The following is a 121,715-nucleotide window of genomic DNA, read 5'->3' as shown; positions in this document are numbered from 1 at the left end:
TATGATCCAGGAGATTGTGTTTTGATTCTGGGTCAGGCCACATGCGCAGTTGCGGGCTCCACCTGCAGTCGGGGGACGCAGGAGGCAGCCGATCAATGCCTCTCTCTCATCACTGATGTTCTCTCTCTCTCCCTCTCCCTTCGTCTCTCAGAAATCAATAAAAACATATAAAATAGGACTGAAAAACAGTTTTCAATCTTGTTCCCACTGCCAGATACGGGACAAATGTCATTCACACCCCCTGTAATATTCCTGGTAGGGTTGCTTTTCACCATCCCTTTCTTTTCCATTCCAGAGAGCACACTGGAAGGCAAGTAAATGGTGCTACTTTAAGAATAACTTTGAATCCTAACAGTCTATTAGTTATACAACTTGATACTCTATATTATTCTCATGATACCTCACACCTGATCACAACACATCTTTGTGTCAGCACCACTTCTGAGGATCCTTCATTAGTTCCTTGTCTTCAGTCAGGACCAAGAATCTCATTTGCACTCAGTTTTAGATATTTATTTGGTTTATTAATATAATCACCAGAAAGGAATTTTAAAAAATATTTATTATACTTGGTTCTAGAAATGATAGAAAATAAAAACTCGTACAATTATGTCACAGACCCTTGGAAAGCATATTTATCTTTTCACACCAGAGAAGAGTTTTATGCAATGCCAGAAATGGAAATACCTAGGCAGTTGGTGACAAAGGTTAATGCTGCTAAGAGGAGCCCTTGTAAATTTTTAAAGTTTTCTTCTCTGCTATCATTTATTTTGGGGAAAATACCGGTTCAGTGGAAAGAGTTCTGAACATAAAAGGCACCTAGAGTAAAAATTAGACCTTAACAAATAAAAATAGGTGCACATGTTTACATCAAGAAAAAAGGCCTTATGAATGCAACTCTCCTGCAAGACAATGACAATATAAACGCAAAAGCCATTGCAACTAAAAAAACTCTATAAACAATTACCAGAACTTGATACAAAAGCTAGATAATGGCAATCATTTTTGTGTTCATAAATCCACAGATGTTTTATCATCATTTAAATAAGCATGAGTCCTATGTTTATATTCATAAGTCAGGGGTGCTCCAATTATTTATCCATCAAAATTTGTTTTGTTACATTTTCTCTTAAAACGCATTATTATATACTCCTTTCATGGATATTAAAAATTCCTATTGTCCTTCCAAAATATAGCAAAACCTGCCCTAGCTGGTTTTGCTCACTGGTTAGAGCACTGACCTGAGGACTGAAGGGTCTTGGGTTTGATTCCAGCCAAGGGCACGTACCTCGGTTGCAGGCTTGATCTCTGGCCCTGGTTAGGGCAGGTGTGGGAGGCAACCAATTGATGTGTCTCTCTCACATCGATGTTTCTCTCTCCCCCCCTCCCCACTCTCTCTGAAAAGCAACAGAAAAAATATTCTCAGGTGAGGATTCAAAAAAAAAAAAGAGAATGTAGCAAAACTTAAAACTGCTATTTAAACTAAAGTCCTTTTTAATTATTATAAAGCCAGTAAAGCTAACATTTTACTATGATTTAAGCACCTGAAATATATTGTGACCAATTCATATTCTCTGAGCTAGAATTAGGATCCTCAGGATTTATATATATGTATAAATATTGCAAATTAAGCTAATAAAAACTTGAAAAAATACAAATAATCTTTTAGTACAAAGATCCAAAATCCACTCTGGGTCTGTACTAAGAGAAAGATGAACAGGAGACCAGCAAACACTTGTCTGCATTTTCCAATCTGGGGACAAAGGATTCATCGGAGCCAGGTGGTATTTAGCTGGGTCTGGTTCTTGATGCTGGTATCCATTTTTAGCACTTCACGAATAGCCATGGTAGCGTAGGTGGAAGGAGGAAGAGAAAAATCCATCTTCAGAGCTCTGTATCTGCCTTCTGCCAGGCAAGAAGAGAACAGTCAGAAAAGTAAGGCAGCTGCAGACTGACTGGGGAAAGTCATGTAATCTCCATACAAATGAAAGAATTGTGCTCTTTTCCCCAGGCTGCTTCTTCCCAGGGGGCCTCAGAGAATGAGCTGGGGAAGTAAGAGATCTGTAAGTGTCCGACCCAGTTGACTCTCTCTGTTAATTCTACTTGAAACTGTCACAAAAAGGGCAGACCAGAAAATAGCACAGGAGAGAAATACATATAAAGTTTTTTAAAAATGAGAGCACACGGTAAAGACAAAGGAATGGCAACAAGAATTTGACACGACAATGTAAATTTAATGTTTCAGACTCTCTTCCTGGATTTTCGCTCATCTTTGCTAACTCTCAATGGAAGTGGAAAGTGAATACTCAATCGCCTAAAATAAAAACCTTCTATAACTGTCATTCATTTTCAGTGGGATTTACTGTTTTAATCATTGACCTCCAGCTATAATCATGAAACTGAGATGACAAAACATAACAGAAATTACAGAGTGGGTGAGAAGTAGTGTTTGTTTTTTTTTAATGTTTTTGTATGAGAAATATTTCAAAATTGATACAGACCTGATGGCTGAGTAAACCTACCAGAAGCGAAAACTGGTGGTGGTTTCCCTTCTAGGTTATCCACATCTGTGTTGAAGAGTGGAATTTTAGGATCATCATATGCAACAACTTCCCTTAAAAACATATAAATAAATGTAAAAAGTAAAAATGTGAACTTCCATAAAAGGTACCAAGTTGCTCATCACCATTTGTTTAGCAAGGAAAACACATAGGTCTATTGTAGACAATAGTGGAACTATTTAATAACAGAACAGAGCCGGAATTTATACAGAAATATTGTCTTTATATTATTATATATCAAGATGACAGGTAATGCCAGCCTATGTAAAAGATAAAAAGTTTCCCCAGGATGAAAATTCTTTTATAGGGAAAAATTTCATTCTCTGCACATATGTTCAATAATTTATTGTCAATAAAATATAAACTAAGCCACTTTAACTATATGTTTACTTTCATTTATTTCTTGATGATTTGAAAAATACCAAAAGTAGCAGTAATAATATTAGTAATGACAACAACTAAAATTTATATGCCAGGTTGTAAGCACTGAACAATATATATACGTGGTACTAAAGCTTCCAAGCTCACATAGTAATTCAGTTCTATTTCACTCTGGACTATTACTTACCAGCTGACATTCTGAGGACGAATAATGATCTTTCGGTATGCCCCTGATAAGGAATAATCTCGAATTTTGTGTCTCATGTTGTCGATATCAAGATTGTCTGCTGTGAGCATTTCCCTGTAGGCGTCACTAACTAATATAAAATACAAAAAGTTAGCTGGAATGTACCATGTCAGCAAGCTACGCTGAACCGGACTACATATAGATTAATATGTAAATTCAGTTGCATTGCCCTAACACAATTAGTCATGTTGATTTACAATCCAGCCTATTCTTGGAATCAAAACTTAGTGATTTACTAACTAGGACCAGGTGTCTCTAGCTTAGGCCAACTTGTAAGTTACCTTTGCAACCAGCCACAGTATCTGAGGTGTAAGGTTCCCAAGCTAGTTACAAAAGGCCATTTCATCAGAAGTTACTAAACTACAATTTATACATCCTCAGAGATGAAAGAGACCATATACAGAAGCTTCAAACTGTTCTGGCAGAAAGTAGTTATAAATAAATGTATAAAAATAAGACCTGGGAAAACCATCCGGCTCACCCAGGCACCTGATGTAGAGTCTTTCTCCCTCCTAATACCTGAGAGAGAGACAGCAGTCCTCCAGCCTGCACTTGCAGATTGCCATTTAGAGGGAACTATATCTTCGTGAGGCATGCAATTATTAGAAAGTCTTCCTGTTGCAAGCTAAAATCTGTCTTCTTGTAACTTCTGTTGACTGTTTTAAAACAAACAAATTAACTGCCCACTTCTACATGTATTCATGAGTACTGGACCTTTAAGCTGTATCTTCTCTAGGCCAAACATTGGGTTCCCTCAATTGTCCCTCCTTTGACATTTCTGCGTTCCTCACCAAATCCCCTTATCTGCTTCAGGGTAACAGGCTTAAGTTCAACAGTTAACTCCAGATACTTTTTTTTTTAAATTGAATTTATTGGGGTGACATTAGTTCACAAAACCATATAGGTTTCAAGTGTATAACTCAATGCAGTATGAATCCATCCCCCCAAGCAAAGTCTCTTTCCATTTCCATTTTCCCCTCCTTTGCCCACCTCTACACGGCCCTTCAGCCTTTTTCTCTCTGGCTATCACCACACTGTTGTCTGTGTCTATGTGTTATATATATAAATATATGGGGTTATTTTTGCTTAATCCCTTCACCTTCTCTCATCCAATTCCCCAACTCCAGGTACTTTTAAAAAATAAATATATTCTTATTGATTTCAAAGAGAAGAAAAGAGAGGGAGAGAAAGAAACATCAATTATAAGAGAGTCATTGATTGGCTGCCTCCTGCACGGCACCTGCTGTGGATCAAGCCTGCAACCCAGGTATGTGCCCTGACCAGGAATCCAACCGTGATCTCCTGGATCCTAGGTCAATGCTCAACCGCTGAGCCACGTCAGCCGGGCCAGATACTTTTTATATAGACTACTACCAAACTGAATCTGTTCAATCTATACATTTGATCTTTGAGCATAAATGTGAGAATTTACATTTAACCTTATTAAATGACCTCTGCTGTTCTTTTTAAATGCTTATTTTTTGTATAATTAATATTAACCTGTTTAGGTTACACTATATGCAAATATGATAAGCAGGTTTTCTTATTCAAGTTATTCATAAAAAATGTTAGGATCAAGGAAAGACTCCCTCAGGAACAAGTGTTGCTGGGCACCAAGTGTAGTAGGCAGTTAGGCAGGAGCAGAGAAAGGACAGTGGGCCAGGTATGGAAGGTCACCAGGGTGGAAAGCCCTGGGTGCCTAGCAATGGACAATTGTAGGGTGGGGCCTTGCTCCCAGGGTGACCTTTCCTTCCCTACCATGTCACTAGTCATACGATAGACCCCCTTGGAGGAGGAACAAGGGGGCTGGAGAAGAACCTTATATGACTCCTATACAAGCCCTTGCATGACCTCTCCCTTAAGCATTAAGTCCTCAGGACAATGAGGTTCTGGCCAGCATCAAATAATCTTAGGAACAAAGCTTCAGGTATGTTGACAACAGAGACAGAGTTTTGATCCTATTAGAGATAACATCTAGGCCTCAGTTGTGTTCCAGCTCCAGGTCCAGAAAAGCTGCAAGGCCAGGTGGGCTGATGCCATGGCTGACATCAGACCAGCTGTGATGACTAATGACCCCCTGCCCTGGTGCCAACCAATCTGTAGAGACTGAGACTCTGAAAGTATACACCTGGAAAGCTGATGAATATTCTAGGGGACCTCCCCTAAAATCCCTGTCTTTAAAGGGGAGGCTTAAAACCCTCAAGATATAGGATAGGACCCAGCCTGAGCCTTTCCCTACCCCTTTTTTCCCCCAGAGCCACTTCCTTTCTCTGGAGCTCTCACAAGCCTCCCTCCCCCACCCCATGCGTTTTCTCTGCTTTTCTTTTTCCTAAGCTCCAAGGGCCCTCTTTTGCCTCTGTAACTTGTTTCCTAAGCCCATACAGTCCAGCTGGCTCACTTGTTCCACAGCTCACTTCTACTTCTGTGACTGTCTAAATAAAGTTTTGCTTGTATTTGAGTCTTGGCTCTGAATTCTTTCTTAGCCAGAACTCAAGTACTGATGTTGCTGAACCGAGGTCCAATTGCCAGTAACACTCTGGTGCTGTTTTGCTGCTAACATAAATGTGTATGCTATGAATTCATAGGCCTGGGCTACAACCCATCCAGTCTGTGAGCCCAAGTCTTGGCCACAAGGTTTTTACGAATGGCTCTGTTAGAGGCTGTGCTGAATTTATGTTTTAATTGGTAATAGTACAAGTTTCTGATCCTGAGAGGTACAAGAGAAAAGAAAAGCATGTTTTCTTTTTCTTTCTTGGAAAGAGGTCAAGTGTGGCTCTCAGCATCTTACTGCCTTCTTTTGTGCTAGTTCCTGGTACTGGTCTCCTCAGTTCTTCACTGTGCCACCAACCCTGGACAGGCAGATCACACTCCTCTCATCTACCTCTCATGCATTCTCCCCTCTTCCCTCCTCCTTTTCCCTCAGTGGATCAATCTCACATAAGTATTAGGAGCTCAGCAACTAGATTAAGTTAATCAACATGTAAGTGGCAGATTACCATTTAACTGTTTTACAAGTATTTGCGTTATCAAAGAAAGGTGTTAATCATAATCATTTCATCATTAGGAAAATTTCAAGGAATATAACATTGATAAGGAAAAAATTCTGGCCTCTTGAGAGATGTCTTAATAGGAAAACACCTGCCACAGCTCAGGTTTGGCTAGGAGTAAACTTCCACGGTCAGTTCCACCAAGTTGGTCGCACACTCAGAGCTGCTTTCTTTTTTTAAATTTTTGAATCCTTGAACAATATAAGTTCCAATCTCCCCCTATTCTACCGCCAACCAATGGCATCCATGAGGGTAACAAAAGTAATTCTTAACAGGCTCTGGGGAATGGGAGTAATTCTAACTTTTTACTTTATAAACTTCCGTGCTTGTTGACTTTTTAAAGCACAATGAGCAGATAGTAGTTAGATGGTGAAAAAAAAAAAAAAAAGGTTTAGAAAAAGTAACGTTAAAGTAGAATTATCCATTCACTTCCTCAAGGACTCTTTCCAAACCCTTTCTATCCTTAGTGAGAACTAGAGAATTTCAGAAATTTAAATAATAATGCCAATAACAACAATACTAATAACACCAATACCAATACCACCACACCCACAACCTTGTATCTTAATTTAAATCATCCATCTGAACGCATCCCTTTCTGGGACACTTCTACAAGTAAACACAGTTTATATATGTTTAAAATCTAAACATTTTTCAAATCTGATGGATAACAAAGTTCTAAAATTATATTTATAATAGATTTTTTTTCTCTTTCTCTAGTCTTGGCTACCAGTGGCTTAATTATGTTAGACCTTGTTTGAACTATTTCCTCATACTGGGCACTTACTTTTATGCTTTGGGTAGATAACATCAAAACCAGGCAACGGCATTACCACATCATGGATGGAGTAATTATTAACATCTTCTTCCTCAATGTAGATGGCTGAGGCTACAAATTAACAAGTGAATAAGTTAAGAAAATAGGCAATATTTCATGAGCTCAATCTTCTAAAGTTATACACATCTAAGCAGTTAGAAGTCAAGGTGATACAGTTCTGTGGCCTACAAAGCTTGAAGAAATTAAGTTGGAATATATACCTTTCTCTTTTTCTACTCTAGCCAAAAAATAAAAATCATAGACTTAGAAAAAGTACAAAGTTAAAACTTTTATTTCTCAGTTGCCCTTTCATTTTTTGGGAATGCTTGCTTTTAACAATCAGCTCCTTTTCCTTATTAAACAACACTACAAAATACCATTTGGAAAGCTATCACAAATTAATGCATTTTGCTAAAAGAATGAACAATTAAAAAAACCAGTTTGTTGTTAGAGGATAAAATACAGTGGCTCACAGGATATTAAAACACACTGATATAGCCCCTGGCCAGTGTGGCTCAGTTGGTTTGGCATCATCCCTTGCACCAAAAGGTAACTGGTTCGATTCCTGGTCATGGCATATGCCCAGGTTGTGGGCTCGATCCCCAGTAGGGGGCATGCAGGAGGCAGCCAACTGATGTTTCTCTTTCACATCGATGTTTCCTCTTTCTCCCTTCCTCTCTAAAATCAATGAAACATATTTTTAAAAAAGTTTAAAAAAATACACTAATATGATCAATATTAGGGAGGAAAAAATTAAAAAATTTTAAACAAAATTCACTTTTTTTTACATTGAAATAAACTATACAAAATTGACTTTCTTCACCAAAAATAACAGCAATGTTTTCTATATTATTCCTAGATAACCACAAAGCACCTTTCTGTAGGTTTCCAGGTTTCACAAATCAAGATGATGCAGTACATATAGTCATGGAAAAAGACAGAATAAAGCAGCCAAGTCAATTGTCAGTATCCATGGCCTCTGATCCTGCCTTGACCACGAAAGAGAAGTGTTCAACATATACCAGCTAGAAACCTTATAAAGATACAGGCTCAATAAAGGAATGTAAACAGCAATAACGAGATGTAAAACAATGATAGGTTCTTCCATTCAATCTTTAACTGTAACTAGTTCCTTTAAGATCATCGAATAAAGACGAAATCTATACTGGAATCCTTGTTTGGCAAGCTCAGATGTTTCACTGTCTGGTAATTCCCTTAACTTTCCATTATAGATTTTTAGTAGCATATTTAAAACTCCTGCTATTCAAATGTTAGTTGTGAGCTTCATTTTATGACTTTTTTTTTTAATCCTCACCCGAGGATATTTTTTCCATTGCTTTTCAGAGGGAGAGAGAGAGAGAGAAACATCGATGTGAGAGAGACATATAGATTGGTTGCCTCTTGTACCTGCCCTGACCAGGGCCAGGGCTTGAGCCTGCAACTGAGGTACATGCCCTTGACCAGAACCGAACCCAAGACCCTTTAGTCCACAGGGTGATACTCTAGCCACTGAGCAAAAATCAGCCAGGGCTATAGTAAGATTTTATAAAATGTATTCCTTTCTGTCACACCTCCTGAAAATTTATTTCTTCAAAGTACTGATAACTCAACACCTGACAACTGGATCCACAGTAATAATAAATATTATTATTACTTAAATAATAACTAATTACTTAAATAATAATTACTTAATAATTATTATTAGTTAAAATTACTTAACTAGCTCTGGTTGGGTGACTCAGTTGGTTGGACCATTGTCATGTATACTGGAAGGTTGCCAGTCAATTTTGGGTCAGGGCACATACCTACGTTGCAGGCTTGATCCCCAGTTGGGGTGAGTGCGGGAGGCAACCAATCGATGTTTCCCTCTCAAATCAATAAAAACATACTCTCAGGTGAGGATTAAAAAAATAAAATGACAACTAAAACAATTCCAAAGTGCCACTAGCAGAGATCATGCAGAAGGGTAACAGGGCACTTTCAATGCTACCTTCTGGAGGAACAGTGTTCCAAAGCATAAGAGGTCAAACAGGGGCCATTTAAACAGGCAGATTATCAATGGCTAATGTACTCAAGATATTCAGTGATTAACTGGCCTACATATACCTTATAGCTTTTCTGTGAGATGTTTTCAAATTTCTCACAAATTTTTAAAAATATCAAATATAAGAGAAAGCTTATTTTAAAAGTCTTTCAGGTATTTTTGATGGTTTCTGAATTATCTGTAGGAAGCTCTGACTTAGCTGTATAGAGGTGGACATTTGTGTCCACCATTAAATCCAAATCCTGTTTTATATCAAAATTTATGTTCAGCAAAGCTAGGTTACTTGACACTTGTTACTTGGTCTGTCAAAGTGTTTTTCAGGTATGCTTTGAGAAACTTTTGCCCATTTCCATAGCATTCATTCTCAAACTTCATCACAGGAAGAATACATAGGATCTTCAGCAGTGCATAAACATTAGGAAAAACTTGATGTGCGACAGGTGGAGGTCTTAATAAATGGTGGATGGAAGCTCTGTATCTTTCCCTCTGTGTTTCCACTTGATTCTCCAACAATGCAACTCAGCTGAGAGTGTATCAGGACTGGGTAAGTTGCTTCTGTACATGTCAGCATGGTGCTCCTCCAATGTATTGAATTTGAGCTGTGCCATGACAGAGGATACCAGAGATCAGCCTTGAAGAGCTCTGAAGTGCTGTTCTGAGAATATATCTTTCAGTTCCTGAATAATGTATTCCATTGTTGGAACACTTAGGGGTTCTTTATAGTAACTCTCAGAGGTCAGCTGAGATTCCGGGTTCCCTTGCTGAGCTCTGCGGAATTTCCCAGGGAGTTTCACCTGAATATCAAGTTTGGTTGTCAAACTGGTGGCTTCCTCAAACCAAAATTCATGATAAACTTCAATATTTTCCATCATTTCATTTAGTGAATTCAGCACTGCAGTCAAGCTACTGGCTGCAAAGAAGACACCAGAAGTTTAGACCCTAGAGATTTTCCCCAAAGGCTCTTGTAAAAGGTAGAACATTTTAAAGAATTACAATGGTAACAATGAAATCAAAATCTGTTTCTGCACTGCAGAGTACAAATGCTTGGCTGGCTATACAATCATTCTCTCATTTGTGTCACTATCTATACCATCTAAACATAAAGTAGGAGGTCCACTAAAATTTCACAAGTATCATGCCTGCCTGTCCACTGAGAATGGCAAATTTCCTTCAGTTCTTTACCCTCCTTGTCAGTGCTCTGAAAGAGGACAGAGATTACACTGTCAAGCCAAGCTCTAAAAGCAGTTGTGGTGATCGATGGAAAAATGAACAAACTTCCTCAGTTGTTCCTAATGCAACAGACACTCCCATAACAGGCACTGATTTTGCCAACCACATGTTGAAGGCACAGGAAGAGCACAATGTGTAAACAGCTTAGGGATATTTCTCTAAAGGTCAAGAAGCAACAACTTTCATTTTGGAAGAAAACCCATTGAACACAATGTAAGCCTGGCCAGGACAATACTCTATGTTTAATCCCACTTCTCAGTTATCATAGAGTGAAATTTCATTGCAAAAATTTCGGCACTAGCTTTGTAAGGCAGGAAGCCCACAAATTCCTCTCAGGTTATGAGATTCGTCAACAAACTTCACCAACACGGACAGGTGATCTTCCCCTGCTATGTCCACTACGTCATCAGTGATAACAGAAAAGATGTGTCTCATTTCCCTGAGGGTTTCTTCCCGAATGGAGCTCTCACAGATCTCTAGCACCAGTTTCTTCTGTGTTTTTGAACAGAACAATATGTTGACTGCTGTCGTCTCAAAGCGCTTTCTCAGAACCCGTTCACCAGACTATGGCACTCCAGCAGTGCTTGTAAGTTATCAGGAGTAGAGAGACCTGGGATTTCATCAGCTTCATGTCCATCCAGAGGTCTGTTTTGTTTTCCCATAAGAATCAAAATTTCAACTAAACATTTTAAGTGTTCTGTGTTTTCCTTGTCTTTAAGCATTAAAGAGAAAATGTCTTCTTCCTGTTCACCCGCTTCTTCCGCACTGGGATTCTGAGCATTGCTGTTATTTCTTTATGCTTTTGTTCCTGTTCAGAAGTTTTGTTGACAATTCTCTTATTCATTTTCTGTGTCTACTATGTGGATTGTTCAAATGACTGATAAGATCAAATATTGTTGGTATTGCATTATCTAGAAGAACTGTCGTATAAGGACTAGTTCTACAGATCATAGAGGTGTCAAAGTGTTTGGTACATAATTGGTAAAGTTTACTTAATTGAGCAGATGCTTTATATTCTAAGTGTGCTCTCCTACAATTTTCTACCCACTTCTGGCATCCGGCTGGATCCCTTGGGAAACTGAAGAAGGCCAGGTCTGACTACAGAAGTTTGGCATTGTCGTCTGCTCTCGGGCAAGCCCAGAGCTCCCTTCCCCACTTCCTCAGGACAGCCCACCCGCCCTATCGAGGCTAGCTAAGCAGGGCTAGTGCACTGGGGGTTAAAAATACTAAATCAGGAAAAAATAACTCAGTGGATTCATCAGGCACATCTTCAGATGAGCAGGTGTCTTCAGATAATAGAGGGCAGCCGGGTATGTCAGAAGAACATGGACTTTAGAAACAGACAGACTTGTGCTGAATCCTAGCCTTTTCTTTTTTTAACCACCTGTGGAATCTTGGGCAAGTGACTGAACCTCATCTGAAGAAGAGAGACTACTTGGCGGTAATACTGTGAGCTTTAAACTAGAAGACACAGGTGAAGGGTTTAGCAAAAGGACTGTACACAGTAATGGCTCAACAGTAGATGGGATTGTCTGGGTGTCTGAGGAACATATCGGGCACAGAGTGTGCACAAAATGTCCATTAGATCATGGCCCTTATGTAAAATGAGCTCCAGTCTGGAGTTAAGAAACTCCTTAAAACTGGCTGACAAGCAGCCCTGGCTGGGTGGTTCAGTTGGTTGGAGCCTCATCCTGTGCACCGAAGGGTAGAGGGTTCGATTCCCAGTGCACATACCCAGGTTGCGGGTTTGATCCTGGTCAGAGTATGTATGAAGCAACCGATCAATATTTCTCTCACACACTGACAATTTTCTCTCTACCTCCCTTCTTCTCTCTCTAAAATCAATTTAAAAAACCAAAAAATCTGGCCGATAACAGCTCAGAGGCTGAAGTCCATCCAAAAATGCAGAGAAGTATTTGTTAGACTCCAATTAAAGCTTGCAATTAAACCTTGGAGAGCCATTTTACGTAACATTTTATCCAAATCTTATTCCAGCCAAGAAAATGGAGTCAGGTACTTACTCCAGTCAGAGGTACATTTTTCATTAAAGATACACATCCAGACTAACTAGTCAGTCTGAGCTTACAATGTCCTTCCATTTCAAACTTACTAGACATTTCTCTCTCTTAACTAGTAGTCAGGTTGAATTTTAAGCATGGGTATCACATAACTGGACCCTAGTTTAATTGAATAATGACAGTTATCTGCCTTTTTACCTCCTTTGAGAACTAGGTCCCCTGGAACAGGTTTCAATCCATACTCTTCTATCCTCTTGCTCACCATGTTGTTCCACACATAGCTTTGATAGCTATGAATATACATTAAGCGATTATTTCTAGGAATCTGAAGGGGAAAAAAACAGGCAAGAAAAGTAATATAAATTAAAAGTACAGTACTCTCCAAGACATTTCACTTTAGTGGTGACCCTAGTATAAGAAACTCATACCTTAAACTTCCAATAGCAACCAGTGTTAGAGACAGAACCCCTCACACTCCAGGGCATTCACAATCGGCTGCAGCTGCAACAGTGCCTGTGTGTATCCACAGTGCAAACATTCATACAGATAAAGCAAATGCTACAGAATTTATGCCCTCTGTCAATGACACAGATTTCAAATCCAAGGAATTTATATGTCAGTTATAGAGCTAACAGTGCTTTCTCTCCCATAATTTTATGTAGGGAGAAAACCTAAATGATTGAATTAACAACTACTTTCATGAAGAATCCCGCTTTTCTGGGTACATTCTGGGAAAGAGTAAATAAGACTCAGGTTTAAGAGTTAAACTTTAGTCTGTTCTGGATTACAGATATACAAATACTAGTATAGGCTACATAAGAGTGGGTACCAATTGTACCACCATGAAGAAACTAAACCGAAATGTAATTACTTAAACCGCTACTGTGCAACCCTCTTAACTGATGCTGGAGAATGGCCAAGAAATGAACTCAATGATAAATTCTGAGTTTCTCAAACAGCAAGACAGTTAATTTAAATTAAATTTCCCCCTAGATAATATTTTCCACATTACTGCTTTTCTCATGCCCTCAATGTTAATTATTATGCTGACACTGCTGGCATCCACTACCCGCCCCATGACCATTTAGGGTCTGAATAAAAACCACTCAGGTAATACACCCCTCAGAGATCACCAAAGGATCCTCGTTTACCTTTGTTCTTTCCGAATTTAGTAAAATGTTTAAAAATAAAATTTAAAAAGCATTAAACCACCTTGAGTCATTTGCCTGACTTTACAAATCGCACTCACTATGCCAAATGCAGAGACTATATTCTTCATTCCATATTTTGAAAGTCCTCGAAGCAGCTGCCCTTCCACACACCTTTTGACAGGTAGTTTTCTGAGGGCAGCGGCTGGGTCTTTGGTCTTCGCCCATTCTTCTCTGCATTTAACCAAGTACCCCTTTTCAGCTAGAAGAGGGAAAAAAGCTATGATTAAACAATTTATCCCATAAAAAGATTTGCATAACTTAAAATGCTTCATAAAGAACACAAATTAGAAAATGCGATTTGTAAAACCTTCTGCTAACCTGAGAATAACCATCAGAAAGTAAAAGGATGGGAAATGGAGAAAGTTTACAGAACTAGACGGCTTTTGATCACCTCAGTATGTAAAGCCAGTTACTATTCATGATCACAGCTGATTCGACATCCCACGAAACCTTGGAGTTCCTTTCTTCCTTCTCCTTTAATACATTACTGTCAGATTTAATGCATTAAAGTATTCCCTTAAAATTAGATAATTTTATTGCTTTTTAATTTGTCAATGAATGATTACCCAAAGTGGGCATAATCATTTTGATTATTTGTAAAATCATACAGAATGATTTTAGAAACATTTCTGGAGAGTTTTAGTGAACTTTTCAAACTAAAGATCTCCAATGTGTTTTTGCCATATTTTTACATTCTATTACACTATGTTTTTAAAAATTAACCATAAGTGAAATGTGTGGGTTCCTATGTGTTCAGAGATTCAGTAGTGCATGGAGAAAAGGAAATGAATGTATTCATTTATGAATTAATAAATTAGATGAGCTGAATAAAGAGCTAAAAACAGCATATAAATGATCAATCTCAAATGTATACAGAAACCTTATAAAAAAAAAGATAAACTATATACTTTTTATTTTACTGAAAAAACCCACAATTTTTTAAATTCTGAAATAACTACTCTAATTTTTATACATACTTTTATTCATAGCAATTTCATGAATATCTAGCCATATATCCAATTTTTTTCATACCAGGAATTTTATTCTCACCTCCAGAACGGGGTTTCAATATTAAATCCATGACTTCAGCCCAGGAATTTTGTAGTATAGCTCTAAAATTAAACAACATTTAATTTAGTTAATTTCACATTAAGATGAATTTGATGTGTTCAAATCTGTGGAGTGAACAAATAATATTAACTTTATATATTTTACTAAGCTTAAAAGTAAACTGAAAAACTAATATGATACAGATTTCAAATGTAAATGCCAAAATAACTTAAAAACCAGAGAGAATGCCCAGCTGGCATGGCTCAGTGGTTGAGCATCGACCTAGGATCCAGTAAACTGAGGTTCGATTCCTGGTCAGGACACATGCCTGGGTTTCAGGCTTGATCCCCAGTGGGGAGCATGCAGAAGGCAGTTGATCAATGACTCTGTCATCATTGATGTTTCTCTCTCTCTCTCTCTCTCCCCCTTCTTCTCTCTGAAATCAATAAAAATATATTTTTTTAAAAACCCAGAGAGAAGATCTTGTTCTACCCAGATCGAGCACCACCCTTTATAGTGAAGTCAAACTCCTCAAGCCAAGTAGCTGAAGCTGTTTTATCACAACAAAGGTCCAGTTTGCTCCATGAGTATGTATCTTGTTTCTTCAGTTAAAGCCTTCAGGGCACATAATAAATTTGGACCAGGGGATTTTTGTTATTAAAACAAAAACAACAACAACAAAAAAACACGAGAAAGGAAAAAACAATGTTTACTCATAACATTTAATATCATCTCAGTTTTAAAATTCTACTAATTTTATTAAAAGCTATAAATACTAGTCATGCTTTAAGTTGCCATACATAGTGTTACCTGTATAAATAAGTCTTTAGGTACCAACACTTATTTGAAGCTTCTCAAAAAAATCTCTCCCCATGTTTTTAAAAACCTTCTTGCCTAGTTAAACAGATAGAATACAGTTTATCCTTCATTATTCTTGCCAAAACGGAAAAAAATCTTTATTTTTGCTGATTGTAAGTTATACATGCTTCTTATAAATTAAATAGTAGGTAGGAAGGTAACTGTTATCTAACCTCTAAGAAATTAAACAGTTAACACTTTAGAGTGTATTTTTCAAAACTTTTTTAATGCACCTATAAGTGTATGCAATTTTCCTTTAACCTCTATTATACTATCTTTTGCCATACACACATTACATTTGGTGTATTATGCCTGAAAATTTTTTTCAGGAAACATTTCTAGTTTTGGAGTCATCCTTAGTAAGGCCTTCACTAACAAAAGAATACAGAATCCCTATTAATTTTTGTTTTTTCCATTTAATTAGGATTTTTATTTTTCACACTTAAGTTCATCTATATGGGATACTTTGTATATTAAATTGTATGACATCCTGTTTAGTATCTATGATGAGATCATATGGATTTTAAATCTACTAATACAACAACAAATTCCATTAATAGATTTCCTATTGATGGCTATCCTTGAAGTCCTGAAACAAGCCATGGTAGATCCATCTTTAAATGCACTCCTCGGTGACACATTATTTAGCTGGCTAGGTCTTTAGCAACACTTCCAAAAAGAGTACAGTATGAACTCAGGACTAGCCACTGGTCTGCCAGATATCATGGAAAAAGACTTCTATGTTCAAAAAGCTTTGTTATCTAGCTAGCCACTTCATTTTGTAAATAGTTTATTGGAAAACAGCTGTGTTCATATATTTACATAATGTGTATGGATGCTTTTGCACTGCAACAGCAGAGCTGAGTATAGCAGGTCTCCAAACAACATCATTTCATTTCACTGTCTGTGTGGAGTTGGCATGTCCTGCTCCATGTCTACATGGGTTTTCTCTTGGTCTTCCAGTTTCCTCCCACATCCCAAGGTGTGCACATTGGATTACTTGGCATTTCTACATTGTCCAGGGTGAGTGTGGGTGTGGCTGTACCCAGTGATGAAAGGGTATCCTATCCACAGTGGGTGCCCGCTTGGTGCCTGAGCTGCTGTGAGATACTCCAGCCACCCTGGACCCTAAACTGAAATAAGCAGACTGGAAAATCATTATCTGATTTGCTTTCATTTTTCTTAAATGTATATATAGCTCACATTGATTTCAATGTTTCATATTACAATTGTTTTGGGTCTTTATTTAGAATTTTGGTGTTTTTGTGACTAGAAATATGCTGTAGGAACATTTTATACCAATTAGCCTTTGGTCAAATTAGTTTCATTAGACATCATTTCATTTAAGACACAAACCAGAGAAACAAGAGGTGGCGCAGGTGCAGCTGCACCCGCCGCCTCCCGCAACCACATCAAAACTACAACTAAAATACAGAGCCACCATCACTCAGAGCCTCCTGAAATCTGGATGAACAGAAGCCCTACAACCAGGGAACTGAAGGAGCACCGAGACCGGTAGGAGGGGCGGAGACGCGGGCGGATCGGGGCTGAATCTCAGAGACCCGGCCGCGGGCCCACACCCAGTGCCGTGGTTTAAACCCAGGAGGGATTCTCGGCGGTGGGGGTTTCCTGGAGGAGTTAGGGGTCCCAGCCCCACATCGGGCCCCCAGCCCAGGGCTCCAGGGCCAGGAAGAGACGTCCCCACAACTTCGCGCTGTGAAACCAGCGGGGACTGTCGCTCAGGGTCTCCGAGGGTGCGGGAGTCCCAGCAGCTCCTCTTCAAGAGCCCGGGCATGGACTCACTCAGACGGGCTCCCTCTGATCCCCAGCACCCGGCAGCAGCTTGAAAGGACCTGGAACACTTGGAGAGGAACTAACCTGCCTGAAATCAGGGCAAGAGGTGGAGGGGCAGCTTCCTCCCAGGCAGAAGAGCTGACAAAGGCCACTGCTCCTTTGGCGAGTCCTCCCCACACAGCCAGCAGGCAGGCACCATATTTGAACCACCAGCACCTGACTCACACCTTTGGCTCCACCCCATGATTCCCAGAGGCCCTGCCCCTTCCTACCTGCAGGCTCATCCAAGCCATTTCTAGTAGCTTTTCTGTACAAGTGGCCTCTCGAGCCTCATGCTTAGGACTTTCCTAAAATCTCTCAAACAAGCAGCAGCATGCCCCATACAGCTTGATAAGTGGCACCAGGCCTGGCACTAGTGGCAGCCTGCATTGGTTCATAGCTTGGCCTCTCCTGGACACCTCCAAGCCCAGCACAAGTACCAGCCAACTATGGTTTGCTGTGTAGCTCATGTTGGGTGGCCCTGGGCAAGGCACTGGCAGAGGCTGACTTTGCACCTCCCAGGAGGCCCCAGAGACAGTGACCTGTTGGTCAGACTTGACCACTCTGGATTACAACCCTACCACATCCACGAGTGACACAATCAAGGGGTACACTTGGTGAGCACCAAAGCTCCACTGAAGTAATTCCTGCTCCATAAGAGTGTCTCCAGCACAGCAGCTCTTTGGCTGTAGTTGCAGCAGGTCCTCACAGCTGATTGGTCTGGGGGTCAGTTCCTCCCAGTGACGCCAACAGCAACCAAGGCTCAACTACAACAGGACAGTGAACACAGCTAACACAGGGGAGCTCCTAGAAGGCCCAGCTCACATGACTGGGGAGGCTGAGCCACGGGACCCTACAGGACACCTACTACACAAAGCCACTCTACAAATTCCAGGAGACATAGCAGCTCTACCTAATACAGAGAAACAAATACCTGGAAGCAGCCAAAATGTGGAGGCAAAGAAACATGTCACAAAGGAAAGAACAGAAGAAATCTCTAGAAAAGGAACTAAATAGATCCAAGCAAGCTAACAGATATAGAGTTCAGAATAATAAGAGTATAACAAAAATAATTGAGAAAATCGACATAATAAAGGACCAATTTGAAATGAAGGCTACAGGAATTGAAATGAAGAATAATTTAAGAAGAAGCTAATGAACAAAAGAATCTAAGGAACTAAACAGATCCAGAGACATTGACGCATGCAACAGACGATCATAGTTCAGAGGAAAGAGGGAAGGGGGGTAGAGGGTGGGAAGAGATTAACCAAAGAAGTTATATGCATATATGAATAACCCATGGACACAATCAATAATGGGGTGAAGGCCTGGGGAGGGGGTGGGAATGAGGTGGAGGGGGTTAATTGGGGGGGAAAAATGGGACACCTGTAATACTTTCAACAATAAAGATTAAAAAAATAAAAAATAAAATCACAGTTTCCAAGAAACTACTGATATTACATGAGAACTTACTGTAGCTGCTACAAATACTCTATGGGCCACAAAGCTTAACATATTTACTATCTAGTCCTTTAAAGAAAAAGTTTTCCAAGACCTTGTATAATATACTAAAAAGTTTACCTACAGGACTCTCAACATCTTTAAGATGCTACCATTCATGTTAAGGTTTAGTTTACATTGCCTTATTAGGTATGTATATGTTTGGTTTACAATAGGCCATCCTATCTGGCTCATTATACATAAAGATGTTTTTTTCCTTCTATGTTATTGTTCCTTCTTTCACCTTTTTTTTTTTTAATTGTGTAAAATACACATAATTGTATCATTTTAGCCAATTTTAAATGTATTGTTCTGTGGCATTAAGTACACTCCACTGGGGTGTAACCATTAGGACCATCTGCCTCTAGAACTTTTTAATTATCTGAAACTGAAACTCCATACACATTAAACAAAAACTCACCATTTCCCCCTACTCCAGCACATGGAAGGCACCATGCTACTTTGTCTATGAATTTGACTACACTAGGAACTTCATAAAAGAGGAATTATACTTGTTCTTTTTGACTGGCTTATTTCACTTAGCATAAAAGTCTTCAAGGTTTATTCATGTGTCAAAATTTTCTTCCTTTTTAAGGCTGAATGATATTCCATTGTTTATCCATTCATCTGTTAATGGAAACTTGGTTACTTCCACCTTCTGGCTATTGTGAATAATGCTCTTATAAACATGGGTGTATAAACATCTGCTGAGTTTTTGCTTTTACTGCTTTGGGGCATTTACCCAGAAATGGAATTGCTGAAATGGTAATTCTATGTTTAATTTTTGAGGAATGCCCATATCATTTATCACAGTGGCTGTATCATTTATTTCCACCAGCAAGGCACAAGGGTTCCAATTTCTCCACATCTTCACCAACACTTGTTATTTTGTTTTGTTTTTTGATAACAGTCATCCTAATGGGCATAAAGTAGTATCTCACTGTGATTTTAATTTGCATTTCTCTAATAATTAGTGATGCAGAGCATCTTCCCATGTGCTTATTAGTCATTTTTATATCTTCTTTGGAAGAAGTTCTATTCAAGTTCTTTGGCCTTTTTTTTAATCTTTATTGTTGAAAATATTACAGATGTCCCCTTTTTACCCCCCATTGATCCCCTCTACCCCATATCCACCCCACCCCCAGGCCTTCCCCAGACCAATGACCAATGTCTGTGTCCATGGGTTATGCTTATATAAGTTCTTTGATTAATCTCTCCCCAACCATTCCCTCATCCCCACCTTCCCTCTGAGATCCCTCAGTCTGTTCCACGCTTCTAGGTCTCTGGATACATTTTGTTCATCAGTTTATTTTGTTTATTATATTCCACATATGAGTGACATCATGTGGTACTTGTCTTTCTCTGACTGGCTTATTTCACTTAGCATAATACTTTCCAGTTCCCTCCATGCTGTCCCAAATGATAAAAGACCCTTCTCTTTTAAGCTACATAGTATTCCATGGTGTAAATGTGCCACAGCTTTTTCATCCACTCATCTACTAATGGGCACTTGGGCTGTTTCCAGATCTTAGCTATTGTAAATTGTACTGCTATGAACATAGGGGTGCATAAGTTCTTTGTGATTGGTTTTTTAACCAGGTTGTTTGTGTTTCATTTTTAGTTGAGATGTAGAAATTCTTTTTATATATTGGATATTAATCCCTAATCAGATATGATATGTGCAATATTTTCTCCTATAATGTGGGATGCTTTTTCATTGTGTTGACAGTATCCTTTGTGCGCAAATGTTATTATTTTATTAATTTATTTTCCTTACAATAGTGATTTTATTAAATTACTTCCTTTATAAAACATTGCAGATATGATAATTGTTAACACAACAATTTACCAAACTGTAGTTAACTGGTGCGGCTTGCTAAACATGTTTTATAAAGGAAGAAAATGCCAAAACCCTGTTTAAAGTTGTTCCATTGCAGCCTAGGAGAACAAAGGAGACTTGTTTCTCAGGCACTTAAGTCAGGCAAATAAAACAGGTAGAGTTCCCTCCCCCATCCGAAGCACGCCATGTGTAGAATAATCTGATAAACTAGACAGTCTGCATTCAAGAGATTCCACAACTTATAATGTAGTAATGGAGAGGTTTACCTTCTTCAGTTTCAAAGTTGGAGGGTTTTGGTCATTTAAATTTGGGGGGGCCGTCTTTTTTTATATTTAAAGCAGTCCTTATTTTTATTTTATTTTTAAAACATTTTTAAAAAATTGATTTTAGAGAGAGAGGGAGAGAGAAACATCAATGCAAGAGTGCAACATTGATTGGCTGCCTCTTGCATGACCCCAACTGGGAATCGAGCCCGAAACCCAGGCACATGCCCTGACTGGAAATCAAACTAGCAATCCCTTGGACACAGTGCACAGGGATGATGCCCAACAGAGCCACACAGGCCAGGACTATTTAATTTTTAAGTTTCAAACTAGTGCTTTATAGCTGCTGTATCTTCACTGAGATAAGCAATCTTCTTCACAATGCATTTTTAATATCCTAATGCTCAATTTTAAGACAAAGCAATTTTAATACTAGGTGCACACCACTTGACCTTGCTGCAAACTGCTTTCCTTGATAAGTTATGAAGTAGTTCGTGAAGGTATGGGTTAAGGCTACATTACTGGTGCTGGTAAATACTACAAAATTTGTCATGTTGCAACCTGTTTCCAATTTAGTGACTATTGCTATAGAATCAGAGAGCAACAATGACAACACTAGGTTTGCTTTTTTAAAACTATGATTTAGTAGCAACTGAAGCTCCCTATTTTAACCCTTTGGCAGCAAGATCCAAGTTCCTTCATTTGCACATTAGCACCTAAGTGTCAAGGAGTTAAATAAGCAGCACACAAGATACTACACTCCTGACTGTAGCATTTGGCAGAACTGAAAGGAAAGGAAGTTGTGCTATGTATTGAAGGGATTGTGGGCAACAGAAAGAAGACACTGGGAGAAGAGAAAATGTCACATGTAATCTTCAGTCTTGTACATATCCTTCATCTAAACCACCAAAATCTGCCAGATAATCTTTCATTGTAGCCTTTAATCCCCCTCCAGGAACTACACCTTTCTTCTTTCCTCAATGTCCAATGAAATACACAAATCTTGAAGGCTTCCAAAAGAACTGGCATAATATAGTGACTTTTCATATTGTGTCATTTTATCTGTTAGTAACTTTCCAAACTCTGAAGTCATCTCTTGAAGACAGGTTCATATTTATTCCATAAACTGTATTAGTAACATCAAAAGTTTCTTTTGCCAATTCAATGTCCCATTCTTCCTGTAATTTCTTTAGTGGCAGTTCATCTGCTAATTTTCTTTTTGTGTTAGGTTAGCACTTTAGGTTCTTCTAACCTCTTTTTCTTTCCTGAAATTTTTACTTCTGCTTTCCTCTTTTTTCATCATCATCGTCATCCCAGTTATCCTGGACATCCTTGTCCTAGCCTTCCCAGCAGTTCCCACTGGGTCTTACACAGAGGTGTCTGCATCTGAGTTCCCCACTGCTGCTGCTGTCATCACCACCTCGAGCTGGGTGTGAGCATTTGTCTATGCACAAATATTTTTAATTTTGATGAAGTCCAATTTCTGTTTTTTTTCTTTTGATGGCTGTGCTTTTGGTGCTATATCATTGGCAAATCAAATGTTATGAAGTTTTCCCCTTAAATTTTTTTCTAATTTTGTATTTGTAGCTCTTAAATTTAGGTCTTGGATCCATTTTGAATTAATTTTTGTATATGGTGAAAGGCATGGGTCCACCTTCATTTTTTTAAAAAAATGTGCATATTCAGTTTCCCCAAAATTATTTATTGAAAAGACTGACCTTTCCCCACTGAATGGTCTTGTCATCCTTGTTGAAAATCATTGACCATATATATGCAAGAGTTAATCCCATTTCCTTTTAAACATCTTCATTGAGGTATAATTCATATACCATGTAATTCACCCATTTAAGTGTATAATTCAATGGCTTTAGTAGACTCAGAATTGTGCAACATCACAATTCAATGTTAGAACATTTTTATCATCCCCAAAAGAAACCTTATGCCCATCAGCAGTCCCCTCTACATTACCTCTGGCTCCCTTATGCATTTGCCTATTCTGGATGTTTCATATAAATGAATCATCCAATATGTTGCCTTTTGTGACTGACTGCTGCCACTTAGCATGATGTTTTCAAGGTTCATCCATACTGTAGCATGTACTAGTACTTCATTTTCTTTTATTGTTGAATGATATTCCATTGTATGGAAAAAAACTTTATCATTTTATGAACAATCTGGATTGTTCCAACTTTTTTGGCTGCTATGAACATTAGTGTAAATTTCTGTGTGGACATATTTTCAATATTCTTGAGTATATATCTAGGAATGCAATAGGTGGGTCATATGCTAACTCTACATTTAACCTTTTGGAGAACACCCAGACTGTTTCCCAAAATGGCTGTACCAACGTACATTTCCACCAGCAGTGCATGAGGGTTCCAATTTCCCCACATCCTCGCCAACACTTGTTATTATCTGTCTTTTTTATTATAGCCATTATAATGTATATATGGTGTGCTCTCATTGTGGTTTTGAATTGCTTTTCCCTAATGATTAGTGATTTCCTAATTAGGTAGAGCATTTTTTGTGTGCTTATTGGCTATTAGTCTACGTCCTTCGGAGAAATGTCTATTCAGATCCTTTGCCTGTTTTTAGACTGGGTTATTTGTCTTTTTTGTTTTTTGAGTTGTAAGAGTTCTTTAAGTATTTTGGATACAAGTCATTCTGTCACCATTAAACTATAAACTGAAGGCTTGTTTTTTCCTTAGGAGGTCTTATGGTGGTAACAGTGGACTGCTCTGAAACTAGAAAATATTCTTAGGTTGTGGAAATTGTTGGTTTGGTATTCTGAACGGACCGTATGCTTTGGGCATGCTATGCAATTTTTGTTCCTGGATAAATCTGATCTCACTTTCATTAACTATGTTACATTATCTTTGGAGTGCAAATTTACAGGGTACCATGCTGTTCTGCCAAATGAGTGCCAAGTCGGAAGTTAACGTAGCCTCCCTTTAGATATTCTGTGCCATAACACAATTAGCATTTTCACTATCTTCATCAACACCCTCTGACCATTAGCAAGATTGAAAACATTATCTAATTATTTGATTATTAGTTACTATAAGCTTTCTTCTTGACAATTTTTTCTCTCATTAGTATGCTTTAATTTTAAAATATTACTTTCCACTTACTGAGCACTTACTATATTCAAGCATAGAAACAGTTGCTGCATAGACAGCATCTTACTTCATTCTAACCGGCTGTGAGGTAAAAATCTCCATTTACAGATGAGCAATCTGAGGCTCAGAACTGAAGTCTGACTTTACTGCCTGGGCTTTAACCTTCACAACACTGCCTCAAAGACCCAGAAGAAATACTACATGATAGATTTTTACCATTTTGTGCTTTTAAACATAAAAAATGCAACTTCATGTAGTCAGCTGGTGGAAGTCAAGAAAAATCCTTCATTCCCAAGACTACAGCGGGCCAACTAGTGAGCTCTGCAGATCTCCCTAAGCCTAAATTTCATCTTCACTAAAATGAAGGGTTTGAAACACAAGGAAGAGCATAATCTAAATAACCTCTCATGTCACTTCCAATTCATAACTTCCACAATTCTAACTCCCATGTGAATAATTACTTTATGTAACTTATTCTCTGCTGGACAGCAGTACAGCGTAAGTAGGTTTATGAACCCAAGTATTTATTGATGGGATTCCCACCCTAGCTTACCCTAGAGGGATTTCCTATTAACTACAAGTGAGTCAGAGTTCTTAAACTTTACTTCACTAATTACAGCCAACAGCACTTTTCTAAAGGGTGGGGGAAAGGCAGATACCCGTTTAATAAACTAGGAAGCACTTATTAACAGAGGTCAGAAACTGTGTCATCTCTGTCAGGCTCCTCAGGTCTGAGTTACCCACATGCTTACTGTTAGGTCACTTACTGAGTCAAGATTTACCTGTGAAAATAAAATAAAAACAGAATCCCTAGATGGGCACTCAGGGGTGGGAGAAAAACTTACCTTACTTCAGGTTATATCCTTTTAAACTCTGATTTATCATTTTACCTTGTGCATGTATCATTTCAAAACAGAATACAAATTAGGAGGAGGCTGTGGATCAGTTGGTTATCCCAAAAGATAACACACTGGCTAATATGGCCCAGACATGAGGAGATCTTTTTTGTGACTCTTTTAGAAAAGAGTTAAGAAATTAAATACAAACCTTCCAACTTGATATGTGGGGACAGCTGTAGTTCCAAATCTTTGCATTCCGTAGTAGTTAATAAAGCCAATCTCCTTGAGAGAATTCATGGCTTGTTGTACTTGGTCATCAGTTCCTGTTATATTTCTACAGAGGTGCAAATTATTCAGAGAAAAAAATTTACAGTCAAACACAGTCAGGGATGCACATCATAAAATATGTGGATTGGTTTCCATGCCTTCCTCTTGTTCTCTGAAGCTTTCTCCTTCCTGAGGATTTAGATATTTCTTTTTTGAAATTGTGGTAAAATATACATAACATTAAGCTGACCATTCTAGCCATTTTAAAGCATGCAATATAGTGGTATTAAGTACATTCATAATCTTGTGCAACCTTCAACACTATCCAGAACTTTTTCATCTTCCCAAACTGAAACTCCACACCCATAAAACACTAATTCCCCATCTTCCCCTGTACCCCTGTCCCAGCTTACATCTCTTCTACTTTCTGGGTCTATGATTTGCCTATTCTAGGTATTGCACTTGAGTGGAACAATGCGCTTTTAACACAGTACTTAAGAAGATGGTGTCTTCCCAAAGGTGGTGCTGAGTTTTTAGAGGGGCAGGGGTGTCAGTACAAATACTCCAGTAGTATCTGCTCTCCCAGTCCTATGAAGCCCCACTCTGTCTTCCCTTGCTGCCATCCCTGCTAGTACCAGCTCACCTGGATTAATAACTGTTCTGTACAGACTTGAGGTCACCTGGCAAGACCCTCTCTGGTCTGCACCCAACCCAGAGTTCTTTACCTGAGAACAACAGTGAAGTGATTTCCTTGTAGCTCTCCCAATTTCAGAGGGTTTTTCTGATAGCTGAAATTCCCTAGCTTAAAATTCATCAAGCACTTGTTCAAGTGGGCAAGTCTTTGTGCAGTTATTCTAAAAAAAAGAGCAGAGAGAGGATCGTTCAATATCGCCCGGCTGAAACGAGGCTATACCAAGCTATGAGTGCAGGGAACAAAGGCACCACAGCTGGCACGGTGGACAAACTTTTCATTTCCCTCTGGATTGTGCCTTCAACATAATGATACCTGGTGCTACTGGAATCATGTAGTTCGGGCTATGTTTATATTCTTAAAGATGCATGTTATTCATATACTAATGAGCAATGGGACAATATCTATGAAATTTTCTACTTTTTGTGAAGGGGGTGTGATGAGAAAGGGGACAACAGCAAAGAGTAATCCCATAGAACTATCAGGACTATTAATAAGCACTTAAAAAAGAGCTATAGCCCGGCCAGGCATGGCTCAGTGGTTGAGCATCTACCCAGGATCTAGGAGATCGAGGTTCAATTCCTAGTCAGGGCACATGCGCGGGTTGTGGGCTCTATCCCCAGTTGGGAGTGTGCAGGAGGCAGCTGATTAATGACGACTCTCTCATTATTGATGTTTCAATTCTCTCTCTCTCTCCCTCCCTCTCTCTGAAATCAATAAAGATATATTTAAAATAAATAAATAAAATAAAAAAGAGCTATATATTTTCATGTATCAGAAAAATATTACAGTTTCATCACCTGAAAAAATCTAACATCTAACTCTGAATTTCCTCCCACTCTTTTTTCTTAAACACAAAACATCATTTAAATGGAATTAAAGACTTCTGGTCAAGGTAGTGGCAAAGGTAAACATGGTCCTTGCCTCCTCCCACAATGACATCAAAATTACAACTAAACTACAGAGCCACCATCATTCAGAACCTCCTGAAATCTCGTTGAATGGAAACTCTACAACTAGAGAATTAAAGAAGCTACATCAAGACTGGCTCAGCTGGTTGAGTGTTGTCTCATGTATCAAATGGTTGCCAGTTCAATTCCTGGTCAGAGCACATGCCTGAGTTGCATGCAGGAGGCAGCCAATCATTCTTTCTCTCTCTCTCTCTCTCTCTCTCTCTCTCTCTCTCTCTCTCTTCCTCTTTCTCTCTCTGTCCCCTTCTCCCTTCCTCTTTCTAAAAATCAGTTTAAAAAAAAAACTGGTGAGATGAAAATGGGCAGATAAAAATCAGGAGGGATATCTCAGCTTTGAGGTACCCCCTGAGGAGGAGGGGTCTCAGTGCTGGGAAGAAAAGCCCTCATAACTTATGGCTGTAAAAACCAGCAGAGTGAGACTGAGGAAGACAGAGGGCTGCTAGAGTCCCAGGCAGTTCCTCTTAAAGGGCTCTTGCGTGGACATCCTTGGACTCACTCCCTCTGAGCTCTAGCACTGGGGTAGAAGCATGAAAGACACCAGAGACACACAGGGAGGAACTGAATTACCTGGGATCAGGGTAAGAGCTAGAGAGGCAGCTTCCTCCCAAACAGAAGTGCTGGCAGACGCCATTGTTCCTTTGATGAACCCTCCGCCCACAGAGCCCATCAACCTGGTTCACACTGTTTGCCCCGCCCTGGTGATTTCCTGACACCCCATTCCACTCAACTTTTAGGTCCACCCGAGCTGTTTCCAGTGGCTTGTCTTAGAAATGGTATGTCTTGGCTCATGCTTCAGATTTTCCTAAAATATCTCAAGCAAGCTGCATCTGGCCTCAGCATGCCCTGTGCCTTCTCACAAAGTGGCCCCAGGCCTGGCACTAGCAACAGCTGGCCTTGGTTCACAGCTTGGCTTCTCCTGGACACCTCCAAGTCCAGCACAAGTATAAGCCATTCACAGATTGCTTTGTAGCTTATGCTGGGTGGCCCCAGGCAGGGCACATTCAGTGGATGACCTTCGCCTGGACCTCCCAGGAGGCCCTAGAGGCAGCACATCCAGTGGACAGCTTCAGACCACATAGAAGCATCACCACCAAGCCACTTCCACAAGTGACACGCTCAAGGGGTAGACTCAGTGGGACACGAGAGACCTGCTGAAGTAAGTCCTCCTCTGAGGGGTGGGCCCCTGCACAGCTGATCCTCCATGGTGGCTGGAGGCTAGTGGTTGCAGCCAGTGTTTGCAGCTGATTAGTCTGGGGATAAATCCCTCTCACTGAGGTGCCAACAGTAATCAAGGCTCAACCACAAAAGCAGGGTGTACGCTGCTCACACAGGGGTGGGGGGGCATCTCAAGTACCTGGGGTGGGGTGTTGGGAAGGCTGTGCCACTGGACCCTACAGAACACCTACTACACAAGGCCACTTTACCAAGCCTGGGAGACAGAGCAGCTCTACCTAATACACAGAAACAAACACAAGGAAGCTGCCGAAATTAGGAAACAAAGAAACATGGCCTAAATGAAAGAAAAGAACAAAATTCCAGAGAAAGAACTAAGCAAAATGGAGACAAGCAATCGACTGGATGCAGAGTTCAAAACACTGGTTATAAGGATGTTTGTTCAATGAACTTAGTGAAAACTTCAGCATAAAAAAAGACCAGTCAGAAATGAAGGATATACTAACTGAAATGAATATTAATTTACAGGGAAATCAAGAGTAGATGAAGCCAAGAATCAAATCAGTGATCTGGAATAAAAGGAAGCAAAAAACACCCAATCAGAACAGGAAGGAAAAAAAAAGAATCCAAAAAAAGAAAATGAGGAAAGTAAGAAGCCTCTGGGACAACTTCAAGCATGCAAATATTTGCATCATGGGGATGCCTGAAGGAGAAGAAAGAGAGCAGGAAATTGAAAACCTATTTGAAAAAAATAATTACAGAAAACTTCCCTAACTTGGTGAAGGAAATAGACTTAGAAGTCCAGGAAGCACAGAGTCTGAAAACAAGATGAAACCAAAGAGGCCCACACCAGGAAACATCATAATTAACCTTTATCGGACGAAAGGGAACTTTAGTTCCCGGCAAGGAGTGGGTCCTGCTGGCCGAATAAAAAATAACTTTAATAATAAACAATACATTTTCTTTATAAATGTTTTTACTTTTCATAACTAACTCAAAAAATAGATAAGATAGAGGCAAAAAAGTAAATGCCTGCAGAGCTGAATTTAAATGCCCAAAAAAGCTCCGGCCGGGAGACCCCACTACAGGAATTTAAACGCCATCTTTCAAAGGTTAAAATGCCAAGGATTAAAGACAAAGAAAAAATCTTAAAAGCAGCAAGAGAAAACCAGTTAGTCACATACAAGGGTGCTCCCATGACTGTCTGCTGATTTCTCAACAGAAACTTTGCAGGCCAGAAGGTAGTGGCAAGAAATACTCAAAGTGATTCAAGCACCTACAATCAAGATTACACTACCCTGTAAAGCTATCATGTAGAACTGAAGGACAGAAAAAGTGCTTCCCAGACAAGAAAAAGCTAAAGGAGTTCATCACCACTAAATCAGTACTACATGAAATGTTGATGGGTCTTTAAGAAGAAAAAAAGAGATGCAAAATATGAACAATAAAATGGCAATAAATACATATCTATCAACAACTGAATCTAAAAAACACAAAAAAAACCCCACAAGCAGAACAGAAACAGACTTGCAGATACAGAGAACATTTTAATGGTTGCCAGTTGGGAGGGGGTTGGGGGATGAGTAAAAAAGGTAAAGGGATTAAGAAGTACAAATTGGTTACAGAACAGTTATGGGTATGAAAAGTAGAGCACAGGGAATATAGTCAATAATACTGTAATAAATATGTATGGTCTCAGATGGATGTGAGATTTATTGGGATAATCACTTAGTAAGTTATATAATGACTAATCACTGGGGTGAACATCTGAAACTAATATAAGAATAATGTATGTCAACTGTAATTGAAAAATTAAAAAATGATTTAAAAATAAATAATAAGCTGATTAAGAAAAAAAACAAACAACACTGCAAAATTTATTTTTCTGGGGCATTTGAGATATTGCTCCCTGGCATATGTCCTCAGTTTGGCTCAAATAAGCTCTTACAAAAATTCTCAAAACTAAAAAAGTACATGGTATTATAAAATTTTCATGAAAAATAACTTCTCTTGTAGTAATATACGTAGAAAATGATTCCAGTACTGAAAAGCCTTTGTCTTATCTCGATCCCCCAAGACCTCTCCCCACTAGCAGCCAATGTTAACAGTTTTTATACATCCTTCCAGATATAAATAAGCATGTGTACCAACTGTATCTACCCTTTTGGGGAGTTTCTGGTAAGCTTTTAACATATATGATACACATACAGAAAAGTATACAAACCGTAAGTGTTCTGCTGGATGGATTTTCACAAAATGAACACAACCATGTACTTAGCACACAGATCCTCCATTTTAAAAAATAAATTTTGTTACATTATAAAGTGTTTAGCATCTAGCTTTTTTCACTTAAAAATGGGTATTTGAGATTTGCCTTGTCCATACAGTACTTCTGAAGCTGACTCACTCTTTGCACAGTTGCACAGGATGAATATCTGACCCATCCCCTTTGGTGGACATTTAAATTGCTACCAACATTTTATTTACCTTGGCCAGGTGGCTCAGTTGGTTGGAGCATTGTCCCGTACACCAAAAGGTTGTGAGTTTGATCCCTGATCATGGTGTGTATGAGAGGCAACCAATCAATGTTTCTTTCTTACACAGATGTTTCTCCACCCACCCCCCCGCCACTTCCTCTCTCAAAAAAAAAAAATTCACTAAACATCCTCGGGTGAGGATAAAAATAGTTTATTTTACAAACAATCCTATAGCATATATCTTTATATATACTTTATGCAACTATATAGGTATATATTTGGGTAAATCCCTAGAAGCAGAAAACCTGGATTTCAAATTTTAACCCTTATTGTCTTCCAAAAAGGTTATAGCAATTTACACTCACACCATTAATATATATGTGCCTACTGCCTCATCCCTGTATCTCCTAACAGAAAGTACAGCCAAACCTTGCTTCTTGACCGGCCCCCATCTCGAACAATTCAGTTCTCAACCAAGTTGTTCATGGAAAAAATGTCTGGGTTGTGGAACAAAACTTCAGTTCTTGACTTGACAATCCCTTTCAGCATGACAAAAAGTATCTCAGGCCACAAAACAGAGAATGAGCCAGTATGAGTCAGTTTACAACTAAACTTCCCCTTGTTAACATTTCAGGCAATTGTGCTGTGGATATTTTTGAGTTCTTCTTTTGTTGCTGGAGTGCTGGATGATTAGCACAATTTTAAAACATAAAGAGGCCATCAGGAGTGCTAATGTTGCTAAGGGTGTGAAAGAAACAACGATTACAGGCAGCTGAAGAGGTAGAAAAACTGTTGTTGATTTGGACAAATAAAAAGCAGTTAGCCAGTGACAGCATTTCAGAGGCAATGCTGCGAAAAAGCGAAGATGCTGCATGCTAACTTCCTAAAACACACCCCTGGAACAAGTGCTGAAGATGATTTGTTTAATGCTATTCGGTGGTGGTTCAATAAATTTCAGAAAGTTGTTTGTTTACAGATTAAACAGTACATTAGACATGTAAAGAATATAAGAAAAATTAAAACAGAAAATCATTTGGGGGCCTAGAACAGATTAATTCAATTTACATTATTTCTAATGGGGGAAAAAATGATTTGGTTTTTGAACAAATTGCTTCTCGAATAGCCTTCTGGAACGAATTAAGTTTGAGAATTGAGGTTCCACTGTATAGCAAATGTTTTTGAGCTCTGCCAGTCTGGTAAGTTAAAAATAATATTTTACTTGCTTTTATTTGCATGCTCCTTATTGTGAGTAAGGTTAAATATTTCTTCATATGTTGACTGCACTGCCCGTTCATCCTGTTACCCATTTTTCTATTAGATTGTTAATATTTTTCTCACTATTGTCATATATTAAGGAAACATACCCTTTACCACCTAGTTGTAAATATTATCTCCCCCATTTTATGAAGTTACTCTATATTTTACACTTTAGAAAATTTCCCCCAACTTTGTTTAAAAAACCCTCAAAACTGAAGTAAACTGGCAACACTTTAATGAACCTTATACCTTTCACCCAGATTAACCAATTGTTAACATTTCCCCAGATTTACTTTAACCCTCCCATGAACAACCACACATTACACACACATACACACACACACATACATACACACACAAATGTAAAATTAGCCCCAAGTGGCTCCAGTGTGTGTCTCCTCAGAGCAAGCAGAGCCCCCTGCTGAACCACAGTGGTGGCACTCAGAAAGCCAAAGATGAACCAACACTACTAATATGCAGCTCATACCAAATTCATCCAATTTCCCCAATACCACCATTTACATTTTTTAAAGCTTCTTAAACTCAGGATCTAATCAAGAGCCACATATCACAGCTGTAGTATCTATTTAGTCTTCATTAAGCTAATACCTGGATCTGTGTAGCCTTTGTTTTTATGTTGATATCTAACTTGTGGAATTCAGGCCAGCTGTTTTACACAATGGCTTTCCCTTTGGATTTGTCTGGCTGTTTCCTCATAATGGATTCAAGTAAACATTTTGGTAGGAATATTAGTTAGGTGAAACTGTGGCCTTTTCAGTGTACCACAGCTAAAGGCAACAATTCAGTCTGTCCATCAGTGGTGGTAATAAATCATTGGGTTAGGATGGTATTTGCTAGGTTATTCCACTATAAGAGTACCTTTTCCTTCTTTCCCTTTGTCTTTAATTAGTAATCTGTGGGGTGATATTTTCAAAATGTGTGACTATTCTGTTCCCCCTATCTGTCTTTCATCCAGCTGTTCTGCTACCCCAGGATAAATGCTGCCTGTGTGTAAAGGAGTGTTTTTCTGGATCTACCATTCCTTAGTTGGCCTTCTTCTGTAAATAAGGACTATACAGTAAAATTTCAGTTAAATTCAGGAATCTTTTAAAAATAGCCCTGGGATTTAAAGTACATGTAGAAAGGGTATCCTAAATCCTAATCCCTAGTCAGAGATTACTTTTTTAATCATTATCCCAAGAATATGTAGAATACTTTTACAGATGTTGTTTATAGTAAAAAGGGTACTTTTATTTTTGTTTCCTTTTGGCTTAGAGTACTGACGCACTTTTTATCAGGCCTCACTTAGAGCAGTGATGACCTCCAAGCATTCACTAAGACACTAATTTTCACTACTGCTCTTTCACTAATTTATATTGGTTGCAGCAACAAATAAAAGAACTCTGAGCACTGTTGTTCCAGGGGCTTTAACTGGGACCTTCTGTTTCATTCTCCCCAGTCAACTTCTGATGCCAAAAGTGGCTCATTTAGAAAGGAGTGGGAGTGGGAGTGGGTCATGTTGACTCAGGAAGATTTCCTACTCTTGCCCTGTTTTAAATGGAGTTTCCTCATTCTAAGCAACCAAGAGGCTTAAGAAGAGGGAAAGTGTTTTCCACAAATCAGCAACTGTGTCAATTGCTCTTAGTAGCTTTGGCTGTGCATTAAAAAAAATTTTTTTTTAATTTTTTTGTTAATCCTCACCCAAGGTTATTTTTTTCCATTGATTTTTTAAAAATTGATTTGAGAGAGAGAGGAAGGGAGAGGGAGAGATAGAAACATCAATGAGAGAGAAACATCAAGATCAACTAGCTGCCTCCTGCACATGCCCTGCCGGGGACCAAACCTGCAAACTGGGCATGTGCCCTGACCAGAAATCAAACCCATGACCTCTTGGTGCATGGGTCAACACTTGACCACTGAGCAACACTAGCCAGGTTCCACTGATTTTTTTAAAATGTTTTTAAAATTTATCTTTATTTTTGAAAGTATTACAGGTGTCCCATTTCCCCCCCCCCCATTAACCCCCTCCCCCTCGCTCCCACCCCCTCCCCATGCCTTCACCTTGTTATTGTCTGTGTCCATGGGTTATGCATATATGCCTATAACTTCTTTGGTTAATCTCTTCCCACCCTCTACCCCTCTTCCCTCTTTCCTCTGAAATATGATCGTCAGCTGCATGCATCAATGTCTCTGGGTCTATTTAGTTCCTCAGATTCTTTTGTTCATTAGCTTCTTCTTAAAGAAGACCCTTCAACATTTCATGTAGTACTGGTCTGGTGGTGATAAACTCCTTTAGCTTTTCCTTGTCTGAGAAGCTCTTTATCTGACCTTCAATTCTAAATGATAGCTTTGCTGGGTAGAGTAATCTTGGTTGTAGGTCCTTGTTTTTCATCACTTTGAATATTTCTTGCCACTACCTTCTGGCCTGCAAGGTTTCTGTTGAGAAATCAGCTGACAGTCATATGAGTGCTCCCTTGTAGGTAACTAATTGCTTTTCTCTTGCTCCTTTTAAGATTCTCTCTGTCTTTAACCTTTGGCATTTTAATTATGATGTGCCTTGCTGTGAGCCTCTTTGGGTTCCTCTTGTTTGGGACCCTCTGTGCTTCCTGGACTTGTAAGTCTATTTCTTTCACCAGGCAGGGGAAGTTTTCTGCAATTATTTTTTCAAGTAGGTTTTCGATTTATTGCTCTCTTTCTACTCCTTCTGGCATCCCAGTACGCATGTTGGGCCACTTGAAGTTCTCCCAGAGACTCCTTATACTATCTTCATATTTCTGGATTCTTTTTTCTTTTTGCTCTTCTGGCTGGGTGTTTTTTGCTTCATGTTCCAAATTGCTGATTTGATTCTCACAGTCCTCTATTCTACTGCTGATTCCCCATAAATTATTCTGCCTTTCAGTTCGTGTAGCCTTCATTTCTGGCTGGTACTTTATTAAGTCATCAATGGTCTCACTTGTTTTCTTAATAGTCTTACTAATATCCTTGAGCATCCTTATAACAGTAATTCTGAACTCTGTATCTAGTAGCTTGCTTGGTTCTATTTCATTTAGTTCCTCTTCTAGAGATTTCTTCTGTTCTTTCCTTTGTGACATGTTTCTTTGCTTCCACATTTTGGCTGCTTCCAGGTGTTTGTTTCTCTGTATTAGGTAGAGCTGCTATGTCTCCTGGAATTGGTAGAGTGGCTTTGTGTAATAGGTGTCCTGTAGGGCCCAGTGGCTCATCCACCCCAGTCACCTGAGCTGGGCCTTCTAGGTGCTGCCCTGTGTGTGCTGTGTGCACTGTCCTATTGTAGTTGAGCCTTGATTGCTGTTGGCGTCACTGGGAGGAACTGACCCCCAGGCCAATCAGCTGTGAGGACCAGCTGCAACTACAGCCAAAGAGCTGCTTTGCTGGAGACACTCCTATGGAGCAGGAATTACTTCAGTGGAGCCTTGGTGTTCACCAAGTGTGCCCTGTGAGTGTGTCACTCGTGGATGTGGTAGGGTTGTAATCCAGAGTGGTCAAGTTTGACCACTAGGTGCACTGTCTCTGGGGCCTCCTGGGAAGTGCAAAGTCAGCCTCTGCCAGTGCCTTGCCCAGGGCCACCCAACATGAGCTACACAGCAAATCATAGTTGGCTGGTACTTGTGCTGGGCTTGGAGGTGTCCAGGAGAGGCCAAGCTATGAACCAATGCAGGCTGCCACTAGTGCCAGGCCTGGTGCCACTTATCAAGCCGTATGGGGCATGCTGCTGCTTGTTTGAGAGATTTTAGAAAAGTCCTAAGCATGAGGCTCGAGAGGCCACTTGCATAGAAAAGCCACTGGAAATGGCTTGGATGAGCTTGCAAGTAGGGAGGGGTGGGGCCTCCGGGAATCACGGGGTGGAGCCAAAGGTGTGAGTCAGGTGCTGGAGATTCAAATATGGCACCTGCCTGCTGGCTCTGTGTAGGGAGCACTCACCAAAGGAGCAATGGCCTCTGCCAGCTCTTCTGCCTGGGAGAAAGCTGCCCCTCCACCTCTCGCCGCAATTTCAGGCAAGTTAGTTCCTCCCCAAATGTCCCAGGTTAGGTTCCTTTCAAGTTGCTGCCCAGTGCTGGAGCTCACAGGGAGCGCGTCTGAGTCCGCGTGCAGGCCCTTTAAGAAGAGCTGCTTGGGACTCCTACAGCAACAGTCCCCCCTGGTTTTCACAGCCCCAGGTTGTGAGGATTTCTCTTCCCGGTACTGGAGCCCTGGGCTGGGAGCCTGATGTGGAGCTGGGACCCCTCACTCGTCTGGGAAACTCCACCATGGAGATGTCCCTCCCGGGTTTAAACTGGGGCAACGGGTGTGGGCCCGCGGCAGCGTCTCCCGGATTCAGCCCCGATCCGCCCGTGTCTCCGCCCCTCCTACTGGTCTCGTTGCTTCTTCAGTTCCCTGGTTGTAGGGCTTCTGTTCAGCTAGATTTCAGGAGGTTCTAAGTGATGGTTGTTCTGTATTTTAGTTGTAATTTTGATGTGGTTGTGGGAGGCGGAGGGTACAGTTTTAATCTATGCTGCCATCTTGTTTCTCCCTTCAAGAATGCTTTCCTAATATGTTTTTATTGACTTCAGAGAGAGGAAGGGAGAAAAACATCAATGATGAGAGAGAATCATCAACTGGCTACCTCTTGCACGACCCCTAATGGGGATTGAGCCTAAAACCTGGGCATGTGCCCTCACTGGGAATCTAACTGTGACTTCCAGGTTCACGGGTCAACAGTCCACCACTGAACCACACTGGTCGGGCATCCATTGATTTTTTAGAGAAAGTGGAAGGGGTCGAGGGAGGCAGAGAGAGAGAGGAGAGAGAAACAGGGATGTGAGAAAGACACATCGATTGGTTGCCTCCGCATGTGCCCCAGACTGGGGCAGGGGATCAAACCTGCAACCGAAGTACGTGCCCTTGACTGAGAATCAAACCCACAACCTTTTGGTGCGTGGGCTGACACTCTAACAACTGAGCTGTGCTGGCCCAGCTGGATCTGCATTCTAAATTAACAGCATCATATATATCTTTTTGCCTTTTGTTCTTTTTTAAAGGTATGTTGTGAAGTATAAATACTGCCCCCAGGACCTAGCTACAAAAAATACATATCTACATTATATTTATAGATCTACATATATATGTGTGTGTAACAATACTGTGCTTGCTGCTGCTTTTTAACAGGTTTTGTCATTATCTGACAAAGTGTTGCCACTTTTCCACTCAGCAGAGATGTATAAAATGTTACATTGATTTGTTCATTTAGTTGTATTTTAAGAATTGTTTTAGCAAAACACCTTCCTTTTATTTCTCCCCTTTTATATAACATTTAAGATGGGTTTAGGTAGCTTACATGATCTATGAACTTCATTTCAGGTTATTAAAGGGGGGAGTTCTAGAATTTGCCTTAGAAAAGGAGAGTGTTGGATCTGATAGGGTTGAGAACCATCTGTTCAGGGGTCCAGAGATCGTGTGAAAGAACTTGGAAAGAAGCCTGAACATTTTTGTCAACTCCAAACCAGGCCCACTGGACACATACCTCCTCTACCATCCCCATAAGACTTCTGTGCCTTGCCCACAATAGGCCTTTGCAGCCCATTCTAAGCCAACATGTGGCAGTATGGGTTTTCTGAATTGGGATGGGAGCTGTGGCCACAGTATGAGAAAGAAATCCCTAGGGTTAATCTCAGGTATCAAGATTTTAAAGATACATGGAAAGTTTTAAATATTTAAAAAAAAAAATTATCCCTATATATTTTGTGATCTGTTCACGTCTTTTTGCTATTGTTCATGCCTTTGAAGCCACATTTAAAAGAATAGAAACTACATCATTATTTTAGAAACTACATTATTATTACTGTATTGTTAAGGAATCCACACCTATGACTGTCATGAATCCAAGGTGGGGTTAACAGTGACCCATTCTGAAGATAACTATACCCTACTCTGGACTTTCTGATTATAACCACTGTCTCCTCTCTCTACCTCAACTGAAAACCCAGACTCATGAGGCCTCAGTCTCTGCCCTCCCAATCCTGGAAGATGCCAAAACCAACTATGTAGAAGGTTTTATCAGTGGAAAAGACAACTTTGTCTTCCCAGATGACAAACACTCTACTTTGCTTTATGAGGCAGATAGCAACCCCAAACCACGGATAGGTTAGGACCTGCGCAGGCCTCAATACAGCTGTGTTTTTATGTTTAAATTTTTGATCTACCTAGAATTTATTTAGAATGGTAAACTGAGGTAAAGAGCCAATTTAATTATTTTCTTTTCAGATGGCTACTCAGTTATCTCAACCCCATTCACTAAACTCAACAAATCAAACCTGCTGATTTTAAATGCTACTTTGAATACATACTAAATCTGTGGATGTATCTGGGTCTAATTATTCTACCTATTTCTGTGCCAGTATCAAATTGCTTTAACTGCTAAAGCATATATTTCAGTAATGTGCTTTAATACATACTGAAGCTAATCCTCCTAATTAGTCACTTTTTCCAAAATTTTTATGGCTGGTTTCACACCTTAACTTTCCCACATTAACTTTATGATCAGTTTGATTAGATAAAAACAAAACAAAACAAAACAAAACATTCTACTGGTATTTTTATTAGTATCAACATAAATTTACACATTTATTCAATAAGAAAAGACATATGGCCCTGGCCAGTGTGGTTTAGTTGATTGGGCGTGGTCCCATGCACCAAAAGGTTCAGTTTGATTCCCTGTCAGGGCACATGCCTGGGCTATGGTTCAATCCCCAGTAAGGGGCGTGCAGGAGGTAGCTGATAGATGGTTCTCTCTCCCTCTCCTTTCCTCTCTTTCAAATTCAATAGAAAAAAAATCTTTAAAAAAAAAAAAAGACATGTATCCGAGAACAAGTTATATCATTCATTTATTCAAGTCTTACGTTTCTCAATAGTATTTTAAACTTTTCATAGAGACAGTAGACTTTTAAAAATGTTTGTTTCTAGGTATTTTTTTTTTTACCCTTTTCTGTGTAATAGATTTCTTTTTTCCATGATAATTCCTAACTGTCTATTGTCTGCATATTGATTTTTGTACATTAATCTTTCTTATCTTGTATACTTCTTAATCATCAATCCCTTGAGTAGAAATGATCACGTCACTGACAAAACCACAATATGGCCACATCCCTTTCAATTTTTACACCACTTATTTCTCAATTTTGTTTGCATTATAGTATGTCTAGAAAAAGAATAAATAGTGATAATAAGTTTGGTCATCTTCATTAATTTCGTTCCTGGCTCTAAACAAAATGCTTCTAGTATTTCACCATTAAATAAGACATTAGCTTTTCAATTGAGATTTTTGTATTTTGTCATGTTAAAAAATTTTTGTTTTATTTTTTTAAATTCTCACTTGAGGACATGCTTAGAGAGAGGAAGGAAGAGAGAGGAAAGGAGAGACAGACAGACAGACATCGATGTGAGAGAAAAACATTGATTGGTTGCCTTCCACACATGCCCCAACCAGAAACTGAACTGGCAACCTTTCCATGCATAGGATGACGCTCAACCAACTGAGCCACTCCAGCCAGGCAAAATATTTTTATATTTTGTTATGCCAGTATTCATCTTAACTCTACCTTAGTAAAGAGGTTTGTGTGTTTTTTAATTAGAAATAATCTAATATAGTAAAAAATAATTCCTCAACTGGAATTTACTTACAGTAAAACCTCCATATAATGGACTAATTTCGGCAAGGGGGTGTCTGTTAAAAGTGAAAGTCCATTATATAATAAAGTAAGTTTTCTGAATGCGTATGTTAAAAAATTAACAAATAAGTTAACCTGTTTTTACTTATGTAGACTTGTTTGTGTAATTAAAATTAAGTATGTCTGAAAAGTTTAATTTCACAGAAAAGTTTTCTATATTATGTATTAGTACAGTTATGTATTACTGTAATTTTAAATTTATACTGAATAGGTCTAATAAATGCGTGCATTCACCAGTCACCAGGAGTAAACAAATGCACATGGCTGGGGTGTGGCTTGAGGCACACTGAAACATCAGTCGGCAGTGTTAAAACTGCTGCAGAAAGTCATGCCACTCAAGAACTGAAACCAGTTACTGCACACAAAAGTGGTGTGGTCATGTGCTAATCATTTACGAATAATGTTTACGAGTGGTGACTCTTGGGTTTAAATATGTAGACTATAGCTGTAGATATATGTTGGTGAAATTACTACAGCATTTTTTCCAACATATGGCCTATTCACTAAAATTTCTTAAAAATAACAAAAAATAAACTTAATTTAACTGTAAGCAAATCTTGGTTAAAAGAATTTAAAAATTAATAGGGTGTTAATTTTCACATATGACATACAGACCCAAAATTTTTTCCATTGAATCTGAAATTTATTAAATTGAGGGTTTACTGTATTTATTTGACCATTCATTTTATTTAAGATTCTCCAATTTGGGTCATTTAAAAAAATTTTTCATTACAAATCATGTTGCATAGCACATCACTGTGTATAAGAAAGTGCTTTTTAACTTTTTCTAAATTCACATTTCCTCTAAAAAGACATCTACTCTGAGAACTGCTAGACAAATGGGTATTTGTGCTTCACTCTGTTGAAGAATACACTTCTCTCTTCACTACTCTAAACTCTGTCAGTGCTTCTCAGCGTTGGTCCTTGAGCTCATTCCTGCTGGCTCAGGCTACGAGGAGCCATGGTCCAGCTTTGCCTGGAAATACAAGAGTGGGGAGGGTTGGGCTGTGGATCCTGGGCACTGGACCTCCGTGAAAGGCTGAGTTCTGCCCTAGAGTGCTTGGTCTAAAGAACCAAGTGGCTAGTCATAGAAACAGCCCCTGAGGTGTAAGACTCTGAAGTCCCAAAATTACAGGAAAGATTAATGGGGGAAAATTTTATCTTACTCCCTAGTTAAAAATATGCTGTTACTGAGTTAAATGTATTGTTTTTTAAATATATATTTTTATTGATATTTAGAGAGAGGAGAAGGGAGAGGGAAAGAGAGAGAAACATCGATGTGAGAGCAAAACACTGACTGGCTACCTCCTGCAAGCCCCCTACCGGGGATCGAGCCCACAGCCTGGGCGTGTGCCCTGACTGGGAATCCAACCAGCAAACCTTTCTGGCAACATTTCAGTACACAGGATGACACCCAACTAACTGAACCACACTGGCCAGGGCAAACAAATTGTTTAAAATTTACCTATATAAATCCAGCTTGCGATTTTCTCTCTCAGAATTCTTGTTTCTTTGCTGAAAATTTCCCCATACTTCCTAAGATACTCAATTCCTTAATGCATTACCTACTGGCCTATTTATTTCCTGGTTCAACATGTGCAGAAGCAGCCTGACCAAATTTCTTGAGGAAAAAAATCTGTCACTGCCTCATTAATACGGGGTGTCTCCCCCAAATGTATACACACTTTGAATGATTATAAAATCAGTGTTTACTAACATAGAGTTTATTTTCAAAATTTAAAAGAATCTACAGAAATGAATAATTTTTTTTTGTTAATGTCTGTTTTCTAACTGATGACCATTCTGGTCCAGGCACTGCTGATAATGGGAAGCAATGGAATCACAAACATCAAGAATCATTTTGTTCAAAAATAGATCCAGAGACATAGAAGCATGGAACAGACTGACGAATCTCAGAGGGAAGGCAGGGTGGGTGGGTGGGGAGACATGAACCTAAAAACTTATATGCACGTATGCATAACCCATGGACACAGACAATAGTGTGGTGAAGGCCTGGGGGGAGGGGTGCATGGTGAGGGGATCAATGGGGGGAAAAGGGAGACATTTGTAATACTTTCAACAATGAAGAAATTTTAAAAAAAATCATTTTGTTCAGTATTTGTGTACCCTCAATTTGTCAACTGTTGCCAGTTCTGTACTGTAAACTTTATCTTTTATGTATCCCCATAAAAAAAAAATCTAGTGGCACTGTAGGATAAATTTTCTTTGTTCAAAACTTAGTCTGGCTTCATGCACTATTTCAAATCAGTTAAACCTGAAAAGGAGTGAAAATCAGGTGAGTTATCAGCTGTTAAAGTGTGTATGCATTTTTTGGGACACCCTACATAAAATGAAAAAAGCTAGCCAGGGAAGTTAGGAAATGGATGAAACTCATACTTTATTACCCTCCCTCTCTGCCCTCAATTCTGTCCAATCTGAGGCACCAGGTCCTCGACTTCAGAACAACGGTAGAACCACAGGGCATAAATTAATCCAGGAACTATATCCCAAAGAAACCAGAAAGTAGAGGATCAGGATGAAGAGAGTGAGGCACACCTAGGAGGACATAACCCTCTCTGGTGAATAACTACTTCTATAGAAACAAACAGAATATATAAGAGTCAGGAGGCAAAAAGGAATCACACAGGCAGCAACTTGGCAGCTCTGGAGACATTCTGGAGACTGCTCCCTAATAGCCATGGACGTGCCGGACAATGCTGTTCTTTTTTTAAAAGTTGAGACAAAATTAACATAAAAATTTTCATTTTAACTATTATAAAGTGCACAATTCAGTGGTTTCTAGCATATTCACACGGCTGTGCAACTGTCACCACTATCTAATTCTAGCATATTTCCATCACCCCCAAAAGAAACCCTGTAGTTATTAATCCCATTCCCTCTCCCACAGCCCCTGGCAACCGCTAATCTACTTTCTGTCTCTATAGATTTCTCTATTTTGGACATTTCATAAGAATATAATCATATAACAGGTGTCCTTTTGTGTCTGACTTCTTTTACTTGACATAATGTTCTTAAGATTCATCCATGTTGGAGTATGTATCAGTACTTCATTTCTTTTTTTGAATGAATCGTATTCTATTGTCTGTTCTTGAATATACAACAGACGTGTTTCTGAATCCCACTGGCATAGCAGAAAGCAAGAGGTACACTCAGTTCTTGCTGGTGTGGCTGTTCCCGGAGAACAGATGAAATGGAGTTGACAGTATCTTCACAAAACTATTCAGTTTTAATTTTGATGACCCTGAATCAAACTTTTTGGTTGTAAATTCATAGCAGATTCTGTGAATAATTTGGGAATAACAATCTCACTTTTAAACACCAACTTAAGCAGCATGTTGCACAAAAAGCCTTTATTAACAAAGCCAGGGAAATACTGGCTCAGGCTCAGAAAGGAGACTGGCAGGGAGAGGCAGGAAAACAAACAAGTCATTCTGAATGAGGGGGTTCCTGCTTGAGATCCTGTTAAAATTACTAGGTGACTTTGGAGAGTTTCATGAATCTGAAAAGAAATGCAGCTTATCCTCAGGATTGACCGATTCAGCAATAATGAAAATCCTTGCATGGTAGAGTGGGTTTATCCTGTTCAACAGTTCTCACGGGAAAGGCCAATCTGCCCAGCCCCACATATTCATTAAGCAAACTAAGGGTGTAGCCTGCATCCGTGAGATAAGTGCTATGTGCTTTCCAAAGGCCAACATTTAGGTCTAATGCAGTTTCTTACTAAGTCAACAGGAGATGATAAAGGCAGCAAAGGTCTGAAGACAGATTAGCATTGTGATAAAGTGTGACACCTGGTGGCTGACCAAGAAGAGAATAAATACCTTCACTCCAAATATTCAAAAATTTCACATCATATAATGCAATAGAAATGAATGATGTGCCTTTTTCTTTGACCTTCAAATTAGCAAATTATTTTTTAAAAAGTTATAACACATACTTGGGAGAATTCTGGGGAAGCAGAATAAAGATGATAGGTACCACCTTTCTCTGGGGCAATTAGGCTTTGCTATCAAAAACATAAAATCTAGAATATCACACTCCCTTTAAATCAGTAATTCCACTGCTCTGGCCAGTGTGGCTCAGTTGGTAGAGCATCATCCCATGCACCAAGAGGTCACTGGTTTGATTCCTAGTTAAGGCACATTCCCGGGTTGTAGGCTCAATCCCCAGTAGGGGGAATGCAGGAGGCAGCCGATTGATGTTTTTCTCATCGATGTTTCTCCCTCCCTCTTCCTCTCCCTCTCTCTAAAAAACAAACATTAACCAGCCAGTGTGGCTTGGCAGTTGAGTGTCGACCTATATGATCCAGGAAATTGAGGTTCGATTCCTGGTCAGGGCACATGCCCGGGTTGCGGGCTCGATCCCCAGTAGGGGGCATGCAGGAGGCAGCCAATCAATGACTCTCATCATTGATGTTTCTATCTCTGAAATCAATAAAGACATTAAAAAAAATTTTTTTAAATCAGTAATCCCACTACTAAAATTATCTTAATGAAGTTAATCATAGATGTGTGCCAATATTCAGTCAACAATATGTCTGTCCTGTAATTGCTTATAATAGGAAGAAATGGGAAACAATGTAAACATTCAAAAATAGAGTAATAGTTGATAAATTAGGATATATCCATATATTTAAATATCTTTTGCTATGTATTATAATATTTTTATTAACAGGGAAAGAAATGCATAATTTACTGCTCACAAGAGAGGAACTTTATATAAATATTTTGGTTTATGAGGGGAAAAAAGAGTCCTCACAAAAAATATAATAAGCTATGAACAAGGCAATCTCTGAGGGAGTACAATTATGGCAGAACTTTCATTTTCTACCTGGTTTCTTCTGTGTTAAAAACAAAACTAACCAACTTACGTTTTAATTTAGGTGAAAAGTTCACAGAGACATCCAGAAAGAACAGGAGTTGACTATAGTAATATTTTAGATATCAAAGAGAAGGCAACAACCTTCCATGTCCCACATCCACAGAGTACGGGAAGCCTAAGCCCTCAAGCCCGTCGCTCTCCCATTCTTCAGTTTCTGGTCAGCCCTGGCCCATTTCCCACAGAGGCTGTTTCTAATCTTCATACTGTTTTCAAGTTCCCTTCTCCACTCCTGCCCACTTCACTCTCAACAGATGACCACATTCCATGCGTCACAGAAGGAAAAAGAGATAAGGCAGGAAGGTAGGCGCACCATCATCTTCAGGTGTGTCCTCCTGCTCTCTTTCACACATCCACATTTGCACACTGCTAGCAAAGTCATGGAGAGAACACGTTCTCACTCTGCTTTACTACTACAGCACACCACCATCTCAGGTCAGGCGAGAAAAGGACTGGAAAATCCATTGTGATGAAACCCGGAGCTCAATCTCGACATTATTTCAATGAATTAGAAAACTAATGGGAGAGAAGCCAGATTGTGTGGTAAAGAGGAGATGCCACCTCAGATTCATTATGAAAAGATAGGGGAATTACAAGTAAATATATGTATTTATTTTAAGTGGGGATAGTAAGCACCAATGACTTTATTTTTAATTATAATTAACACAAGGTAAAGTGTACATATGAAAAATGTACAAGTTTTAATATGTGAATAAGCCCATGAAACCATCACCACATTCAAGATAATGAACATATCCATCATCCCCAAGTTTCCTCCTGCCCCTTTATTTCTTCCTCCCAGCATTCCTACCTCAGGGGTACACTAAGATGAAAGCCTGAGTTTGTCTGACCCCACAGAGCTGAATGCATCCTTTCCCTTTTACCTTCACTGAACCAACTGGGTTCAGACTCCTGTTCCTCCTCAGAACGTGGTAATATCCCCACAACCCATAATCCTGCCTCTAAACACAACTTCCCCTGTGTAGATCAAGGTCAAGTCCAACATCCTGAACACGGCTTGTAGGGCTCTCCAGAAGCTGGATTCTGCCTACCCCTCAAGCCTTATTTCTTGCTGTGCTCCCACACAACTAAAGTACTTGCCAGGCACCAAATGTGCTGTTACCTGTTCCTTTTCAGTGTCTTTTCACAAGCTGTTTTCTCAGTTTTGAACAAATAACCCTAGACCCGCCCCCGTCCCAGGGAATTCCTACTCATCCTTCTAGGCTGGTGGTCCTCAACCAGGGGAAATTTTGCTCTTCAAGGGAAAATGGCAATGTCTGGAGACATTTTTGGTTGTCACAAGTAAGAGGCACGGGGAAATGCTACCGACATGTAGGGGACAGACAGCAGCCAGGGCTGCTGCTAAATGTCCTACAATGCACAGGATGACCCCCACAACAGAATTATCTGGCCTATATGTCAACAGTAAAGAGACTAAGAAGCCCTGATCTAGATTAAAACTCTAGCATCCCATTTTCTAAGAAAGCTTTCCCTGGCTGCCCCCCAAGGACAAGTCTCATGTTTTGTTGTCAGATCTACCCTAATACCACCAACATACCTCTATTTTAGCATTAATCTCACTGTGTGACAAGTTCTGATTTACTTGTCTGCTCTATTAAATAACTGCTTCAGAATCAGAGACCATCTTTTTCATGTCTATCTGCAGTGTGTAATAAGAGCTCACTCCCTGTTTTGTAATTGAATTTTAAATAACTTATATTTAATAATGAACGAACAAAAGAGAGAGAAATAGGTACTATTCTCTTGGCTCTACCACAGAAACCCCTTAAAAATTACACAAAAAATACCTGTTTTCTGTAAAAGCATTAGAAAATACAAATAAGAAAGAAAAAACCAGAAAAATAATTTTTGAATAGGCAGAGACACCATCTAAAGACTGAAGACGTACACTCCACAAAGCAAATTTGAGAACTCTGAAAGGTGGTGCTGGGATTTTTGCAATATGAACCCCAATATGTACTTTCTACTTACTTGAGAACAGCAATCTCTTGAACAGTAATGGCCCTTTTATCTTTTGTTCCCATGTAGGAGAATATGTTTGGCTTGACTCTGGAAAGACAAAAACAAAACCACCTGAATTTGCATACCAGTAGGAAATCATATTTTTTATAATTTAAGATTCAAAATATACTTAAAATCATTAACATATTAAGAGAATAAGGAGAAACAATTAAAAAATGTACCCAGGAAAACATAATATGCAACATAAGAAAGTAAATGATGCCTGAACAACTCCCTTCCTAGCAGTGCTTGACTTAGAACGTTTGTGACTATAAATCAATAACATGCTGTTCAAAGACTTGGCTAAACAGTAATAAAAAGGAAATAATGTACTCCCTATTGATCATAGGCAATGCATTACATTACATAGCTGTGAAGGCAAAGAAAAACTCATTCTAGATATATATATGATGTGCCACTTTGAAAATCTTCTATCTTCAATTTTTAAAAAGTTGATAATGATGTGAACTTTATGTATATACATGCTATTTCTTTGTATAAAAAAGCCAAATGCTGAAACAGGGATCTGAATAGTTTTACTATGAAGATATAAGTAAGCTAGTTTCCTAAGACGTATTTTATAAAAACTGCTCCACACTAACCAGAGGAAAAACAGAAAGAATTTCTTGAACTCTGAACAATTCTCAAGCCAGATCTCAGAGCAACTCCCTCCCTGACTGTCTACCCTCCCATCAGGAATTGTCTATCCTCCCAGGCTCAGGTATAGACAAGGCATCACCAACTCTCTTCTAGAGATCTAGCAACCAGAGGGAAAGAAAATGTTACCTGATTGGGTACAGTGTTCTATGGGCTGAACTGTGTTGCCCCCCAAATTCATATGGTGAAGCCCTGCCTCCCAGTACTTCTAAATACGACTGCATTTGAAGACAAAACCCTTAAAGAGGTGATTAAGTTAAAATGAGGCCATAGGGTGAGCCCTCATCCAATCTGACTGGTATCCTAGTAAGAGGAGAAAATTTGGACACATACAGAGACTCTAGGGACACAACAATAGAGGAAAGGCCATGTGAGGACATGGAAAGGTGGCATTCTGCTAAGGAGAAAAAACCCAAACCTATACCACCTTGATCCTGAAACTTCTAGTCTCCAGAATGGTGAGAAAATTAGTCTGTTAAATCTGTGGTATTTTGTAATGGAAGCCACAACAAATTAACACACTGTGCACCATGTTTACACTCGGTTAAATATATATTAGAAAGCAAATTTGTATTGCACAAGATTTGCTGTGGTGCCTGTACCCATTTCTTAAAAAAAAAAAAAAAAGTTCTTCAGCACCTGGCCCATCCTCAGAGACCTAATCTCTGCTTTATCTGCATTCCTCTGAGGAAATCCAACTGGTCTCAGGTTTTCGATCTAGTCTATCTCCTTAAAGTTTAGTAAAGTAAACCTCTGCAACCACATCAAAATGTAAGCTTCAGGGAAAAAAGTCAACTTTTATGTTCAGCTGAGCAGACTGGTTGCTCTCTACTATGTGTGAACTATTTACTTACAGAATTTTCACCTTGAATCACTGGCAATACGCAAGGAGGTTAAAAATAATTAACTCACCTACTATCTAAGAAAACTATAACTGGGAGGCATATTTGCTATTTGTTTGCCTATTTTCCCGCTCCTTTTTCATTAACATGGAAAGAGGAAAATAAATTTCCGTGTTTTGATTTTGTATAGGCACAAGAACAAGATACTAACCTTAAATATTTGGACAATACATTAATAGCATCCATGGTGTCTTTGTTTTCCTTGTACAGTACAAAGTGGCAGTAACTTCCCCTAGATTTTGGCCAAGAATGTTTTCTTGGATCTTAAAAACAAAAAAATTAAATGTTATATACACTGCAGTGAAAGTTACCTGAGTTTTTTCTTATGAAACCCTACAAGCTCATTTTTTGCTAGAAAACCTTTGAGTAAGAAATCAGATCTGATATGACAAGAAATACAGGTTAACTGGTTACGGCTGTGTGCACTACAGGTATTAAACTTTTTGTGACTGGATACTTAACAGTATCTGTCCATATTTAAAATCAAAAGCTGAATGCAGGTGGTGTGACAAATGACTAAGACTAACCAACAATCTTCACACAGCAACGTTACTTTAAAGCACATGTATGACAGGTGGGCCGATGGGCTCTCTAGGATGCGTGCAGTCCAGAGGGAAACAGCAGTCATGTTGGATTCTACAGTCTTGCTTCGTATCCCCAGGTATTCACACATGCAGGATGGATGCCTTAGACGGGATGGGGATACAAGTTATAAGGAGTTGCCTCAGTGACACGTTTAGATTTTCCAAAGGCCACTTCCATCACAAAATAGCTAAAACTAGATGGTTTAGAGAGAGCAGGTGGCATTCAAAACCTAATTGTCATTCTTGGGGAAAAGGAAATGTTAAAAATTAAACCAGGTTAAATGTTAACTTTTGAGCTACTGTTACTTCGCTTGTTCAAATTTTTGAAAACAAACATTTCAACACTTTGGAGAACCTGATTTTTAAAACTTCTTTTAAATAAATATTTTATTCATCCTATAATATAGAAACATATTTAAACAATATTAAGATTTAGACTTAAGCTGCCCAAAGGGTATTTAGAAAAATCGACACTTTGGGAAAAATATGTAAGTTACAACTGCACTTCCCAGACGTCGTACAATAATATCTGTGAGTCTTGGGCGACACACAGCTGCAGTTGTTCTTTGAACACATCTAATTTACCTGATTTCTGTCACTCCATGAAAGAAAAACTGAAAAAATAATTCACACAATCCCCAGAAGAGTCTGCTTTTAAAAATGTTCCTTTGTCTTTGTCCCTAAAATAGTCCTTTAGCATGAATTCACGCATCCATCTTCTGAAACATAAGAAACTTCTAGTACTGAAGCTAAAATGTAAAGAATGAATCAATAAACCATCTGGGAAAACTGCCAGAGCACGAGTGCTTAGTGAACTGCTTTTTCTTTTTGATAAATATGAATGTGAGTCACTCCTGCCTTGGACAGAAAAGTACTACAAATATTTCTTTGGCTCTTGGTGTGAATTCCTCACAATTCATCCTCAGAAAATTGTGAATAGGAATATTATTTTTGGTTTTCCTTCCAGCTCACTACAATTAAGCAAATTTGTCTACACTTGGCACTTGTGACAAAAATCATTGGCATTTCATTTTATCTACATGAAACACCAACCGCTCTTACCTGCTGCAGTTCTGACCTCTGTCCAAATGCACAGCATAAAGAGCACAAGAGAGCAATGTTTAATTTATAATAATATTAAAGTGCTTTAGAGGTGAACATGCAAATGATCGCATGGAAAGTTTCTACCAAGGGCTTCCACAGCACTTGGTAGAATGTGGTGGGTTAACAGCCATGTAGACATTAACAATGGAATGTCGCAGAGGCAAACAGTGTAACAGGTAGAAAACTCACCTACAGGTTACAAGCCTCCCTGTTTCTATCCCCTCACAACGGCATGTCAGCTCATCCTCAAAGCTGCACTGTCTCTACCCACCAGATGTAACAAAAGGTTTAATACTGGATGCAAGGCGCTGGCCAGGTTGCTCAGATGGTTAGTGTCAGCCTGATACGCCAAGGTTATGGGTTCAATCCCCGGTCAGGGCACATACAAGAATCGACCAATGAATGCATGAATAAGTGAAACAACAAACTGATGTCTCTCTCTTTCTCTCAAATAAATTAAAAAAAAAAACAGACTGGATGCAAAATGCTTCCCCATCTAGAGATTTATGTCCTTCAACATGGGAGGACATGTACCAAAATGCTCTTTGTGATTAACTTTTGGTGATGAGACTGAAAGTAATTATTGTTTTGCTTCGTGTTTTGTGAATTTCCTGTACTGAGTTACAAATATTTTTTATTTGAAAAAATTTGAAGTTATTATGGAAAATAGTTCTTGAACCAACAGATTCAAAGAGGTTTAAGAGATCCATTGAATGCAATGTTCTTAACTTGTTTGTGTCATCATTTGAACAAGTCATCTGTATGTAAAAGACACTTCTGAGATAACCAGGGAAAAACTGAACATGCCCTGGATATTAAGTATTAAGAACTTATTGTTGGTTTTGTTGGATGTGATAGTGGTTTATGGTTTTAAGTCATCTGTTAGATACATACTGAAGTATTTATGAGTTAAATAAAGTGCTATGTAGAATTTTGTTTAAAATACTCCAACAACAAAAAAGTGGGAGAAATAAACCAAACAAAAACAATAGAATGTTAAGAATCTTGAAGACAGTTGATGGCTATAATGGGGTTAATATACTACCTCCCTTATTTATGTGCATATCTGAAAATGTCCATAAATAAAAGTTTAAAAAAAATACTTGTAAAAGTTGATGAAGTGTAACTACATTTTCCCTAAACTACCCCTTCAGTACTTTCATAATAAACCAAAATGGCAAGAAATAAATGAAGCCAGAAGACTAAAAAACTAAATAACTATTACAAGTGAGTATGAGTTTCGGCTCAAAAGCATGCATCATTTATTAGCAAATTCAAGCACTGAGCATGCATACAATTACCTCCTCTACAAATAACAAATACAAAGATTATTCTTCTAAGTGCGCTCAGTATACAAAATAGTAAGATATGAATTAACAGAAAATCTGTGAGTCTCAACTTATTTTGGATAGTTTAACTTTATAAAACTCCAAATCCTTAGAATGCTAAGTAGCTTTACAACTTAAGTGAATTTAAAATAACTTTCAGACATTTTTGAGACATTCTAATTTAAAATGTTAATGCAAAGAAGTCTCAGGCTGAGATAATCAGAAGCAGAAGCAGCCTTCTGATGGTCTGATATGGCAGCCCCAGTCTAGTAGAAACAGACACCAAAGAAACGTTCAAGACGACTCATGTACTGTGGACAGAGATTCTCATGAATAAGGAAGAAAAAATGTTTGTAGCTCAAGAAAGATGACAGGATGGGGTAGCATGCAGAACATTCTTTCCTTCTTATTCAAGGCCATTTCCACTGCTGCACCCTTGCACACCAACCTTTCAGCTTCCATCCATTATCACTCTCCTTCTGGAATTTTCACCCTCCCTCTGCACTGGCTCTTTCCCTTCAGTATATCAATAACGTCAGAGCTCTTCCACTTTAAAAACGAAACCTCTGTCTCCCTCTCCTTAACCATGTTCCTTTCCTTTCTCCTCTATAGCTTATTTGAAAAAGCAGTCTGTATTTACTGCCTTCCACTTCAACCTACTGTGTAATCTGGTTTCCAATCTTATTCCACTGAAATGCTCTGGCAAAGATGCCACTGATTTCCACGTTGCTAAAAACTGATAGGCATTTCAGAGTTCTCTTCTGCTGAACCTATCTGTAATGTTTCCCACTTCTAAGTACTCTGGTTACTGGAATGCCCTCTTCCTGTGGATTCCATCACACTAGTCTCTCCCAGAGAGTTTCCTTTTTATCTGTCTGGCTCTCCCTCCTGAGTATCTGTGGATTTCTACCTCTAGGTATCCCTGCTGGGAACCATCATTTCAGAAAGTATGGAGAACCTCTACACATCACATGGCAAAAAATTTTTTTTCACTTGTCTTTAAAAAGAAGTTCTTACAGGTATTTGTAATGTATATCATCTATCTCAAAACATAAATCAATTTACTCAATTACATGGTTTAATAATAATTACATGATAGTTTCAGAAAAATGCTCTATGTATGCTTTGGTAGGTAAATCTATGTACCCTATCTGCAAGACTGGATTAACACACAAAATAACAGCTAAGCTAAAATGGCTGGTAATTTGTGACGTTTGGGCACCATGATTCAGAATGCACTATGCTTATGGTTTAGAATGCATGGCTCTATTTGAGAAAACAATAATTTATATAAGGGTGTGGTATAAAGGGACTTTAACATCATTACAAATGTAGATTTAAAAGCTGATTAATTCAGCCCTGGCTGGTATGGCTCAGTGGTTAGAGCGTCAGCTCTTGGACTGAAGGGTCCAGGGTTTGATTCCAGCGAAGGGCGTGTACCTCTATTGTGGGCTCCATCCTTGGCCTTGGTCGGGGCACATATGGGAGGCAACCAATCAATGTGTCTCTCTCACACAGATGTTTCTCTCTTTCCCCCCCTTCCACTCTCTCTGAAAAGCAATGGAAAAAATTTCTTTGGGTGAGGATTAAAAAAAAAATAATAAAATAAAAACTAATTAATTCAAATGCTAGACAAGGTGGCCCAGGAGGAGAAGCTGTCATTGGTATTGGGTTCTATTTGTAGAAGCACAAACAATAGTCTCTGGATACCAGCTCTCCCGGCTTTTCCAATGGTGGTTACTTTAAGCCACTCTGTGTTCACGGGTGGGGATCTAGATTCATAAAAGAGGAATGCAGGCTCTCAAGTGCCTATCTGGGTCCATGAGGAGGTAGGAGAGGAGAGCTCAGAGGGCAGACCTCTAATCCATCCTTCACTAAATGACACACCTCAAGCCCAAGAGGTTTGGATCTCTGTGCAAGTGTTGATCCAATCTAACCTGCCTTTCTGCTTCTTTTTAAAGTGAGAAATCCATATTTCACTGAAGATATGCAAAGGGAAATAGGGAGGGGTGGTGTATATCACATATTTGGAAAAAAAAAAGAATGGTGGGTGTGGCATAAGCACAGAAAATGTAGATAGATAAAGACAGAACATGAGAGATCTGGTACCACTCGCTTGAGAAGAAAGGGTGAGAAAACTGTAATGGCAACTTTGGTTTATAAATACCCTAACTCCCCTCCCTGAAGATCACAAAACCTGGCATCCTCTAAGAAATAATGATCAATTCCAAGAGGCCAGTCGAAAAAACATAGGTTTTGCTTTTTCCAATCTGCTTCCTCATGACCACACTCAGCAGAACAAGATCCTGCCTTTTCTTCTTGCCTTTGCAAGAGGGTGGCTGACCAACATGGACTGCTTCTCTATAAGGAATATCTCCCTAGCAGCCCTTCTCAACCTGGGTTCCAAGGCACTGTACTGTAGGAAGCAAGTCATCTTCTCTCCTCTACATCTAGAATAGTTACCAGCTATATTCCAATCTTGGGAGAATGGAAAAAATAGTCACTCAGATCATATTCTACTGGGCTTAATTCTCTCGAACAACTCTGGCTGAAGAAAGACTGTTAAGGTAATATTTTATACTATGACTCAGACATCAAAGAAACATATAGTAAAACCAAGTCATTAGTTTGTGCATTTGGAAGTAATTAACAACACATACCCATAAGTAATTTCGGAACATTTCATCTCACTTTTCTTTCTGGTGTCCACTGAGAAGTGGCCTCCAATCCCTACCTTCTTCTCCCCAACTGCTCAAGGTTTCTCATTTCTATGTTACCACCCAAACTTATTCATTTCACTATATTATTTTCTCAGACACAGCTAAACCTTATTTCTGCCATTTTTCTTATACCCTCACATTTCACTAGACCATGGTTAAAAAAAATAAAGGTTTCACCCTGGCTGGTGTGGCTCAGTTGGTTGGGTGTTGTCACATGCACCAAAAGGTTGCCAATTCGATTCCCGGTCAGGGCACATGCCCAAGTTCCTGGCTCAATCCCAGGTAGGGGGCGTGCAGGAGGCAGCCGGTCAATGTTTTACTCTCACATCCATGTTTCTCTCTCTCTTTCCCTCTCCCTTCCTCTCTCTTTAAAAATCAATTAAAAATCTTTAAAAAACAAAACAAAACAAAAATAAAGGTTTCATCCATTCACAGCAATAACCTAAGGGAGTATGACAAAGCATTAATGCTTTGGACAGTCTTTTTAAGTACAGTCTTGGAGTTTTCCTCTAACTCATATATCTAGAAGTAACTCTTCGCTAATGGGGCCATTACTAGTAGGGGAGGAGGGTGAGGATATAACATTTTCCTACTATAATTTTCATTAAAATTTTATCTGCTGATTTAATAAGTAAAAAACAAAAAAGTATCTAATATTTCTTAAGGTTATATGCAAGTGGAAATTTTCACAGCTGTAAAAATGTATCAGAACATAAATTATCAGAGATTCACCGATAATACACTTATTTCAAATGAATGATACACAATGAAACACTGTCTTGGGCAAAGGGGCATTTTTCCATATATTCCATGTTTTGTTTTTAATTTTTCAAAAATATATATATATCTTTATTGATTTCAGAGAGAGGGAGGGAGAGGGAAAGAGAGAGTTAAAACATCAATGATGAGAGAGTCGTCATTGATCGGCTGCCTCCTGCACGCCCCCGACTGAGGAATTGTGCCTGCAACCCGGGCATGTGCCCTGACTGGGAACTGAATCATGATCTCCTGGATCCTGGGTCGATGCTCAACTGCTGAGCCATGCCCACCCGGGCTATTCCATGTTTTTATATGTGAGTGAAGATACTCATAGTTGGAAATCAGCAGCTCTTTCAATAGAGGCACTTTGCCAAAAATATACTACCGGGATAGGTGACAAGCATTTTCTGTTCATTTGAAAGCTTTCTTTCCTCCATTAAGAACACAGAATAAGCATATCCTTGCATTTTCTTCTTGAATTGCCACTCAGCTCGCTCCGCTCTTCAGGGTACACATCAAATTCCTAAGACACTCTCTCAGGCAGCACTATAATTTCAGCAAATCTTTACTCATATAAAAGACCTAATGCCCCATATCAGACAGACATTCTATAGGACTGCTCTGGTATCTGGATGATATTATTCACCTTCTTTGAAGGACTGACATGATCAATATCCTTCTTTGAACAACAGCAAAGTAGCCCTTGAATATGACCAGGGAAGGAGAAGGAGTAGCGGATCTGCCTCTCATGATCACCTGGCAGAAGAAATGCCAGGCAACTCACACACTTACTTGCCAGAGCCTTTTTCCCAGCTGCATGGTAGGCTACAATATATTTCCTTCCTTCTCTATCCTCTGTTTTTGTCTCTAATCCTGGAAACAGAGATTTAATTGCTTGATGGATGATGGTTCTTTTCTCTTTGGTGTCTTCAACAACCTATTAAAAACAGAGATAATGATATTACTAATTTAACAAACATTAAATAGGGGAATTATACTAATGAATGAGTAAAAACACTACTCATGTAAAATAACAAAAGTACATGGATATGATTTCAGAGATCTTTTAGAGCTTCAAACATACAATCCAAAGAGGCTGTTTACTGAGCATGTCCATATGCCAGGCACTGTACCAGGCACTTCGCAGACGCTCCCTCTCAGGGACTCACAGATGGAAATGTAGGCAAGCTGGGCCTTTGGGATATCAGAAACTCAACTCCCTCAAATAGTCCAACCTACAATGACCTCATAATGAATTCTACACTGAATTATTTTATAATGATGTTCTAGCACATTTGTTCACAACAAAGAAAAACCAACATCAAGAAAAAGTAAACTTATTAGTTACATAACTGTTTTTCAATTTTTGAATGTGTCTCACATTAAGAAGTACATTTCACATCTGGATTCAACAGCAAGAGTATGTATGTGTATATACCTTATTAACAATTTAAAAAATTTAAAGAAACAATACTTACCCTTACTGCATGTGCAATACATTGTCATTTTCCATTTTACTTTATTGCATTAAAAAAAGTTAAGATTCACTAAACTGGTTTTATGACCCACTAATGGACTGCAACATGCAAGCTAAAAAACACCGAGATACTACTACTAGCTAACCTTAGTAGTTTAGCAAAATGTAAAAGAAAAGCTATATTATAATTATAGATAAGTGACATTTTCATACTGAAAAGTGAGTCTAGATCTAGAATTTTCTGAAAGCACTGAATTGGAATCATGGTTCGTGTGTATGAGTGAAAAGATATTTAGATCTCAAAAATTCAGAAAGTCCGTCCTCCTCATTTTACAGACAACGACACCTGCTCATGGCTTATGTCATTTAAAGGCAAAAATTTTCAGTAGATGGCGTAACTATAATTTGCAAGATGATAAATCTTGCTACCTAGGTAGAAAATGTATAGTGTGAGGTTAAGATATACTACTGCATTACACAAGTAAGGGAAACCTGGACCATCCTCCTGGACTAGTCTTAAAAGCAATTCTTAGAAATTTTCTCCTTGACATTTTTGTCTATAAGGAAATTCAATTATTGAAGATCTTTAAAGTTGTTGTAATATCACACACTTTTGGGAAGTTTTGGTTGGGGGGAACAGAGGAGATGAGGGCAGGAGGCAGACAGTGATTTCTGAAAAGTTATAAACTGTTACTAACTAGGGGTGATGGAAGGGGGAATTTCAGACACCCCCAAATCCAATAAGTTGTTAAAATATGCTACAAAATTAATTGAACATAAACTTAAAATTCTAAAACTCTCGTGCTACAACATTCTTAAAATCCTGTATCACATTACCCTGCATAAATACCACCTAGAGCTGCTCTGTCCCATACAGTAGCCACTAGTCACATGTAACAACTGAGCACTTGAAATGTGGCTAGTCCAAACTTAGATGTGCTATCAATTTAACAAAGGGTTTTAAGGACTTAGTACGAAAAACACAATGAAAAACATCTCAGTAATTTTAAAAATATCAATTCTATATTGAAATAAATTTTGAAGTATTAGAATAAAGAAAATGTATTAAAATTAGTTTCATTTGTTTCTTTTCACTTCTAAATTTTTGGATTTAAAATTAAAAACATAATTCCACTGGACAGCACTGATAGAGAAGAATAAAATTTTCGTTAACAAAAGCTTTAAAGAAGGGATTTACTATTCTATATAGTAGCCAAGCTCTCCTTTTCTTGAGTAGAAGTAGACTTAGGCTTAGCAAAGAAACACTCTCTTACTTCCTTCCCCCAATTCCTTTCCCTCCCAGAGCCCCATCTGAGACCAAGAGGCTGCTGGCACTGGAGGGAGGGACAGGGCCTCCTTATCAGGGCCACATCTCTGACTATCAGGCTGTCCAGTAGACACTATATGATATTAACAGTCACTATGAGGTTCAAAACAACAGATTTCTTTGTTGATTTGTGGTCATATGAAACTTTTTTTTTTAAACTACTTTTTTTTGGCCATAGTTTATGTGGATAGTGGTTATCTGTCACTGACAAAAACATTTTTTAGTGTACGTAATGCCCTTTTAGATGAAACAGGACAACCTCATCCTTTTGTTAATGACTACAATTTTTCAAATAGACACTTATTAACATCTACCCAAAAAGAAGCAGTGAAAATCCTATAAAACCTTGTCATATAGTTTTGTACCATTTACCTCAATGGCAACACTGGTTTCCTTATTTTTAAAAAGCTGAAGCTCTTCTAAACGCTGCTTTTCTTCGGCTGTCAAAACTGTAAATACATCTTCTGAAGGATCCTTTAAAATAACCATAAAAACTCCCAGTGAGTCACATACAGAATTCAAGCTATTAAAGCTCTGCATTTCTATGATTTCTAAACAGTGCTATTTTTATACAGAAGGTGACTTCTGCTGGAGAGCTGGCTCCTACCTCCTCATCCACTGGGATGGACAAGTCATCCAAATGGCTGATACGTCCATCTTTTCCTATTTCGTGAACAATGAAGTCAGAGTATCTGATGAAAAGAAAACACAAACTTTCAGAGCAGTAACATTTTGTTTCCTGTTAATTTTACGAAGAAGTTTATCAACAGTAAGCTTTACTACTGTGCAAAACAAGGAATTCTTAAAAAGAAGTTTTCAGTGCTCAGAAGTAATACAGAGTTATTGTTTCTGGTTTCTTAATGAATTTTGAGCCATACCTTAGCTTTGTATCAGAATGTAAAGACCTCCTGATACTTTAACATCCACTTACACCAACAGATAAATCATCCAGATGGAAAGTCAACCAGGAAACATCAGCCTTAAATTATACCTTAGAACTGGTGGACTTTATATTTACAGAACTTCCATCCCAGAACCAGCAGAATACACATTCTTTTCAAGTGCACATGGAATATTCTGAAGGATAGACCATATATTGGGACAAAAAACAAGTCTCAATAAATTTAAGACGACTGAAATCACATCAAGCATCTTTTCTGTACAAACTGTACAAAACTAGCAATCAACTACAAGAAGAAAGCTGGGAAAACTGGAAATATGTGGAGTTTAAACAACATGCTACTGAATAACTATTGGTTCAATGGAGAAGTAAAAGAAGAAATCAAAACATACACAGAGATAAATAAAAATACAGCATTCTAAAAATCTTTGAGATGCAGCAGAAGTGGTACAAAGAGGAAAGTTCATAACAATACAAGCCTATCTCAAGAAACAAGAAAAATCTCAATTGAACAATCCAACATTACACCGTAAGGAACTAGAAGATGAAGAACAAATGAAACCCCAAATCAGTAGAAGGAAGAAAATAAAAATTAGAGCAGAAATAAATGAAGTAGAGACTAAAAAGACAATCGAAAATATCAATGAAATGAAGAGTTGGTTTTTTGAAAAGATAAACAAAATTGACCAATCTTTAGCTAGACTCACTAAAGAAAAAAAAGAGAGAAGACTCAAGTAAATAAAATCAGAAATGAAAGTGGAGAAATTACAATGGATACCACAGAAGTACAAAAAATCATACAAGAATACTATGAAAGGCTATATGCCACCAAACTGGACAATCTACAAGAAATGGACAAATTCTTAGAATTATGCAACCTTCCTAGACTGAATCATGAAGAAACAGAAAACCTGAATAGCCCAATCCTAGTAAGGAAACTGAAAGAGTAATCAAAAACCTCCCCAAAAACAAAAGTCCAGGACCAGACGGCTTCACTGGTAAATTCTACCAAACATTCAAAGAAAATTTAGTATCTATTCTTCTCCAACTCTTGCAAAAAACTGAAGAGGAGGGGATACTTCCTAACTCATTTACAAGGCCAACATTACCCTGACACCAAAGCCAGGCAAGGACAGCACACAAAAAGAAAATTACAGGCCAATATCTCTCATAAACATACGGATACAAAACTCAACAAAATACTAGCAAATCAAATACAACAGTACATTAAAAGGATCATAGGCGACGATAAAGTGAAATTTATTCTAGGGATGCACGAATGGTTCAACATTTACAAATCAATAAATATGATACACCACATTAACAAAATGAAGGGTAAAAATCAAATGACCATCTCATATGTAGAAAAAGCACTGACAAGATAAAATATCCATTTATGATAAACATTCTCAGTAAAATGGATACAGAAGAAAAGTACCTCAACATAATAACCCACAGCTATCATCATACTCAATAGTGAAAAACTGAAAGCTTTCGCTCTAAGATCAGGAATAGGACAAGAATGCTCACTTACTCTTACCACTTTTATTCAACATAGTACCAGAAGACCTAGCCAGGGCCATAAGGCAAGAAAAAGAAATAAAAGGCATCTAAATAGGGAATGAAGAAGTAAAACTGTCATTATTTGCAGAGGACATGATTTTATATATAGAAAATTCTAAAGACTCCATCCAAAACTATTAAAACAATAAACAAATACAGTTATATTGCAAAATACAAACTCAATATAGAAAAATCTGTTTGTTTCTATGTGCTAACCACAAACTATCAGAAAGAGAAATGAAAAAAACAATTCCATTTATAATTGCAACAAAAATAATAAAATACCTAGGAATAAAATTAACAAAGGAGGGGAAAGACCTGTACACTGAAAACTACAAGACATTGTTGAAAGAAACCGAAGACATGAAGTTATGGAAAAACATTTCGTGTTCAGTGATTAGAAGATTAATATTGTTACAATGTCCATATTACTTAAAGCAATTTACAGATTCAATGCAATCCCCCATCAAAAGCCTGATGGTATTTTTCACAGAAATAGAGCAAAAAATTCTAAAATTTGTGAGAAACCACAAAAAACCCTAAATAGTCAAAGCAATCCTGAGAAAATAGAATGAAGCCAGAGGTAATACACTCTCCACTTTCAAACTATACTACAAAGCCACAGTAATCAAAACAATACAATATTGGCATAAAAACAGATACACAGACCAATGGAACATAATTGAGAGCCCAGAAATACTCACACTTTGTAGGCAACTAATTTATGACAAAAGAGTCAAGAATATACAATGGAGAAAGGAAAGTCTCTTCAGGAAATGATGCTAGGAAAATTAGACAGCCATATGCAAGGGAATAAAACTAGACCAGATCTTATACCATACTAAAAAATGAAGTAACTCAAAATGGATTAAAGACTGGAATGTAAGACCAAAATCAATAAAATATATAGAAGAAAACATAGGCATTAAGCTTCTGGACATTGGTCTCAGTGGTGTTTTTGTGAATCTGACTCCAAAAGCATGAAAAACAAAACCAAAAATAAACAAATGGGAAATCAAACTAAAAAGCTCTGCACAGCAAAAGAAACTATCAACTAAACAAAAAGGCAACCAACCAAATGGGAGCAGATATTTGCAAATAATATTTTTGATAAGGGGTTAATATCCAAAATATATAAAGAACTCATACAACTCAACAACAAAAAAATCTGATTAAGAAATGGGCAGAGGATCTGAACAGACATTTTTCCAAGGAAGATAGATATACAGATCGCCAATGGGCATATGAAAAGATGTTCAACTTCACTAATTATTAGGGAAATGCAAATCAAAACCACAATGAGATATCACTTCACACCTGTTAGAATGGCTATTATCAAGAACACAAGAAATAACAAGTGCTGGAGAGGATGTGGAGAAGAGGAACCCTGTGCCTTTAAATTGGTTTAGCCACTATGGAAGACAGTATGCAGGCTCCTCAAAATTAAGTAGAGAACTACTATATGATCCAGCAATTCCTCTTCTGGCTATTTATCTGAAGAATAAGAAAACACTAATTCAAAAAGATATATATGCCCCACATTCATTGCAGTTATTATTTACAGTAGTCAAGACAGGGAAAACCACCTAAATGTCCCTCCACGAAAGAATGCATAAAGAAAATGTGGTGTGTGTACACACACACTCAATGGAGTACTACTCAGCCATAAGAAAAGATGAATACTGCCATTTGCAACAACATGAATACACCTGAGGGTATTATGCTAAGTAAGTCAGTCAGATGGGAAAGGACAAACACTGTGTGGTTTCATTTACTCATCTGGGCAGTCTCATCCTTTCTGACTACCTGTGAAATTAATCCTTGGGGGTAGAAATAAATAGAAGACTATACTGCAGATTTCTTTCTAAAGAAAACAACCAATATAACTAACAATAACTTTGTACATAAAATAAACATACCTTTCTTTTAAGATTCCTGAGAATCCTTGATGAGAACTTACAAACTTGGTGATGCCTACATCAAGTTCAGTGAGCCCATGCTTCATCATGTCTGCAAAACTTTCAGCTTCCTCCTCCTCCTCACCCTCCTCTGAAAGGCCATCTTCTTCCTCCTCTTCCTCTTCTTCCAACTGGGCATCAGAATTTTTTTCAATCTTTCCAGCACTTACAATTTCAGGTAGCCCGGGCACATTTTCACTGCTGAGTGGAGAGTTCTTTTCTAGCCCATCCTGGCCTTTGGTCAGACAGCCTTCTGAGACCTTCTGTCTTTTTGCCTCCTCAGCTGGGGCCTGACTGTCATTATCTTCAACAGCTAGGGACCCACGTTTCAGTGACACACCAGTCATTTCTGTCATTTCCATTTGTAATGCTCCAAGAAAACATTTACGAGAACCTTTTAGGAAGACAGAGCAGGAAAGTAATAATCATGTCTTTAATTAAGTGGGTTTCTGCAAACAGAAGCACAGTTAACTTTGTCCCTAGGATCCTATAAATCACTTATTAAAATAATTCTTCCCACCCTGGCCCATATGGCTTAGTTGGTTGCACATCATTCTGTGCACTGAAAGGTTGCCTGGATCCCAGGTCAGGGCACATGCCTGGGTTGCAGGCTTGATCCCCAAACCCCAGTAGGAGGTGTGTAGGAGGCAGCCAATCTGTTTTGCTATTACATTGATGTTTCTTTCTCTCCCTCCCTCTCCCTTTTCTCTCTCTAAAAATCAATTTTAAAAATCTTATGAAAAAAAAGTGTTTAAAAAATAACAACAACAATTTTTCCCACTGTTGGCATATACTTTTGGTGGCACAGAAAAAATGGCAAAACACTTCTGCAAAAAATTTGGCAGTATGCATCAAAAGCCTTAAAAATATGTATGCCCTGCCAGACTGGCGTGGCTCAGCAGTTGAGAATCGACCTATGATCCAAGGGATCAAAGTTAGATTCCCGGTCAGGGCACATGCTCAGGTTTCAGGCTCAATCCCCAGTGGGGCAGCGTGCAGGAGGCAGCCAATCAATGACTCTCTCTCATAATTGATGTTTCTATCTCTTTTTCTCCCTCTCCTTTCCTCTCTCTGAAATCAATAAAGATATATTTAAATATATATATATGCCCTTTGCCCCCAAAATACTACTTTCAGAAATACTAGTTTAAGAAAATAATTAAGAAAGTGGTTAAAGTTTTAGCAGTAAGGATACTCATCTCAGTGCTTTTATATTAGTAAAAAATCAAGAACAATAATGCCTGGGGTACATGAACTGAACAATATGTAGAAACCATGTGAACAATATGTAGAAACTGGGAAAGGTGGTTACTTCTAGGAGAGGATATAGATGGCTGGGGACAGCAGGGAGACTTGCTGTTTTTACTGAATGCCATAGTTGTATCATCTGGATTTTGTTTTGTGTACATTATTATCCTTTTGAATAACTGATTACATAAAAATAGCGTGTAAATACATTTACTGACATGAAATCATACCATACCATATATATATATATATATATATATATATATATATATATGTAAAGCAAGGGGAATTCGGAGTTGATTAATGGGTATAGAGTTGCAGTTTTGCAAAATTACAAAGAGTTCTGCATAATGGTTTCACAACAATGTGAACTGTACACTTAAAAATGGTTAAGATGATGTTATATATGTTATGTGTATTTTGCCACAATTAAAAAAACAGATTATCACCCTAGCCAGTTTGGCTTAGTGGTTAGAGTGTCGGACTATGGACTGAAGGGTCCTGGTTCAGTTCCAACAAAGGGCATGTACTTTGTTGCAGGCTCGATCCCCGGCCTCGGTCAGGGTGCGTGTGGGAGGCAACCAATCAATGTGTCTCTCTCATATCGATGTCTTTCTCTCTCTCTCTCTCTTCTGTCAACTCTCTCTGAAAAAGCAATGGAAAAAGTGTCCTAGGTTGAGGACCTAAAAAACCCCAAACAGATTATCATTTAATGGGCCTATACACAATCTACTGAGAAAAAATCTAAGAAGCCATTCATACTTCCCAGGACAGAGCAACTTGAGAGAGGAGTTACCTGTGGCAATCAAAGCCAACACATTTATCTAAGACCATCTGATCTTATTTGATGCTCTTGGTAATATAAGAATAAAGGCTTTTCCTATATTAATTATATAGAGAGATGCTAAAATTAACATCTAATGAACTTAGTAAACATATTCATAAATATGTAAATAAGCAGAAAATTAATATTCTAGTTTTTCAAGGCTCGGTTAATAAGAAATCCCCCTACAGAAGCATCTATAGCAGAATAATAATGATGAACTAAATTTTAAGAATCCATATCTAATCTTGTATTTTTTTAAAAATGTTTTTATTGATTTTTTAGAGAGAGAAGAAAGGAGAAGATAGCGAGATAGAAATACTGATGAGAGAAACATCATCGATCAGCTGCCTCCTGCATGCCCCCTACTGGGGGTCAAGCGCGAAACCAGGGCATGTGCCTCTGACTAGGAATTGAACCAGTGACCTCTTGGTTCCTGGGTCAACGCTCAGCCACTGAGCCACACTGGTTGGGTTAATCTTGTATTTTTAAATTGTCAAAAATAGCCCGGCCAGGCATGGCTCAGCGGTTGAGTGTTGACCTAGGACCCAGGTGATCAGGGTTCGATTCACGGTCAGAGAACATGCCCAGTTGCGCGCTTGACCAATGACTCTCTCATCATTGATGTTTCTATGTCTCTCTTTTCCTCTCCTTTCCTCTCTCTGAAATCAATAAAAATATATTTTAAAAAAATTTAAAATAGTTAAAAATAAAGAATGGAAAGAAAGGTAGAGAAAAAGACAAATACTACCTGCAAAAAGTGACAGAAAAAAGGATCATGATGGCTCCAAAAACAGGAGAAAATATATAGATAAATGTTAGTAAATACAATTTCCTTTGAAAGACAAAAAAAAAAATAATAAAGTGGAAGAAACCAAGAAACCGGAACAGAAGTACAACACAATTAGCTATACAAAATTATCTCTAATTCAAAAAAGAAGGCATTTATTCTTTACTTGTTCTAAGCAAGGTATAGTAAAAAAGAATGCTGGTTTATGAAATGCTGATGCTATTTCATTCTCACTTTATATCAACAAAGCTGCCCTCAGAGAGCTTGCACACCAGCAAGGGAGACAGAAGAGATCCAGGGAGCACTTGGTTGGGACTATGGGAACACAGAGAAACCTCAGAAGATGTTAGAGGTGATGGGGTCAGAGAAGTCACCCTTTCTAATGGAAGTCAAAAAATAAACACCCGAGCAGGTTTTGAGGAAGGAGTAAGGCCATGGAAAAGGGGGAGGACGCTGTTTGGGGGAAGAAGATACTGGCTATGTCAAGGCATGGAGGAATGGGAGAGCATGGAGTGCTGCAAGAACCCCAAGGAGTTCATCACACATCGTGGAAGGCACAACACACAAGGAGAGTTTGTAGTCAAAGCCAGAGAGTGGGTGGAAGCCACACCAGGTGGAACGGAGGAAATGACATTCTGAAAATCAAATCAAATCTTCGTAAGTCAGGAGATTTCGTGGTATCCTTAGAAGAGAAACAGAGGTTAGGCTGGAAGACTAGCTAACAGGGTACAGCTGTAACCAAGGCAAGATATCAGTACAACCTGACCTAAGGCTGAGGCAAGGGCAACAGAAAGGAGGGGCGGATTCAGGGATAATCAGAAGGTGCTAGGAACAAGACTCCGTGACGAATGAGGAAAAAAGAGGAAATACCCCAGCATGACTTGGGTTTTCTGTCTTGGGGACCTGAGTGGACACGAGGACCCCAGGAAGAGGAGCAGGTGGTAGGAGAAGACAAGCCCACATATAGTCCTGTGGTGTTGCAGGTATATAGAGGACAACCGAGAGATGACCTGTAGCCCGTCATTACATTGTGTCACAATGTAAAAGCCCTCAATGGCCCTCCAACAATGATACAGGGTCTCCAGCTGGCATGACAAGATCTACCAAGAGACAGATTGTGATACCGTTCCAGCGGCCTGAACTCTCAGCAGGGAGAGCACAGGAAATAACAACCATATCTGCACTTGGCACTGGGACTTTATAGTCAGCTAGACCTCTACCTCCTTCCCAGTATGCAGAGAACCACTCATCAGTCTCCTTCTCAATAACCCAATGGCTATAAGCCCTGGTGGAAACACCAATTATTTCCTCTGCAGAAAAACTGCTCCATCCTTCTGCTTTGGTACTGTCCATGATCCAGTGCCATGTACCATTATCTTACACACACCTCCAATGACTCAGGCCCAGCCCCAACAGGTGCCCATTCCCAGTCTGACTGTTGACATGAGCTCTCCAACAAAAGGTCCTCTATACCAATCTCAGATCACCCTGGTCTCTCAGCTGTCCTTTGAGACTCATCTGAAGGCCAGAAGCCCTGACTGTTATGTCTTCCCATTTTACCTCTTTCATTTACACTGCCCATGCAGGCACTTGGGTACTGTGTTTTTCCCCTCACCATTTTCTAGCTGTGTAACTGGTCCAAGTACATTATTAACTTCTCCAAGATCCTGTTCTTGAGGTGTAAAATGGTAATGATATGTGTCAAAGAACTGTAATGAAGATTAAATGAGATGATAAACATGAAGTGGCTAGAACAGTAGGCCCTAATAAACACTAGTCCCCTTTTCTCCCTCAAAAAGTCTGCAGAGCCCTAGCCGGCTTGGCTCAGTAGTTAAAGTGTCAACCCGCAGACTGAAGGGTCCAGGGTTCTATTCTGGACAAGGGCACATACCTAGTTGCAGGCTCGATCCCCGGCCCTGGTATGGGAAGCAACCAATCAATGTGTCTCTCTCATATCAATGTTTCTCTTCCAGTCTCTCTGAAAAGCAATGGAAAAAATATCCCCTGGTGAGGATTACAAAAAAAAAAAGAAGTTTAAAGATTCTTTGAGGGTATTATTTCTTTCGTACATGCCAGAGAATCTAGCCTGGTGTAACAAGCATTAATAGATATGTTGCAGAATTCCTGAAATAGGTGCCAAAACAGTTCCCTATCTACAGAGATCAAAGACACATTAAGTAGCAAATCATTAATGAAATTGTGGACTGGAGCAATAAACATCAATGTCCACTAACATCACAAAGAGAAATAACCAGATATTGTGTACCCCTGAAAGTACATGCTATAATGTGTGATGTATATTTACTGATTGAAACTCTATATCTAACTACTAATTTAGATGGCATACACGGAAAGAAGATGTTAAATGCCACCATGGGAAGCAATCAGCAAAATCCTGAATGGGAAATTACAAGGACAAAGACACAGTTCCTTCAACTAATAAACAGCAAAGGAAAAAAAGAAGGGGAACCTACAGATAAACCTACAAAGAAATGCAATAGATGGATCCTTTTTTGGATCCTGATTTAAGCAAACCAACTGTTTAAAAAAGCATTTATGAGGCCCTGGCTGGGTAGCTCAGTTGCTTACAGTCTTGTCTTGATACACCAAAGTTGCAGGTTCAATCTCTGGTCAGGGCACATACAAGAAGCAACCAATGAATACATAAGTGAAACAACAAATCGATGTGTCTGCCTCTTTCTCTCTCAAAAATCAATTAAAAAAATAAAATTAAAAAAGTATTAGACAATCAGGGAAATTGAAACACTGGGGATATTTGATGACATTAGTAGTATTGTCAACTTTTTTTAAAAAATATATCTTTATTGATTTCAGAGAGAGAAAAGGAGAAGGAGAGAGAGAGATAGAAACATCAATGATGAGAGAGTCATTGATCGAGCCCACAACCCGGGCATGTGCCCTGACCGGGAATCGAACCCTGATCGCCTGGATCCCAGGTCTACACTCAACCGCTGAGCCATGCTCGGCCAGGCTAGTATTGTCAACTTTTAAAGGTGAAATCATGTTACTGTGGTTACACTTAAAAACAGAATCCTTATGTTTTAGAGACAGAAATTGAGCTATTTATAGTTGAAAAGATATAGTCTGGAATTTGCTTCAAAATAATTTACCAGTGGTGAATGGAAGCAGAGTGGGTGTAGATTTGGAACAAGATTGGCTGAGTTGGAAATTGTTGAAACTGAGTGATGGGAACACATTAATATTTTTTATAATAAAAGGCAAAGTATAAAAAGATATACAAACTATTCTACTCTGATCAAATCACCAATCTTTTCAGTTCTACTCCTCCCTCTCTCCCATCACCTGTTCTTTAAGTATATCAAGATATCCAGTCCCAAGACACCACCTCTTCCACCTTTACTTGTTCAAGTGCCCAAAACCTCAATAACTCTTAGCCACTACTCAACACTCTTGTTCACTAGTCCTTCTGCTCCATGATCCTTGCTAAACCTCAACCAAGTACCAATCCAACTGTCTGTGAGTCTATGCTCCTGGTTGCTGCTGGAGAAAACCTCGCCAGGTCAGGGGAGTTCCTCTTATGAGAGCCCTCCACATTGCCTGGCCCTCCCTAGTAAGCAAGGTCTTCTGACAGACACACCTCCCTCCAGTATATTCACAATGAGGCAAGATAGTAAAAAGCTAGAATTCCTTGACAAGTGGAATGGAGAAACTGAGACAGATAGTTAACTGACTGAGCAATTTACAGTCAGATAATTAAACGCAAAGTCTCATCTTTCCTAACCAAGGACACTTAGGAGCAAATGGTTTACACATTCCAGACCATGCAGGGGGCACACTGGCTCACTTGTCTGGTCCCTCTTCAATGACATTCTCTGAAGGTGAAACTAACCAGGAAAAGATCCTAACTCCTATCCCCTCTATAGGCTCACTCTGATTATCAGGACATCAAAGGACACACCTGGAAAGCTGATGAATATTCTACTGAAATCCTACCCTGAGACCTCCCCTAAAATTCCTGCTATTAGAAAACACATAAAAGCTCTTAAGACAAAAGACGCAGCAGACGCTGTGGAGCACAACCACGCCTTTCCCCTACCTCTTCTTTCCTCAGGGGTGTATCTTTGCTTTCTTTCTCCTAAGCTCTAAAGGTTCCCAGGAGACTTGCAACCAGGGCAGCAGCTTGTCCAGGGCTAACCTCTAAACTTGTCTCCAAGGGCCCTTCTTTTGCCTCTGTGACTTGTTTCCTGAGTCCATGCAGCCCAGATGGCTCACTTCTTCTGCCTCTATGACTTTTTTCCTAAAGGGCCAAGGCAGCCTTGCTTAGGTTCGACTCTTCTTTACCTTTCCAAAGGGCCAAGGGACCTCTGTCTAGACTCACTCCTGTTGCTATGATCTTGCCTCTTCTCTTAAGCCCCTCCTTTGCTTCACTGTCCCCAGCTTTATTAAATGTACTTTCAAAATCACCTGGACTGCCTGGCCAGGTGTGGCTCAGCAGTTGCGCATCGACCTAGGATCCAGGAGATCGAAGTTCGATTCCTGGTCAAGGCACATGCCCAGGTTGCAGGCTTGATCCCCAGCTGGGGGTGTCCAATGATGACTTTCTCATCATTGATGTTTCTATCTCTCTCTCTAGCTCTCCCTTCCTCTCTAAAATCAATAAAGATATATTTTTTAAAAAATCACCTGGACTTATGCTATGAAATCTTTCCTGCAAAAAGTCAAAAAACCCACACATTACAGACTGTACCAGGGCAGACTCACCTCAATCTCAATTTCTTTCTGGTGACAACAAGACCACTTATTATAACCATTCTCCTTAATATGGCAACCCTCTTAAGGGAAATCCACACTTACTTTAACACTCACTCTTCAGCACCGCGCTTCCTCCCCTCAACAAACATTTACCAAGCATCCCTGTGCCAGACATTATTCCCAGTACTGTGACAAGCCACGGCAGTGAATGAAATAAATGCCCCGTCAACAGAGGCTTCTTTGCCCAAATCACAGCTGTTCAAGCCTGGCCCTACCTGGTATCTTTTCCCAACACAACATGGATCACTGCTTTCTTCCCTTGAAACTCCTATTCCTTGCTTATTTCTTGCCTCTGGAGACAGTCTTTCCCCCTCCCTCTCCACTTGATGCTTAAATTTGGGCTTCTCTAGGTTCCTTCTCCAGTCCTGTTCCCTTCTCACTCCCAAGTTTTCCAGCTAGTACCCCTCCATCTCCAACTCTCGCCTAACGTCCAAGGCAATCATAAAGACAGCTAAACAATGAAGTGTATGCAGTGAGCTCATTCAAGCCTCACTTTAACCCTATGACAGAGGGATCATTATCATTCCCATCTTAGCACTACAAAACTACAAAGTATTTGCTCATTTACAGAGCTAGTAAGAGGTGGAATCAAATGCTCTCACTCAACATGCCCTAAATTAATCTCATCATTTCCCATTATAAACGCACTTCTGTTAAACTGCACCTCTCACCACAGGGAATGTTACCACCAACTACCTACCAGTCACCTGTGTCAGAATAAGGGCATCACCTGAATTCCTCACTCTCCCCTATGCCTTCATCAGTGATTTTGTGAATAAAATTCTAGGTTTAGGACAGCACTATTATGCCCAACATCCGTGGAATGAGAATATTAGCGGACCATGGATCTGAAGTATCAACCACTGGTTTCAACTCTTACTTGGTAAACGGCAGTTTGTAGGGTATAAAGTGAAGCCTGATCTAGGTTTTGCCATTTACTAAGAAGGTCACTTAACCTCTCTAAGCTTCAGTTTATTTGTCTGTAAAGCTGAAAAATGATGACTCAGTCAAAGGTCTGTAAAACTGTTCCGATTTAACTGTTGGTCATTAATATTTACTATGGATGATTTACACAGAGTTGTTATTGCTCAGACTGGAGGAAAAAAAACCCCAAAACTTCTTACGCTTCTTTTGTTCTCTGGGCTAATGATTAAACATGGTGTTCTCTTTCAAATACCACTTAATTTTAAGAGACCCTCAAAGCACTGCCAATACCAAATAAATATACCTTTGGTATTTTTTGGAAGTCTTTTTCTTGATTCTTGTGGACCCTTGCCTGATCTTTTTCTTGTTATATTTAATTGCAAAGACAAGTTCATTAACTAATCTCACTTTTGCTTTCAAATGAAATTATAGTTTTTATTTGTTTTAGCTCATGGTCCTATCACAGACATTAATTATTAAAGTATATAAAGTGTTGGGAGCCGGTGATGTGTCTGGACATGGTCCACGTCACCTGAGGGTCTGGAGTCAGGGACTCAACCCTCCCCACAATGACCCTTGATATTGAGAGCCCGCTATGTGTCTGGACATGGTCCACATAGCCTGAGGCTCTGGAGTCGAGGACTCAATCCTCCCCAAAAGTTCCCATTAGAAGCCAAGATAAAGATAATTACCAAGGTCTGAGCTCATGCAGGAGGCACGGTGTTTACTCTGAAAGAGCGTTCATGCGGCCTTGAAGGAACTACTCTGTATCACCCTCACCTCATTATTAATTGTTTGTTACTCACTATATAATAAAGGCTTTGAAGCCGTTTGGTGCTGCACCTCATTGGAGGGCAGCCCTCCTGATCCCATAACTTTGTCTGTCTCTTTAATTCCCACCGCTCGAACTCAGGTTTGTTCGTCTTTCAGGCTGGCTCCTGACAATAAAGCACCACCCGGCAGGGTGTGGCTCAGTGGTTGAGCATCAACCTAGGATCCAGATGATCAGGGTTCGATTCCCGGTCAGGGCACATGCCCGGTTGCAGGCTCGATCAATAACCCTCTCATCATTGATGTTTCTATCTCTCTCTCTCCCTCTCCTTTCCTCTCTCTGAAATCAATAAAGATATATTTTTTAAAAAAGTATATAAAGCACCAATGATTGTAAGTCACTTAATATATATATATTTTTGTTTTGTTTTGTTTTGTTTTTTTAAATATATTTTTATTGATTTCAGAGAGAGGAAAGGAGAGGGGGAGAGAGAGAGATAGAAACACCAATGATGAGAGAGTCATTAATCAAGCCCGCAACTGCGCATGTGCCCTGACTGGGAATCGAACCCTGATCATCTGGATCCTAGGTCGATGCTCAACCGCTGAGCCACGCCTGGCCGGGCTAATATATATTTTGTTAAATTCTGTCTGTGGGCCTAGGAGCTGAGAGCATACTTACCAGAACAGCTGTGCAAACTGCTACACTAGGAGAGGCAGAATTCACACTAGTGTTGTTTACATAAGCAGGAACTATACAAAAGGAAAGATTGAAATGCAATATAACTTTTAAATGAGAAAGTGGGGAGGGGGAAATCCTGTGAACATGAAAGAGACTGAGTAGAACTCAATCAGAAAGATAAAACAACCCTGACGGCCCCAATGTGATTACCCTAAGGAAAACTCAAAAATTTCCCTAAGAAAATTTCAGAAAAATCCTAATATACATATTCAAGCATTCTACTCAAAGCAAGAACAAGTGATCAACTTAAAAAAAAAAAGGGGGGGAAGGCGGTAAAGGGTGGAACTTTATGAGGTTTTTAAAAAAAAAGTTTTAAAGAAATATTATACTGCACAAATACACTGTCCATGATAGTAATGACAGTATCTCATATGTCAAGTAAAATCTCTACAGACCAGAAGCTTGATTCTGTGACTGGGTAGAGAATGAAATCTACTAATACTACATGAACTTGAAATCCTATACAATTCTTTGGAGGGAATACTAAAATAATGAGTTCTGGCTCGACCAGCATGGCTAACCTATGATCCAGGAGATTGTGATTAGATTCCTGGTCAGGGCACATAACCAGGTTGAGAGCTGGATCCCCAGTAGGGGGCGTGCAGGAGGCAGCTGATCAATCAATGACTCTCATCATTGATGTCTCTCTCTCCCCCTCTCCCTTCCTCTCTCGGAAATAAAGATATATTAAAAACATAATAAAATAAAATAAAGTAAAATAAATAAAATAAAGAGTTGCTTCCTTTACACTCCAAATGAGCCAAATGAGATTAGGAATATTACAATTTTAACAGTATTTTAAAATCTTTTTCATTATAATATCACGTTCACCAATAAGCTTCCTCTACACCCACAACAAAAATAAAGTTTAGCATTTTCAAAATTTTAATACACCACTGACAGTCCCTTAATATTATTTCCCACAAAATGAACATCTTAAAAAAGGGCCATATTAGTCTTAATGGTATCTGTATTCCAAAACCCTCCATAACTTCCACTTTTTAAATGTTTCTATCCTCCATCCTCTGCAAACTGTCAGTAACCTCTCTAGCACTCACAATAAAGAGCACTTTCTTCAGGGCAAAGCACACACTCACTACACTCTAATATGCAAGATTGTTAAGGTTATTACATTTGTTCATCCCACAAATATTTATTGAGCACCTCTTATGTGTCTGGCACTATTTTAGGCACTGTGGAAAAAGGGAAATTTTCCTGCCCTGATTGAGCTTACCTTTACTTAAGGATATATAGAATAATAAAATAATTTAAAAACATGCAAACATAAGAGCTATAAATAAAGCTGAGTAAGGGGAATGAGAGAAAGAAGGGTGCTCTTTAGTGAAGCATCTCCAAGGAGGTGCCTGTAAAGGACTGAGGTTGGAGCAAACTTAGTCAAAAGTAAGCCCAGCTGGGTTATTGTTTCTCTCTCCTATTTAGGGGCAAAGCTATGCTTTATTAATACCTGTACTGCCCAGCCTCTATAAAAAAATATGTTCAGGAGGAGTTATTAAATTAATAAATACTGAGTGTTGGCTACTTGCCTAATGACTGAACAAAATCATTTCCTATCCATCCCCTTTTCAGTATGAGTGTACTGTTGGATATTTGACAGATCCCTCCACTGTCAAGGCATCCGGAGGCCAAAGGATGCGGCATGCCTGTCTCACAGATGATTAGGGACTTGAAACAAAAGCCCTTGGTAATCCTATAGATATTTCCGGAATGGAAAAAAAAAAAAAAGTGGTCTGACAACGGGACCAAATATTTGAAAAACTAGACTCCAAACTTTACTCCTTGGCAGGCGCTAAAACCCATGCAACGAAGACGTACTTTTAAACCACTCAGTGCAGGGCTGGCGGTAAGGGCTCAGTACGGATGAGTTTCAACATGCACAGCAGCACGTCCTCCATCCACTCGTTAAACACCAACACGGCAGAGGGCTCGAGAAAACACTCCTGGTTCCCAACCTGTTCGCTCCTACTTCTGGAAAACGTCTATAAAACAAGCAGTCACCTGGCATACAGACGCCTCACAATAAGTAGTGATGGGTTAGGAGTACGAGGAGAAAACACGTGGAATGGACGCTGTAGCCGAATGGCCCAGCGACGTACCGGAGCTGTAAAAGGTTTCGGGATAAATGCCAGTTTTCTCTTCCGGGAGGGAGAAGAGTTTAGGGAGCGTCTGGGGCGAAGAAAGGAATGGGAATGGGATCTTCGGCCTGACAGCGCCGCGGGGAGGAAGGAGGGCGCAGCGTTCCCAGAGGACCTGCCCCGGCAATGGGGGGCGGGGCTGGCACCAACGAAGCGCTGGTCCCGCCCGGCTCCCGCCGCGCTCCCGCGGGTACGACCCATAATGGAGGCTACGCGGGCGCGCCGTGGGCTCAGAACACGGATGGGACACCTTCCCAGACTGCACCGCCCCTTCGGGCGGGACCTGGGAGCCGGGGCACCGGGCCGGGCCGAGGGCTGGCGGCGGAGCCCGGGCGGCTGCAGGGAGGCCGCGCACTTACCTGGGGCCGGGGAGTGCGGGCGCGGCGCGGGCCGAGCGGCGAGGGGGCCGGTTCGCTGCTCCGGGCGCAGGAGGGCGGCAGCGGCGAGGGTCACTCGGAAGAGCCAGCTGCAAGGGCGGCCAGACATAAGCGCCGCTGTCCGCGCCTGGGGCCCGCAGAGCTCGTGTGGACTAGCGGGCGGCCGGGCTCGCACACGTGCGGCGCAGGGACGCGCGGCTGCCAGCCGGCCCCTCCCCGGGGTGGAGCCCGCCTTTAGCCGTGGTCCCCGCCCACCTGCCCCGGGAGGGAGAGGCCCCGCCCACTTTCCGCCTTTACGCGCCCCCAGCGGCCAGTCCCGACGCGTTGCAGCTGCACCCCTTGGCCTTCCCAGCTGCGGGGCAGGGAGCTCACCGTGGCCCGTTCACTCCAGGAGCTTCCCAGGCGGTGGCACCTGGGCTTTGGCTAGGGCAAGAAGTGATTTTACAGGCACCAAAGAGTCCTTTAGACGACTTCTAAAGCAGCGCTTGCCTTAGGAATGTTAGTTGCATTCTGATAAGTGTTTCTTCTATACAGTTATGGCCCTTTTTTGTTACCTTCCACCACGCAGTTAATAGTGAATCACATTAGAGATTCGTAATAGAGAATCCCATTAGGGTCCCTATTGTTCTATGTATATAATTCCTTCGAATGCAACAGATCCAAGAGCACCATTTTTCCACTTCTTCGATTTACCTGCATGCTTCACGGCTCCCCAATAGGATCCCCTTAAGAAACGGGACCATAGCAAGTTTGCGCTCTGTGTAAAGAAAAATAAAATTCATTACTCTTCCCATGCTCTTCCAGTAGCACACGTTTCTAAACCAAATCCTATCTTCAGATAGCTTTTGCACATTTTATGTTTTGCCAAACTTCAATCCTGAGTGAAAAATCCATATTACTAGACGCACTTATATTTTTGCTAGACTTGTTTTTTTTTAATTGTGTTAAAATACACATAACATAAAATTTACCATTTTAACCATTTTTAAGTATATATAGTTCAGTGGTATTGAGCACATTCATATTGTTGTGCAACCATCATGACCGTCCTCTCAAACTCTTCATTTTGAAAACTGAAATTCTATACTGATAACTTCCTCCTCCTATCCCCTGGCAATCACCATTCTACTTTTGGTCTCTATGAATTTTAAAATTCTAGGTAACTCATTTAAGTGGAATCAGTATATGTTCGTGACTGGCTTCACTTAGCATAATGTCCTTAACATTCATCCACACTATAGCATGTGTCAGAATTTCCTTTTTTTTAAGGCTGAATAATATTCCCTTATATGTATATACCACATTTAGTATGCCCGATATCACTAGGCTTGCTTCTATCTTTTGGCTATTGTGAGTAATGCTGCATGTTCATAGCAGTGTTCATAGGGTATATCTATATCTCTTGGAGACCTTGCTTTCAATTTTTTGTGTGTGTATATACCAAGAAGTGCAATTGCTATATCATATGGTAATTCTATTTTTAATTTTTTGTGCAACCCCCATACTATTTTACATAGCAGCTGTAGACTTGTTCTTAAAATCTGGGTTTACATGTAGGGACCTGGCTAACCGAACAGAGATAATTCACTCAGACTGGTAGGATTCTATACCACCTAGATTATTCATTTCAATTAAGTACCTAAGATAGTTTTCTATTTCTAATATGTGTACAATCACAGGTCCTTGGGCTATGGTTAATTCATAGGTTAATGTCCTAATGACAGCAACTGCAAATATTTTTATCTCAGCCACACAGTAAAAATCCTAAACTTTTAGTTTCTGTATATTTTAAAAAGTATCTTCTCTGAGATTTTGGCCCAACTCCTCATAAAATGAGTGTGGAGGAAAAGCGTTCACATTTCTTCCCAATAGTTGGGTCCATGGTCAGAACTTGTCCTTTTTGCATTTCAGCCTAAACTACCTTAGGCAAGGTCCAAGTGAAACATGCAGTTTTAGTTTTCTGTTTTTCAAAATGGCAGCTCTTTATTGGCTTTTAAAGTTAAAATAATGCAGAAATATTCCTATTTCAGCTCCCTTTAATAAACATCTAACAATTTGTTATTATTATTTTTATTCCTCACCCAAGGATATTTTTCCCATTGATTCTTTTAGAGAGTGGAGGGGAGGGAGGAGGGAGAGAGAGAGAGAAACATCGATGGCATGTATTGGTTGCCTTCCGCATGTACCCCAACAGGTCCAGGGAATGAGCCTGCAACGTGGCCCTTGACTGGAAATCGAACCTGCAACCCTTCAGTCCATGGGCCAACACTCTAACCACTGAGCCAAACTCACCAAGGCAAATATTTAACAGTTTAATGTTCTCCTTGACTTTAAAATTACATCATAACGTGTATATTATATATAATATTTTGGATCCTGCTTTTACCTCCACACCAGACTATGAAATGCTAAGTGTCTAGCACACACAATTTCTCTTGTTTCGTCCTTATTATTGCCCAGTATTTTATCCATCTTAGATGCCTCCTTTCACTTCCCAGAGTGTAGTTAATAGTTTTCTGTGCTCCCTCAATCATTGCAAATGTATCTCTTGTTGAACCTACTGCGCCCAATTTTAAATTACTTATTTTCATGGTTGTTTCCTTTACCAGAAAGTGAATTCTACAGAAGGAAAAATTAGAGTTTAAAGCAATCTGTTTTCTTCTTTAATTTTATTTTTATCAGAGTTTTACATGTTTGTGATTTAGATTCACATAATTATGTAGAAACCCTGTAAGTTTTGCAATGGAACAGCAGAGATTTTGTCTCCCACTCTTCCTCTTACCTACTTTCCTCTCCTCAAAGGAAGTCATTTCATCTTTCAACTGGTTATTTTGATATTTATTTTCATTTCTCTATGTAAAATACTCATATTGTATTGCTATTTCTTGGTTTTTCACTCTTAGGTATTATCTATTGACTTCACTTAATGAAAAATAGGGATTTAGCTCTTCTTCCTTTCCCCATCCCTTCCCCCACCACACCACACCTCCCATCCCTTTATCTGCCTAATATAGTTATACTGTATTTTTTAGAAAATATATCTTTATTGATCTCAGAGAGAGAGGAAGGAAGAGGAAGAGAGAGAGACAGAAACATCAGTGATGAGAGAATCATTGATTGGCTGCCTCCTGCATGCCCCACACTGGGGATCAAGCACACAAACCGGGCATGCGGCCTGACCGGGAATCAAACCTCGATCTCCGGGATCCTAGGTCGATGCTCAACTGCTGAGCCACGCCTGGCCAGGCTATACTGTACTTTTTTAAAAAATAGATTTGTTTTTACTATATTATAACTACTCACATCTTGGGCAAAATGGTACTGTATACCATGATTATTTCTCCTCAGCTTTTTGTTTTTCTTGCAGTTAGTAATTTTCTTATTTTGGTTTATTATTCATCACTAAGCCAAGCCCAACTTCTTAATGATTGTTTAAATCTCTCTCCCCAGAGATTTATATAGAGGGGGTATTGTATCAGTTTAATGTTTCTAAAGGAATCTCTCCTGGAGCCTTCTGACCTTCACCAGTCTATGTATGTGTAGCCCACAGTTGTCAGGGTGTCACTCCATTTTTCTCCTGGGTTGTATCTTCTGTTTCCTATAGCCTATGTTTTCTTCACTTAGTCCTTCATTTTAGTGGAGCACAATCCCCAGTAGCTTCCTGAAAAAAGGAGAAATAAATGAAACGAAAATTTTTTTGAGATTTTGAATGACTGAACATACCTTTATTTTTTACACACATTTGATTGGTAGTTTACTAGTAATTAAGCAAAAAATTCCAGTTTGAAATAAAATTCTTTTTGAAATTTGATAGAATTGCTCCCATGATTTCTAGCTTTCTTTGTGACTGTTGAGAAATTGAAAAGTACCCTGAGTCTTGATCCTGTGTTTTTCTCTCTGAAAGCTTAGGGTTGTCTCTTTGCCCTCAGTGTTCTGCAGTTTCACAATAAATGCACCTTGGGGTTAGTCACCTTTTATTCATTGTGCTGGACACTTGGTGGACCCTTTCAGTCTAGAAACTCATGACTTCTAGTTTGGAAAATTTTTCTTGTATTATTTTGTTGATGATCACTTCTTCTCTAACCCTTGTTGGTTTTTTCTTTTGGAACTCTTTATTTCTCAGATTTTCTACCCCCCGCAGTGGTCCTCAAATTTATTATTATTTTTCTCTATTATTTTCATTGCTTTGTCCTTCTGCTTCCCCACCCCCTAAGATATTTCGTATCTTCCAACTTGTTTATTCAATTTTTCATTTTTGCTATCATATTTTTACCTCTAAATATTTTCTTTATAAATGTTGAAAATGTTTATTATTTCTATCATTTAGCAAAACCTCTTTATATATATATATATGTATTTTAAATATACATTTTATTGATTTCAGAGAAAGGAAGGGAGAGGGAGAGAGAGAAACATCAATGATGAGAGTCACTGAACGGCTGCCTCCTGCACGCCCCCTTGCTGGAGCCCGCAACCCGGGCATGTGCCCTGACTGGGAATTGAACCTCCATCTCCTGGATCGTAGGTCGATGCTCAACTGCTGAGCCACGCCGGCTGGGCTCACAAAACATCTTTTGTTGACATTCTACAAATGACAGCATCCAATAATGTCCCAATACTTTCTTCTTGTGAAGATAGTTTATATATCTTTTTGACTTCTGTAATATGTGTTATTTCAGGAAGGTTTTTCAGAGAAACTTGAGGACCTTCTACCTGAGATATTAGGTCTTCTTGATCTATTTGTTTTTCTCCATCTTCAATGTAAACAATTAGAACTGAAGTACCACTTGCTGAAATATCGAATTTTTTCAAAGCCTCTGAAATATTGTTATTTGGGGAGAGGTTGAAAATAATTTCAGTAGACAGAGTTCTTGTCTTCATTTTTCCCAGTTTGTAGAGGTAACTGCTTTGTTTGCTGCCACAAGTACCTGAAATGGACGGATGATCACTGTAGGGCTAATTAATGAACCATCAATGGTACCTTCCATGGCCTTTTTTCTCAAGTCTCCAGCATTTTTTACATCTTTAAATAACAGAAGGGTCACCGTGCATGCGGGAAATAGGGCCAGCTGGTGCGTGCACTGCATTTCATAGATAAGCAGGGTTCAGGGCGCCCGGAGCCCGGGCGGGTGCCCGCTGCGCGAGCTCGTCTCCGCCTCGCGGCAGCTCCGGGAAGCGGCGGCGGCGGCGTCCTAGGCCGGGCGCTCCTGGAAGGGAGGCCGAGTCTGCCGCTTCCGCGCGGCACCCGGGCCTGGCCTCGGGAGGAGTCCGATAAACACGGGTGGAGGGAGTCCCAGGCGTCATCTCAAAAAGACCCGGTGCCGGAAGCCCGCGCGGGCGCTGCCGCTCACCCGCCTGCAGCCGCCGCTGCCAGCTGCCCCGCCCGCTCCAGCGCTCGGAGGATTCGCGCCGCCGCCGCCGCCCGTCTCGGAGGATCTTCCCCTCGAAACCTCTAAATGTTTTTTTAAACAATAATCTGTTACTGTTTTATGGCTTATTGTCACAGCTCAGGATATTGATTGTACAGACAGATAATTTTTAAAAGCATGTTATTGATTTTAGAGAGAGAAGAAGGGAGAGGGAGAGAGAAACATCGATGGGGCTGCCTCCCCCACGCCGCCCGCCGGGGATCGAGCCTGAAACCCCGGCAAGTGCCGCCACCGGGAATCCAACCAGCCACCTCCTGGTGCATGGGACGATGCGCAGCCAACTGAGCCACACCAGCCAGGGCTACATATAATTTTTTAAAAAAGGTTTCTCCTCACTGAACGGTTTCTGTTTCCTCTAAGGGTTGCTCCCCCCCCCCCCCATTTATGTCTCCGTGTTGTTTCTGAAGTTGTCAAAGCCCTGGGTCCTCTCCCTGTCTCTAGCTGCCAGGTGACTCCTGTTCCTTCTCTCCGGCAAAGCGCAGGTTCTGGCGGTCTCTGTACTGGGTAAAGCGCATATTAGATGCTGAGTCCTTTTCCTCCATTCAGCTCCCAGGACATCTCTAGTTGAATCTGATCGGCCTTAAAAGATCCAGAGGTAATGACATTGGAAATGCCCCAATTAAACAGCCCAAGCAAATTACATTCAAGCTAGTCAACAAGCCCCCTCACACTCTCAGAACATCTGAAATGACATTTAAAATATAAACTGAAATGATTCATATTGTATTTATGGCGTGGAGGAGAGGATACTTTCAAGCTCCATCATTAAGGGCTCCAGCGTGGCGGAGGAGGTTTCACAAAGGTTAGGAAGGACTGTCCCCCTTTCTCCCGTGAGCCTCCGGGGCGGGGCCCTCTTCCTGAGCGGCCGACTGGCGCCCTGCGGGCAGGGGGCGCCACCGCACAGGGCCGGCGGCTGCGCGGACAGGCCCTCTCTGGGAGAAGAGGAAGAAACCAAAGAGACGGGAGGAAGTAGCTGTGACGCTTCGCGCTGTCCGCGAGACTGAGCGGAGGGCTAGCGGCTGGCGGAGCCGGACTCCACGGGCCACGCTGGCTGCTCTTGGAGCGGAGGACTCGCGTGAAGGCGGGATGCTTCCGGCCGGCCAGATCGGCGAGGGGTCGGCAGCCCCGGTGAGGCGGCCCTGGTGGCCCGGGAAGGGGACACTGGTGGCCCAGTGAGGTGGCACATAGAGACCAGGGGAGATTGAGTGAGGTGGCCCTGGCGGCCGGCTTGAGGACGTGGTTCTCGTGGCCTGGGGGAGGTGGCCCTTGCAGTCTGGTGAGGTGCACAGACCTCCCAGGGGAGGTAGTTTCAGTGCGGTGGCTATGGCGATCCCTGTGAGATGACGTTTCCCTCTGGTGGGGGAGCCCATGCGGCTGGGCAAGTTAACTCCTGCGGTCCTGGGGAGGTGGCAGTGATGGCCTCAGGGAGGTGGCTTTTTTGGAACCTGCATCAGACAGCTCTGGCCGCTCAGGAAGGCCCCAGGGGAAGGGATTTGGGACCTTGCTGTCCTCCAGTGGGTGTCCTCTGGGAACCTTCAATGAGTTCCATTTATCACTTTAGGCTTAATGTCTTTGTCACACCTGTTCTTCTTCTAGTGCTGCTTTGAAAGTGGTGATGAAAGGAAGAACGTGGAGGAGAAAAGTAAGCAGACTCCATAGACCTTAGCACTGTCTACCAAGCTGTCTCTCCAAACTCAGCCCTATAGGGTCTGCGTCCAAGAAGGGTCTTTTAGATGAAGTGATTTTTTTTCCTTGTACCGTATGCTTGCATAATGTCAAATACTGATTATCATTATACACATATTTTTGTCGTTTTAAAATGATAAAATATGGGATGACTTAGAGAAGAATACTTCCTGACCCCTACCTAGTAGAGGCACTTGTGTGGGTTCAATGCAGTCTGCCCATCGTCCTGGATTCATAATTGCCTTTTATTTTAATGAAGCACCAACTTACTAAGCATCAGGAATTTGGAGGGGCTAATGATCTAGGAGAGATGACCAACACCTTGATTGGGTTCAGAGGAATCAATTGTTTAGTTGTACCTGACCAGTGAATTTGCACTTAAAATTTGATCTGAGCCTGGCCGGATGTGGCTCAGCGGTTGAGCGTCAACCCAGGATCCAGCCGATGAAGGTTCGATTCCCGGTCAGGGCACATGCCCGGGTTGTGGGCTGATCCCCAGTCGGGGCGTGCAGGAGGCGGCTGATCAATGACTCTCATCATTGATGTTTCTCTCCCTCTCTCTCCCTCTCTTTTCCTCTCTCTGAAATCAATAAAGATATATTAAAAAAAAAAAATCGATCTGAGAAGAACACGATGGATAACTTGGTTCCTGGATCTTGGGCTGGACAAAGAAGAGGGAAAAGGTTAATACCTCCATTTCCTGCTAAGCACAGGAGCATATCTCAGGGATGGGGACATTCGCCATTTTACTTAGCTCATTGCTAAGCATGGCAGTCTTTTGGAAATCAAGGAATCTTTAGGGGCTTTTGAAGTGAAATTTTTGGGGGGAGGAAAGGAAAAGCATGTAACAGCCATTCTATCAAGAGGGTTTTTGGTTCTTCATATTATGGCAAATAGTCTGGAAATAAGAGGTGCCCATGTTACTATGTTAGCTTTAGGAGCTAATATAATCTGCATCAGAAAGAAAGCTCTAGGTAGTCCATAGCACTTGACAAATCAGAGCTGCCACAACTCAGCTCCTTTTCCTTAAAGGATGTGAGAGTACCCCATATCTTTCAGTTAAACCCATCCCTTTTCCACCTTTGCCCCATTCAGATGCCTGGGAGTTGATGCCTGTTGAGCTGTCATGTTAATGAAATGTTTGACACAGACTGTAGACTTTGTCCTTGTCCCTCCTTTGGCTTGGCCAACTTCTTTGCAATTAGTAGTGTTCTTTACAAAAAAGAGAAAGGAGAGACATAAAAACCGCCAAATCACTGTGTTATTTTGAAGAATATCATTTGACTAAGAATGTTCTATGCTGCATTTAAATGGTTAAAAAATTAAAAAAATTTTTAAGTGAAGATAGAATTTACTCCCTAAGCTACAGCAATCTTAGCATTCACAGATATTCCCTCTGCACATAGCCCTACCTGTGTCTCCAGATATACCATATAACTCACTTGTTTTATTTCAGATAAATTTTTTTTAATATGTTTTTATTGATTTCAGGGAGAGGGAGAGAGAGAGAAACATCAATGATGAGCGAGAATCATTGATTGGCTGCCCCCTACACGCCCCCTACTGGGGATCGAGCCTGCAACCCGGGACAGGTGCCCTGAATGGGAATCAAACTGTGACCTCCAGGTTCATGGGTCAGTGCTTAACTGATGAGCAACACTGGCCGGGCTTAAGATAAATTGTAAAAAGAAGACACTGTGACTCCTGTATATAACAATAGATTTTTTTGGTACTAATAAAGTTTGATGTGGACCAGCCAGTTGTGCTCATATTTGAAGGAGAAGAAAATAAAAGTATTGGGCTGAGAGTCAGAAACATGGATTTCAGCCCCATTTACAACCTTTAAGTGTAGACTGGGAAAATGTTATAATTTATAGTTGGGAAGTTGAGGCATAGACTTATGCTAGTTTTGCTTCTACCAACTAGTGGTCTACTGGTTCTCATAGCATATGAACAGGCTTTCAATTCTTATATGTTGAATAAAACAAAGGAAAATTTATTTTGGCGGGGGGTTTGAGGAAAGGAACATACCCAATACTAAACACACAGGTATATATTTTTGTTAATCTTTACATAAATAATCAAACAATATATGATAGTTACATTTTCACTTTAGGCACATCTTTATTCATATTTTTATTTTATCAGAAGTGACAGTTTTGTAATGAGGCTGATTATAACCTATTGCTTTTCTCTTATTGCTGCTTTCTTAAAACTTCATTTTTGGTAAAGAGCCAAGTTCTACAAGGGCAACTCCAAGAAATAACAAGTGAAAGAGGTGAAGTCCAACCAGTACTGCTCCCCAGGAGGCGCTGTATTATCCCTCAACTTTGTCTCTCATACACACACTTTTTTTTTTTTTTTTTTTAAAGAAATTGTTATAGTCCTTGTTTCTAAATATATGCTAGTTCAATCATGCTTTTAATTTGTTCGTAGACTCACCATGAATAATTTGTTTAGAGAGGACCAAATCCTTCAGGCAAACCTGAAGTCAAGAAATTCACTATATGTTCACGTTTATTGTAATGTTTGGTTTCCAGGAAGCCCACTCTCGCTTTCTCTGGGGCCTCATTTTATAGCATTTATTTTTATTTGGAGATCAGTCTAAATTCTTGTATTATCTTGTTTTTGTTTTCATTTGTAATTCCTAGGTTCTACTCAAATCTAGGGAGGTTAGGCCCTGTGTATGGAATAATTCACGTTGTGGACTGAGTAGAGTTGAGCATATTTAATATCAGGGAATTAATGGACTGCACAGTGAAATGGAGTTACCATTATACCAGGTTTGACCCTAAATTCGGGTTTTCTAAACTTTTCCAGGAAGAAGCAAACCATAAGTAACCAAAAGGGGATAGCTTACACATGGAAACAAATACTTCAAAGGGAAATAGTTTATCTTAGCACACTGGGGTGGAGTGGAAGGAGAAAGATATGGCAGTCAACTATGGGCCATGTCATTCTTACCTTCTTTGCTGAGAAGCTGCTGTGAGTCTTCAGGTTTCTTTGGGGTTCAGGGCATATTCAGAAAGCTACCCTGGCAAAGATGGTCAGCAAATATATAGCTAGAGATACTCTGGAAAAGAGGAGCAGTGCTGTTAGTCCACAAATTTAGGACAATGGAAAGTAATTTAATTCCTTTGCAATGGATTATGTGTTTATTAGAAATTTGTTTTCTTAAGGGTTTTATTTAAGTAAAAATGGCAAATTATTATAAGGAGTGTACTCTGGGAAATATCATATGCTAAATGGGATGAGAGCAAAGCTACCAAAAGCCAGTAAGTGTTGCCTCTGCTACCACTCTTCTCTAAAAATGGCTCCCAAATCACCAGTTTTTGCCACATTTAATAAGTCCATTGTTGCCCAGCTGGAGTGGCTCGTCCTGTGCACTGAAAGATTGCTGGTTTCATTCCTGGTCAGGACACATACCTGGGTTGCTGGTTTGATCCCTGGTGGTGGCACATATGGAAGGCAACCAATTGATGTTTCTCTCTCTCATTGATGTTTCTCTCTCTTTCTCCCCCTTCCTCTCTCTAAGCTTGTCCTTGGGTGAGGATTAGAAAATAATAAGTCCAGTGTGAATTAGTCCAAGACTGGTTTATTTGCCATGGAAAGAATCTCATGTTGGACTGTACATGTTAGTGGATTCATCAGCCACTTTGAGTTTTCCCTCTTAATTTGTGTTTTCTCTCAGATTTCCTTTTGAAACTTTTTTTCTGTTCCTGACATGAATATCTTGATCATCCATTGACATCTGAAGGTTTTAAGACTTTTTAACTCATATATAAGGATGAATTTTTACTCATTGGTCACTCTTTCAAATTTTTTTCATATACTTGAAATCTTTCAATACTATTTTTTTTTCTTTTTTAACGTCTTGAAAACAGAGCCCTCCTTTGGTATTATTTAGACCATACCATCTGGTTCTTTACAGATTTTGAAAACATATTACTAATTTAATAAACACTACACCAATAAATCAGATTTGACCTTTCCCCCCGCCAGTAATAAAATAGATTGTTAAGAAATAAGGTCTTTAGGAAAGTTCAGTATCTTTAACTGCATTGTCTTGCCAACATCTATGGAAACCTGTGGTTACTAGGACTTTAGGAATTTCTCTTTCAAGGTGAGGAATTTCCTTAGCTCTTAAGCACTTTGTAATACTTGATCTATAGATTGCTTTATAGCTATTCATTTGGGTATTTCTGTGTGAGTGAAACACACAAATATATATATTTTTGTGTATACACAAAAATATCTAAATGAATATATATAATGCATATATGCATATACATTTATACATGCTATATATATTCATTTGGGTATTTTTGTGTGTATATGTATTTGTGTGTGTGTCTATTATCATTTACCATATATAGATCATGTTTTCTTTAACCTATTAACTTTTGAAGGTAGGTATAGTGTATATCTTTTGTATTTCTTTTAACTCTAAAGTACTTGCTGGTATTGATTAATTGTTTTTCTTTCATTTTAGGTGACATAAATATTGCAGCTCTTGTTGGAAATGAACAAGTCTGTGAAGGTGCAGATAATGGTGATCTTTCTTCCTATGTGTCTGCATTTATAGAAAAGGAAGTTGGAACTGACCTTAAATCTTTAAAGAAACTTGATAAACTCATAGAACAGATTACAGAAAGCAAAATGCAATTAGAAGAACAGGCAAGTATTAAAACTCACTGAAATAATATCAGTAGTATACTCATTATAATTAATATAAACATAACCATTATTATGTAGGGAATTTTGAGGATATAGATTATGACAAATAGCCTAATTATTTAAAACTGTTTAATGAGTTTTAAGGACTTACAATATGCTAGGTAATTAACAAAATATGTAGAAGACATAGTTTCTACTGATATGATTTATGCCTTGGAAACAATGATGGCTAACATTTTAAGTAGCTTTTCAAACAATGACTTTTAATGTGCTTTTACAAGTAAATAATTTCATGGTATAAAAAAATGTAACACCATCATTCCACATTTTTTATATATACACTAATAGGGAGAAAAAATATGGAAATAAGTATAACATTATAATGGTTATTTCTGTATGGTTTTAACAAATGATGTATTTTCTTTATATCTTTCTGTATTTTCAAGACTTTTTTTTTTTTTAAATATATCTTAATTGATTTCAGAGAGAGGAAAGGAGAGGGAGAGATAGAAACATCAATGATGAGAAAGTCATTGATTGAGCCCACAACCCGGGCATGTGCCCTGACCGGGAATCGAACCCCGATTGCCTGGATCCTAGGTCGACGCTCAACCGCTGAGCCACACCTGGCTGGGCAAGACTTTTTTTTTACAGTGAACATATTACTTAAAATAATTTTTTTTAAATCCCCATGATTGTAATCTTAAAAAAAATAAATGGGTGCCTGTACTTGCAACAGTGTGTCTGTCAAAGATGAGATTTGTATTGTGTAAGTACTAAATAGGGTTAAGTAAATTGCGTGGGTATAGTGGTGTGTTAGCTCCAGGTTGTCAGCCGTCTTATGTTTTCTCATCCCTAGCACCTTAGGCCTCTTCATCTTCTTGTCTTTCGCCTCATTATTGCTAAGCTCTATGTTTAGCCCAGTCCTGTCCTTCGCACTCCTGCAGGCAAGTCGTGTGGGCTCTTCTGGAGGAAATCACATAGCTGGGTGGAGGGATGCTAGCCCAAATGTGTGGTCTTCTGTTCCACCTGGTTGTCTTTCCATGGGAAGGTTGGCTCCTCTGCTACTCCCCTCAGCTGTTCTTCCAAATTCTCCCCAAGACACCTATCCCACCTGGCCATTCTGTCCTTTTCCCAAACAAAAAATTGAGGCCTTTAGCATGAATCTGTTGAACAGTCTACCCCAAATTCCACAATCTGACTTGACACCATCTCTACTTCTTTTTTTTTTAATATGTCTTTATTGATTTTAGAGAGAGAGAGAAAGGGAGATGGAGAGAGAGAGAGAGAGAAACATCAATGTGAGAGGGAAACATCAATCAGTTACCTCCTGACTTGGGATTGAACCCGCAACCTGGGTATGTGCCCTGACCAGGAATCGAACCAGCGACCGTTCCATGCATGGGACAACACTCAACCAGGGCACCATTCCTCCTTCTTAATTCAGCAGAGGATCAATGAAAGACAGTCCCTGTGCCCTGATCCTACCTGCCAGCTCTGTGAACTTGCTTCACTCTTTTATAATTTTATCCTTTGTTCCTCAGCCAGTCCTGCCCTCTCAGCATATGGACATATCCAGATCTTTCCTTAAAATCTAAACTAACAAACCTGCATCTCCTCATCTTTTAGTAGGTGTTAGTCCGTTCCTTTTACTTTTAGGCTTCTTCATAAAGTTGTCTTACTTTGTATCTGTCTCCACTTCCTAATTTTCCATTTGCTCTGTGATTCACCGGAATTAGGCTTATTTCCCTGATGACAGTGGAAGTTTTTGCTGAAGTCCTTAATTGAACCTTAAATTCAGCATGTCCAAAACTACTGATCCATCTCTTAAAATGCTTCCCTGTCTTGGAAAATGGTACCTGTCAATCAGGCCTGAAACCTAGGAGCCTTCCTAGATTGCTCCTTATCTTTACTCTTCCCCCTTCATCAAGACATCTGAATTTTGCTTCCTTAACATCTCCAGTGTCCATACCCTCGTTCTCACCCCTGCTTCTACCACCTCATTTTAGGACTGCATTCTCTCTGGCATTTGATGGTAGTTTGCCCATCTTATATACTCTTCATACTGCTACAGTAACTTTTTTTTCTGTTCCAGAAATTTTATAATTTATTTTGTAAATAAAGCAAATATTATAAAATATAGTTATATAGTTAAAATCTTTTATGTATACGCAAGCAGATATATACTTGAAATATGTGTATCTTAACTTTTTATGATTAATGTAATATAGGATTTGTTTTCCTATCAATAAAGATCTATGTTTTTAAATGGTTTTATGATATTCAAATATGGTTATATATAGATAACTTATTTAACCAGGCCCTTGTTGGTGGACAGTTTTGCTGCTCTCTGTTTTTATTATTATAAATAATAGGAGAATAAACATAATTGCTCATCACCTTACCTTTTAAAGTAATAAATCTAACTGCATTATTCCCTTATTAAAAACTCTTAATGGAAAAAGCCCATATTCTTCTGAGGCACAAAATGCTACCTGTGATTTGGTCTCTCCCTACCTATTTAGTTTCATCGCTCATCTTCTCTCCCTGTTTCTTTGAACTGTATTCTGTGCCCTAGTCAGATCTTTGCTGTTCTTGGATCATGACTGTGCTGTTCCTCTGTCTGGAATGCCCTTTCCTTCCATAATTCCCTAAAAAATTCCTACCCATCCTGCAAAGTTCTGTGCATGAGCCATGCAAGCACAATTGCCTTGTACCCCAAAACTTTGCTACTCAAAGTGTAGAGCTTGTTAAAAAGGCAGAATATCAGTCCCTACTTCAGACCCACTGAGTCTGAATTGGCATTGTAACAAGATCTCTAGGTAATTCTTCTGTACATTCAGGTTTGGGAAGCACTACCTTAGTATACCATTGCACCTAGCATCTCTTTCATTTCATCAATCCACTGTTGAAATATTTGCTTACATCTTTCTTTCATACTGAGCTTTGAGGGCAGATGCTATGTCTTATTTATGTCTGTCCCTATTATTGATTAAATTGTAATTCTCCTATAATGTTTTTTATATTGTACTGATGCCTAATATTTGTAATTGTTCTTCCATATGGCTGGATTCTCTTGAAAGTACTGAGCTTCTTGAAGGCAGATCCATAGATGCTTGCAGGGAGCCATTGTGTTACACCTCTTCCAACATAGGTTTGGTTGGTACAGGCTGCAAAAATCAGATCTTTCTTTTGAAGCTTTTAATTGACAATTTTCAATTCTATTAGAACAAACATGTATTTTGAAGGTAATGAACTAATAAAAAATGTTATATAAATTTTATCTGACTGCTGCTGGTTTTTTTGGTTTTGGTATGATCAGGTACTTACAATTTCATCAGAAATCCCTAAAAGAATTCAGAATGCCTTAAAAAATGCAGAAGAATCAAAGCAATGTCTTAACCAGTTTCTGGAGCAAGAGACTCATCTCTTCAGTTCCATTAATAGCCATTTGCTGACCGCACAGCCCTGGATGGAAGATCTTGGGGCCATGATTAACCAAATTGAAGAGATTGAACGGCATCTCGCTTACCTTAAATGGATTTCACAAATTGAAGAACTAAGGTAAAATGGGTTTCTTTGTTTCATAATTATTATTTTCCTTTGAAGCTCTGACTTAGAGATTGCATGCATGCCTTTAAATAACTGAGTTAATTAAAGATTATAATAATGTAATTTTACCAGTTGTTAGGAAAGTAGCATTATGATAATGATTCTTTTCCTTTGTTATGAATGAACATAAACTTTTCCAAGAGCTTAATTTGCATTTAAAAGAAAGTAATCTAAGTAAAAATTTTAAGTCCTATAGTTGTATTTGAACACATGATAAAAACAACTTTTTATAATGCCAGATTAATAAAATATCCCCTCACTGTGGTAATATTCCTCTTTACTTTTGCTTTTTAGAGATGGTCACTTAATGAACTAGATTACTTTCACTATAATTTGAATTTTTTTCAGTGGGAATCATCTTACAAGAGCTACAAGTGTTCTTAGATGAGTAACATAGTGGGGAGGGGAAAAGAAGTACTTTTTGGATTGAATACATATCACTGGTGGTTGATTGTAAGTGTCAGTATTACCTTTTAAACACGCTAAATTAACATTTCTGCCTAGACTGGCAGATTATTTGGTTTCATGATATCGTCTTCCAGCCCCTCTAAACTGTACCATTTCACCCTTGCGTTGTCTTCCCTCAAAGTTGTCAGCAACCATTAATGTCTGGAGACTAGGGGAGAAAAGTCATCCAAGAGTCTTTTTTTTTCATACAAGAGTCTTAATGTTCCATTTTATATGTATCATAGTTTACATATTTTATGTTATTTCTTCCAAAGAGTAATATAGTATCACTTTGTCCTGCATATGTTTCCTGAAATTTTAAAGAATTTTACCTATCAGTACAATATGAAAATCTTTGTTTTGCATACATGTTTTACCTTTACAGAAAATGTGATATGCCTAAGATTGTATTATTATTGATTCCAGAAATTTACTTAGTTTTTTAGAGTATCTCCTTCTTGTTTAGATACATTATTTGCAGTGAGGGAATATTAAACCTTTCTTTAGTTTACTTCTTTTTTCCTTGCCCTTCTGAAAAAAAATACCTATCAGAGGTAATATTAATAACCTTACTAAGTTATTATAATAATAGCCTTATTAAGTAAAAAACTTGTAGTAGCTGAAACAATAGATTAATTAAAATAGGACCATGGTTATGGGTAGCCTTTTTGTGGTATAGAAATTGTTTAAAAGAAAATATCCCCATGGAATTATATTAGAAATAGGAGTCAAATGCATAATCAAGTAGAGCACAGTTACTTCTTTTTTAATAACATACTCTTTCCTATAGGTCTTTTGTGATACATCTCTATTTCTAGCTTTCTTTCGGGCTCCTCAGACTTTCCTTATCTCCTAATTTCTCTTTAATGACCTTAATGTAGAGCTTTTTTTTTTTTTTTTAAAGTAGTTTCTTCTTTCTAGAACTAGCATCTTTATATTAACCCTGTTTCTTGAATACTATAGTGCAACAGAATCACTGTGAATGAACCTTATAACCTTGGCTTTCCCTATGCTCTGAATGTCAATCATGCTTCAGTGTTGTGTGGAGATCTATTTCATGTTGGTACTCCTGTATTCTGTGTTTACTTGTACATTTTAAAGTCTTTTGTAACATTTGTATACTTCTTAAACATGGTAGTCTTCCTTTTAAGGTAATGCAACTCTTAGTTTGTATTTATATGTCTTTGAAGTGGGAGATCAGTGAGATTTGCCATAATGCACAGGGAAGAACCTTATACAGGAGCAGTCAGTTGTGCATGCTAACCATCAGAACAAACCCCCAAGAGGAACTACTGGAGTCTTAATAGCAGAAATGGTGGATTTGTTGATACCTGATGGGACAAAAAGAATGTTTTCAATTCTGAGAATATAAAAGACAAAATCTGTTGGAAATCTGTTTTTGTTTTTAAAACATACATTGTATTTTATTTTATTTTAAAATATATCTTTATTGATTTCAGAGAGAGGAAAGGAGAGGGAGAGAGATAGAAACATCTATGATGAGAGAGTCATTGATTGGCTGCCTCCTGCACGCCCCCAACTGGGGATCGAGCCTGCAACTGGCGCATGTGCCTTGACTGGGAATCAAACCCCGATCACCTGGATCCTAGGTCGACGCTCAACCACTGAGCCATGCCCGGCTGGGCTCTGTTGGAAATCTTAATAAAAATTGTTAGTAAGGGAGAAGAAAGAAGAGTGAGAGAATGAGTGTAGGGGATGGCCCAAAGGACTGACAGAATACAACAAATATGAGCTTCGTATTTTTGTTGAGCCTGAAACAGTGACAGTGGAAAACAAAAACAGCTTGTGGAGAAAGGAGAGGAAAACTACTATTCATAGTGGAGCTGGCAGTGTGGGCTACACCTTTCTGTTTGTAAGAAGGGTGCTGTGCCTACCCCAGGAACATGACTGAAGCAGCACGCCCAACCAGGATGACAGTCCTAGCACATTCATCATCTTCCAGCACAGTTGCCAAGCGTCCAGGTAGAATGCACATAGGCTGCCCAGAGGTGGAGAACTTACTTCAGGCTTCCTGCAGGGGTGACCCTGAACTGAGATTCATTATTGAAAAGGTTACATTTTGTTCCTTATTCTTAGATGGCTTAAGGTATGGAATATATTATTTTTATCCAAAGAATAACATTTTATTCTTTTTAAAATAAAATGTTTTGCTTTATAGAGTCCAAGTGGTAGCTCATGGGCTGAATTTGTCCTAAAGATATGTTGAATTGGGCTTGTTTTAAAGAATTTGAATAACTGATTTGATTTTACATGAAAATCTTTTTTATTTAATCCTCATCCAGGATATGTTTGTGTGTGTGTGTATGTGTTTTAAGTTGATTTTAGGGAAAGAGGAAGGGGGAGAGAGAGGAAGGGGAAAGAAAGAAAGAAAGAAGAAAGAAAGAAAGAAAGAAAGAAAGAAAGAAAGAAAGAAAGAAAGAAAGAAAGAAAGAAAGAAAGAAAGAAGGAAAGGAAGGAAGGAAGGAAGGAAGGAAGGAAGGAAGGAAGGAAGGAAGGAAGGAAGGAAGGAAGGAAGGAAGAAAGGAAGAAAGGAAGAAAGGAAGAAAGGAAAGAAGGAAAGAAAGAAGAAAGAAGGGAGGGAGGGAGGGAGGGAGGGAGGGAAAGAAAGAAGGAAAGAAAGAAAGAAAGAAAGAAAGAAAGAAAGAAAGAAAGAAAGAAAGAAAGAAAGAAAGAGAAAGAAAGGGAGAGAGAGAAAGAAAGGGAGAGAGAGAGAGAGAAAGAAAGAAAAAAAGAGAGAGAGAAACATCAGTTGGTTGCCTCCCACACATGCCCCTACTGGGGACTGAACCTACAACCTAGGTACGTGCCCTGATCAGGAATCGAACCCACAACCTTTTTTGGTGTATAGGACGACACTCCTACCAACTGAGCCACCTGGTGGGAGCTTACATGAAAATCTTATTTTCCTTCCTCTCTAGAAAAATTTTAAGATTTGGCCACATTAGACCCATACTTTAGTGTGACAACAATTGACTGGAGCCTTAGGATGCTCTACTCCCCACTGGCTTTACTTTTTTTTATCCTCAGGGGAGGATATTTTTTCCATTGCTTTTCAGAGAGCGTGGCAGAGAAAGAGAGAGAGGGAAAAAAATATCGATGTGTGAGAGGCACATTGATTGGTTGCCTCCTGCATGCACCCCGACCAGGGCCAGGGATCAAGCCTGCAACTGAGGTACATGCCCTTGACTGGAATCGAACCCGAGACCCTTCAGTTCAAGGGCTGATGCTCTCTAACCACTGAGCGAAACCGGCTAGGGCCCACTTTGCTCTTTTAAATTTACTTTCCCTGTTAGGCCTTTGTAGGCATTTGAGTTTGCAACCCTTGTTGTAGAGCTTACCTTAAATTTTATCAGGAACTTTGCTAACAGTAACTTGAAAGGCCTGGTCTCTAAGGTGCCTATAATCAAGTTGCCTATAATCAAGTTCAGCTGGGCCAAGTAGGTAAAAATGGAAGACTACCATATTTGACCCTCCCAGATGCCACCCACATTCTTCCCTTGGATTAAGATACTAAAGACTTCTGTAAAAGGCAGATTTATCAGAAATGAGCAGTGCCTGAGGGAATGTGACCCAGGACAAATCTCTTCTGTTGGGAGGAGTGGGAAGGAAGAGGTGTAGGAAGGTGGGCTGCCATTCTTAGAAGGCTGCTGAATTTGAAGACTTCAGACTCCCAGAGACGTGAGTATCAGGTTAAAAAGCCACTTCAGTGTGGTGCTTCTTTCTTCCTTGGATTAATTTTATGTAAAACAGGAGGGAGAAGTAGTTTTTCTGCATTTGGAATTATTCTGAACTGTCTTTAAAGTTTGCTTTGCCTCGTTTTGCAGTGATAACATTCAGCAATATCTGATGACCAATAATGTCCCTGAAGCAGCCTCTACTCTGGTGTCTATGGCAGAACTTGACATCAAGCTTAAGGAATCGTCTTGTACTCATCTTCTTGGTTTCATGAGAGCCACTGTTAAATTCTGGCATAAAATTCTCAAGGACAGGCTTACAAGGTAAGGAATTTACTCATTTTATGGTAATTGCTTTCAAATAGGTATTTGGTGATCATTGTATTTTACTGAAATACGTGTGTTACTTCTCTGTTACAGTGATTTTGAGGAAATTTTAGCACAGCTTCATTGGCCATTCATCGCACCCCCTCAGTCTCAAACTGTTGGCTTAAGTCGACCAGCCAGTGCTCCTGAGATATATAGTAACCTGGAGACACTATTTTGTCAGCTTCTGAAACTACAAACCTCGTATCTTTGTTGGAGTTAAAACTTACTAAAATTTATTTTTTTTATGGTAGATTTGTGGCTAGAGTGTAAAACTTTTGAAAGTGGACAAGCCAGATGGTAGTACTGGTTTGGACGTGATCTGTATATGCTCATGGAGTGGCGGGTTGTTATCTTTCATAGTGAACTGCAAATGGGTGGGAGGGCGAGGGTCAGCCTGAAATACATGACTGACCCAAGTTTGACTCACACAATCTCTAGGGACAATAGAAAAAATGGGCAATTGGGAGGAAACCTATTAACTTAGTGTTAATTTAATAAAATGATCACTTGGATGTGTTTTCTTACTATTTTTTATTTTAGGAAAGACAGATTAATTCTAATAATATTTTTCATGTACTTTTTTACTAAGAATGTATAGGTAGATTACATATTATTAGTATTATAATTTTTACTTAGTATTTTATATCTCTGATGGAAAAATGTATGTGTGTGTATATACATTCATACGTATGTGTGTGCTTTTGATTCTTTTTCCTTGACTTGACTATGTCAGAGATGAATTACTAACTGAGCCAGAACAACTTCCAGAAAAATACTCTCTTCCTGCATCCTCTTCTGTCATCCTTCCCATCCAGATTATGCTGAGTCCCCTTCAGAAGCGGTTCAGGTATCACTTCAGAGGGAACCGACAGACTAATGTTATAAGCAAGGTGTGCTTTGCCAACTTTTGTCCTTGGCTTTTATTAATAGCAAATGCTAAGAGTTTCTATACTTCTCCTGGTTTAAGTTAAAATCTGATTCTATTCACATTTCTGTTTTTTCTCTAAAGAGGTAAATTCCTGTTCTGTCACTGCCCTTTATAGATATATTTTGGGACTTGTATTGATACATTGTAGGAATCATCTCACTCGTTATCACATCATCTAACTAGTTTCTCAAACTTTCCCTTGGGTGTGCTCTAGCATTTGCTGTGGCACTTTTTACAACTGGGTCCACATGTAAATTGCTCCTTTGGGTTTACAAATCAGAAAGAGAAGTGAAAGTCAAAAGATAGTAGAGTATTAGCTCTTGAAAAGAGGTGCTGCTGCTAAAATGATTCGTAACTGTGCAAGAGAGTATGGGGATAAATGATGGCAATGGCTTGAAGAAATTATCACCAACATTTTAGTTGAGGAACTACACCCATGTATATTGGGCATATTGGTGAAATTTTTCTTTAATTTGACCTGAAAAAAGTCATAGGCATTTGTTTTCAATGAAATTTGATTTGAATTTGTTGAGAATTATCAACTTGTGTGTTGCTAAAGGGTGGATACTACCTTGTTTATACTTGTGTTTTGCATTAAATGTTACTAAATGCCAGATTACACCAGGCTTTGTATGTACCATATATAAATGAGTTTAAAGGCGTTATAGAATTTTTAAGGAATCAAGGGGTAGGCAATTAGGTTTTCAAAGGAAGGAGTAGAGTGGGAGTGGATTTCTGGTTCTTAAGTTCAGCTTGTTCTTTAGTACTTCATGGGTTTCTTCCTCTTTTAGATGGGGTGTTGGTGGAAAGAAGAGTAGAACGAATTAGTAAGTAGTGAGACAAAGCAGTAAGCCTAAAGCTGTAGAGAGGTAGTAATAATTTGAGTTAAGAAATTGTGAGTTATGTTGGCTGCTTTTTTTGTTGTTAATTCTTACCCGAGGATATTTTTTTCCATTGATTTTTTTTAGAGAGTGGAAGGGAAGGGGGAGGAGAGAGAAACACTGATGTGAGAGACACACACCGATTGGTGGCCTCTCTGATGGGCCCCAACTGGGGCCTGCTAACCAGATATGTGCCCTTGACTGGGAATCAAACCCTCCACCCGTCTGGGCACAGGCCCGAAGCTCTAACCATTGAGCCACTGGCTAGGGCTGTTGCCTGCTTTTTAAAGTGTGGTTCTAGTGGTCCTAGTACTCTGACATCAAGCCTAAACTATGCAGCTCCTGAGATAAGAGATTGCCTTTTACTCATTTTTGTATTTCTGACATCTAGCACAAAACAGGGATTTACTATTTATTAAATGTTGAATCCCTGTGTAGCAAAACTTGGCAGGTTTATGTAATCATCTCTAGGTACAATTTAAAATGCTACATACTTACATTTCCTTTTCTATAAGTATACTTGTTTTAAGGCATGTACAATTTTTTGGTAATTTACCTTTTGAAAAGAAAAAGCAGAAGAAAATAATGTTTAAAAAGAAACAATTTAAAGGTCATCAGTTCTTTGTAACACTCATCATTTTATATATTTGTAAATGCTAGGTTTTAAATATACATGGCATTGTAAATTTAGGAGTTTATTGACATAAGCCACATTATTGGAATTTGTTGGGAGTACATTACGAAACATTTGATTTAAGCTTTCCAGGAGTTAAAAGTTCAGAGTAGAAATTGTGCTCTTACATATAGGAATTTTCAACTACTTTTTCTAAGTGTTGTGTTTATACAATGAAATGGAGCCATTTAACTGTAACTTTTAGTTGGAATGACTAAAGAAGTCAAACTATTTTATCTCCTTCTTTAGCCTGAATGGTACTTGACTCAGGTGCTTATGTGGATTGGGAACCACACAGAGTTTCTGGAGGAGAAGATTCAGCCGATATTAGACAAAGTATCCTCTTCAGTAAATGCAAGGGTAAGAGACTCAGTCCTAAGTATTCCAGTGTTAGAGTGTCCATGAATAACTTGTCATGTATATTACCTTATGCTTCCTTATATATTTCTTTTAGCTTGAATTTTCTCGGGGCCTTATGATGCTGGTTCTGGAGAAGTTGGCAGCTGATATTCCTTGTCTGCTCTATGATGACAATCTCTTCTGTCATTTGGTGGATGAGGTGCTATTGTTTGAAAGGGAGCTACATAGTGTTCATGGCTATCCTGGCACTTTTGCAAACTGTATGCATATTCTGTCAGAGGAAACTTGTTTTCAGAGGTGGTTGACTGTGGAGAGAAAATGTAAGTGTTCATGTGGCGATAGGGTGGGGAAAGATGTCTTTTTGTGCATATTAATTTTTGGTGTTTTTCCCATATAAGCATTTCTTGGTCAGGGTTTACCAAGTTGCCTTCAGAGGTCATTTTCTTTCCTTCTCATCAAATAATAGTTTTTCCTGTAATTGTACTCTACGTGTTTCTAGAGTGTAATAGTAAAGCCAGTATATATATAGTTAACTGTTTTATAGATTTTTACATACAGTAATTCTGCTCTTGGTAGAAGCATTTTGATTGTAGCTTATCTAGTCAGTATATCTATACTTTGAAGATTTGGGGTAGGGTTGGCAGGAAGAAGTATGTTGTTTAACCTTAAAATAAAGCATGTTGCCTGGCCGGTGTGGCTCAGTGGTTGAGCATCAACCTATGATCCAGGAGATCAAGGTTCGATTCTCAGTTAGCGCACATGCCCAGGTTGTGGACTCGATCCTAGTGGGGGAGTGCAGGAGGGAGCCAATGACTCTCTCATCATTGATGTTTCTCTCTCTCTCTCCCTCTCCCTTTCTCGCTCTGAAATCAATAAAGATATTTTTAAAAAAAATAGAGGATGCTAAATATAGTGCAACTAGTAAGAGACTGTGGATTTATTACAGAAAAGTCATCATTCCTAAAAAATTATGAGCTGAAAAATTAGAAATGACTGTAATTACTTGACATAATCCCTTCTTTGCATTATCAGTTGCTCTTCAAAAAATGGACTCAATGCTTTCATCAGAAGCTGCCTGGATATCCCAATATAAGGATATCACTGATGTGGATGAGATGAAAGTTCCAGACTGTGCAGAAACTTTTATGACACTACTCTTAGTTATAACTGGTAAGTATAAGTCTTTTAAGATAAAACTTGTCTTAAAAGTACTGACTCTTTCCATGGTACTTTTTCAAGTAGTTCAACAAAATTAATATTACATAGTAGTTATTGTAAGATCTTCAAATTCAGTTTCTATTTTGGCAGAACTCTAGCATAATATCCTAGGTTTCAGATTTTTAATAATTTAAGTAAGATCTTAAAGACTGGTAAATATGAGGGGGAAATTCTTGAACTGTTACATAAAAACAAATGAGAATTTGATTTTATTACCTGAATTGCCTTACCATATACCTTACCAGTTTGTCTCTTCAGTAAATGGTGATTGACCAAAATTTTATTTATTTATTTATTTTTAAATATATCTTTATTGATTTCAGAGAGAGGAAAGGAGAGGGAGAGACAGAAACATCAATGATGAGAGAGTCATTGATCGAGCCTGCAACCCAGGCATGTGCCCTGACCGGGAATTGAACCCCGATTGCCTGGATCCTAGGTCAATGCTCAACCGCTGAGCCATGCCCGGCTGGGCAACCAAAATTTTAAATATTTCTTTTATTTTGATTTATCAAAGATTGTGGAAGAGTAAAGTAAAGTAACTTTAGGAATTGGAGTAATAATAGCAACTCTTCTAATAGTGCAAGAATATTCTGGCCAGAGGATAGCCTAGCAGCCTGTAGCACTGGTTGGTCTGTAGCCATCTACATTGCCCTACTGCGGGCCCTCTTGTTCTCCAGGTGCCACTGAACCCTCATTACCACCATCCTCTTCTGTCTTGTCCATTTCTTGGGCCTGTGTAACCTGAAGAAGTGTTATTCCAGCCTAGTCAGTAAATAATCCCATATCCTTAAGAAAAATATGAAGCCCGGCCGGGCGTGGCTCAGCGGTTGAGTGTCAACCTAGGATCCAGGTGATCTGGGTTCGATTTCTGGTCAGGGCACATGCCCAGGTTGTCGGCTCGATCAATGACTCTCTCATCATTGATGTTTCTATCTCTCTCTCTCCCTCTCCTTTCCTCTCTCTGAAGTCAATAAAGATATATTTAAAAAAAATATATGAAAAACACAAAAATTTTTGAAAAATTCATGTCTTCTAAAAAACTTTTTATTAGGGAAATCTTTTTTTTAAAGGACAATTTAAAAATATATATATATATATCTTTATTGTTTTCAGAGAGCGGAAGGGAGAGGGAGAGAGAGAGATAGAAACATCAATGAAGAGAGTGTCATTGATTGGCTGCCTCCTGCACACCCCCCACTGGGGATGGAGCCTGCAACTCGGGCATGTGTCCTGACCGGGAATTGAACCTAGATCTCCTGGATCATGGTTGATGCTCAGCCATTGAGCCAGGTCAGCCAGGCTTAAAGAGAAATTTTTTTTTAAATATTTTTTTATTGATTTTAGAAAGAAAGTAGGGGAGAAAGAGAGAAATATTAGCATGAATGATCTTGCCATTTAGTTTGTGTCTATTTAAAATTTTTGTCAATCACCATTTACTGATTTGTTGTTTCACTTATTTTTACATTCATTGGTTGATCCTTGTATGTGCCATGACCAGGGATCAAACCTGTAACCTCGGCATATTGGGACGACACTCTCTAAACAACTGAGCTACCCAGCCAGGGCCGAGGAAAACTTTCAAACATACACAAAAGTAGCATAATATAATCAACCCTCAGGTATCTGTTACTACGATTTTTAAAAATTATCAATTTTTAAAAATATATATATCTTTATTGATTTCAGAGAGAGGAAGGGATAGGGAGAGAGCGAGATAGAAACACCGATGAGTCATTGATCGGCTGCCTCTTGTACGCCCCCCACTGGGGATGGAGCCCACAACCCGGGCATGTGTCCTGATGGGAATTGAACTTAGATCTCCTGGATCATAGGTCGATGCTCAACCTCTGAGCCACTCCCAGCTGGGCCTTACTTTTCTATTATATATTTTTCTCCCCAACTTCTTTTCCTGGAGTATTTTACACGTTCTTATTGATTTTAGAGAGAGAGGAAGGGAGACTGATAGAGCGATAGAAACATTGATGAGGGAGAGAGACATTGATTGGCTGTCTCCTGCATGCTCTCCGCCGGAGATAGAGCCCACAACCCGGGCATGTACCCTGACCAGAAATCTAACTGGGGACCTCTTGGTTCATGAGTTAATGCTCAAACACCGGCTGGGCTCCTGGAGTATTTTAAAGAACACTTTAGACATCTTACCATTTCACCTGTAAATTCTTAAGCAGGTATCTATTTTAACCTATCCTAGTTCCTCCTTCCTTTGGAAAATATGTCATTTATTTGTTGAAGAAATGGAGTGGTTTTTGTATATAATTATATCATATGCCTTTTTAAAAAATTGAGGCATGATTTATATACAGTGAAATACATAGATTTTACGTATACAGTCCAGTGAGTTTTGACAAGTACATATATTTGTGAAACCCACATCCTTAGAAAGTTTAGAAATAGATCCATACTTGAATGGCCAATTGATTTTTGACAAAGGCACCAAAGCATGTCAGTAGGGAAAACCTATAACTATATCATATAAACTACCAAAAACCTTCATATGTCTGGTTAACTTTCTCCACAGACAGGTATAAAAATCTTCCCACAGCTTCCAGAAAGCTGCAGTTCCTGGAGTTACAGAAGGACTTAGTAGATGATTTTAGGATACGATTGACTCAGGTGATGAAAGAAGAGACTAGAGCTTCCCTTGGCTTTCGATACTGTGCAATTCTTAATGCCGTGAACTATATCTCAACAGTACTAGCAGACTGGGCTGACAATGTTGTAAGTTAATGTGCTTTTATATTAAATAATACATTAGTAGTATAAACACTTTACCTTTTGAAATGTTGACTCTATAGCAAGCAAAAAATACACATTAGGCAGAATAACAATTAGGCCAAACTTAAAAGTTGTGATTAAAGTACATATTTTTCTCAGTCAACTCTCAAATGATTAAATAATCTTGATATTTTAATCACTGGAAAAGAGCCAACATTTCATGAAATAGTTTTTTATAGAATGAACCTTTTTTCTCTTTAGACTTTATATTTGGGAAATATTTGTATGGTAATTACCATCTCAGAAAAAGATTGAATAATGTCAAAATCAATAAAATAACAGCACTTTAAGGAAAATAGTAACACTTGATACCTCTTGAATGCCTCAAAATGTGACAAATATGAAAAATTCTCAAAAATAGAAACTTTTATGACCTTTAATTATTTCATACATTAAAATTATTTAATGTTTTGTTCATTTTCAAACATATACAAGAGTAAATAGAATAATAAAATGAATCTGCATATAACTATCACCCAGCTTCTTTTACCAGTTTTTTTTCATTTAAACCTCTCCTCTACCCCCCATATTTGATTATTTTGAAATGAATCTCAGATATCATATTTCTTGGTATATATTTCAGTATATATCTCTAAAAGATAAGAACTCCTTTTTAAAAAAAATATAACATCAATACTATTATCACATACAAAAAATTAACTAATTATAGTATTGGGAGGTATGTTTTAAATAAATATAAATATCAAACTTGGGTCCAGTTAACAAGTACTATAAGGCCTTTTACCGCCAAGAATTTTACTTATCTTTCTTTTCTCCATGTAGATTCCATGTGTTGAGAGACTTGGTCTGCCTAAATATGTTTATTAATTGGCAATTTATTTTTACTTTTTTTTCCCCCCTTGGGACCTTGTCCCCAGGGTGACCTTTCCTCCCCTAGCATATCACTGGTAGTACAGTTTGGACCCCCGACCTTTCCTCCCTAGTGATAATATCTAGGCCTCAGTTGTATTTCAGCTCCAGGCCCAGAAAAGCAACAAAACCAGACCAGCATCCCCATGACTGACCACAGGACCAGCTGCATTGGATAATGACTCCCTGCCCTGGCACCGACCAATCCTATTTTTACTTTTCTTATTAATCCAAGGAATATGTTGGCTGTCAGGGCTTTGTTAACCAGATTTTCCAATATGTACTTCCAGAAACTTAATTAGTCTTTATAACTTTACATAGATTAATGCCTATAACTGTTTTAGATATGAAAATGATCTCAGAGGGCCTCCAGGAACTCCTTCCTGGACAGGGTATCCTTGGGTTAGGAATCACTGTTCTAAGATCATTTGTGTGGGTACAAAATCAGCTTGGGTTTTCACCAGCTTATCCCATGAAATAGGTTTCATGACAGGAAGCATTAACAGAGAATTAAGATGATCATAAAACAGTAAAATATACATTAAATGGTAAAAAAAACTAAAATGAGGATAATGAATATTATATAATTATATCATGAAATGAAAATAGACAGGAAAGTAAAATGAAAAACAGTATACTCACACATTTGTGTTATAGGGATCCCAGAAGTAGAAGAAAAAGAGAAAGGAACAGAAACTTTAAAGAAATAATGGCTGAAAACTTTCCTAACCTCAAAAAGGAAACAGACATCCTGGTCCAGGAAGCACAGAGAGTTGCAAATGAGATGAATTCAAAGATGCCCACACTAAGACATATTATAATTAAAATGGCAAAAGTTAAAGAGACAGTCTTGAAGGAAGCAAGAGGAAAAAACAATGAAACCTTATAAGGCTGTGAGCTGATTTTCCAGCAGCAACTTTCTAGACCAGAAGAGAGTGGCAGGATACCTTTAAAGTGCTGAAAGAAAAGAACCTACAACCTTGAATAATTTACCCAGCAAGGTTATTATTCAGAATTTAAAAGATAAAGAGTTTCCCGGTCAAACAACAACTAAAGGAGTTCATCACCATTACCAGCTTTACAAGAAATATTAAAGGGTCGTCTTTGAGCAGAAAAGGAAAGGCCATAACCAGAAATACGAAAATATGGGAAAGGAAGAAACATCTCACAGTAAAGCCAAATATTTAATAAATACAGCATATCAGATACATGAAAAGCTACTACAAAGGTCAAAAGAAAAAAGTATCAAACTTAAACTATAATGAGTAGTTAGGAGATACACAACACAAAAAGATCTATAACATAACATCAATAACGTAAAGCATGGAAGGGGGAGTAAAAATTGTCCTTATAGAATATATTCGAACTTAAATTCCTGGCAGATTAAAGTAGACTGCTATAGATATACATATGTAAACCTAATTGTAACCACAAACCAAAAACCTACAAATATACAAAGAAGAAAGAGAAAGGAACCCAAACAAAAAACTAAAGAAAAACAGCAAACCACAAGGGAAGACATCAAGAGAAAAAAGGAACAGAGAACTACAAAACAACCAAAAACCAATGAACAAAATGGCAATACTTATCAACACTTACTCTAAATGTAAATGGATTAAATGCTCCAATAAAAAGACACAGGGTAGCTGAGTGGATTTGAAAACATGACTCATCTTACAAGAGACTCACTTCAAATTGAAAGACGCATGTAGATTGAAAGTGAAGGGATAGAAAAAGATAGTCCAAGTAAATAGAAATGAAAAGAAAGCTGGGGTAGGAATACTCATATCAGACAAAATAGACTTTAAAACAAAAAATGTTTTAAAAACACAAGAAAATAATATAATTAATCCAAGAAGAGGGCATAACAATTGTAAATATCTATACAGCCAGCATAGGAGCACGTAACTATATAAAGCAATTGTTAATGGACATAAAGGGAGAAATCCAGAGTACTATTTCACATCAATGGATAGATCATCCAGACTGAAAATTAATGAGGAAATAATGGCCTTAAAGGTCACATTAGACCTGATTGACTTAATAGATACAGAACATTTCATCCAAAAACTGCGGAATACACATTTTTTTTCAAGTGCACATGGAACATTTTTTAACATAGACCACATGTTAGGCCACAAGACAAATCTTAATAAATTCAAGAAGACTGAAATCATATCAAGCATCTTTTTTCCACCACAGTGGTATGAAACTAGAAATCAACTACAGGAAGAAAACTGGAAAAACACAAATACATGGAGACTAAATAACATGCTACTAAACAACTAATGGATCAAAAAGGAAATCAAACAAGAAAAAATAAATAAATGAAAGGAGAAAATGAATAAATAAAGTTGTTTATGCTTGGGAAAAAAGGACAATCGGGGGATATGTTTCAAGTTTTAGCCAAAAACTAAAGAGAACTAAAATAATATCTGTGTGCAGCTTTTCAGTAAGGTGGGGAAAAATAATTTTAACTAAAGACTTAAAAGTACCACTTTAAAAATGTAATAGGTAGGGGATTGAAAAATCAGAGTTAAATAATTAGATTAACTGAGGATTGGTGACAAGTTCACAGTATACTAAGGGAAATGTAATTTTTAAGTGTGCCCACATGAATCACAAAGATGGACAAGGTAAATTAATTTAAGATTTCTGTACATTGTCAAATCTTAATGCAAAATAAAAGCAGAAATGACATATAGTCAAACACAGACACTTAAAAATATTTAATACTTGCATTAGGGAGGAAGTCTAGAAAACATGACAAGAATGTATCTTAAATTATGAATTTATGACAAAAATTATAGAATACTGCTAATGTATTATATAATTTATTGTATACAGAAGAAAAATTATGATGTACTGCTAAAACAGACAAAAAATGTATTCCTTTACTGTGAAATAAAAAAAAGGTTTTACCTTAAATACAGAGTAATAAGCCGAAATAAATAGGAAACAAAAATAAATACACTTATAACAGATATAAACAAAATAAAAATCTGATAAACACAATTATAATTTATTTTAGGCTAGACTCTGGCTATAACAATAATTATTTGAAACCTTTTTCTACAAAAACGTTAGCTGAAATCTGTGTGTATATCATTCTGCTGAGCAAGGAAAATATTTCACAATTATTATTTCAAATAATTATTTCAAAATGAATACAGTGTAGAGTGTAATGATCAATGCATTTATCTTTATATAAAGTCACCTAATCAGAATACATTAACTCTTTGTGTACTTTTATGTGCCATGTTCCTAATTTGAGTAAGTACTTTATTCACTCAGCCCCCCACACTGCTCCATTTTTCTGCTTAGCTTTTCCTTTTTCTTTTTTTTAATATATCTTTATTAATTTCAGAGAGAGGAAGGGAGAGGAAGAGAGAGGTAGAAACATCAGTGATGACAGAGTCATTGATCAGCTGCCTCCTGCATGCCCAGGACTGGGAATTGAGCCTGCAACCCAGGCATATGCCCTGACTGGGAATTGAACCTCGATCTCCTGGATCCTAGGTCAATACTCAACCGCTGAGCCATGCCCAGCGGGGCTCTGCTTAGCTTTTTCAATAGTATGCAACAAATCATCATTCTTCATTCTTGTGCCAGATGATTTAAAAAGAAACTCATTCAGGGACAGATTTTTAGCTTCAATGAAATATTTGTGGAACATCACTAACTACTTTATTCAGTGCCATAGCCTTTAACAATAACAAATTGGCCATTATCCCTATCCTTAGAAAATTACCTGACACTGAAAATTTCTTTCTGATGCTGAATTAACTGTCCTTCTGTCAACAGAGAACCAAATTTTGGAGTTGACTCTTCAAATCACGAATGAATTCTGTGTCCTAGTATATTATGGTACAAATTATGTTTAACATAAAAAGTCCCTTAATCATCTTCATAGTTCTTCAGCCTCTGAATGCTTTAAATAAACATCACTAAAGCTCTTGTATGTACATACTTAGAAAAAGAAAAAGGAAAAGTGGACAAGAGTTCACCTTCCATTCATTTCAATTCTCTACTAATAGCTCTCTGTCCACTGCCAGGTTATGCCAAGCATGTTCAGCCATTCAGAATTAGGAAGTTTTCAGGGGTAGGTGACAGGAACCCGATTCATAGGCTTAAGTGGGAAGTGGGTGGAATGAGGAAATGAGGATTTTGTGTAACTCAGAGGATTAGGCATGGCTGCTCTCAAGTTGTTTTCTGGGTTTGTACTCAGACACGCTCTGGTAAGTGTGGGCATAGGTGGCTCCAGGCCCACATGGTCCATCAGCAATCTCGAAAGGACAGTGCTTCTTTCCTGATAGTTTCAGCAGAAATACCAAGGTGGCCGGCCTCTCACATATCCATCACTGAACAGTTACTAAGTGTGGCCATCCCCAGCCCCCTGTTAATGGACATTAGGTTCTTTTGAATCTTTGTTAATATCCACAGCACTGTTTTCGTGCAGGGCAGAAAAAAATAATCCTAACTCTACCTAAAATACCACTGTACAAATGACATTTTAATGTTCTTAATTTTTATATCTGCTAGGTTTACTACAAATTTAAATGCATCTAGAAAAAAATGAGTACTTAAAGAAGTCTGGTAGCTACCAGGCAAATGCATATAAAAACCACAATGGTATACCACTTCATACAAACTAGGATGGCTATAAAAAAAAAGACTTAATAGTTATTGGCATGGATGTGGAGAAGTTTGAATCCTCACAGTTGATGGGAAAATATGTGGTGCAGTTACTATGGAAAATAGTTAGGCAGCTTCTCAAATGGTTAAACATAGAATTAACTAACATAGGATCCAGCAATTCCAATCTTATGTATATACCTCCTAAAAGAAGTGAAAACATATGTCCACACAAAAACCCATACACAAATGTTCATCACAGCAGTATTCATAACAGATAAAAAGTGGAAACAATCCAAATGTCTATCAAAATGTGGTATATATGTATAATGGAATATTATTTAGCAATAAAAAGAAATAAAGTACTAATACATGTTACGGCATGAACAATGAAAACATACTCAGTGAAAGGAGCTAGTCACAAAGAACCACATATTGTATGATTCCATTTATATGCAATGTCCAGAATAGGCAAACCCATAGAGAGGAAGAGTGTGGAAGGGATGGAGGATGATGTCTAAGAGAGTGGGGTTTCTTTTCGGAGTAATGAAAATGTTCTAAAATTGGTTGTGGTAAGAGATACGCAACTCTGAATATAATAAAAGCCACTGAACTATATACTTTAAACAACTGAATTATATATGAACTGTTAAAGTATCTTTTAAAAAAATATATCTTTATTGATTTCAGAGAGAGGAAGGGAGAGGGGAGAGAGAGATAGAAACATCAATGATGAGTTATTGGCTGCCTCCTGCAGGCCCCCTACTAGGGATTGAGCCCCAACCCAGGCATGTGCCCTAACCAAGAACTGAACCAAGATCTCCTGGATCATAGGTCGATGCTCAACCACTGAGCCATGCCAGCTGGGCTCAAAAAAAGTATCTTTTAAAAAAATATATGTTTTTATTGATTTCAGAGAGAGGAAGGGAGAGGGAGAGAGAGAGAAAAACATCAATGATGTGAGAGTCATTCATCGGCTGCCTCCTGCACACCCCCTATTGGGGATTGAGCGTGCAAACCTGGACATGTGCCCTGACCAGGAGTTGAACCGTGATTTCCTGGGTCATGGATTGATGCTCAACCACTGAGCTACACCGGCTGGGCTAACAAAAAGTATCTTAATAAACATGTTAATATATTTTTTCTTTCAGTTCTTTCTACAACTTCAACAGGCAGCATTGGAGGTCTTTGCAGAGAATAACACTCTCAGTAAACTGCAGCTGGGACAGCTAGCCTCTATGGAGAGCTCTGTCTTTGATGACATGATTAACCTGTTAGAGCGTTTAAAGCATGACATGTTGACCCGTCAAGTAGACCATGTTTTTAGAGAAGTTAAAGATGCTGCAAAATTGTATAGAAAAGAAAGGTAAGTCCTCTGTATTTTCTTATAAGTCAACTCTCAACTCCAGTTTGGTAAAAGTTAAAAGGTGATATATACAGTCTGATTTTCAAAGTATCTAAATAGCACAGAGTTAGGCCTTTTGCACACCAAACTCAGTTAACTGTTCCTATGTAAAATATATTCATTCTTAATCAGAATAAACTGACCATAATTTAACCTTCAGATGTGTCTTCAAATACAGAGAGCTGATATGGGTTGAATGGCCTAGCCTGTCACCCATTTTACTAAGTAAAGTGTTCCTGCAGTCCTCTGTGCATGCTTGTAATTGTCCAGTTTATTCTCCTGCCATAACTCCCTGTGCACACGTGCTACCTCCACCAGACTGAGCTCCTTGACAGCAGGCAATGCCTTTTTGTCCTAGCAGAGTCCCAATCAGTTTGGAATTGTTATTAGTCCCTGTTTTGCTGAAAATTAGAGCATAAAATTACCTGTTATCTTAAATTTATGTTTCACATTTTAACTGTCTTATATCTTAAATTTATGTTTCACATTTTAACTGTCTTATAATTATTTCAGTAAGTCCTATTTGGGGATTTAAAATTGTAATCTGTCATCTTCATTAAATAGAGTATTTAATTGAGAGCTAAAGTATAAATAAAGGCATATTTATTTTCTGAGAGAGTTTTTAATGTTGGGATGTACATTTTTTCTTATCCAAAATGTCTCAGGACAGTGCTCTTCCTCCAATTTATAATTTGTTAAAGCTTTAAAAATACAAAGTGATGAAAACTTTTATGGTAAAATTTAATGTGCTACAGGCAGTGCTGTTTTTGTTTTTTCCAGGTGGTTGTCCTTGCCATCTCAGTCTGAGCAGGCAGTAATGTCCCTGTCCAGCTCGGCTTGCCCCTTACTCCTTACGTTACGAGACCGTTTACTTCAATTGGAACAGCAGCTTTGCTTCTCTTTATTTAAGATTTTCTGGCAAATGCTTGTAGAAAAGCTGGACATATACATCTACCAAGAAGTAAGTAAAGAGTAGACTGTATTTTGGGGCTGTGATGATAAAGGCAACTGTTATATGAATTATTCTTTGTTTCAGATCATTCTTGCTAATCACTTCAATGAAGGAGGAGCAGCTCAGCTGCAGTTTGATATGACTCGGAATCTTTTCCCTTTGTTCTCCCACTATTGCAAGAGACCAGAAAATTACTTTAAACAGTAAGCTCAGTATTTAATAATTGATTTTGATGTATCAAATCGTTAGAGGAGATTAATTCCTTTTTTAACAACTTTAGGGTTCCGGTGATGTTAAATGTATATAACATCAATTAAAAATTTTAAATATTCATTGAGTATCAGAATAATACAGGGTGGGGCAAAAGTAGGTTGTAGTTGTTCGTATGGAAAATAATACAATAATTTATAAATAATAATAATAATAAACTATATGTTTCACATACAACTGTAAACCTACTTTTATCCCACCCTTTATAAGATTTGACTAGTGACCCCAAAAAGTTCACCAGAACTGGATATAAATTATATGTTGGGCTTTGTTTTCTAGCATTTGGTTTAACGCTCTGATTTGCTTATTACTGGGTAAATAGAAAATGAAAGCAAGTGCAGTTCTGCCATAGTCAATATAAGAAATTAAAAATATGTTTAGTATCTAATAACAAGCCAGGCTTGAAAAAAAATTTTTGTTCTTAAACATTTGATATTAATTTTGGATCTAAGTATAACTGTAAATGTGTATAAGAATTCAGAAGTATTTTTAGAAATTATTGATGTAAAATTTAAATTGTTTATAGAGTGTTTCTGAGATTATAAAATATTCTTTTTAAATTTATAAAATGAAATAACTTTTGCTTGTTTCAGTAAGCTCGTTTTCTGTTTTTGTTGTTGTTTTGTATTAGTATTCTGCCTTTCTTCTGCTTTCACTTCATTCTACTGCTTTCACTTCATCCCTTAATATTCTCTTTTCTCATATCCTAATCTACCTAAAGTCTTAGCTACACTTAATAGAATGTTAATATCAAGTATTATATTTTGGGAAGTAATGGGTACATACTGAAAACAGTGATGCTATTACCTTGTAGTAATCTGATGAAATATAACGTCTGCATACATACATAGTCCTAATATGTTAAAAGAACCAAATAATAAATCCATACATAGTTTTTATTGAGGGTACATGGGGTAGCAGTGCAGGGAAGCTCTTTAGTTTCTCAAAATGAAATTGTTACAGAATAATGTGGATGATAAAGATAATGGAGATCTCATTTCCCTCCTGCTTTTTTTAAACAGTGTAAAAGAAGCCTGTATTATTTTGAATTTGAACATTGGTTCTGCCCTACTTCTGAAAGATGTCCTGCAGTCAACTTCTGGGCAACCTCCTGCCACAGCAGCATTAAATGAAGTTGGAATTTACAAACTGGCTCAACAAGATGTTGAGATTCTACTTAATTTGAGGACAAACTGGCCTAACACTGGGAAATAATGCATCTTTTTTGTTTTGGGCTTTTTTTTCTTTTTTTGAACAAAGAGGAAGCCAATTGGATTAAGTTAAATGATGAAGTTCCGAATTAATGAAACTGGATAACTGAAAACTTCATAGAATCATTTATTATCTTTGACTTACAGTGTTATTAATATGATGACCATATTTCCTGAGACCTTTTGTTCCTAGGAAAACAAAAACAGAAAATTCAGAAGCCATGAAAACTCAGAGTAATTCCATTTACAAATATAAATGCTGAATATGTCTATTGAATAAAATCCAAGTGCATAGATAATAAATTACAACCAACTTTAAATTTCCTATGTTAACTAAGGGAGACTGTTGTGGATAATCAAACACAGCAAATAAATTTTTAAAAATCACTTTAGAACACATATTTATAATTGAAGTTCCTGTATCTAGTTTGGAAATTCACTGTATTTCCTATAAGAAAACACATTAAGAGATGACTAAAATAGGATTCCTCTCATTTACCATAATGTCCTTCCATTTAAAATACTTCCTAGTTCTATTCCATATGACTGGGCAATATTTCAGGCCAGAGCACTGTGTTTCAATCTTCCCCAGGGTGAGGAATATAATTAAACAATGTTTGTTTAATATTTATGTAACTGATGAAATGAGAATCTTAAGCTTTCTAACTTTTCCTTGGCCTTGGCCTATGTTAATGATTTCTTGATGAATAAATCCTCAGTGAGTAAAACTTAAACAAACTGAGTTAGACTAGTGTTTCTACAACTCCTACATTTTATTCCAATGAGCTTTTTTCTGACTTAGCATTTAGTTAGAACTTTTTATGCTGTAATACTTCAAATCTAAAATTGTCAGTCTGGCATGGCACCTATACTACTGATAAATATTATTTACTTTGTGATAATTTTGAGGAAATATTTTGAGAGAAATTCTATTACCCTACATTTTATACAGAGATTTTTCCAAATAATATATTGAACTCACAGCTTTTCTGTTAGTTCTCCTAGCAAATTGGGGCTTTTCTACCTCATTTTTTGAGAATTGCTGGGGCTTCCTATTGAGAAAAGAATGAAGATGCCCCTGGAACTTCCTAACTCTAGTGTTTTCTCTCCCCTCTTCCAGGCTTAGGGACTTTTCTGTCAGCCCTCCCTGTCCTCACTTGCTAGTCAGCTGAACATTTCTATCAAAAGGTAGGAACCTGGCCCTGGCTGGTATGGCTCAGTTGGTTGGGCATCGTCCCATGCACTGAAAGGTTGCTGGTTCAGTTCCCGGTCAGGACACATGCCCAGGTTGCAGGCTCAATCCCCGAGGGGGCACATAGGAAGCAGCAGACCAATGGTTTGCTCTCACATTGATGTTTCTCTCTCTCCCTCTCCCTCTTTCTCTAAAAATCAATTTAAGAAATCTTAAAAAGGTAGAAACCTGTTTTAAAAGGTATTTATTATACTTCAAAATCATGCCACATTCTTTAAATATTACTCATTAGAGAAAATGAACTTACACTTCATGCTTGAATTTATCCAAAGTTATTCCATGTCCATCATCTTTTAAAACTTCATCTGCAGTACATAGACCCAGGGTATCTAGGGCTGTAAAAGTCAAAATGAGAAGGAAAGTCTACAAAGTGAATTATTTTCAGCTAGAGAAAGTTATGGAATGACTGTGTGAATTTGTATTAGACACTGACCTTGTTTGTACTGCACAAATGATATGGTGCCTTTATTTGAGGAGTCCATCATCTCAAACATAGCCACAATGTTAGTGTGATCCATAAAGAAAGGAAAAGCCACACCTGTTATTTTGGCAATTCTTAGTCGTTCCAATAGAGATATTAAGTACTCTCTTGGTTTATCTGTAAAAAAATAGTTCCAATTCTTTCTAATATGAAAATAAAATATGTCACAAGTGGATAAATCATTTAACAATTATTAAATACCTATGGTTCAAGGCACTGGGGATACAGACCTGGCTTGTGAGAAAGGCAAGATATTGAAAACTTAATATTAATTACATATGAGTAATCTGTGTTCTACCACAGATGATTGAATAAAAAAGTCCAGAGACTAGGCCTGGGCATTTTTTTTGAAAAAGCACTTGAGATGATTCTAATATGCAGACAGAGCTGAAAATCAAGAAAATTGAAAGAGCATGATGCACTGGCCTGTGTGGCTCGGGAGGTGAGCATCGACCCATGACTCAGGAGGTAGAGAGAGGTTCGATTCCAGGTCACAGCACATGCCCAGGTTGCCGGCTCGATCCCCAGTAGGGGGCGTGCAGGAGGCAGCCGATCAATGGCTCATTGATGTATCTCTCTCCCTCTTTGTCCCTTTAACTTTCTCTCTCTGAAATCAATAAAACATATTTTTTTAAAAAACAGCATGATGCAGGAAAGAAGGTAGCCGCTGAAAGAAGGGATAAAATAAAAATATTCTTAGATTAATATAGTCTTCCAATTAGGAAGCATAAATGTTCATTTCTGACAAAAGCAGTATTTTGGATAAACAGGCTCTCTCAAGAAATGTGAAAAATGAAAAATCAAGATCTACTTTACAGAAATAATGCAGGTCAGTTATGAAAAGAAGCTAAAAGAAGTTAAGGTGGACCAGCTTAGATGACAGATGCCACACCATATATATATGTACATATATATAAGCATATATGTATATATATGCACACATACATGTAGTTATATATAATTTTTTTTAAACTTACGTCATCATTGAAAATTTTATACACATGTAAAAACAGAAAAGTATAATGAATCCATCAACAACTTCAATTGTTACAATTTGTGGCCAGTCTTATTTCAATATAATCTCATCCAGTTCCCCTCTTCCTATATTATTTTGAAGTAAATCACAGCAATCATATTTCATTAGTAACTATTTGAGTGTATATCTCTAAAAGAAAATGCCTCTGTATTTTAATTGAGATATAATTGGCATATACTATGTTGATTTGTTACATTTATATATTGCAATATGATTGTCATTATAGCATTAGCTAACACCTGTATCACTTCAAATTGATTATTTCTTTTTTGTGGTGGGAATAATAAGGATATAGTCTCTTATTTTTTGTTTATAATATAGAATTGTCTATAATTTCTACACTGTGCATTGGATCTCCAGGACTTATCTACTAGTTGCAAGTTTGTATCCTTAAACATCTCTCCTATTCTCCCACCCTCTACCATTCTAAGTGATATCTTATAGTATTTGTCTTTCTCTGACTTATCTTACTTAGCATAATGACCCTCTACCATTCTAAGTGATATCTTATAGTATTTGTCTTTCTCTGACTTATCTTACTTAGCATAATGACCTCAAGGTTCATCCACGTTGTTGCAAGTGGCAGGATTTCTTCTTTCTCATGGCTGAATAATAAATATTTAATCATAGATATATATCACATTTTCTTTATTCCTCCACTGACAGACATTTAGTTTTTTCCATAACTTGGCTATGCTGCAATAAACATGGGAGTGCATGTATCTCTTCAATATCCTGTTTTTATTTCCTTTGGATACATACCTAGAAGTAGAATTGCTGGAGGATATGGTAGTTCTGTTTTAAATTTTTTGAGGAACCCCCATATTTTCCATAGTGGCTGAACAAATTTAGATTCCTACCAGCAGTTCCCTTTTCTCCACATTCTCACGAACACTTACCTTTGCCTTCTTGATAACAGCCATTCTAACAGGTGTAAGGTGATATCTCATTGTAGTTTTGATTTGCATTTCCCTGATAGTGATGTTAAGCATCTTTTCATGTACCTGTTGGCCATTTTGGATATCATCTTTGAAAAAATGTCTAGTTTTTCTGTCCATTTTTTAGTTGGATTGTTATTATTATTGAGTTGTATGAGTTCTTTATATGTTTTGGATATTAACCCCTTATCTGACATATGGCTTGCAAGTATTTTCTCCTATATTCTATAGGTTACCTTTTAATTTTGTTGTTTCTTTTGCAGTGCTTTTCAGTTTGACGTAGTTCCAGTTGGTGATTTTTGCTTTTGTTGTTTGTGCTTTTGGTGTGATATCCAAAAAACATTGCTAAGTCCAAGTCAGGGAGCTTCTTCTCTATGTTTTCTTCTAGGAGTTTTATGGTATTAGGCTTTGAGTCAGTCCATTTTGAGTTAATTTTTGTGAGTGGTGTACTTGGTGTGCTACTCTGATGAAGGCTTATTGCTGTGTATCCTTTAGACTACATGAGATGCTATGTTTATGTTTGGAGTCTATAATTTATACTCTGCCTGCTTCTAAAAACGTCTTGAAAATGCTTACAACAGAAATATATATAATAAAAATATAAACTTTTTAAAACATGAAGGGAAGATCCAAATGTACTAAGCACCTAAGTTACATAAATGTCAGCTGATAATGACAATCAGTTCCTCAAGAGAGATAAACCTTAAGTTCAACATTTTTTCCTTTTTTTTTTTTTTTTTTAAGAGAGAGAGAGAAACACTGATTGGTTGCCTCCCATACTCACCCTGACTGGGGACCGAAACCGAAACCTAAGTGTGTGCTCTGACCAGGAATCGAACCTGAAACCTTTTGGTGTACTGGATGATGCTCCAACCAACTGAGCCACCTGGCCCGGGCCTCAAGTTCAACATCTTAATAATAATAGCTAGTATTTGTTGAGCCCTTACTGTGTGCTTGGTACTGTGCTAAGCATTTCCTATAGGTTACTTCATTTGTTCCTCACAACAGTTACTTGCCCAAGGCCACACAGCTAGCAGGGATCCAGGTAATGTGCATCTAAAGCTTGAAGACTTTACCACACTCTACTAACTCAAACATGGGAAGCATCTGCAACCTCCAAATGTAGTCAATCATGGTGGTCTCTAGTGAGTCTTTCTCCTCAATACCTCTCAGCTTCATCTTATCCTTACCACTCCCACAGCATTATTTCTCATTTGGGTTATTACAATTGCAAGTCATTCCCTAAAAATTTATACTTCCTCCTTTTACGGCACAGAATTGTCACTGGGAAGTGGCTAGGGGCTATATTTTCCTGCAAAGTGATTTCAGGTTATGTCAGGTTTTGCTGTTAAAGGAGTTATGAAAATCTGTTGGTTTTCAGAATTTTGGAATCGAGATGTGGGATTGTGGACCTATTCTCCCAACAGTAATAATCCAATCAAGCTGCCTAGTCTTATTTTCTGTAACTCCCTTACAGTCCAAGGTTTTCAAACTGCGATACATGTCATAATTCGAGGGGCTTCCCAAAGATTCAAGATAGAGATAATGTTTCTTCCTGAGCATTAATCATACTCTGGTATTATGAAACATTTATATTAAGAAATAAATATAGCCTGCCCGGCCGGTGTTGGTCAGTGGTTGAGTGTCCACCCAGGTACTAAGAGCTCACTGGTTCGATTCCTGGTCAGGGCACATGCCCAGGTTTCGGGCTCGATCCCCAGTAGGGGGTGTGCAGGAGGCAGCTGATCAATGTTGATGTTTCTCTCTCATCGATGTTTCCATCTCCCTCTCCCTCTCCCTTCCTCTCTCTCTAAAAATCAATAAAAATATATAAAAAAGAAAGAAAGAAATATAGCCCTGGCCGGTAGCTCAGTTGGTTAGAGCATTGCCCCAATACACCAAGGTTGCCTTTTTGATCCTGGGTCAGGGCACATATAAGAATCAACCAATGAATGCATAAATAAGCAGAATGACAAAATGATGTTTTTCTCTCTTCCTCTCTCTCTCTCTCAAATCAGTAAACAAAAAATTTTTTTTTAATTAAAAAAATCTGTTGAAGAACAAAACACACTTTTAGGGTAAAAGAAGTGATTTCAAAGAAACTTGCTATGCAGCATCTGGCTAAGGTCTCAGACACTAAAGGTACAAGTCCCCTTTCCTCTGCTATTTGGAGGACTTGGGCAGGAAACTTTGAGAAGCACTGTATATGTATCCTGGATGCCAGCCAAATTCTTCCTTAACTTTCCCCCTCCTTATCTTAGCTAAGTTTCCTTCATTTGTGGTTTTTCCTCCCCTATTCTGGAGTTTGTAGAGCTATTTCAAGGACTTCACAGCATCTCAGTTTTTTTACATTGATAATTATTTAAATAATTTATGTGATTGGGATTACCTTATTAATGTGTAACTATTCCCAGACCTTCTTTCCTTGTTCCTGCTGCTAAGAGAATGCTAAGAAATTCTCTCCATCCCTACCCTACCCCCATGCCTTCTACAGGAGAATTGTTTTTTGTCAGATAGGTTCAAAACTTTTTGTATTGAAGGAAAAAAAGAATTTTCAAGATACTAAATTGGTTAACATAATAAAGAGCTTGAGAGGAAAAGGCCAGGAAGGGAGCAGAGAACAGAAAGTCTACAAATTTAAAAAGACCACAAAGTACCCAGCACAATGAATTAGAAAACAAAAACAGACCCACTTCAAGGCATGTAAACATTTAGAATAGCAGGGGTAAGATAAAACAATCCTAAAAACTTCTAGAAAGAAAAAACGTCATATACATAGATCAAGAATCTGATGATATAATATAGACTTCACCAGAACAACCCTGGAAGTTAGAAGACAATGGAACAATGCCGTCAAAATGCTGAGGATGACATTTTCCAACTGAGAATTGTATCCACCTTAGTTATCATCATGTTTGAGTGTAGGATAAGACATTTTTGTACATGTGAGTTCTCAAAGTATTTACCACTCAAAGCACACTCAGGAAGCCACTAGAGGATATGTTCCATTGGAGGAAGGGGGAAAAGCAAGAAAGGGAGATCAAAGTACCATAAAACAGACTAAGCACAGGAGAGAGAAGAGGATTTTTAGGATGAGAGTGAGGAAAATCCCTGAATAACTGTATAGCAGGGCAATTTAGCGATCAGTCCAGACTGGAGCAGGAAGACAGAGAGCTAGGAATATGGGGTGGGGGTTGGTGAATACCTGATGAATGTAAATGTAATGAGAGGAGACCCACACTTGTGATAAAAAGAGGATATATATGAATTAGTGATCATTATACAGAAAATTTAAGCAAATATTTAAAATGTATTACTATTAATTTCAGGGAAAACAACCAAGGGAATATAATCATAACATACTACATGGATTAGCTGTGTATATTTGCCTAATAATAATAACGTAAATTGTGAATACTGGTTATACCAAAATTGTGTTCCAGCTCGGCAGGGCGTGGCTCAGCGGTTGAGCGTCGACCTAGGAACCAGGCGATCAGGGTTCGATTCCTGGTCAGGGCACATGCCCGGGTTGCGGGCTCAATCAATGACTCTCTCATCATTGATGTTTCTATCTCTCTCTCTCTCCCTCTCCTTTCCTCTCTCTGAAATCAATAAAGATATATTAAAAAAAAAATTGTGTTCTAACTTTACTGGGAAAATGGGGGTGAGTGGGAACAGGTGTGAGTGTGTTTCTGCATGTGTTTGAGTAAAAGCTAAATTTTCACCTTCTACAGTATAAAGCTAAATATAAACCTTGAGGTGGGAACATAAAGAAGTAGCAGTATAAGTCTGTGATTGAAAATATCAAGTTAAATAGCAAAGGAAATAAAGAGTTGAAAATCTTTTTTCTTTTTTCTTTTCTGTAGAGTAGGAATTTGGGATAGGGAAGCGAATGCTGTTATTCATTATAAGCCTTATAATGCTTTTTGATTTTCTTTTTAATATTCACTTGAGGATATTTTTTCCACTGCTTTTCAGAGAGAGTAGAAAGGAGAAAGGCACATATTGATTGGTTGCCTCCCACACTCACCCCAACTAAGGCTGGGGATTGAGTCTACAACCGAGGTACGTGCAGTGCCCTTGGCCGGAATCAAACCTAGGGCCCTTCAGTCCACAGGCTGATGCTCTAACCACTGAGAAAACCAGCCAGGGCATGCTCTTTTACTTTTAAACCTCATACATAACTTTGATAAAAATAAAAATGGAGTTAAAAATATATGTTGACAAATATTTTATGTAATGAATATCACTTGTTAAATGGGGAAGATTAAAATTAAAATTTGTATGTTAATGAATATTATTAGAAGTTGTTAATATGAATGTGATGACACATTTATTTTGAAAAACCAAATGCTTTAAAATCAGGCCATCAAAAATAACAGTTCAGTTATTTCATTGAGACCTTACTAGTGATCTTTTCAGAATAACTAGTTTGATAGAAACTTTTCCCAGTGCTTTTAAAACATTTTTTAAATATACTGATTTTAGAGACAGAGAGAGGGAAGGAGGCAGGGAGAGAGAAACACTGATTTGTTGTTCACTTATTTATGCATTCTTTGGTTGCTTCTTGTATGTGCCTTAACCAGGATGGAGTCAGCAACTTTGGTATATGGGGACAATGCTCTAACCAACTGAGCTACCTGGCCGGTACTCCCCAGTGCTTTTCAAATAAAGTGCATTCATTTTTTTTAATCCTTACCCAAGGGTATATTTTTAATGATTTTTAGAAAGAGAGGAAGGAGAGAGAAAAAAAAATTGATGTGAGAGAAACATCTTTTGGTCACTTCACAAATGTGCCCGACTAGAAATTGAACCCTAAACCTAGATATGTGCCCTGGCCAGGAATCGAACCTGCAACACCACAGGATGAAGCCCCAACCAACTTAGCCACCTGGCCAGGGCTCAAATTTATTTATTTATTTTTTATTTTTTTAAAAAACATATCTTCATTGATTTCAGAGAAAGAAAAGGAGAGGGAGAGAGAGAGATAGAAGCATCAATGATGAGAGAGTCATTGATAGAGCCCGCAACCTGGGCATGTGCCCTGACCGGAAACTGAACCCCAATTGTCTGGATCCCAGGTGGACGCTCAACCACTGAGCCACGCCCGGCCGGGCTCAAATTTATTTTTAACATTGCATGAATGTAACTTACAGTAAAGCCTTTAGTATACTGTCATGCCTATATACAGAGAACTTCCAAACATCTTTTTGGTGCCTCACATTTTAATATATATGAATAGAAAAGGATCATATGACATTTGAAGAAAGTCTCCAACATGAAATATAGAAACTATAATAAATAAACAGAAAACAGAACCCAAGGGAAACAGAAATAGGACATAACAGGACAAAATCAAATGTCAAAAAAACTGTTAATTCAAATGCTCAAAAGCTAAGAGAAGCACTAATCAAGAATACATGCTGCTTTTAAAAAAGGAACAATTAAAGATTAAGGAAGAACCCTGGTTTGGTGGATCAGTGGTTGGAGCATCCTCCCAGCCCGTATAGCTAAAGGTTGTGGATCCGGCTGGTGTGGCTCGGTTGGTGTTGTGTCGTCCAGGGCTGGTGCACCAAAAGGTTGCTGGTTTGATTCCCGTCAGGACACATACCTAGGTTTCCCCGCCAGGACTCATACAGGAATGATCGATGAATATTCTCTCTCACATGGATGTTTCTCTTTCACATTGATGTTTCTCTTTCTCCCTTCATCCCTCTCTAAAAATCAATAAGAACATATCCTTGGGTGAGGATTTTTTTTAAAAGTGCATTTGTAGAAACAAATGGGTATTTCTCTCGCTCTTGTTTTCCCTTCCTCTCTCAAATCAATAAACAAAAATTTAAGCCCAGCTGGGCGTGGCTCAGCGGTTGAGCGTGGACCTAGGATCCAGGCGATTGGGGTTCAATTCCCAGGCAGGGCACATGCCCAGGTTGCGGGCTAGATCCCCAGTCGGGGGTGTGCAGATCAATGACTCTCTCATCATTGATGTTTCTCTCTCTCTCTCTCTCTCTCTCTCCTTTCCTCTCTCTGAAAGCAATAAAGATATATTTAAAAAAATAAATAAAAAATAAACAAAAATTTAAAAATGGTGCATTCCTTTGTACTTTTTTTCACTTTCTATTTATTTTTATTTGTTGCAGAGTTTCTATTGACTTAAAGCAAATAGAGAAGGCTCTATCACCCTAAACACGATCATACTGGTTGGGTGGTTTTCTGCTAAGTCCTAATGTTCGGAATTTCCATTTGTTGAAAGGGCGACATGGGTAATTTTGGCATTTTGGACACTTTCTGCGGAGGGAGGCCGGCAAATTACAATTTTGTATCCTGCTAAGAAGGCCATCAACATAATATAACTTTCACCTTAACATAACTTTGAAATCACAGCATAAAAATTTAGCAATGTTTCAAACTTTGTAAGGGGGTCAGAGGTGTAAAAAATATCAGGAAAAGCGTTCTCCTCCAGAACACCGTTCCGTCTTACCCTATCAATTGTTTAATTCTCTTACCAGATTAAAAACTCTTTGAGGTCGGGGAAACATTGGAAACCTCTGTTCCTTGAGAGGCATAGGGGTGATTCATTTATTTACTCTTCCCCACGTTTCCACGAGATCGGCACTGTTGCCGCCATTTTCCAAAAGAGGAGCCTGAGGTTCAGGCCTTTGCTCGGTCACATGGTTCTAGGAGGTGGAGCCAGGCCGCAGGCTGCGGGCCGACTCTCTCCCCTCCTACGGCCCCACCGGCCTGAGTTCCGCCGCAACCTGGCCAGCGCTAGGCACAAAAGGCCGCTGAGTATTTATTTACTTGAAGGCCACAGCATTAAACGGCAGCACAACGGCTCAAAGGGAGGAGAGGCAGGAGAGTGTGCGCGCGCGGCGGCGGCGGGTTACCTGGAGGACCGGCTGGCTACAGCCGGAATTTCTGGGAACCGCTGCCTGTGGGGGACAGAAAGCCGAGGGGCAGGCAAGACCTTACGTGGCTGGAAAAAGAGCAGGTTGCTGGTGAGATAGTTCAGCAACTCCATAATCCGATGTTTTTCCAAATACTTCCTGGCCTGGAGCTCCCTGCTGTTGTTGGCCTCCATCAGTCCGCGTGGGGCTGTTGCTAGGCGACCGGGCAGCGTTGGCAGTTCGGCTCCACCTCTTCCGCCGGCATAGTCACGTGGCCAGGAGCCCGCTGCCCCCGGCTGGGCTCACAGGCGCTGCGACTGGCCGCTGAGGGGAAGGCGCGGCGTTAATTGAGGCCTGGGGGTGGAGGCTTGAGGTGGACGGGTGCTGAGCTTCAGTGGGCGGGTGCCCAACCCCCAGCGCCGGGCGGAGGGCTGGGCTTGGTTGTGTGTTCCTTTGCTCTCTACTTGTAAGGCAGGTTAAGTAAAAAGCTAGGAAAATTCCTTGGTAAGTGGAATGGGGAAACTGAGAGGGCTAGCAATTTAGAGCCAGATGCAGATGGGCACCTCCCTAAAGGTAGCATCTAGGCCTCAGTTGTAGTTCAGCTCCAGGCAGAGGAAAGCAGTAAACCAGATAAGCTATGCTTGGGCTGACCTCAGGAGTAGCTGCACTGACTAATGACTCCCCACCGGGAAAGGACCCACCTGGAAAGCTGGTAAATACTCTACTGAGATCCTCCCCTGGGACCTCCTCTAAGATCTCCACCCTTAAA

The 121,715-nt window shown here is 38.8% G+C and overlaps 3 protein-coding genes and 1 pseudogene across 8 annotated transcripts; 1 reads left to right on the top strand and 3 right to left on the bottom strand.

Moving 5' to 3' along the window:
- Positions 1 to 544: 544 nt before the first annotated feature.
- Positions 545 to 74,462, bottom strand: PUS7 (pseudouridine synthase 7). 3 transcript variants are annotated; one of them, XM_081147557.1, is made up of 16 exons: positions 74,221 to 74,462; positions 61,578 to 62,010; positions 57,802 to 57,886; positions 57,567 to 57,668; positions 55,183 to 55,327; positions 48,047 to 48,158; positions 46,307 to 46,384; positions 25,851 to 25,979; positions 25,067 to 25,192; positions 14,607 to 14,668; positions 13,595 to 13,755; positions 12,544 to 12,670; positions 7,024 to 7,125; positions 3,130 to 3,259; positions 2,523 to 2,614; positions 545 to 1,905 (listed from the first exon to the last, which is right to left on the bottom strand). In XM_081147557.1, exons 1-16 carry the CDS (start codon positions 74,345 to 74,347, stop codon positions 1,769 to 1,771), a joined length of 2,148 nt encoding a protein of 715 aa, XP_081003683.1. In that variant the 5' UTR covers positions 74,348 to 74,462; the 3' UTR covers positions 545 to 1,768. The 3 variants fall into 3 exon arrangements, with proteins under 3 accessions (XP_081003683.1, XP_081003684.1, XP_081003685.1); XM_081147558.1 differs by lacking the exon at positions 74,221 to 74,462 and adding an exon at positions 73,725 to 73,794; XM_081147559.1 differs by lacking the exon at positions 74,221 to 74,462 and adding an exon at positions 73,542 to 73,717.
- Positions 74,463 to 77,996: 3,534 nt separating this feature from the next.
- LOC308561356 (EKC/KEOPS complex subunit TPRKB pseudogene) lies at positions 77,997 to 79,885 on the bottom strand (annotated as a pseudogene). Its single transcript has one exon. The product of its transcript is annotated as an EKC/KEOPS complex subunit TPRKB pseudogene (transcript).
- A 718-nt stretch (positions 79,886 to 80,603) lies between these two features.
- Positions 80,604 to 111,083, top strand: RINT1 (RAD50 interactor 1). 3 transcript variants are annotated; one of them, XM_081146635.1, is made up of 15 exons: positions 80,604 to 80,795; positions 81,264 to 81,309; positions 85,846 to 86,030; positions 89,353 to 89,594; positions 93,935 to 94,108; positions 94,205 to 94,354; positions 94,887 to 95,043; positions 96,885 to 96,995; positions 97,090 to 97,315; positions 98,028 to 98,165; positions 100,753 to 100,952; positions 107,666 to 107,880; positions 108,700 to 108,880; positions 108,956 to 109,074; positions 110,164 to 111,083. In XM_081146635.1, the coding sequence occupies exons 1-15, from the start codon at positions 80,754 to 80,756 to the stop codon at positions 110,354 to 110,356; spliced, it is 2,379 nt and encodes a 792-aa protein (XP_081002761.1). In that variant the 5' UTR covers positions 80,604 to 80,753; the 3' UTR covers positions 110,357 to 111,083. The 3 variants fall into 3 exon arrangements, with proteins under 3 accessions (XP_081002761.1, XP_081002762.1, XP_081002763.1); XM_081146636.1 differs by having other exon boundaries at positions 80,756 to 80,795; positions 85,846 to 85,893; positions 110,164 to 111,082; XM_081146637.1 differs by lacking the exons at positions 80,604 to 80,795; positions 81,264 to 81,309 and adding an exon at positions 81,328 to 81,391 and having other exon boundaries at positions 85,846 to 85,893; positions 110,164 to 111,082.
- On the bottom strand, positions 110,464 to 121,265 carry EFCAB10 (EF-hand calcium binding domain 10). The gene is made up of 4 exons (XM_081146638.1): positions 121,032 to 121,265; positions 112,038 to 112,202; positions 111,852 to 111,939; positions 110,464 to 110,541 (listed from the first exon to the last, which is right to left on the bottom strand). Exons 1-4 carry the CDS (start codon positions 121,138 to 121,140, stop codon positions 110,505 to 110,507), a joined length of 399 nt encoding a protein of 132 aa, XP_081002764.1. The 5' UTR covers positions 121,141 to 121,265; the 3' UTR covers positions 110,464 to 110,504.
- Between the last annotated feature and the right edge of the window lie 450 nt (positions 121,266 to 121,715).

This window comes from Miniopterus schreibersii (genome assembly GCF_964146895.1).
Source record: "Miniopterus schreibersii genome assembly, chromosome: 9".
NCBI classification, from domain to species: domain Eukaryota; kingdom Metazoa; phylum Chordata; class Mammalia; order Chiroptera; family Miniopteridae; genus Miniopterus; species Miniopterus schreibersii.
This window is presented reverse-complemented; position numbering and strand designations above follow the sequence as displayed.

Excerpts from the sequence above, each read along its gene's own strand:
- EFCAB10 (XM_081146638.1), bottom strand. The coding sequence starts at position 121,140 with ATGGAGGCCAACAACAGCAGGGAGCTCCAGGCCAGGAAGTATTTGGAA. Across the intron at positions 112,203-121,031 it reads CCTGCTCTTTTTCCAGCCAC|ATAAACCAAGAGAGTACTTA; the intron begins GTAAGGTCTTGC and ends ATTTTTTTACAG. Across the intron at positions 111,940-112,037 it reads ATTTGTGCAGTACAAACAAG|CCCTAGATACCCTGGGTCTA; the intron begins GTCAGTGTCTAA and ends TGACTTTTACAG.
- PUS7 (XM_081147557.1), bottom strand. The coding sequence starts at position 74,347 with ATGTCTGGCCGCCCTTGCAGCTGGCTCTTCCGAGTGACCCTCGCCGCT. Across the intron at positions 12,671-13,594 it reads TAGTCTCTGCATTTGGCATA|ATTCCTAGAAATAATCGCTT; the intron begins GTGAGTGCGATT and ends TTTCCCCTTCAG. Across the intron at positions 2,615-3,129 it reads CGTCCTCAGAATGTCAGCTG|GGAAGTTGTTGCATATGATG; the intron begins GTAAGTAATAGT and ends TATGTTTTTAAG.
- RINT1 (XM_081146635.1), top strand. The coding sequence starts at position 80,754 with ATGCTTCCGGCCGGCCAGATCGGCGAGGGGTCGGCAGCCCCG. Across the intron at positions 94,109-94,204 it reads CTCAAGGACAGGCTTACAAG|TGATTTTGAGGAAATTTTAG; the intron begins GTAAGGAATTTA and ends TCTCTGTTACAG. Across the intron at positions 98,166-100,752 it reads ACTACTCTTAGTTATAACTG|ACAGGTATAAAAATCTTCCC; the intron begins GTAAGTATAAGT and ends CTTTCTCCACAG.